The 144179-nt window shown below is 41.7% G+C and overlaps 3 protein-coding genes across 10 annotated transcripts; 2 read left to right on the top strand and 1 right to left on the bottom strand.

Moving 5' to 3' along the window:
- Positions 1 to 2435: 2435 nt before the first annotated feature.
- LOC110501791 (GDP-fucose protein O-fucosyltransferase 2) lies at positions 2436 to 13335 on the top strand. Its single transcript, XM_021579617.3, has 9 exons — positions 2436 to 2665; positions 3162 to 3412; positions 3783 to 3927; positions 4241 to 4351; positions 4628 to 4694; positions 5613 to 5738; positions 5975 to 6155; positions 7041 to 7164; positions 9093 to 13335. Exons 1-9 carry the CDS (start codon positions 2439 to 2441, stop codon positions 9244 to 9246), a joined length of 1386 nt encoding a protein of 461 aa, XP_021435292.3. The 5' UTR covers positions 2436 to 2438; the 3' UTR covers positions 9247 to 13335.
- A 38079-nt stretch (positions 13336 to 51414) lies between these two features.
- bard1 (BRCA1 associated RING domain 1) lies at positions 51415 to 119679 on the top strand. 5 transcript variants are annotated; one of them, XM_036959169.2, is made up of 11 exons: positions 51415 to 51705; positions 51855 to 51911; positions 52039 to 52193; positions 53551 to 54659; positions 55485 to 55565; positions 56484 to 56659; positions 73134 to 73260; positions 73488 to 73620; positions 74646 to 74738; positions 83433 to 83530; positions 118902 to 119679. In XM_036959169.2, exons 1-11 carry the CDS (start codon positions 51617 to 51619, stop codon positions 118989 to 118991), a joined length of 2208 nt encoding a protein of 735 aa, XP_036815064.2. In that variant the 5' UTR covers positions 51415 to 51616; the 3' UTR covers positions 118992 to 119679. The 5 variants fall into 5 exon arrangements, with proteins under 5 accessions (XP_036815064.2, XP_021435291.3, XP_036815062.2 ...); XM_021579616.3 differs by lacking the exon at positions 118902 to 119679 and adding an exon at positions 85761 to 86781; XM_090216043.1 differs by lacking the exon at positions 118902 to 119679 and adding an exon at positions 85761 to 86781 and having other exon boundaries at positions 51454 to 51705; positions 52058 to 52193.
- LOC110501788 (von Willebrand factor C domain-containing protein 2-like) lies at positions 94363 to 129961 on the bottom strand. Of its 4 annotated transcripts, XM_021579614.3 has the most exons (5): positions 128529 to 129681; positions 126500 to 126906; positions 112295 to 112420; positions 103692 to 103821; positions 94363 to 94861 (listed from the first exon to the last, which is right to left on the bottom strand). In XM_021579614.3, the coding sequence occupies exons 2-5, from the start codon at positions 126887 to 126889 to the stop codon at positions 94710 to 94712; spliced, it is 798 nt and encodes a 265-aa protein (XP_021435289.1). In that variant the 5' UTR covers positions 126890 to 126906; positions 128529 to 129681; the 3' UTR covers positions 94363 to 94709. The 4 variants fall into 4 exon arrangements, with proteins under 4 accessions (XP_021435289.1, XP_021435290.1, XP_036815065.1 ...); XM_021579615.3 differs by lacking the exon at positions 112295 to 112420 and having other exon boundaries at positions 128529 to 129961; XM_036959170.2 differs by lacking the exon at positions 128529 to 129681 and having other exon boundaries at positions 126500 to 126952.
- Positions 129962 to 144179: the final 14218 nt, after the last annotated feature.

Here is a 144179-nt window from a genome sequence, read left to right as displayed (position 1 = left end):
CTAAAGATTGGAAAGCTGCTGCGGTCATCCCCCTCTTCAAAAGGGGTGACACTCTAGACCCAAACTGTTACAGACCTATATCCATCCTGCCCTGCCTTTCTAAAGTCTTTGAAAGCCAAGTTAATAAACAGATCACTGACCATTTAGAATCCCACCGTACCTTCTCCGCTGTGCAATCCGGTTTCCGAGCTGGTCACGGGTGCACCTCAGCCACGCTCAAGGTACTAAACGATATCATAACCGCCATCGATAAAAGACAGTACTGTGCAGCCGTCTTTATCGACCTGGCCAAGGCTTTTGACTCTGTCAATCACCGTATTCTTATCGGCAGACTCAATAGCCATGGTTTCTCAAATGACTGCCTCGTCTGGTTCACCAACTACTTCGCAGACAGAGTTCAGTGTGTCAAATCGGAGGGCCTGTTGTCTGAACCTCTGGCAGTCTCTATGGGGGTGCCACAGGGTTCAATTCTCGGGCCGACTCTTTTCTCTGTATAAATCAATGATGTTGCTTTTGCTGCGGGTGATTCCCTGATCCACCTCTATGCAGACGACACCATTCTGTATACTTCTGGCCCTTCCTTGGACACTGTGCTAACTAACCTCCAAATGAGCTTCAATGCAATACAACTCTCCTTCCGTGGACTCCAACTGCTCTTAAATGCCACTAAAACCAAATGCATGCTTTTCCACCGTTCGCTGTCCGCACCCGCACGCCCGACTAGCATCACCACCCTGGGCGGTTCTGACCTAGAATATGTGGACAACTCTAAATACCTAGGTGTCTGGTTAGACTGTAAACTCTTCGTCCAGACTCATATCAAATATCTCCAATCCAAAATTACATCTAGAATCGGCTTTCTATTTTGCAACAAAGACTCCTTCACTCACGCCGCCAAACTTACACTAGTAAAATTGACTACCGATCCTCGACTTCGTTGATTCGTTGATGTCATCTACAAAATAGCTTCCAATACTCTACTCAGCAAACTGGATGCAGTCTATCACAGTGCCATCCGTTTTGTTACCAAATCACCTTATACCACCCACCACTGTGACCTGTATGCTCTAGTCAACTGGCCCTCGCTACATATTTGTTGCCAAACCCACTGGCTCCAGGTCATCTATAAGTCTATGCTAGGTAAAGCTCCGCCTTATCTCAGCTCACTGGTCACGATAACAACACCCACCCGTAGCACGCGCTCCAGCAGGTATATCTCACTGGTCATCCCCAAAGCCAACACCTCCTTTGGCTGCCTTTCCTTCCAGTTCTCTGCTACCAGTGACTGGAACAAATTGTAAAAATCACTGAAGCTGGAGACTTACATTTCCCTCACTAACTTTAAACATCAGCTATCTGAACAGCTAACCGATCGCTGCAGCTGTACATAGTCCATCTGTAAATAGCCCACCCAATCTACCTACCTCATCCCCATATTGTTTTTATTTACTTTTCTGCTCTTTTACACACCAGTATCACTACTTACACACCATCATCTGCTCATCATCATCTGGTAATTTATCACTCCAGTGTTAATCTGCTAAATTGTAGTTACTTGCTACTATGGCCTATTTATTGCCATACCTCCTCATGCCATTTGCACACACTGTATTTGGACTTTCTTTTTTTTTTCTATTGTGTTATTGACTGTATGCTTGTTTATTCCATGTGTAACTCTGTGTTGTTGTTTCTGTCACACTGCTTTGCTTTATCTTGGCCAGGTCGCAGTTGTAAATGAGAACTTGTTCTCAACTAGCTTACCTGGTTTAATAAAGGTGAAATACATTTTTTAAAATAAAACTTGGTAAATATTGTCTTAACTTTTCTTGCACTGCACTGTTGGTTAAGGGCTTGTAAAGTAAGCATTTCACGGTAAGGTCTACAGTTGTTGTTTTCCGCGCATGTGACAAATAAAGTTTGATTTGATTTTGACATGCAGGAACGCCTGAATTGTGGCCTGCAGTTGCAGGTTTTTTTTGTTGGCAAGTGGTGGAATTGCAATAAGCAAACTCAAATGATGGTATTCTATTATTTTCTATGTTCCAAAATATGTGATACAGGATATAGGCTACGCTAGCTGAAAGTTAAATGTGTAGAATATGTTCTATTCTATTATTTTCTATCCTATTCTATTATATTCGATCATGCCATATTCTACCAAAATGTCAATATAATGAAATGGAATGTTTCTGGAAGTAGGCTGTATTCTGAAATGGGAAGTCCTAACTAAATGGTATTCCATTCTGACTGTATGTGCACTAATGTCAACTTATTTAAAGAGAACGAGGTAGAATAACTGACCAGCGTAAAAACAAGAAACTATAAAATCGTTGCTAAAAATCTACCCCCTTGACACGTCGCTCCTCCAGCAGGTGATACTGTCACGTTACCTATACTGTATCAAATTGTTACAAAATGCAGTTGCTATGCAACCACAGATGCTTCACCCTCCCGGAAGTGCGTGGCTCAACGAGAAAATGGTGGACCACAACTGCAGTGGATTTCATTCGCCCGTGTTGTGGATTTTTTCTGTTACATTTGTAGTCAAAATGTGTTTGATGGTTCTCGGGTTGAGAGCTGTTGATGCTGAGGGTCAAGTTGAAGATGCATTCCGTGCAGGAAATACAGTATTTTCACCGACCACTGCAGCAGCACGGGATCTACGGTAAAGAGCGTCGGCAGCGTACTCATTAGCAATAGTTAACACATATTTAGCCTGCTCTGTTCTTTAGCCTCTATTGCATTAGGGAGGCATTTAACTCCAATCTATTCAGTTCGGTAACATTTGACTAGATTAGTTTAGTTTTCCACAGTGGTGCCAGTCATATCTGTTAAAAAATATGTTTTTTTTTTAACTCAAGACGTGGGATGCATATTCTATAACCATAATACATTTTAAACCGATTGAATAAAGTCTTTATCACCAAGTAACTTAGTGTGGTAGCTAAGTTAAACCTGCAGAGCAAGCGTGACACTAAAACGCTCAAAATGCAGGCTACCGTTGTCTGCCTCACCACCTCTGAGTGAAACGCCTCCCTGGGTTCCTGGGAGCTGTAACTCTAGGTCTGACACAACTCATGTTTATCAGGCTGCCGGGCACATCAATATAACACAACAGTATTATACTATAATGTTCTATCTCTATAACTTTATGCTGCCAGGTATCTTCTCTACGATGTCAACCCGCCAGAGGGCTTCAACCTGCGTCGGGATGTCTACATCCGCATGGCATCCCTGGTGAAGACCCTGAGGAGACACGGTGACTGGGTGCTGGTGCTGCCCCCCTGGGGGCGTCTCTACCACTGGCAGAGCCCAGACATCCACCAGACAAGAATCCTCTGGGGAGAGTTCTTCAGCCTCACCAGCCTTCAGGGCAATGTGCCAGTCATAGAATATGAGGAGTTTATAGCCGGTGAGTGCAGCTGAGCTGAAGTGAGCTGTACTGTGCTGGCCTGGTTATACATCCACCATAGTTACTGGGATCGAGCTGGAAAGGATATTGTGGAAGGCAAATTTCAGAGGCAGCACAGTAACACCCTAGTCAACACCACAGTGTGAACCACCCCTCAGACATTTGAGTACATTTACATGTTGCTGTGGTTGGTTGACTTCCCCTGATGCCTGGCTCCTTTCCATTTCCGTCTGTTAATGATTGTTGCATGGGTATAAGAATGCATTATGATTCCTGGATATAAAGGCTCATACAAACGTATAACAAGTTATAAAACATTGTACCTGCAGGCTTAAAGTAACATTTTATATTTCCATGTTTTTGGCTCCAGAGTCTGGAGGTCCATTTATTGAACAGGTGCTGGTGCTACAGAACTACGCTGAAGGGTGGACGGATGGAAAATGGGAGGAGAAAGTGGATGAGAGACCCTGCGTTGAGCGGTTAATGTACTCCAAAGACAAACAGGGCTATTACAGGTACAGTAACCAGGTTCAGAGATGGATAGCAACACAAGAAACAAAGCACAATGCATTCCAAAGACACAAAGGACTATGGCACTGAGGAAACTAACAGTCTGTCATCTGTGCTTACCTATCTCTATGTCTCGCAAAGTTGAACTAGAAAAGGTAAATACTTGCTACTAAAGGTTTTGTTATGGGAGTGGAAGCAAATGTGTTAGTAGTAGTATAGTGGGGTAGTGAGTATGGGGTAGTTGCAGTCAAAGAAATATCCCTGTGTTTTAATGGAGGCCTTACAACCTTTCCTCTCTTTCTCTCTCCCTCTCTATAGAGGTTGGTTCTGGGGCTATGAGGAAACCAGGTGTGTGAACGTCACTTGTCTTTCAGCTCAGGGCCACGCCTCCATGCTGGCACCCCTCCTGCAGAACAACATCACATCAACGTGAGTCAATAGAAGTCTGTGTTTGGCCATGGTAGATAAAATAATTTCATATGGAACCAGCCCTTATGAATGCTTGATTTAGGCCAAATCTTCTTGTCTTAGGCAAATCAAATACTAATAATATAACCATATGACATGTGCTGTGGATTTCCAATTTAAACCAAAACAACAACAAAAAACATTCTAGAGTTAGATGCATAGTCTTTATTGGATTTTCTGAATGTACTGTATGAGATGTGCACATGTTCACTTATATTTCCTTTCATATCCCTGCAGGTCAGTGATGTTGGATAGAGCAGAGACTGTCCTCCATGATCACTATGCTGGAAAGGACTACTGGAATGTTAGTCTGATGTTATGTTGTAAAGAATGTAGCTTAAGTTTGGTAATGGTTGATAGCCTACAATCATGCACCGAACATAAATATAAATGCAACAATTTTAAAGATTTTAGTGAGTTACAGTTCATATAAAGAAATCAGTGAATTGAAGTAAATTCATTAGGCCCTAATCTATGGATTTCTCATGACTGGGCACACAGATATGCATCTGTTGGTTCCAGATACTTTAAAGAAAGGTACGAGGGTGGATCAGAAAACCAGTCAGTATCTGGTGTGACCATTAGTTGCCTCATGCAGTGTGACAATGTTGTCCCACTCCTCTTCAATGGCTGTGCGAAGTTACTGGATATTAGTGGGAACTACAACACACTGTCGTCTACGTCGATCCAAAGAAAACATGCTCAATGGGTGACATGTCTGAGTATACAGGCCATGGAAGAACTGGAAAATTTTTAGCTTCCAGGAATTGTGTACAGACCCTTGCGATATGGGGCTGTGCATTATCATGCTGCACCTGTAATGATCATGATGTTTAATCAGCTTCTTGATATGCCACACCTGCTAGGTGAATGGATTATCTTGGCAAAGGAGAAACGCTCGCTAACAGAGATGTAAACACATTTGTTCATAACATTTAAGAGAAGTAAGCTTTTTGTGCATATGGAACATTTCTGGGATCTTTTATTTCAGCTCAAACATGGGACCAACATTTTACATGCTGCATTTATATTTTTGTTCAGTGTAGATAAGATACTGTAGTAACAAGATGATTAACTAAATTGGGCATTTCAATGCCTCAACCTTTTGCTATTTAATTGTTCTGTCATCACAATTGTACCTTATTACCACTAATTTAATGAATTGTCCTTACCTGTTTGGTTTAACAGTTTTGTTAATTGTCTTTTCGTGCCTTCTCTCTAGACTCGCCGCAGCATGGTCTTCGCCAAACACCTGCGTCTCCTAGGGGACGAGTTCCGAGCAAAGTACCTGAACTCCACAGACGAGCAGGACCAGACCGTATACAACGAGGACTGGACTCTCATTAAGGTTTTCAGACCTCTTCACATAGATCAAATATTTGCACATTTAGATTATATTTATATATCCATTCACATTGATTACTTCCTGCACTAGCAGCATGTAGGTCTACTGTATCTACTTAACCTTTACAATTAATGGAGGGGACATGTTAACGTATGGATAGCTATGATTTGCTGTTGGTGGTTAATTTGGATTGGGCATGAGTGGTTTGATGTGTTATTAATTTCTGTGTGTAAACTCAGAATAAGCTGGGTTCTGCCAGAGGGGGGCCATACCTGGGTGTCCACCTGAGAAGGAAGGACTTTATCTGGGGTCACAGAGAAGATGTGCCCAGCCTCAAAGGAGCTGTGAAGAAGATCATGAGCCTCATGAAGAAAACCAAACTAGACAGAGTCTTTGTGGCCACAGATGCAGATGATGAAGGTACTGTTTTACTTTGGTGCAATTGAGATAGATTGATGTTGAATTTAGATGACTGAGTTGATAATAAAGCAATTCATATTTGCAGCTCAAAGAAAATAACATACTAATAATGTTGTAAGGAGTTGGAATGCCCACAGTCGATGTCTGCACCCCTGTGGAAATCTAAATAGCAAAATAAAAAATCTGCATAGAAATCTGCCTGTCGCACTCCCGCATCTGCAGGGAAAGATGTCAGGGCTGGAGCGGTGTTTGTCTGACCATGAGACATCCCCGAAAGTCGCTCTTCTCACAAAATCGTCTGTAGCGTCCAAACGGTTTAGCCTAGAAACTATTATGACCCCTCTATAGAAAGGAGACACTCACGAACATGTTTTGCTCTAGGATGCCCACAGACCTCAAGACTCATTAGTGCCAAAAATAAGGGGTTAAATACAATAAAGGGTTAAATGCATAACAAATGTTTCCTGATCTTTCTTGTATCTCACAGATATAGGACAGACACTATCTGTTGTTCAATGTGGTGAATCTGTTATTCAATGTGTTTGAATGGGCTAATTGCAGTGAGGCCAAAAATATTTTTATCAAATAATTGTTTATATTTAAATATTTCAAGGGTTCATAAAATTCTAAATCGAATAGCAAAATGATCCTTGGTATGACCTTCTTAAAACAATTCCATTTAGCTTAGTAGGACCCCTCCCCTGACTTAGACAGGGCTTAGACTCTTAAATGGAATTGACCCCAACCCTATTACCCAGTTGAGAGAATACCTACATCGAGGCTTGGCAGGTTTATGCTGTCTGTACCCTACTTGACAGAGTCTGTCCTAGACCTAGATAATAGGACCAGTGTGTTCCTAATGAGGCATATGTCTGTCCTGTGCAGAGCTGGCAGAGCTGAAGATGATGTTACCAGAGATGACACGCTTTGAGCCCACCTGGGACGACCTGGAACTACTCAAAGACGGGGGCGTGGCTATCATCGACCAATGGATCTGCGCACATGCCAGGTACAGCTCCCAGCTTACACTGCGTGCTTACAGTATATATTCCACCATTCAGTTGAAAGTGTTGCACAATGTGTGCATACTGTAGGGAGGGAGCTGTAATGAGTACAAATTATGCAGACATTCTTGTGCTTCCCTTTTGTTGAAGTGCACATGTTAATCCCTAAGAGTATACTGCTACGGCATAATATAACATAAGTCGTAAAACCAAAAACACTTACAGAATAAAGGCCCAATTACTGGTAAACACATAACAGAAACGTGACCGTAATGAAACCAGGCTCTGTGCACAAGCCAACCGTGGGATAGTAACTACGCCACGTGGAAGTCACAGGCTAAATTAGGCTACATGCATAAATAAGGCTAAATACAGTGTACAGTAGCATGAAGCTACATAAATGTTCTAAATGTCCATAAACAAGGCTATGCATAAACAGTCAATATGAAACTGATAATATTACCCCTGAAATGATAGGTGAGCTACACCAGGCCTAAGGAGCTAGCATTACTACCTAACATCTTGGCTTAGCTGGATAGCAGTAGCATGACACACATGAAAGAAAAATACCACATAGATATGGTATATATGAACTAGCAACACTCAACTAAAGTAATGACATGTCAGATAGTACTTACTATTAGATGCACACACTAAAACACAGGTCAAATACAGATTGGTGAGGAACAGTCCAACTAGTCCATCCTCTTCTGACCACGATCTCACTCTGAAGACAGGAGCGGGGTTCAGAGACTACGTTTACATACTGTTATGTTCCCCAGCAAGAAAACCAAATATGTCGCTCAAACTGAAGGGGGAACTAACAAAGTGTCACTGACAACAACCAAAACGAAACAGGTGGGGTTTTAGCATGGGTTCTAAAAGACAATCATGGGGGTGTCCACTGAAAGTTGACTAGCAACAACAACTAGAATCTCAAAGAAACCCACTAAATTTGCCCAAGAAGAGGCAAACAAAAGAAAAACCCACACCAAACCAAAAGTTTAGCAAAATGAAAACAGGGAAGATCAGATAAAAGGATTGTTTGTCTAGAATTTAAAATGGCGATCGCCAACTAAAGGTGTTGACACGCCACATCGCTCAAGACAACTGAAGCACTTGGCCAGACAGTCTTAAATAGAACCTGGGCCAGCACAGGTGAAACACCTTCCCACCAATGAGATGGCAACCAGCACAGTTGTAACACACACTGACTATCGAAGTGACACCAATCGGTGCGCCCTACTTGCTAATGTGCTATACGTCCAACCTCAAAACATAACTGGAAAAACCAAACCCTGTAACACGTGTGCACAGTAATAATTTGGCAGATTATGCAATAGTCATGTAAACACGTTACTCTGCTTATCTTAATCGGTGTAAGGTCAAAATCAAAGTAAGCATACTCCGATTAAAAACACCTGGTTTTCTGAGAAATATTTAGGATTATTAGGACATGTAAACACGTTTATTTTGATTGCCAATCTTCTGCAGTTATACAGGATTATTAGGGAAATCGTTCTTCTTGCAAGGCATGTAAACATTTTAATCAAACTAATATATTAATCCGACTATCCACAATTAATTGTGTGCATGTAACTGCAATCAGTTGAGGTGCATGGGGAATGGCAGACGGTGATTGACTGATAGAAGTGGGGTGACTTGTAGGTTCCACTAATGAGAAAATAAGGGGTGTTGGGCAAATACAACCAATACTAGAATAGGGGTGAAGTAAATGCTAAATAAGATCTACGATGTATGGGATGATGTATTGTATTTGGGAAGGTGAAGTCTTGTTATATTGTATTTGTTGAATATTTCTTGTTGGTTTGATACTTGTAAAAGTGACTTGTCTTTCTTTCTTAGTTGCTCTTGGATGGATTAATAATGTTGTATTGAATTGAATTCCCTCCATCTCCCTTCCATTTCCCAGGTATTTTATCGGAACATCCGTGTCGACCTTCTCCTTCCGTATCCACGAGGAGAGAGAGATATTGGGATTTGAACCCAAAACCACCTACAACCGCTTCTGTGGGGACAGTGAGAAAGAGTGTGAACAGCCCACACACTGGAAAATAGTCTACTGACTCATCAATGCAAAACCCCACTCAAGACCTCTTTAAAACATGCCAAAAGCAGTGTTGAAGTTGATAGTTTTTTCATTCTTTTATATATACGCTACCGTTAAGTTTGGCGTCACTTAGAAATGTCCTTGTTTTTAAAAGAGAACCTTATTTTTTTTGTCCATTTAAAATGACATCAAATTGATCAGATTTACAGTGTAGATATTGTTAATGTTGTAAATGACTATTGTAGCTGGAAACGGCAGATTTTTTTATGGAATATCTACATAGGCGTACCGAGGCCCATTATCAGCAACCATCACTCCTGTGTTACAATGGCACGTTCTGTTAGCCTTTTAAAATGATAAACTTGGATTAGGTAATTGATCATTAGAAAACCCTTTTGCAAGTATGTTAGCACAGCTGAAAACTGTTGTCCTGATTAAAGAAGCAATAAAACTGGCCTTCTTTAGACTAGTTGAGTGTCTGGAGCATCAGCATTTGTGGGTTCGATTACAGGCTCAAAATGGCCAGAAACAAAGAACTTTCTTCTGAAACTCGTCAGTCTATTCTTGTTCTGAAGATCTCGTACAATGATATGTACTACTCCCTTCACAGAACAGCGCAAACTGGCCCTAACCAGAATAGAAAGAGGAGTGGGAGGCCCTGGTGCACAACTGAGCAAGAAGACAAGTTTGCCTGCAGTGACAACAAGCTCAGTCCGATGATGCTGTGACACACTGCCTCAGACCATGACGGACCCTCTACCTCCAAATCGATTCCGCTCCAGCCTCGATGTAACGCTCATTCCTTTGACGATAAATGTGAATCCAACCATCACCCCTGGTGAGACAAAACCGCGACTCGTCCGTGAAGAGCACTTTTTGCCAGTCCTGTCTAGTCCAGCAACGGTGGGTTTGTGCCCATAGGTGACATTGTTGCCGGTGATGTCTGGTGAGAACCTGCATTATAACAGGCCTACAAGCCCTCTGTCCAGCCTCTCTCAGCCTATTGTGGACAGTCTGAGCACTGATGGAGGGATTGTGCGTTTCTGGTGTAACTCAGGCAGTGGTTGTTGCCATCCTGTACTTGTCCCGCAGGTGTGATGTTCGGATGTACCGAACCTGTGCAGGTGTTGTTACACGTGGTCTGCCACTGTGAGGACGATCAGCTGTCCGTCCTGTCTTCCTGTAGCGCTGTCTTAGGCGTCTCACAGTATGGACATTGCAATTTATTGCCCTGGCCACCTCTGCAGTCCTCATGCCTCCTTGCAGCATGCCTAAGGCACTTTCACAGAGATGAGCAGGGACCCTGGGTGTCTTTCTTTTGGTGTTTTTCAGAGTCAGTAGAAAGGCCTTATTAGTGTCCTAAGTTTTCATAACTGTGACCTTAATTGCCTATCGTCTGTAAGCTGTTAGTGTCTTAACGGCTGTTCCGCAGGTGCAGGTTCATTAATTGTTTATGGTTCATTGAACAAGCGTGGGAGACAGTGTCAAAACCCTTTAAAATGAGGATCTGTGAAGTAATTCAGATTTTTACGAATTATCTTTGAAAGACAGGGTCCTGAAAAAGGGACGTTTCTTTTTTTTGCTGAGTTTAGATATTACATAAATCAACCGTTTCCAGCTACAATAGTCATTTACAACATTAACAATGTCTACGCTGTATTTCTGATCAATTTGATGTTATTTTAATGGACAAAAAAATAGCTTTACTTTCAATAACAAAGTCATATCTAAGGGACCCCAAACTTTTTAACGGTAGTGTGTGTGTATATATATAACGTGTCTTACTTTTTATTAAAGTTTTTTTTTTTGTGCTATGTTTGTATTGTTTTGAGAATTGTGCAAACTGGGGTCCATTGACCACTGACTGAATGTGATGCTAAAATGGTCTGGGCAGTCAGATTATTTAAAAATCACCACTTTAATTTGACCTGTTTACACTCATTGCACCTTTCTAATCACTTTCTAGGTATGATATTGGCCTTTTTTAGTGTTATGTGTGAGAATGATCAAATCTGGCTGCAATCAATGGTATTTCAATTGCTGTGCGATTTTTATAAGGGAATTATTTTTTGGTCATGTAACATGCATTGAAAGTGCAGTGTCTTCTATGACCAATTCATACTGTATTCGGTTGTGAGTCTACCTTGTGTTGCATTATGGTGTACGATATTTTGTGAGATTGAGGAACCTGTTTTTGTTTTGTTTTCCTTTGTGACTAGCCTATGATTGAAACTGTGTTGCTTGGTTGACATTTCCGTCTTCGAACAGAGAAAAACGGATATGTGGTTAAATATAGTATGTTGTTGATCCATTTTTTTTCCCCCGCATGACCTGGTTAAGGTAAGTTCAAAGCCATATAGTGAACATTGATTGACCAGGTAATTATGGTATAGAATATGATCTATATTTTATGATCAGATATAAACAACTTATTTTCAATGATTACAGTTACAGTAATATTTTTTTTACAGATAAAATTATGATAATTTTGGGACTTTTATTTTAATCATTCCACTTGTATGACTGTTATTTTGGAAATTATTTAATTATAAATTATTTTCAGGAGTATCAATCAGAGCACATACCATATTTTCGATGATTACATAAATCTTTTTCTTACAACAAAATGACAGACTGACACAAAGCGGTCACCTGCCGATATGTTCTAAGGTGAACTGCAAAATATATATATATATATGTGTGTGTACCAGTCAAAAGTTTGGACACACCTACTCATTTCTTTATTTTTATTATGTTCTCCATTGTAGAATAATAGTGAAGACATCGAAACCATGAAATACCACGTATGGAATCATGTAGTAACCAAAAAAGTGTTAAACAAATCTAAATATATTTTATATTCTTCAAAGAAGCCACGCTTTGCCTTGACGACAGCTTTGCACACACACTCTTGGCATTCTCTCAACCAGCTTCATGAAGTAGTCACCTGAAATATATTTCAATTAACAGGTGTGTCTTTTTAAAATGTGTGCAATTTCTTTCCTTAATGCGTTTGAGCCAATCAGTTGTGTTGTGACATGGTACAGTGGTTGCTCAACTAAAAGTTTTGAGATTATGCTGCGGGATTTAAGAGGTAATTTGTTGTTTGGTACGGTACCCTGCACCACTACTTCATTGCTCCAGACCAGCACAAGGGGAGTTAGAGGACTGATTATGCTTTTGGGTCCCAAGGCACAACTGTGTCTCTAACTGACAATGAATGGGCGACATAAACCAAATAGAAAGTTATAATTGTGCACGACTTCAAAATTTCAATGAACTGAATGATGAGGATGAAGGTGATTGAATTTAGAACAATAGTCTAAGAATTGCTATTCCTCTGTCCTGCAAACTTAGACTAGAATTAAGGTGTGGAAATGTTAGGATTATTTAGCTTTTACTGTAGTACTACAGCCTACTCCCGACAAGTGATGTTGTACATTGCCTGAGTGGCTCAGCGGTCTAAGACACTGCATCGCAGTGCAAACTGTGTTGCTACAGATGCTGGTTTGATACCCGTGCTGGCCGCGACCAGGAGACCCATGAGGTGACGGTAGGCTTTTGGTTTCTCTCCCTCTAAAAACAGAAATATATCATTCTAAATTAGTTACAAATTAGTAACAATGTCTCACCCCATGTTCAAAAATGGCCTTTTTCTCACTCACTTGAGGTTATTTGAAAACAATAATCTCCAAAATATTGTAATTTTTTCAAACCTAACAAAACAATCAACATTGAATAACTGGCATAATTGTGACATGCCACAAGCAAATATGTTCAATGACGAGGTGGCGAGATCTTAAATTTGTTGTGTGGATTTTCATTTGTATTTATTTCCTGATGGAGAGCATTGTCTGTTAGGATTTACCTGTACGATGTTCCCGCTATATGTTTATGCATTTGTGTGTATGTACAAGTGTTATTGGAATGGTTTGGATAGTTTCGTTGTGAATCTGTACACGTATGCACAATGCAGTCATCTTACCATTTTAAACGGGCCTGTGGTTCACCTTGTGAATATCTTTATTTTTTTTGATTGGTCTTCACAATAAAACACTACCTTAATCGGGGTCATGGAAACTGGCCCTAAATCTCCTTTGGGCAATGACTTGTTACTAATCTATGTTTATGAACAAGCCTGTGGTTTACATTGTGCATGTATTTTTGTTTCATTGGTCTGCACCTGAAGCACCAAGTCTGACAGCTGGGAAACCAAAGGAGACAGTTCAGTACCGTCTGAGTCTTGCAAATGCACCCAACATGAACAGGTGAGTTAATTAAAGGACATAACAGTTGCAAATTAGCAAATGTTGTGTGTGTGTGTGTGTCATCATAAGAATGTTTTACTGTCATTTACAGAAAATCCGCTCCTCCCGTGATGGGGATCGATGAACTTCACGTTTTTCAGCTTCGAGCCACCACCTACCAGCGCTGGGTTGTTATTAACCCAGCATTTTTTTTTGTGAATGTTCTCACAGGGCAACCATTTGCATCCTGTAGTCTGAAAGGCATGGGCTGCATCCCAATTCTCCACCCTTTTAGCTCTATTGTTTAAAGCCAGGGGGCAGTAGTGTCTCCTCATCAGTCTCCTATCACTATGCCGGCTGAATACCAATCAGTAGTGTTGAGAGGTGTACTCAGGGATTGAGGCAGGCAGACTGAAGTTTCATCCTTATATCAGCACCAGCAGTGTAGCCTGTGGCTGTGACCCAAATAGTACCCTATTCCCTTTATAGTGCACTACTTTTATAGGGCTCTGGTCAAAAGTAGTGCACTATATAGGGCAGGGTTTCCCAAACTCAGTCCTGGTGCCCCCCTGGGTGCACTTGTTGGTTTTTGCCCTAGCACTGCACAGCTGATTCAAATCATCAGAGCTTGATGATGAGTTGGTTATTTGGGGTGGGGGGGTAGCCTAATGTTACCCTGCTACCCTGGCTGACTGTTGTTTTATCGTTGGCTCAGTCTGTTCAGTGTCATGTTTTCATCTTTTGAATGTTGCTAAAGTGATTCTGTTTGATTTTGTCTCTATAGATGTGTTAGCTGACAACCTCACAAAATTGATGCGCACACTTCAATGAGTCAGAAGTCCGTGTGTTTCTGGATGGCCAGAAGCTAACCTCAATGACAAGAAGTTGACATGTGGGGAATCGTAGGTGGCTCGTTTAAGCTAGTTTTATGTGGTTCTTGATATTATGTCTTGTTCTGAGGTGTTTTTTTTTGACTGATGTCACGTCTATGCTAATATGGCAAAAAAAATGCTAGCTAACTAACCAACAATTGTAACAATGTATTTGAGAGACAACAAGTGCTCATTGTGCAAATGTATTTATATTTTCAATAAACATTGGAGACTAAATATAGTTTATTTTTCTCTTGGTTCTCTCTAAAAAGCATACAGTATATCTTGTTGCTAAAAGGAGTTACAATGCCTGTAAATAAAAAAGAGAGAATTCTAACTTTCATTGGCATTCGTGAGATTGCTTCTATCTTGGTTGGGCATCAAAACCAAAGCCTGATGTTCCTGTCTCTGCCTGGCATACTTAAAGATACCTCAATGTTTATTACTTTCATTAACCTGAGTTGATATCTCCAAAAGGAAACCAGTCTAGCTCTAGCCTGAGATAACAAGGATTATGTGGAGACTGACTATGTATTTACCCATTTTTTATTTGATAGATTGATTTTCCTAAGCTGGCATGATTTGACAGACAGCAGGCCCAATATAATGTGTCTAAAATGGCATGCTATTCCCTACTATGTGTTTAAAATCTCAATATTTAGGTAAATCAGTCTATACGTGCTGATTGGGGCTTACATTAGATTTGGGTTTGATTGTTCAGGTTCACAATCAGCAATAGTTTTGGTAGTTTTGCTTGAAACAATCAGTATACATATGGTTAGATGTAAAGACATTTTTAGATGTAAAGTTGATCATTTCATAACGAGGGCAGCAATTACTTTTGCTAGGACAAGGACAAGACTCATGACAATAAACCTCAACCTGCCATTACTGCATGGTCAAAGCTGGAGAAGAGAAGCTCACTCACTTCCAAAAGATCTAAACCATTCGATTATGAGAGGGGGGTGAAATCCAAAATTGTGCTATATATTGATTGGCTATGTCATAGCACATTTTTCAAAATAAATATTGATACATTACTAGCTCTAACACTTTTAATCTGCAAAAATGACAAATTAATTAGTGGGTGATGGTGATTTCAGATCAAAAGTGGGGTTGGGGCCAAAGGGCAAAGATTTTTTTTATTTCACCTTTATTTAACCAGGTAGGCCGTTTGAGAACAAGTTCTCATTTACAACTGCGACCAGGCCAAGATAAAGCAAAGCAGTTCATCAAAACAACAACCCAGAGTTACACATGCGATAAACAAACATACAGTCAATAACACAGTAGAAAAATATATATACAGTGTGTGCAAATGTAGTAAGATTAGGGTGGTAAGGCAATAAATAGGCCATAGTGGCAAAATAATTACAATTTAGCATTACCACTGGAGTGATAGATGTGCAGATGATGATGTGCAAGTAGGGATACTGGGCTGCAAAAGAGCAAAAGTAAATAACAATATGGGGATGAGGTAGTTAGGTGGCTATTTATAGATGGGCTGTGTACAGGTGCAGTGATCGGTAAGCTGCTCAGATAGCTGATGCTTAAAGTTAGTGAGGGAGATATAAGTCTCCAGCTTCAGTGATTTGCAATTTGTTTCAGTCATTTGCAGCAGAGAACTGGAAGGATAGGCGGCCAAAGGAAGTGTTGACTTTGGGAATGACCAGTGAAATATACCTGCTGGAGTGCGTGCTACGGGTGGGTGTTGCTTTACCTAGCAAATACTTATAGATGACCAGTGGTTGAAGCGAGGAACAGCCAACGAAAGCATACAGGTCACAGTGATGGGTAGTATATGGGGCTTTGGTGACAAAACGGATGGCACTGTGATAGACTGCATCCAATTTGCTGAGTAGAGTGTTGGAGGCTATTTTGTAAATGACATTGCCAAAGTCAAGGATCGGTAGGATAGTCAGTTTTACGAGGGTATGTTTAGCAGCATGAGTGAAGGAGGCTTTGTTGCAAAATAGGAAGCCAATACTAGATTTAATTTTGGATTGGAGATAGTTTATAGTCTAGCCAGACACCTAGGTATTTGTAGTTGTCCACATATTCCAAGTCAGAACCGTCCAGAGTAGTGATGCTAGTCGGGCGGGCAGGTGTGGGCAGCGATCGGTTGAAGAGTATGCATTTAGTTTTACTAGCATTTAAGAGCAGTTGGAGGCCAAGGAAGGAGTGTTGTATGGCATTGAAGCTTGTTTGGTGGTTTGTTAACACAGTGTCCAAAGAAGGGCCAGAAGAATAGAGAATGCAGTATACATTTGAGAAACCAAGGCTGTTGAGTCTGCCGATAAGAATGCAGTGATTGACAGAGTCGAAAGTCTTGGCCAGGTCGATGAAGACAGCTGCACAGTACTGTCTTTTATCGATGGAGGTTATAATATCGTTTAGGACCTTGAGCGTGGCTGAGGTGCACCCATGACCAGCTCGGAAACCAGATTGCATAGCGGAGAAGGTACTGTGGGATTCAAAATGGTCGGTGGTCTGTTTGTTAACTTGGCTTTTGAAGACTTTAGAAAGGCAGTGCGGGATAGATATATGTCTGTAACAGTTTGGGTCTAGAGTGTCTCCCCCTTTGAAGAGGGTAGCTGTTTTCCAATCTTTAGGGATCTCAGATGATACGAAAGAGAGTTTGAACAGGCTAGTATTAGGGGTTGCAACTAATTTTAGAAAGAGAGGATCCAGATTGTCTAGCCCACCTGATTTGTAGTGGTCCAGATTTTGCAGCTCTTTCAGAACATCAGCTATCTGGATTTGGGTGAAGAGGAAGTGGAGGGGGGTGCCTTGGGCAAGATGCTGCAGGGGATGCAGAGCTGTTGGCCGGAGTAGCCAGGTGGAAAACATGGCCAGCCGTAGAAAAATGCTTATTGAAACTCTCAATTATCGTAAATGTATCGGTGGTGACAGTGTTCCCTGTTTCCTAGCCTCAGTGCAGTGGGCATCTTGTAGGACAGCCAGTGTGTTAAGCATATCCCAGTTTAGGTCACCTAACAGTACGAACTCTGAAGATAAATGGGAGCAATCATTTATATGGTGTCCAGGGCACAGCTGGGGGCTGAGGGGTGTCTATAACAAGCGGCAACAGTGAGAGACTTATTTCTGGAAAGGTGGATTTTTAAAAGTAGAAGCTCAAACTGTTTGGGCACAGACCTGGATAGTATGGCAGAACTCTGCAGGCTATCTCTGCAGTAGATTTCAACTCTGCCCCCTTTGGCAGTTCTATCTTGATGGAAAATGTTGTAGTTGGGGATGGACATTTATGAATTTTTGGTGGCCTTCCTAAGCCAGGATTCAGATACAGCTAGGACATCAGGGTTGGCAGAGTGTGTTAAAGCAGTGAATAAAACAATCTTAGGGAGGAGGCTGCTGATGTTAACATGCATGAAACCAAGGCTTTTACGGTTACAGAAGTCAACAAATGAGAGCACCTGGGGAATAGGTGTGGTACTGGGGATTACAGGGCTTCGGTTAACCTCTACATCACCAGAATAAGGGTACGACTAAAGGCTATAAGAACTGGCCTTTTGGTGCGCTGGGAACAGAATAAAAGGAGCAGATTTCTGGGTGTGGTACAATAAATTCAAGGCATAGTGTACAGGCAAGGGTATGGTGGGATGTGTGTACAGTGGAGGTAAACCTAGGCATTGAGTGATGATGAGAGAGATTGCATCTCTGGAGGCACCAGTTAAGACAGGTGAGGTCTCCGCATGTGTGGGTGGTGGGACAAAAGAGCTATCAAAGACATGTTGAGCATGACTGGGGGCTCTACAGTGAAATAAAACAACATATACTAACCGTGATGGCATACTGACATTAGAGAGAGGCATAAGATGAGATGGTCAGTCAGGTATGCACAGGACCTGAGGTCGAGGCTGTGGGCGACAGATAAACAAAAAGAAGTACCACGTTAGTGAATAGTCCAGCAGGCATCATCTGTGTAGCCGAGTGATCATAGGGTCCAATGAGCAGCAATAGATGAGTCCGGGAGCAGTTCGGTAGTCGCTACTACGCAAGGCAAGCGGGAGACCCATCCGCTAGATCCACTCGCTGCTAGTGTGACCATGCAATCGGAAAAACACAAAGGCCTCAATAAATTCCCAATCTGGCCCTTGTACCATCATGGCCAGCTGATTGTACACAGCTTCCAATTGACTCATTCATCCCCCCTCCTCTCCCCTGTAACTATTCCCCAGGTTGTTGATGTAAATGAGAATGCGTTCTCAGTCAACTTACCTGGTAAACTAAGGGTAAAATAAAATGCTTTGTTCTGATTTGGCCTCCGAAGGCTCCTCAACTGTGTCAAACCCTCCATATGGAGCCTCCTGATTGCATTTCTGGAGCAATTATAAATTTGGTTTTAAAACAACCCCCCCACACGCACAGTGAACATTTATTTAAATATATATAATATATATATATATATATATATATATATATATAAAATTATGCAAATTTACACTGTTATACAAGCTGTACACTCACTACTTTACATTGTAGCAAAGTGTCATTTCTTCAGTGTTGTCACATGAAAAGATATACTCAAATATTTACAAAAATGTGAGAGGTGTACTCACTTTTGTGATATACTGTGTGTATATATATATATACAGTGCCTTGCGAAAGTATTCGGCCCCCTTGAACTTTGCGACCTTTTGCCACATTTCAGGCTTCAAACATAAAGATATAAAACTGTCTTTTTTTGTGAAGAATCAACAACAAGTGGGACACAATCATGAAGTGGAACGACATTTATTGGATATTTCAAACTTTTTTAACAAATCAAAAACTGAAAAATTGGGTGTGCAAAATTATTCAGCCCCTTTACTTTCAGTGCAGCAAACTCTCTCCAGAAGTTCAGTGAGGATCTCTGAATGATCCAATGTTGACCTAAATGACTAATGATGATAAATACAATCCACCTGTGTGTAATCAAGTCTCCGTATAAATGCACCTGCACTGTGATAGTCTCAGAGGTCCGTTAAAAGCGCAGAGAGCATCATGAAGAACAACGAACACACCAGGCAGGTCCAAGATACTGTTGTGAAGAAGTTTAAAGCCAGATTTGGATACAAAAAGATTTCCCAAGCTTTAAACATCCCAAGGAGCACTGTGGAAGCGATAATATTGAAATGGAAGGAGTATCAGACCACTGCAAATCTACCAAGACCTGGCCGTCCCTCTAAACTTTCAGCTCATACAAGGAGAAGACTGATCAGAGATGCAGCCAAGAGGCCCATGATCACTCTGGATGAACTGCAGAGATCTACAGCTGAGGTGGGAGACTCTGTCCATAGGACAACAATCAGTCGTATATTGCACAAATCTGGCCTTTATGGAAGAGTGGCAAGAAGAAAGCCATTTCTTAAAGATATCCATAAAAAGTGTCGTTTAAAGTTTGCCACAAGCCACCTGGGAGACACACCAAACATGTGGAAGAAGGCGCTCTGGTCAGATGAAACCAAAATTGAACTTTTTGGCAACAATGCAAAATGTTATGTTTGGCGTAAAAGCAACACAGCTGAACACACCATCCCCACTGTCAAACATGGTGGTGGCAGCATCATGGTTTGGGCCTGCTTTTCTTCAGCAGGGACAGGGAAGATGGTTAAAATTGATGGGAAGATGGATGGAGCCAAATACACGACAAAGCACCACCACAACATGATGCTGCCACCCCCTTGTTTCATGGTTGGGATGGTGTTCTTCGGCTTGCAAGCCTCCGAACATAACAATGGTCATTATGACCAAACAGTTATTTTTTTTATTTTTTTTTTCAAACCAGAGGACATTTCTTTGTCCCCATGTGCAGTTGCAAACCGTAGTCTGGCTTTTATATGGCGGTTTTGGAGCAGTGGCTTCTTCCTTGCTGAGCTGCCTTTCAGGTTATGTCGATGTATGACTCGTTTTACTGTGGATATAGATATTTTTGTACCTGTTTCCCCCAGCATCTTCACGAGATCCTTTGTTGTTGTTCTGAGATTGATTTGCACTTTTCACACCAAAGTGCGTTCATCTCTAGGAGACAGAACGCATCTCCTTCCTGAGTGGTATGACGGCTGCATGTTCCCATGGTGTTTATACTTGCGTACTATTGTTTGTACAGATGAACGTGGCACCATCAGGCGTTTGGAAATTACTCCCAAGGATGAACCAGACTTGTGGAGGTCCACATTTTTTTTTCTCCGAGGTCTTGGCTGATTTCCTTTGATTTTCCCATAATGTCAAACAAAAAGTCGCTGAGTTTGAAGGTAGGCCCTGAAATACATCCACAGGTACACCTCCAATTAACTCAAATTATGTCAGTTAGCCTATCAGAAGCTTCTAAAGCCATAAAGTCATTTTATGGAATTTTCCAAGCTGTTTAAAAGCACAGTCAACTTAGTGTGGGTAAACTTCTGACCCATTGGAACTGTGAAACAGTGAATTAGAAGTGAAATAATCTGTCTGTAAACAATGGTTGGAAAAATTACTTGTGTCATGCACAAAGTAGATGTCCTAACCGACTTGCCAAAACTATAGTTTTTTTAATTGACTCCAACCTAAGTGTATGTAAAGTTCTGACTTCAACACTAATTAAAAGTTTATACTATTCATTTATGGCAAAGATACTTATACAGAGCATTCTGAAAGTATTCAGACCCCTTCCCTTTTTCCACATTTTGTTATGTTACAGCCTTATTCTAAAATGGATTTTTTTTTTTTTTTGCCTCAATCTACTGTACACACAATACCCCATAATGACAAAGCGAAAACAGTTTTTTAGAAACTCCCCAAATACAGGTGTGCCAAGCTTTTTTGTTGTTGTTGTTATTATATATTTTTTTCAATTTAACTAGGCAAGTCAGTTAAGAGCAAATTCTTATTTACGATGACAGCAGTGCCTTAGACCGCTGCGCCACTCTGGAGCCCAAGCTTGTAATGTCATACCCAACAATCAATTTTTTTGCATTTTAAATTTGCAAAAAATTCTAAAAGCCTGTTTTTGCTTTGTCGTTATTTTTTCCATTATGACGGGAAAAAAAATATTATACATTTTCTAGTAAGGCTGTAACGTAGTCAAGTGGTGTGAATACTTTCAAATGCATTGAATGTCTCCACTTTCACATGTGTCTGGTGTTAAATAGTTACTGGCTAGTTAGGTCTTCAGCCAGCATGGAGCAAAAGTGGGGGAATGGTCGTTCAAACCAGTTGTCATGTCAACACATTCATCAGTGCTGCTACGAATTGCATCGCAAGAGACGTGCCAAACAGGAGCTGTATATAAAAATATATACATTTGTAACCATGTTTTCACCCACAGGTTCTATGTGTAAAGTCACACTGTATATAAAAAAAATATATGATGGAAACAGGACATTTTGGTACAATTTTATAAACGGTGACAGGTAATTCGTTTTTTCGACATATTTTGTGTTGATGAAATTCATTGGTGGAATTTTTTGTGTTCATTATGCGAGAAATGTTGGTGGAAACGCTTTTATGGACAAATATTGATATAATAATCATCACATCGAAGTAAACTTGGAGTTCCGTGATTACATTTTGTGTGGTCCTCCCACTACGACATATGAAGTGCAGCAGGATTCCCCCACCCACAACCTGAGCTAGCTTTGGTTATTTGGAACTAAGAGGAACTGACAGAGCAGAGAGGAGAACCCTGTTTAGAGCAAGATGTTCCCCAGTTCTTTCATCATCATCATAATTTTTAAAGATCTCTTGAGTTTTTATGAAATCTTAACTTGCTCTTACCTCAGATGAGAAATCTGAATCAGTAGTTGATATTTGCTGTGTCTACTGTTGCCAATTTGCCTTAATTGAGTAAGCTATGCAGTGTGGAAGTCTCCCGACCACTCACACACACACACACACACACACACACAGTTCTAGTTTTGTTCTGCCTATGATGTGAGTCTCAAATGCTGTGTTTTTTAAAAAGTTGACTTTTAACTTTTCCCTCAGACGAGAACTCAAAATCACTAATATTTGTTATGTCTACTATCATTACATTAATTGGTCTAAACAATGCTAAAAATTAATGAGGAGGCACCAAATACACAGTAGGCGATAATCTTAAAGGACTCCAGCTAGTAACTATGAATCTGTCTGACAACCCCATGATGCTTCTCAACAATCCCTCGAACAATATTTATTCATCACTGAGACGTTTCAATAACAGGAAGCAGCTGGTTTGATTCATAAATTGTAAGGAGAGCTCTGGCAGGGGGTGTTGGCAAACAGTAATTGCTTCTTCGTGGTGCTGGAAGTTGGAACATCTGGAGTTGGAACGTTTTTGTTTGCGAGAGATCATTTATTATGAATGAAATGCTGTTTGTTGTGGGTTTCTCCGCTGAACCATTCAGAGTAATTACTGGCTCTGCTGGCATGGAAAACCAACATTGTCTCCAGGCCTGTCAAATAAGGACACAGGACAGTTTGGAGCAGGACTAATAAACATGGGACATTTGACTTTGTGATCAGTTAATCAATCAATCAAATGTATTTATTAAGCCATTTTTACACCACCAGTTGTCACAAAGTGATTATTTTTTTTTTTTTTAGTAGACCCCAAAGAGCAAGCAGAAGGGGGAGGTCCCTCCCTCCATCCCTCCCTAGCGCTCTCTCTCCATTCTTCCCCCTAAATGGAACTCTCTGCCACCCCATGTAACTCAAGCTAGAAATATAACCAGATATAAACAAAACATATAAAAAAACACTTTACTGCACGACGGGGACTGTGAAGAGACACACAGACGTGTTGTATTGTATTTTGCATTGTATTATGTATTGTATTATGTATGAGATACGAGGTTGGGATACGACTGTGCTATGCGGTTGTCTCGCCTGACTATCTTAAGATGAATGCACTAGCTGTGGGTCACGCTGGATGCTGCTGAATGGCTAAATTGTAATGTAAATGTAGTGATAAAGTTTGGGGTCACTTACAAATGTCCTTGTTTTTTAAATAAAACTCCGGGATGCTGGCCTTCTAGGCAGAGTTGCAAAGAAAAAGCCATATCTCAGACTGGCCAATAAAAATAAAATATGAAGATGGGAAAAAGAGCAATGACACTGGACAGAGGAACTCTGCCTAGAAGGCCAGCATCCCGGAGTCGCCTCTTCACTGTTGACGTTGAGACTGGTGTTTTGCAGGTACTATTTAATGAAGCTGCCAGTTGAGGACTTGTGAGGCGTCTGTTTCTCAAACTAGACACTCTAATGTACTTGTATTCTTGCTCAGTTGTGCACCAGGGCCTCCCACTCCTCTTTCTATTCTGGTTAGGGCCAGTTTGCACTGTTCTCTGAAGGGAGCAGTACACAGCGTTGTACGAGGTCTTAAGTTTCTTGGTAATTTCTCGCATGGAATAGCCTTAATTTCTCAGAACAAGAATAGACTGATGAGTTTCAGAAGAAAGTTATTTGTTTCTGGCCATTTTGAGCCTGTAATCGAACCCACAAATGCTGATGCTCCAGACACTCACCTATTCTAAACAAGGCCAGTTTTATTGCTTCCTTAACACAGTGTCCAAAGAAGGGCCAGAAGTATACAGAATGGTGTCGTCTGCGTAGAGGTGGATCAGAGAATCCCAAGCAGTGAAAGCAACATCATTATTGATATACAGAGAAAAGAGTCGGCCCGAGAATTGAACCCTGTGGCACCCCCATAGAGACTGCCAGAGGTCCGGACAACACACCCTCCGGTTTGACACACTGAACTCTGTTTGAGAAGTAGTTGGTGAACCTGGTGAGGCAGTCATTTGAGAAACCAAGGCTGTTGAGGCTGCCAATAAGAATGTGGTGATTGACAGAGTCGAAAGCCTTGCCCAGGCCGATGAATACAGCTGCACAGTATTGTCTCTTATTGATGGCGGTTATGATATCGTTTAGGACCTTGAGCGTGGCTGAGGTGCACCCATGACCGGCTCGGAAACCAGATTGCATAGCGGAGAAGGTACGGTGGGATTCAAAATGGTCATTGATCTGTTTGTTAACTTGGCTTTCGAAGACCGTAGAAAGACAGGGTAGGATGGATATAGGTCTGTAGCAGTTTGGTTCTAGAGTGTCTCCACCTTTGAGGTATGGACCATATTCTGGTGGCTCTGTGTGTCCTGACTAGTTACTCTATTATGACGGCTAGCTTCGTGATCTACGAGGTCCATGAGCACCACAGCGGCATCAAGATACAACAGCACATATCTAGGATAGGAGAACCCTTCCACTGAGCTATCAACTTATTCAACGACATGGTAGGACTACGCCAACACATCATGTACAGTTAGCTGATACAATACATTTCCTCTAGCTTTGCTACATTGTCCAAAAATTGATAGCCAGGAGGATTTCTACGTTGCTCATCCTGCACCTCCTTTATACAGTCAATGACAGAACTATGAAAATTGAGCATGGCACATAACCCTAATTGCTCCTGTAAGTCACTCTGGATAAGAGTGTCTGTTAAATAAATAAAATGTAAATGTTAACTGAAACCATGTTCAAAAGATATTTCCCCTGAAAATATATGTTGTTCCGACTGTTGTTCTGATTGTCTTTGCATATTGAAGAGGTTTCTGATTCCATTACTCTTTAGGCTTGATAAACATTGCACTTCTTAGGTAAACAAAGAAGGGTTTTGAAAGGCAACTTCCTTTCAATATTGCTCAATAATGAAACTATTTCGTTGTTTACCTAGTTGACATCCCATGGATTGAGACATACTGTAGATATTTAAACTCCTGCATGAAGTGCTGACCCCTCTCTTTCTCTCTCTCAAAAAACACATACATTTTTTGGGGGGATGAAACATTGAATTTGGCCTTACTGATATTAAGCCATAGAAATGCTTTTAATAACATATTTATACATGTAAAAACAGACAGTCAAAAATGTAATCAAAAGGAAGTATGTCTGACAGATAGAAGAAAGCTTTGAAAAAATATAAGAATTCTCTATACACTTACACTACATTACCAAAAGTTTGTGGAAACCTGCTCATCAAACATTCCAAAATCATGCGCATTAATATGAAATTGGTCTCCCTTTGCTGCTATAACAGCCACCACTCTTCTGGGAAGGCTTTCCACTATATGTTGGAACATTGCTGCAGGCACTTCCTTCCATTCAGCCACAAGAGCATTAGTGAGATCGGGCTCTGATGTTGGGCGACTAGGCCTGGCTCACAGTTGGCTTTTCCCCTTCATCCCAAAGAAGTTTGATGGGGTTGAAGTCAGGGCTTAAGTTCTTCCACACCGATCTCGACAAACCATTCCTGTATGGACCTTGCTTGTAGCGCTGAAACAGGAAAGTACCTTCCCCAAACTGTTGCCACAAATTTGAAAGCACAGAATCATCTCCAATGTTATCGTATGCCGTAGCGTTAAGATTTCCCTTCACTGGAACTAAGGGGCCTAGACCTAACCATGAAAAACAGCTCCAGACTTATTTATCCTCTATCAAACTTTACAGTTGGTACTATGCATTGGGGCAGGTATTGTTCTCCTGGTATCCGCCAAACCCAGATTAGTTCTTCGGGCTGCCAGATGGTGAAGCTTGATTCATCACTCCAGAGAAAGCGTGTTATTGCGAATGGTGATATTAGGCTTGTGTGCGGCTGTTCGGCCATGGAAACCCATTTCATGAAGCTCCCGACAAACAGTTATTGTGCTAACATTGCTTCCAGAGGCAGTTTTGCAAGTGAGGACAGATGATTTTTACACGCTTCAGCACAGTGGCATCCTATGACGGTGCCACGTTGAAAGTCACTGGGCTCTTCGGCAAGGCCGAGTGTACACTCTGGTCATCACGGCGAAGGGCTAGTTCAGGTGTCTGGGCTCCCTGCAGCACATCAAGAACCTGTCAGTGACTTCTCCCACCTCCCCCCCTCTCCTCGCACTCCCATTCCCCTCACCATCTCCTTCCCCTCCCACTCTCATTCCCTTTCAGCTAGTCATTAGTCAGTCTGGGCTGCTTGAAGATTTGTTTGTGCTGCTTTGCCAAATCCTATGATGGTTGTTGTTTGGCATGACAATGGCCAAATGAGATCTGAAACCAGACTATTTATATTGTTCTCTGACTCACCTTCACATAAAATTCTCCAGTGTTAATAACATTTTAAAAATGAACAGAGTTTTATATCATATTATACACCGGAACAGTGTTAAATTAACACAATGCGTAGTGTAAAGCGTTTTTCAGATACAGTGGGGCAAAAAAGTATTTAGTCAGCCACCAATTGTGCAAGTTCTCCCACTTAAAAAGATGAGAGGCCTGTAATTTTCATCATAGGTACACTTCAACTATGACATACAAAATGAGAAAAAATATCCAGAAAATCACATTGTAGGATTTTTTATGAATTTATTTGCAAATTATGGTGGAAAATAAGTATTTGGTCAATAACAAAAGTTTATCTCAATACTTTGTTATATACCCTTTGTTGGCAATGACAGAGGTCAAACATTTTCTGTAAGTCTTCACAAGGTTTTCACACACTGTTGCTGGTATTTTGGCCCATTCCTCCATGCAGATCTCCTCTAGAGCAGTGATGTTTTGGGGCTGTTGCTGGGCAACACGGACTTTCAACTCCCTCCAAAGATTTTCTATGGGGTGGGCATTATCATACTGAAACATGAGGTGATGGCAGTGGATGTATTGCACGACAATGGCCTCAGTATCTCATCACGGTATCTCTGTGCATTCAAATTGCCATTGAGAAAATGCAATTGTGTTTGTTGTTCATAGCTTTTGCCTGCCCATACCATAATCACCTTCACCATGGGACACTCTGTTTACAATGTTTACATCAGCAAACCACTCACCCACATGACACCATACACATGGTCTGCAATTGTGTGGCTGGTTGGACATACTGGCAGATTCTGGAGACGGCTTTTGGTAGAGAAATTAAAATAAATTATCTGGCAACTGCTCTGGTGGACATTCCTGCAGTCATCATGCTAATTGCACGCTCCCTCAAAACTTGCGACATCTGTGGCATTGTGTTGTGTGACAAAACGGCACATTTGATTGTCCCCAGCACAAGGTGCACCTGTGTAATTACCATGCTGTTTAATCAGCTTCTTGCTATGCCACACCTGTCAGGTGGATGGATTGTCTTGGCAAAGGAGAAATGCTCACTAACAGAGATGTCAACAAATTTATGGCCAAAATTGGAGAGAAATTAGCTTTTTGTGTGAATAAGAAATTTCAGGGATCTTTTATTTCAGCTCATGAAACATGGGACCAACACGTTACATGTTGCCTATATTTTTGTTCAGTGTAAATTGAAGAGTGACCACCCATGACTGAATTTGTTAGTGATAGAGACATGGTTGTTGCTGTCATCCATTTTATTTGTATTTTGTTTTTTTAACAATATATAACATACAGAGAACAACAACATCATCACACAAACATCAACTACTTCATACCTGCCCAGACCTACGTGCTCACACCCCCATCTCCAGCGCCGCGTCACTCTTCACCACTTGGCCTAAAACTGCACCCTTTTGTTTCTCTCCGTCGCCCATGGAGAGATAATAAAGAATCTTACCTTTCCATTGTGCTGATGAGTGCAGACGTGTAAAATGATAAAGATGTGTAAAAAAGGTTGCATATAGAGATGGTCTCCTCGCTTCACGTTCTAAGGAAAATATGCAGTATTCGCATTAACATCTGCTAACCATGTGTATGTGACCAATAGCATTTGATTTGATGACGGATGATTGGTTGATTTCCAGTTTTTAATAAGTATACGTTTTTGTACGATGATTGACGAGACCCATAGGATATCTCACTGTACCCTCACTTGCCATGTCCTGAAATATGCAGGCAGATAAATGTACAGAAATGCACATTGTAATACTTCTGACCGGCAACTTTCTAACTCTGCTCCAAAACTTTAGGACTTTGCAACATTCCCAGAGAGCATGCATTATTGAGTCATTGTTAGTTTTAGACTTAAGACATGACTCTGCCGTTGTGCTGTAGAATTTGTGAATTTTGTCTCTTGTATATTAAATTATATACATTTGTTTATACTGGATTAAGTGTACATTTTCATTAACTGTAATTTTGTTGCTTTTGTTCCAACATTCCCTCCATCTTGTGCCAATATCAGTTATTTTTAGGTCTTGGATCCAATAGTTTATCTTTTTTTCTTAGATAGGCTCTCTGCAAGGTTTACTAGAAAGGAATATGAATATCCTTTCCTGACTCAAATAGGATTCCCTGAAGATTGCTCTGATGTCCAAAACATTTCAAAAAAACATTTCGTAATAAAAAACTTTTAAGTTGCATGTATTTGAAAATATGTACGTTGGTCAATTTCCCAGAATGCCTTGGCAGTAAATTTTAGAGTTACCACCGATGACTGAATTTGCTAGTGACTTTGACATGGTTGTTGCGTTCATTCATTGTAAGTCACTGAGATCTTAAGTGAATGTGTCATTGTGAAAGAGGAAAATATATTTAAAGTTTCTGAACAGTTAAAATCATGTTTTTCATGAAATGGGATGATGTTTGAAGGACACCAGATCAAGGTATGATGATTAAAGTATGACAAATGACTGTGGCGTCTACATTGATAAAGTTTGGTCATAATGTCAAGCACTTGGATTCCGTATTAAGGGGACAAGGTGACATCACTTTAACTCTCATTTTAATACACCAATGGTGACGTGATATTCTCTTGCCTGATTTAAATAAGTACCGCCTTGTAACCAACTTTGGAGAAATTGTGTGTTTGCAGAGGGGCGTGGTTAATATAGCTAGATAGCTACTCTACTTTATCTATTGCAAAGATACTTATATGTTTCCAGTATTGTTACCAGCAAAAATATTGGAATCAGAATAGATGATCACTTCGAGGATTACATTTAGATTCAGAAAGAATGTTTGCGAAAAGAAAAACTTTGACACTTCTCTGTTTTCTCAATGACATTCAAATCAGCATTTAAAAAAAGCTCAAGTTTAAGTTTGTCTGACCATAAGTCAGAGATCACTATGATCTCTAAAACAACAGGAATAGGCTTTCATAGACTCAAATCATCAAATCTAATTTTATTGGTTACATACAAGTGTTTAGCAGATGTTAATGTGGGTGTAGCGAAATGCTTGTAAAACTACAGTCCAAACTATGTCTTCCAATGGTTTGACTGCTGTCGACATCCAACGATTATCCAACTTGAATAAACGCTTGGAGGTAAGGATGATCGCAGTGGTGTAGTCTACGGCGATATGGATATCACTTATTGTTGATATCTACATAGCGCATTGTTGTGAATCACACTGTGGTTGTTGTGGATGGCTGTTCACAAGTGTAAATGTGTATTTGAACTCCTCTGTCAGGAGGAATGGGCCAAAATTCACCCAACTTCTTGTGGGAAGCTTGTGGAAGGCTACCCAAAACGTTTGACCCAAGTTAAACAATGTTAAAGGCAATACCACCAAATACTAATTGAGTGTATGTAAAATTATGACCCACTGGGAATGTGATGAAAGAAATAAAAGCTCAAATAAATCATTCTCTCTACTATTATTCTGACATTTCACATTCTTAAAATAAAGTGGTGATCCTAACTGACCTAAGACAGGACAGGGAATTTTTACTAGGATTAAATGTCAGGAATTGTGAAAAACTTCCGACTTCAACTGTGTCCAGTATGACTCAAACGTTTGGACACATCTACTCATTCAAGGGTTTTTCTTTATTTTACTATTTTCTACATTGTATAATAATAGTGAAGACATCAAAACTATGAAATTACACATATGGAATCATGTAGTATCCAAAAAAGTGTTAAGCAATTCAAAATATATGTTATATTTGAGATTCTTAAAAGTAGCCACCCTTTGCCTTGATGACAGCTTTGCACTCTCTTGGCATACTCGCACCCAGCTTCACCTGGAATGCTTTCCACATAGTCTTGAAGGAGTTCCCACATATGCTGAGCAATTGTAGCCTGCTTTTCCCAAACCATTTCAATTTGTTTGTGGCCGCGTGATTATAGAGGCCACATCATCTGATGCAGCACTCCATCACTCTCCTTCTTGGTCAAATAACCCTTACACAGCCTGGAGGTGTGTTGGGTCATTGTCCTGTTGAAAAACAAATGATAGTCCCACTAAGCGCAAACCAGATGGGATGGCGTATTGCTGAAGAATGTTGATGTAGCCATGCTGGTTAAGTGTGCCTTGAATTCTAAATAACACACAGAGTCACCTGCAAATCACCCCCACTCCATCACACCTCCTCCTCCGTGCTTCACTGTGGGAACCACACATGCAGAGATCAGTCACAGCGGTTGGAACCAAAAATCTCCAATTTGGACTCTTCAGACCAAAGGACAGATTTCCACCAGTCCAATGTCCTTAGCTCGTGTTCTTGGCCCAAGCAACTCTCTTCTTCTTGTTGGTGTCCTTTAGTTGTGGTTTCTTTGCAGCAATTTGACCATGACGGCTTGATTCACACAGTGTCCTCTGAACAGTTGATATTGAGATGTGTCTGTGAAGAATTTATTTGGGCTGCCATTTATGAGGCTGGTAACTCTAATGAATGTATCCTCTGCAGCAGAGGTAACACTGGGTCTTCCTTTCCTGTGGGGGTCCTTATGAGAGCCAGTTTCATCATAGCGCTTGATGGTTTTTGCGACTGCACTCAAAGAAACTTTAAAAGTTCTTGACATTTTCCATATTTGCATTCCAGGTGACTACCTCATGAAGCTGGTTGATAGAATGCAAAATGTGTGCAAATTTGTCATCAAGGCAAAGGGTGGCTACTTTGAAGAATCTCAAATGTAAAATATATTTTGATTTGTTTAACACTTTTTGGCTAACTACTTGATTCCATATGTGTTATTTATTAGTTGTGATGTCTCCACAATTATTCTACAATGTAGAAGGTGGTGTTTACATTTTTTACTGGCACATTGATTCTTGAAGAATATGAATAATACATGCCTTACTGTCACACTCCATGAGAACCCAAAATATAAGATTATTTTTATCCAATGTTTGTAAACATTGTAAATGCAAATGGTTAAAACAATCGTTTTGATATCATGGATGGTCAGTCCTTCATCCATAGCTCTTTCTATTAATCTGAGAGTGGCTACATTTCTCTAGACCCATTCCTCAGTTTTTGATTAAGGCAGCCCCCTGCAACTCTCTGATTCGGGGGTTGGGTTAAATGCGGAAGACACATTTCAGTTGAAGGCAGTCAGTTGTACAACTGCCTAGGTATCCCCCTTTCCCTTTACCAAAACAGAGGTGGGGCAACCATTTTGTTATTGTTTCATCTGTCTATTTGCCTGTTAAACTGCTGCATATTATCAAGATATCAAAGTGTCACCAACAAAAAAGTAAACAATAGGCCTATTGCAAATGCAGCATATGGCATTCATTTTTCACATGTAAATAGCACTTTTCAGTGGTGCTCAAAGCATGCCATTCCATGAGCGCAGCATTTATTTTTCAACTCGATTCAATGAGCCCAATCAGTCCTCCATGACAACAAAATCATAAACAACAGAGTAGTGCTGGCTAATAAGTCCTTCGTTTTGAGGTCATGCTCAGGTTAAACTATATTTCCAAGTCCTATTCTTGAAGATCAAGGGGTATAACGTTTATTGTAATGACTGGAATTCTGATAGACTGGATTTTAATGTAAAGATAACATTTTATTTTATTATTTATTATATGTAGTAGAAAGCTTAAAGTAAAATGTATCATCCATATTTGGCCAGCTATGTAAACTTTAACATTGATTTATCCTGCAATAGATGTGGTTCAATTGGTAACACACATTTTTGCCTCTTGAGGAGAAGTAATCTAAAAGTAACTGAATGTAATCAGATTACGTTACTGGGTTTAGGTCAAACAAAATGTACATTCCTGATTACAATTTTGGACAGGTAACTGTAACGGATTACATTTAGAAAGTAACCTACCCAACCCTGTATGTTTCCCCTTTCATCTGTGTCTGGTGTTAGTTACTGGCTAGCTAGGTCTTCAGCCAGCATGGAACAAAAGGGTGGGTGGGGAGGTCGTTCAAATCTCAGAAGCAGTTGTCAAGTTAACACATCTGTCAGTGCTGCTGTGACCCGCTGCACAAGACATGCCAAATGGGAGGTATAAAAATAAAATAAAGATCAAATCAAATTGTATTGGTCACATACACATGGCTAGCAGATGTTATTGCGAGTGTAGAGAAATGCTTGTCATCTGCAAACCATGTGTATGTGACCAATACAATTTGATTTGATTTGAAAGGGTTTATGTAAATTGATGAAAGTTGATGGAATTTCAATGTTTGAGTTGCTTTGAGTATCACAACATTTTATTGAGATTATTGTACTGTTCTGTATGCAGGTTGCAAGTGATACAAAGATTCTAACAGTTGGGTATCCTAACTCTGGCCGGATTCCAAAAGGAATTAATGTCACTTTATAAGCCAGTTTAATGTGATTTGCAGGTAGAGTTGCATAATTTTGGTAAAATTTCCAGTTTTTCCAGGAAGCTTGGTTGGAAGTTTCCTGGAAACAGAAAAAGGAAATTGATACATGTATCGGCACACTGCTTTGGAATAAACTGCTCAGCCATTTCAACGCATGCATCGGAGCTCTGGTATAAAACGTAACATCACGAGGTACCACTATAGTGTCAAATATTTGTACCACTTTATGAACAAATCTAAACCTTTTTTTCTGAGAGCATAATACACTGGCCTGGAACTCACAGTTTATAGGCAATATCAGGCCTGCAAGTCACATTATGCTGGCATGCAAGATGATGTGTAATTCGTATTGGAATCCAGCCAGTTTGGGGAAAGCCAACTTTAGGCTTTTTTTTTATCACCCGCAACCTGTATTCAGAATGAATGCCAGGGTTGGGAAGACTAAGCTATGAGACTACCTAAAAATCTTAATGAAATGGTTGTTCAGGTTTATTGGTAGAATAAGTCCAAGTAGCATAATGGATTAGTAAAAAAATTAATAATAATAATCTAATCAAATCAAAGTTTATTTGTCACATGCGCCGACCTTACAGTGAAATGATTACTTACAGGCTCTAACCAATAGTGCAAAAAAGGTATTAGGTGAAGAATAGGCAAGTAAAGAAATAAAAACAACTGTCACGACCTGGCCATAGAGAGGGTTTTATTCTCTATTTTGGTTAGGCCAGGGTGTGACTAGGGTGGGCATTCTAGTTTATTTATTTATATGTTTTCTATTTCTTTCTGTTTGGCCGGGTGTGGTTCTCAATCAGACGCAGCTGTCTATCATTGTCTCTGATTGAGAATCATACTTTTTCCCACCTGTGTTTTGTGGGTAGTTGTTTTCTGTTTTGCGTCTGCACCAGACAGAACGGTTTAGTTTTGTTCCATTTTGTTATTTTGTCTCAGTGTTCAGTTTAAATAAATTATCATGAACACGTACCACGCTGCGCTTTGGTCCACTCCTTTTTCATGCAACGACGAGCATTACAACAACAGTAAAAAGACAGTGAAAAATAACAGTAGCGAGGCTATAAAAGTAGCGATGCTACGTACAGACACCGGTTAGTCGGGCTGATTGAGATAGTATGCAGATAAGGTTAAAGTGACTATGCATATATGATGAACAGAGAGTAGCAGTGGTGTAAAAGAGAGGTTGGCGAGTGGCGGGTGGCGGGACTCAATTCAGATAGCCCGGTTAGCCAATGTGCGGGAGAACTGGTTGGTCGGGCCAAATGAGGTAGTATGTACATGAATGTATAGAATGTATAGCTTGGGGGTAAAAACTGTTCAGAAGCCTTTTTGTCCTATACTTTGCACTCTGGTACCGCTTGCCATGCGGTAGTAGAGAGAACAGTCTATGACTGGGGTGGCTGGGATCTTTGACACTTTTTATGGCCTTTCTCTGACACCGCCTGGTGTAGAGGTCCTGGATGGCAGGCAGCTTAGCCCCAGTGATGCACTGGGCCGTACTCTGTAGTGCCTTGTGGTCGGAGGCCGAGCAATTGCCGTAACAGGCAGTGATGCAACCAGTCAGGATGCTCTCAATGTTGCAGCCTTTTGAGAACCTTTTGAGGACCTTTTGAGGATCTCAGGACCCATGCCAAATCTTTTTATTTTCCTGAGGAGGAATAGGCTTTGTCGTGCCCTCTTCACGACTGTCTTGGTGTGTTTGGACCATTCTAGTTTGTTGGTGATGTGGACACTAAGGAATTTGAAACTCTCAACCTGCTCCAATACAGCCTCGTCGATGAGAATGGCGGCGTGCTCGGTCCTCTTTTTCCTGTAGTCCACAATCATCTCCTTTTGTCTTGGTTACATTGAGGGATATGTTGTTATTCTGGCACCACCCGGCCAGGTCTCTGACCTCCTCCCTATAGGCTGTCTTGTCATTGTCGGTGATCATGCACACCACTGTTGTGTCATCTGCAAACTTAATGATGGTGATGGAGTCGTGCCTGGCCATGCATTCATGGGTGAACAGGGAGTACAGGAGGGGACTGAGCACGCAACCCTGGGGGGCTCCAGTGTTGAGGATCAGCGTGGCAGATGTCTTGCTACCTACCCTCACCACCTGGAGGTGGCCCGTCAGGAAGTCCAGGATCCAGTTGCAGAGGGAGATGTTTAGTCCCAGGATCCTTAGCTTAGTGAGGAGCTTTGCGGGCACTATGGTGTTGAACACTGAGCTGTAGTCAAAGAATAGAATTCTCACATAGGTGTTCCTTTTGTCCAGGTGGGAAAGGGCAGTGTGAAGTGCAATATTGATTGCATCATCTGTGGATCTGTTTGGGCAGTATGCAAATTGGAGTGGGTCTAGGGTTTCTGGGATAATGGTGTTGATGTGACCCATTACCAGCCTTTCAAAGCACTTCACGGCTACAGACTTGAGTGCTACGGGTCTGTAGTCAGTTAGACAGGTTGCCTTCGTGTTCTTGGGCACAGGGACTATGCTGGTCTGCTTGAAACATGTTGGTTTTACAGACTCAATCAGGGACATGTTGAAAATGTCAGTGAAGACACCTGCCAGATGGTCATCACATGCCCAGAGCACACGTCCTGGTAATCCATCTGGCCCCGCAGCCTTTTGAAAGTTGACCTGTTTAAAGGTCTTACTCACGTCGGCTACGAAGAGCGCGATCACACAGTCTTCCGGTACAGCTGATGCTCTCATGCATGCCTCAGTGTTGCTTGCCTCGAAACGATCATAGAAGTGATTTAGCTCGTCTGGTAGGCTCGTGTCACTGGGCAGCTTGCTGCTGTGTTTCCCTTCATAGTCTGTAATAGTTTGCGAGCCCTGCCACATAAGACGAGCGTCGGAGCCGGTGTAGTATGATTCAATCTTATCCCTGTATTGATGCTTTGACTGTTTGCTTGTTCGTCGCAGGACATAGCAGGATTTCTTATAAGTGTCCGGGTTTTAGTTGCACAAAATTAATGAATGAATCAATCAATCAATGTACATGCACAAGCAGATATTGAAACAACCTGAAATATAGCCTGCTGGGAAATATGATAATGATGGGCATGGTTTTGGTTTGCGTTTCTGGGCTTTGTATTAGGGTAAAACTAGGCCCTCAAAATAAGGCTTTATGAAATACATGTTGTATTGTGTTAAATAATTGATACTTTTAATAATAAAATATATTCACTTAGGATCTCACTTGAAGTCCATAGGACCAAAAAATAGATGAACGCAACAATGCAACATGTCATGGAAAGGCAAGGAACTTTCTGGAAAGGCAAGGAACTCTGGAAAATATATGAATATGGCTTTACACTAAGCAGTGTGGTAATTTAACAATATTCCAGTGTCTTTATGGGTCCACAGACTCAATACTTTACGTGCTGAATTAACACTGTGTTAATTTAATGTTTTTTTTTACACTGAAGATTTTGCTGTGTAGCATTCTCCCATATATGTATTTTGTGCTGCCTTGCCAACTCATATGGTCATTGTTTCTCGTGACAACGGCCATAGGCAGCGCAAACAGATCTAGGACCAGGCAATTCCTACTGTGCCCAGACTGATTTGATGTTTGTTTCCTGTGCCCTAAGCTAGCTTGTTCCCAGATCTATTTGTGTTGTATAGCCAGCTATTGCACCATGACAACACAAAAATATCTGGGACCAGGCTAACTGTACGCTATGGCTATAACCTAATATTCCCCCTTCTGACAGATAATAACATTGACTCTGATTGGTAATAAAATATAGAAATTCCTTTGTGGTTGAGTGTGTGTCTCTCAGCTTTGGCAGTGGCTTCACAGTGAAGACGTATCTGGCAGTGTCTTCCTGTGAGGTGGAGTTTATTACCAACTTCATTCAACACCACTTCCCCACATTTCTCCCAGCACGTTCCCAAAGCACATTCACACAGTTTATGATGTATGGCACCTGATTGATTGATTGACATGTGCCCTCCTGTCTCCTCACAGGACCAACACTCTTTCATTGTGGAGTATCATGTTCCTGTGGCACCTGGAGGTATGGTCGACATCTTTGACCAGCTGGAGTCCAACAAAGCCACTTTGCAGATCAAGCACTTCTCTGTCAGCCAGACTACCCTGGATGAGGTGAGCGAGAGAGACAGGGAGAGGAAGGGAGATGGAGAAAGTGAGATATGGGGTGTGAGAAAAGAGAGACAGACAGAAATGGTGGGGGGAGTCTGGCAGAGACTTAAAAGGCAATTATGTCTTCACGCTTCAAAAATCAAGGTGCAAAATATGTTTTGAATCCTACCTATGCTGCATCCCAAAATGGCACCCTATTCCCTTTATAGGTCAAAAGTAGTGCACTATGGAATAGGGTGCCATTTGGGGCATAACCCTACAGTATGTAAAGCAGTCTGAATAACAAACCCAGTCACTCATCCTTCCAGGTCTTCATGAACTTTGCCATGGGAAAGGTTGGCATGGAGACAATCCCAAGCACACAGCATAAGCCAATACATTGAGGCTTCAGATACATAGCTTTTGCGGCTATCTTGTTCACAATACAATGTGTCTGACACCCACTGTGAAGGAAGAAGAGCAACATTCAATCTGGGTTGGAAATGAATAAATGGATCTGCATGTACGTTTAATAATAATACAAATATTAAATTAATTATTCTTGTAATTAATTCACTTTATTTTAATTGTATAATTTTGCTTTTGGTACTGTAATCTGTTTATCAAATCACTGTATCACATATACCTTATAAAGGATAACTTATGAAGTCACTTTGTGGCCACTTTGGACTGTTAAATTGAACCGGTTTGCTCTATTGATGGTTCATCATGTAATGAGAATCAAAGAGATGTTAACATGCTTCTATCATGTTTCTTCACAAATATGGGTTGAAGTCCTAAAAATGTAATGGCCATCCTTGCTCACCTGTAGGCTATAACCAATTAACAAAAGTACAATTACATATTTACAATTACAATCACATCTAAGAGCAAATAAATGGTATTGTCATGTTATTATCATTCCAAATCGAAGTACTGTGGTGGAAGCACTGCTCTTCAACAACAGTTATAACCTTAGAGAAATCAGTATTCCCCATGTTTAACCATTCTCTGCATTCCAATGGTGAAACTCTTATATTTTGTTGATTAAATGTTATTTATTTGGCCCAATGGTTAAGCAAAAAAAGATCTGAAAAATACTTGAAAATGTACGACCTACTATATGTGCAGAGACTGTACTTATGGTGATGATAATATCATCAAAGCTTCTGAGATAGATGTAAGTCAATAGAAAAAAACGTTTTGCCACCCAGAGATACAAATGTTCTCAATATCTCTTCGTTTCTCCTTACGACTTCCTCTGAGGGCATATCTAAATATTTTATTGGCACCTCCAAATGCTTTAAAGCGGCAATCAGCAGTTGACAAATCGTTCTCCCCGCCACCGTTTCTCTAGAAAGCTGAGGTATGGGGCAGGAGAAATTTAACCACTCTCAAATTCATAGACATAGCTATGGGTGCAAGGGCTGACCATCCTTAATATCAAAATTATAGTTTTAATCATGTTTTGAGGCTATAGTGTTTGTTTACATTTAATGTTTACAAACATTGTGGTAAAACAAGCTTATATTTTTAGTTCTGATGGGGTTTAACAGTTGAACTAAACTCATAAGTTATATTCTTCAAGAATCAATGGGAATATGTTATTCATTTATAAGTGCAATAATTTATGTAGCTACTGTATATTGCCCCTTTAAGCACAGTTCCACATAAACATGAATGCACTGAACTTATTTTTGTATATTTAATAACACTATTTTTCAAAGCATTTGTTGCTGTGTGGTGTGCTCATTATATGATAGCAAGTGTTGGTTCCTTATTACAACAATGTGTCATAAAACATTACTTTGTCCATTAGGCTTATCTATTGCATTTCACCATGTGCATGCAAATGACCTTCCTCCATTCCAGTATGATTAAAGATCGTTGCTAGCTACCGTCATTTTCATTATAATTCTAAATATATTCAATGCATAATGAATGAGTATAACGTTGAGATGGTAGATACAGTATCTACTTGTTAAGGCTTTTTTCGTTTATGGAAGAGGGGAAGAAATGTGCCATACACAGTCAGGAAGGCACAGGAAGCAATTGATGAGGTAGAGCAGTGGGCATTAATGTGGGGATTCAGGTTCTCTGTAGAGAAAACTCAGACAGTGTTCTTTACCAGGAAGGTGAGCGATGAGGTACACTTGAGGTTATATGGGAGAAACTTGGAGAGGGTGAGGCTTTCAGGTTCCTTGGGGTATATTTTGACACTAGACTGACCTGAGAGAGAGAGAGTCATGGGAAAGTGTAAGAAGGTGCTACATGTGATGCGCTGTCTGACGGGGAAGGAGTGGGGTGGCTGGGCGTTCCTCATTGAGGACCATGTATGTTACATTGATCCGATCTGTAATAAACTATGGCCAGTATAGGGTATGGTTTGGCAGCCCGAACCTCATTGGACAGGCTAGATGTCACACTGGGGAAAGGACTCAGAATATGTAGTGGGGCGTTTCAGACCTCACTAGTGGCTGCACTACAGGTGGAGATGGGGGATATGCCATTGCAGAATAGGAGACAGCAGCTGCCAATTAATTATTGGGTCAACCTACAGGGACATGCGGGGGTCTCATCCTGTGAAAGGGATTTTAAAGGCATGCTGGGAACATGAGTGAGGACAGAACACAAACTTTGGGTGGGTGGGTAATACCCAGGCGAAAGAGATGGGACTGTATGGAAGGGAGTTTAGTAAAACGGGAGCTATTCCTGTAAATCCACCATGGCTACTCCTGCCTCAAGAAGTTGATCTAGAAGTGTTGGAGAGACTACAGAAAGATGTCTGGATACTGTGTATCAGGATTTTGTGGCCATTTACACAGATGGTTCAAAAGATCCAAGGACAGGATGTATTGGGTCAGCATTTGTAGTGAAGGAATGTTGGGTGGCAGTCAGGAAATGTATTACAGATCATCTGGCTGTATATACGGCGGAGCTGATGGCCATACTGTTGGCCTTGCAATGGGTGGGGGAGACAAACCAGACAGAGTGGTTATTTGCTCTTATTCATATGCAGTGTTGTGAGTCTGCAGTCCTTTAGCTCATGTAGCAGACAAGACCTGCAAGACCCGCGCTACAAACCCATGGCAGGATTAGACAGATGGGTATGCAGATAAGATTTACTTGGGTCCCAGCACATGTGGGGGTGGAGGGGAACGAGGCAGTTGATGTACTGGCTAAACAACACATAGTAGTGGGGATGTTGATGTTGTGGTTTCAATGAGCAAGTCAGAGGCAAAAAGCCTGATATAAACACCAATGGTGCAGAGATGGCAGGAGCAGTGAAATAGATAAACTAAGAGTAGGCATTTATTTCAAGTAAAGAGGAAAGTCGGGGACGGGAGGGTGGCAGGAAGGGACAGAAGAGAGTAGGCTATTTTCGCAAGATTAAGGGTGGGACACAGCCGGTTGAAAAGCATCTAACAAGAAAGTGGGATTTTCATCAGGAAACAGAGACCACGGACCATGCATTGATACAGTGTGGGCAGTAGAGAGAAAGAGAGAGGCTGAGAGTATGAGGGAAAAGGGGGTACAGCAAATTTGTTTAAAGATTATATTGAGTAGCCTTCTTCTTTGGTGAGGTTTATCGGCGGTTGGCAACGGGGCTGGCCGGTTAGTTTCTCAATGTCTCTGGCCCATACTCCAATACAGTAGGTGGTGGTAATGCACCATAACTTTGGATGCCAAACGCCAATAAACCCCACCAAAGAAGAAGAAGGCTGCTTTCGATGGAGCTGAAAAGGGAGGGAGGAAGGGAAGGAGGGGATACGAGGCCCAGCTATGAGCGGCGACTAGCAGAGGTTCGAAAGGTGTCTGCTTCATCAGCAGAAAAAAAGATGGTGGAAGCAGATGATGAAGTGGATTCTGAATACAATTACGGGAGAATCAAGGAGAATTTGAGTATTGTCCAAAATAATGGAAAACGGAGCAAAGTAGCGTACAGTGATAAGAATGACCCTTTGTATCAAGTAGGAGTATGTTTTGTTAATGAGGAACAGCTGAGCAGAGTACCAATCTTGAAGAAACCATTTGAGTTATCCAAACTGATGGCAAGAGTGCTGGGCAAAGTGAAGGCTGTGAAGATTGTTAAGATTTTTTGTGCTTCTGCGGATCAGAAGGAACGTGCGTTGTGTCTTAACCGATTTTATAAGTTTGAAGTGTCATGTGTGTCTCTTTGGAACAGGGCACACCTCAAGGGGGTTATATCTGGCATCTTGTGGGAAGTAGATTTTGAAGAGTTGAAAAATATTTCTGGAGTGATTGAAGCACGTCGGATGAATCGTGTGGTGAAAAAGTGAAGTCTATCTGTTCTTTTGTTTTTTGATATAGAGTCTCTCCCTACTCAAGTGCAGTAGGGGTATATAAACTACAAAGTTAGAGCATTTATCCCAAGACCAATGTAGTGTGACCATTGTAAAGTTTTGGTCATGTTTCAAGTGTTTGCAGAAGGGAGAAGCCAAGATGTCCATGTTGTGGAAAATATCATATCATGTGTTATAAAGGTGATGAAAATGTGAAACGTTGCAATTGTGGTGGGAACCATGAAGCCCCAGCTTTCGAATGCCCCACAAGAGTGAAAGAGAATGAGGTGGCCAAAGTCAGGGCTGTCCAGAGCATTTCATATGCAGCAGCTGTTAAAAGGGTTGAGGGTTGGAATGGTGCACCTGAAGAATCCATGGTGGTGGAAAGGCCTTCACTGACAGACATTTCAAATCAAATCAAATTTTATTGGTCACATACACATGGTTAGCAGATGTTATTGACAGTGCAGCAATATCTAGCAAGTAATATCTAACAATTCCACAAAAATACCTAATAGACACAAATCTAAGTAAAGGAATGGAATAAAAATATATAAATATATGGATGAGCAATGATAGAGCGGCATAAGCGAAAATGCAATAGATGGTGTAGAATACAGTATATGCAGTACATATGAGATGAGTAATGCAAGATAACTGGCATTATTAAAGTTACTAATGTTCCATTTACTAAAGTGGCCAATGATTTCAAGTCTATATGTAGGCAGCAGCCTATCTGTGTTAGAGATGACTGTTTAACAGTCTGATGGCCTTGAGATAGAAGCTGTTTTTCAGTCTCTCGGTCCCAGCTTTGATGCACCTGCACTGATCCTTGCCTTCTGGATCGTAGTGTGGTGAACAGGCAATGGCTCGGGTGTTTAAATTTTATTTATTCATTATTATTTCACCTTTTTTTTAACCAGGTAGGCCAGTTGAGAACAAGTCCTCATTTACAACTGCGATCTGGCCAAGATAAAGCAAAGTAGTGCAACAAAAAACAACAACACAGAGTTACACATGGGATAAACAAACTTACAGTCAATAACACATTAGAAAAATCTGTATACAGTGTGTCCAAATTAAGTAAGGTGGTAAGGCAATAAATAGGCCAATAGTGGCGAAGTAATTACAATTTGTCAATTTACACTGGAGTGATATATGTGCAGATGAGGATGTGCAAGTAGGGATACTGGTGATCAAAAGAGCAGAAAATCAAAAACAAATATGGGGATGAGGTAGGTAGTTGGTTGGATGGGCTATTTACAGATGGGCTGTGTACAGCTGCAGCGATCAGTAAGCTGCTCTGACAGCTGCCGCTTAAAGTTAGTGAGGGAGATATGAGTCTCCAACTTCAGTGATTTTTGCAATTCGTTCCATTTATTGGCAGCAGAGAACTGGAAAAAAGGCGGCCAAAGGAGGGGTTGGCTATGGGGAAGACCAGTGAAATATACCTGCTGGAGCGTGTGCTACGGGTGGGTGTTGCTATGGTGACCAGTGAGCCGAGATAAGTTGGAGCTTTACCTGGCAAAGATAACCTGGAGCCAGTGGGTTTGGCGACGAATATGTAGCGAGGACCAGCCAACAAGAGCATACAGGTTGCAGTGCTGGGTAGTATATGGGGCTTTGGTGACAAAAGGTATGGCACTGTGATAGACTACATCCAATTTGCTGAGTAGAGTGTTGGATGCTATTTTGTAAATGACAGGCCTTGATGCGAAATAGGAAGCCGATTCTAGATGTAACTTTGGATTGGAGATGCTTAATGTGAGTCTGGAATGAGAGTTTACAGTTTAGACAAACACCTAGGTATTTGTAGTTGTCCACTGATAAGGGAATTATATGCTGAAAGGTAATGACTAAACAAATTCCACCCTGAAAGGTAATTATGACATGATGTAACAGATTTTATGAAGAGAGGGTCCAGATTGTCTAGCCCAGCTGATTTTTACGGGTCCAGATTTTGCAGCTGTCTGGATTTGGGTGAAGGGGAAATTGGGGGGGGGGGGGGGGGGGGGGGCTTAGACCAGTTGCTGGGGAGGGGGGTGCAGAGCTGTTGGCCGGGGTTGGGGTAGCCAGGTGGAAAGCATGGCCAGCCATTGTTGGCCAGCCAAATGCTTATTGAAATGTTTGATTATCGTGGATTTATCAGTGGTGACAGTGTTTCCTTGTCTCAGTGCAGTGGGCAGCTGGGAGGAGGTACTTTTATTCTCCATGTACTTAACAGTGGCCCAAAACATTGTGGAATTAGTGCTGCATGATGCAAATTTCTGTTTGAAAAAGCTAGCCTTTGTTTTCCTAACTGACTGTGTGTATTGGTTCCTGACTTCCCTGAAAAGTTGCATATCGCGGGGAATATTCAAAGCTCGTGTAGTATGCCACAGGGTGTTTTTGTGCTGGTCAAGGGCAGTCAAGTATGGCGTTAACCACGGGATATATCTGTTCTTAGTTCTACATTTTTTAAAAGGAGCATGCTTATTTAAGATGGTGAGGAAAGCACTTTTAAAGAACAGCCAGGCATCCTCTACTGACAGGATGAGGTCAAAATCCTTCCAGGATACCCGGGCCAGGTCGATTAGAAAGGCCTGCTTGCAGGAGTGTTTTAGGGATTGTTTGACAGTGATGAGGTGTGGTCGTTTGACCGCGGACCCATAACGGACGCAGGTAATGAGGCAGTGATCGCTGAGATCCTGGTTGAAAACAGCAGAGGTGTATTTAGAGGGCAAGTTGGTCAGGATGATATCTATGACGGTGCCCATGTTTACGGATTTGGGGTTGTACCTGGTAGGTTCCTTGATAATTGGTGTGAGATTGAGGGCTTCTAGCTTAGAATGTAGGATGGCCGGGGTGTTAAGCATATCCCAATTTAGGTCACCTAGCAGTACGAACCCTGACGATAGATGGGGGGCAATCAATTCACATATGGTGTCCAGGGCACAGCTAGGAGCTGAGGGGGGTCTATAACAAGCGGCAACAGTGAGGGACTTATTTCTGGAGAGATGGATCTTAATAGTAGACGTGGATAGTATGACAGAACTCTGCAGGCTATTTTTACAGTAGATTGCAATTTCACTCCCTTTAGCAGTTCTGTCTTGACAGAAAATGTTGTAATTGGGGATGGAAATTTCAGAATTTTTGGTGGCCTTCCTAAGCCAGGATTCAGACATAGCTAGGACATCAGAGTTGGCAGAGTGTGCTAAAGCAGTGAATAAAGCAAATTTAGGGAGGAGGCTTCTGAAGTTAACATGCATGAACGCAAGGCTTTTACGGTTGCTGAAGTCAACAAATGAGAACGCCTGGGGACACACAGGGCCTGGCTTAGCCTCTACATCACCAGAGGAACAGAGGAGGAGTAGGATGAGGGTATGGCTAAAGGCTGTAAGAACTGGTCGTCTAGTGCTTTGGGAACAGAGAATAAAAGGAGCAGATTTCTGGGCGTGGTAGGATAGATTCAGGGTATAATGTACAGACACGGGCACGGTAGGGTGCGAGTACAGTGGGGGGAAACCTAGGCATTGAGTGAAGATGAGAGAGGTTGCACCTCTGGAGGACCCAGTTAAGCTAGGTGCGGTCTCCGCATGTGTGTGGGGTGGGACAAAGGGGCTATCTGAGGCATGTTGAGCAGGACTAGGGGCTCCACAGTAAAATAAAACAATTAGAGCTGACCTAAACAACAGTATACAAGGTATATTGATACTAGAGAAAGGCATAAAGCAATCACAGGTGTTGATTGGGAGAGCTAAGACAACAACGGGTGAGACAACAACGGGTAAACAGCTAGGACAACAATGGGTAAATGGTGATGAATGGGCAGAGTTCGAGGCTGGGGCCGACAGATAAACAAAATGAAGTACAGTGTTAATGAACAGTCCAGCAGGCATCAGCTGTGTAACTGAGTGATCATAGGGTCCAATGAGCAGCAATAGATGAAACAGGGAGCTGTTCAGTAGTCAATTACTACACTAGTCGAGCGGGAGACACAGCGTTCACGAAGCTAGTGGGCCGGGGATAGCAGATGGATCATCACCAACATCCATGACGTTGAGAGCACATCGGCCAAATTATGTCAGCAAACCAGCAGTGATGGATCGGCGGGGCTCCGTGTCGACAAAGGGTCCAGGCCAATTGGCAAGAGACGTATTGTAGTTGGTGTACTTCGTTTGCTAGCTGAGAGATGGGCCTTGCTCGAGGCTAACTGGTGCATGTTTCTGGACAAGGGCGTTAGCCACAATAGCCACTCGGTAGCAACTAGCTAGCTGAAAAGATTTGGTGTAATGGTTCAGCGCTTGCAGCATGAATCCGGTGATGTAGTGGGAAAAAAATCTATCTGATATGCTCAGGGCTGATATCGCGCTGTGCAGACTGGCAAGTGTCTTGTTTTGCACACTTAGTACAAAATAATAAAATGCAGTACTACAGGTATTTCTTAACGTAGCTCATTATTAGCTAGCTATAACTGGCATGTTCACGTATCGCCATCAGGATCAAAATGACCATGACCTAACCAATCATAGCACAGTATCATATGGCGGTAAAATGCATCCAATTACAATTCAGTATGTTTACACATATGCATATTACATCCCCCCCTTCTTTTAAAACAAAATAAATGTTTTCATATTCTAAGGGTTTCTTTTGAATACATGCTCTGTAGTTTGAACTCAAGGTAAGTAACCATTTATAATGCATACTACACCAACTGAATCAACATAGACTCTGAAACAATAATCCAACATACTGTTACTTTTCAAACAAGGGATTCTCACCAACTCAGCTTTCACTGTAGAAATAACATCTTAACATTTCAAACAAATACAATACCAAAGCATTTCAAGTGAACTTTCAATAACACATTTACAGTCTGGAACTCTTTTAGGACAGCGATCCGCCTACACCCTTTGACATTTCACAAGTCTAGGACAGCTCTGGGCTTGACCTCTCTTCCTGACCTTGTGCGATATGATGCTGAGCATGCTTCTGTGTCAGACAACAGTTCTTGTGGTGTTGCAGGTGAGTATGGTGTATGTTGTGCTGTGTGTGTGTTTAGTCCATCACGTTCTCTTTCAGAGGAACAGTTCATCCCATCGGGGTGTTGTTCTTTTGTGTCCGTAGGTGACGACGATTGCGGCGGTACACCGCTCCTTCTGTGGCGCGGACGTGATATGAACGTTCAGTGTCAGCTGGCTGGATGACGACTGCTGGCTTCCAGAGGCCATGCTCCTGGATTTTAACTGACTCTGTCAATCAGTGGTGGCAGTGGTCTAGCTGACTTGTCGTAGTATTGCTTTTGTTGTTGTTGTCTCTATGCACATTTTCCATGCATTTCCTTGTAGCTGACGACCTCAGGTTGCAGCTGCTGGTTGGTGCTGGGAAGGATTGAGCGAAGTCTGCAGCTCATCAACAGCTGGGCTGGTGATTTGAACTGGAGTGTTGCGGTATTCAAGGAGACTGAGGTAGGGGTCTCTCTTGTCTGCTTTTGCTTTATCCATGAGTGATTTAGCAATCTGCACATATTTTTCAGCAAGGCCATTACTTTGAAGGTAATGTGGGCTTGTGGTGACATGTGTAAACTCCCATGAATTTGTGAAGGATTCAAACTCATTTGATTTGTAACAGGACCCATTGTCAGATATTAAAGTCTATACAATGCCATGCCTGGCAAAGGCTGCTTTCAGCTTGTGTATCACAGCTGCAGATGTGGTGCTGTGAAGCTTGTCAAGTTCAAAGTATCTGCTGTAGTAGTCCACTGTTACAATGTAGTCCTCGCTGTTCCAGGTGAACAGATCGGTTGCCACGACCTGCCAGGGTCGGTCTGGGATACAGTGAGGTAACATTGGCTCTTTGGTGTTTGAGGGGCGTCGTTCAAGACATATGGTGCATTTACCAACAATGTTTGAACATTCCAGGCCAAAACAAAATGTCCCATGCTCTCTGTTTGCACTTTTCCATGCCCATGTGTCCAGCATGGATCATTGTCAAAATCTCTTCTCTGAGACTGGTATGAATAATTATTTTCTCTCCTTTGAAAATGATTCCTTTGATCTGTGATAGTTCATCACGATGGTTCCAGAATTCTGAGACGCTCTGAGGACATTTTGTCCTCTCCTCAGATAATCCATCCGGTATGACTTTCCTCAGCTGTGTGAGTTGTGTCCTGTTCTGTTTCTGCGTGGATATCCTTCAGTTTTGTGTCACTAACTGGTAAGTTACTGTACACAGTGTGCACTTGCATGTCCATGCCTTCACTAAGGCTGCTGTCCTTATAGGTAAGAAACTTCCTGGAGAGTGTGTCTGCGACAGGGATGTCTTTGCCTGGACGGTGAGTGATTGTGAAGTCGTATTTTTGTAGTTGAAGGATCATTCTCTGTAGCCTTGGCGGGGCTGCGGCTAGTGGTTTCCTCATAATTGACTCAAGGGGCTTGTGGTCGGATTCTACAATGACTTGTCGTCCATATATGTACTGATGGAAACGTTTACATCCGAACAGAATGGAGTAGAGCTCTTTTTCGATTTGAGCGTAGTTGATTTCACAGTCTGTGAGAGTTTTGGAAGTGTAGCCGATGGGCTTTCCTTCTTGCAGTAGCACTGCACCTAGTCCATACTTCGACGCGTCCACTTGGAGTCAAATCAAATCAAATCAAATGTTATTTGTCACATACACATGGTTAGCAGATGTTAATGCGAGTGTAGCGAAATGCTTGTGCTTCTAGTTCCGACAATGCAGTAATAACCAACAAGTAATCTAACTAACAATTCCAAAACTACTGTCTTGTACACAGTGTAAGGGGATAAAGAATATGTACATAAGGATATATGAATGAGTGATGGTACAGAGCAGCATAGGCAAGATACAGTAGATGGTATCGAGTACAGTATGTACAAATGAGATGAGTATGTAAACAAAGTGGCATAGTTTAAAGTGGCTAGTGATACATGTATTACATAAGGATACAGTCGATGATATAGAGTACAGTATATACGTATGCATATGAGATGAATAATGTAGGGTAAGTAACATTATATAAGGTAGCATTGTTTAAAGTGGCTAGTGATATATTTACATCATTTCCCATCAATTCCCATTATTAAAGTGGCTGGAGTTGAGTCAGTGTCAGTGTGTTGGCAGCAGCCACTCAATGTTAGTGGTGGCTGTTTAACAGTCTGATGGCCTTGAGATAGAAGCTGTTTTTCAGTCTCTCGGTCTGAGAGAGAGCTCGGTCTGAGTCTGAGCTCTTTGTCGGGGTTGTAGTAGGCAAGGATTGATCCTTGTTCTCTCGTGATCAAGTCTTTCACATTCTGGAAAGCATTGTCATATTGCTTGTCCCAAAGAAACTCACTGGACTGCTTTAGCAGTTGACGCAGGGGTGCATTAGCATTGGAGAGGCTGGGTGCGAACTTGGCTAAGTAGTTGACCATGCCAAGCACTGTTTCCAGCTCTGCACGGTTCTTTGGTGGCTCCATTTCTTTTATGTCTAAGATCTTCTGTGGATCTGGCTTGATTCCAGTCGCTGTGAGAAGATGTCCGAAGTAGCTGACCTCTGTAGCGCCGACTGCGCTATTCTCAGGGTTGAGCCGGACTCCTCTCTCGTGGGACCTTTGCAGCATCGAGAGGAGGTTTCGGTCGTGCTCCTCTTCGGTTTGACCATTGACAAGGATGTCGTCCACAACTGCCACAACTCTGTCTAGGCCTTCATACACTTCGTCGATCTTTCGCTGAAACTCGTCTTGGGCTGAGATAATCCCAAAAGGCAGGCGACGGAACCTGTAGCGTCCAAATGTTGTGTTGAATGTTGTGAGCTTAGATGACTCTTCTGTGAGCTTTATAGCCCAGTAGCCTGATCTAGCGTCCATGACACTGAAGTAGTGTGCTCCCGCTAGCTTGTGTGTGATGCTATGCGTCGGTAAAGGATAATGGGGGCGTTTGATAGCCTTATTCAAGTCTCTTGGGTCGAGACATACTCGGAGCTTGCCTGTGCGTGGTTTCTCCACCACCACTAACGCATTTACCCAGTCAGTCGGTTCTGTAACCTTGGTGGCTATGTCACATTGCTCCATGCTTTCCAACTCTTTCTTCAGACGGGCACGGAGAGCAAGGGGAATCTTTCTCGTGGGTAGACCACAGGGATTGTGTCTGGGTCAAGGTGAATAGTACATTCTCCTGGGAATAATCCTATCCCTGTAAAAACATCAGCAAACTCCTCCAGTACATTGTCTGTCTCTACTGGTGCTGTCACTGATAAAACTAGCTTGATGAGGTCCATGTCTAAACATGCTTTAAGACCTAGCACTGTAGGTGCTCTAGTGTCAACAACATAAAAGTCAAACATCATGTCACTTTCTTTGTATTTGCATTTGAAAGTACATGTGCCTTTTACTGGGAGCTGTTCACCACCATAACTAGTCAGTCTGTGCATGGTGGGCTGTAGCTCGCACTCACTTATTCAGAGGAATAATGTTTTCTTGTGCACCAGTGTCTAGTTTGAACTTTAGCTCTGTGTATTGTGTTTGTATCTCAATGTCAGCAAAGGCTTGCTCTGTCTCTGATATTTTACTTTTCTGTGTCATTGAATCAATAAACAGTTCATCAGCGTTTGACTCTTTGATTGACATTTCATCTTCACTCACTGTGTGTACTGTTTTTCCATCGTAAGCTCTGCATACTTTTGCAAAGTGATTCCATTTACCACATTTAGTACACTGTTTGCCTTTTAGCTGGGCGTTTTCCTTGTTCGCCATGCACTTTGTATCCACAATATCCACACTCTGTGCACCGGAGGTGTGCTTTGATGTCTGCCTGACTGCATGCACTGCGCTCTTGCTGCCGTGCGAAATGGTTTTCATCTGAGCCTGTGCTCGCTCGTGAGATCTGGCTATGTCGATAGCTTTGTCCAGCATTAGCTCAGACCCAACATTTAAAAGTTTCTCTCTCACTCGCGGTGAGTGTATTCCAAATACAATACGGTCCCTGACCATCTCATCCTTGTTAGCATAATCACAGTCTTTCACAAGCAGACACAGCTTTGTCACAAACTGTTCAAAAGACTCGCTAGCTCCCTGTACTTTCTCATGGAATTTGTACCTAGCGAAAATCGTATTGGTCTTCGGCGCAACATATGCTTCAAAACGACCTTAGTATGTTTTCAGTACCTTTGATTCAGCCTCGGTAAGTGTCCATGTGTAGTAAATTATCTCTCCCTTTTTCACCGATCCAGAAGAGCAGGTAGCCGCATTTTTCCTCTTCTCCTCTGTCCTTCAGAGGACCCGTGAACATTGGCTCCACATGCTGTTTGTACTTACGCCATGCATCGGGTAAGTTTGTAGACTCCCAGTCCATTCGAGGTGAAGGAACTCCAGAAAAACCTTTTACTCTGACACCATGTCTTGTTTTGCACACTTTGTACAAAATAATAAAATGCAGTACTACAGGTATTTCTTAACGTAGCTCTTTATTAGCTAGCTATAACTGGCATGTTCACGTATCGCCAACCAGGTTCAAAACGACCATGACCTAACCATTTGGGTGGTCTTAACCAACCATAGCACAGTATGATATGGCGGTAAAATGCATCCAATTACAATTCAGTATGTTTACACATATGAATATTACTGCAGGTATTATCCGGCCTGTCCGGGCTAAAGCGGCTGGAATCCGAGCTAAAGGTAAAGACCGCTAGCAGTGGCTAACAATGACTAAATAGCTAGTAGATAATTAGCTGGCTAGCTTCTGATGGATGTTCCAGTTATAAGCTCTAAAAATAGCAGATCTGTACCACATTGGGTGAGGCAGGTTGCAGGTTACAGAATAAAAAAAAAAAAATACAATATTTACATGGGACAAAAACAAACATGTCTTACTGCTGCGCCATCTTGCAATTAAGAAGTTGGACTTCGTGGCCTTTATATCTATGGGGATAAATGGCACTGTCAAGGTGGAGAGAAGGACCAGGAAGATAGAAATCGTTGTGGATGCTGCAAAGAGGTTCCTGGGGCTGAAAGATTTCTTGGCGAAGGAGTTGTCACAAGTCGTACCACCATCTCAGGCCCTACAGCCTGGATTTGTACAGCCTGAGAACTGGGATTTTTGTTTTGTCAATGTACTATTTTTATTTGGGTGGATTAAGTTAGTTTCCCTATTACGTATGGATTTTCTTTTAACCTGGTTTTGGTTTCAACCGGTCCAGTTGGTGGCAGCAATACACCCTTCTCGGTTGTGAAATTCAAAGAAGAAGAAAAAGAGGGCGGGAGGGAGGTATACGCAGTTACATCACAGGCAGGCCCTTGTCCCTGACGCTTTGGCGGGAGAAGCGAAAAAAACGAAGAAGTGAAGCTACCGCATCAACACTCAGCTTTAGCGTCATTTCAAGATTTCAAACGTGTACGAATATAATTTCGAAATAGTGGAAAACGTAGCTACATTTCGTTAAATGGATCCTGATCTTTGCACCGACGAAGGCTGGACGAAAACGAAGGAGGCTGTCGCGCATTTTCGAAAACTTCTGCTGTGCTCAAAATGGTAAACACGCTACATTTAACTTGACTTATTTATTATGAAACTGGGCATGCTTGGCTGCTTGTTGCTAACTAGTTGAGGTCATTTATAATAATAGCGAGATCTAATTTACATGATTATGGTCATGTCTTTGATATACTTTGTCATTCCAGTTCAAAACTGATGAACGAACCTGTGTGCCTCGGGGTTTGTGAACATATGCTTTGCAGGTGAGTGGATGCTGTCCCTCTCGGGAGTGGCTAACTTGGTAGAAGCAGATTGTTGTACTTTACTTGGCTTGTTATTTTACTATCCTGAGGTTATCAATGACTTGTGATTCTTTGTACTAACTACTAGGTCGTGTGCTGGTCCTCAGGCTGGAGAGGGATGTGTGGTGTGTCACAGTCCTGCCTGGGTGAAAGACATTCGGATCAACAGACAACTCAGCAATATCACAGAACTCTATGGCAACCTAGACTCACTGCTCAATCCCACTGGCTCCGATTACTCCGGTATGTTATTATTAGAAAATAAAAACAACTGTATTGTCCATTGGTTAGAATGGAAATGTTTCTACTGCTTTTCCCAACACCCCCAGATTATTATATTATAACGACTGTGCCTGTCACTGACCATGATAATTAGGATACGGACACACCGCTAGTGTTTGCTGGCCGAGAGTACTTATAACCTCTGAACAGAGTGCAGGCTGTAATTTGTGAAAGAGTGCTGACCAATTTCATGCACAAGCCTTAAGATAAAGGAATTACAGACAGCACTGAACTCTTCCACAACCTAGATTCACTGTTTATTCCCCTGAACGTCTGTGACTGTTCACTCAACATGATAGTTATGACTATGCTTTCACTTTGTTTCCCCTGTAGGTAGGTACAACTTGTAGGATATTAATTATAGTATTCCTTGAAGAAGACGAGTAGGCGGCATGTAGCCTAGTGGTTAGAGCGTTGGACTTGTAACCAAAAGGTTGCAAGATCGAATCCCCAGGTAAATATCTGTTGTTCTGCCCCTGAACCAAGCAGTTAACCCACAGTTCCTAGGCTGCCATTGAAAATAATAATTTGTTCTTAACTGACTTGGCTAGTTAAATAAATAAATAGGCGGCCAGTGTGGTGCAATACACTTTAGTAAACTATTAACAAAATATACAGTGTTTACAAAATAATACATACAGGAGCAGTCAGAATTGTACGCCAGGATGCACAACTGCAACGGGTTGTGTACAATTCTGACTGCTCCCATATGTATTCCTTTGTAAATATATTCCTTTTTATAACCTGCCATTTAGGGGCCTACCTTTCCACTGCCCTCATCTCACCTGTGATATTATTCTTTAACAAAGGTAGGCCTGTATCCCTTAGCATTAAGCACAAATGGAAGTATTACCATGTATTCCCTCTTTTTTTTTTTTCTCCCTCCCATCATAATCCCTGTTAATGACAGTAATGATGCAATGCCATTATGTATGGTGGTGTTTAGCTTCTATACTTGAGCTCTAACAAACGGGTGATGTTCATGTTGCCGCAGTGGTAGAGGAACACTGACTGGCAGCTACATGCCCCTCTGGGTCACCAAATTAGATACTAGCTAGCTTGCTAGGCAGAACAGGCTGGATGTGTGACAAGCAAGGTCGCGTGAATGAATGCAGCGCAGACAACCAAACACAACCACGGGTGAATCTAGTGGAATACAAATTGTGCCGTGACAAGGAAAGAAACAATTATAGTGCTACCTTACCGCTTGCTTTCACATATGCCATTATAGACTCTGTCCTTAGCTTAGGTGAGACGTTTTGATGTGTGGTTTCAGTTTGTCCTACCAGTATTTTTCTCTTTCCTGTACTATTTTCAGATGCCCTTCCCATTACACCACCAGCACAGTCAGATAAATCTGTCTTAAAGCACAAGAAGAACTTCAAGATCTGGTTTAGTCCCCGCAGCCGCAAGGTGCGCTGCCGGGTAGAGAAGCCTGCGGCGGTGCCTCTACCGGAGGTTGGGAGTGGGACCGTGAAATCTGCTCCAAGACATCCTGAGACACTACCTGAGTCTAAAGGCAAAGACCTGTCTGTCTTCAACTTCAACTCCTCCTCCCAAGACTCTGGCTCCTCCTCTCCTCAAAGGGCGACTAACTATGAAAAGAAGAAAGCGACTAAGAAGACGAGAAATGGTGGTGGTGTCAGGAAGCCTGCAGCTGTGGGTGGGCAGAAACCAACCAAGCATGAAGAAACCAAGCAGAATGTCAAGACACAGAGGCTGGAGGCAATCAACCAGCAGTGGGGCTTTGGCGGAGCGAGAGAAGGAGATGTCGGAGAGGAAGAAGAGCAGGTCACTGCAGAGGAAGGAGAGCACAGGTCTAGTAAAAGAGTTTCCTTCCAAAGCCCAGCCACCTTGCCTGCCACTGCGGAGCCTCAGAAGGAGGATCTCCCTCAGGGGAACACCATAATCCTCAGCCCCAGCAGAAGCATCCTGAAGGTGGTTCAGCCAGGAGAGAACGTCCCACTCTCTGAGGACCAGGACAGTCCAAGCCCACACACCACCCCTTCTCAGCTGGATAAGATATCTGCAAAGCAGCACTCCAAACCAAATGAAGAAATGACTAAAAAGCCTGACCTGCCCTCCCCTCCTAAGCGCACTCCCAAAAGATTCTGTGTGGAAGATAAAAACATCTCACAGTGTACCCCAAAGAAACCCAAGGCATCTCCTGGCCAGGGTAGACGTCCGGCAGTGGACAGGGTTGCACTCCCAGCCATACATACCTCGCCCTCCCCCGCTGCCAGCCCCAGACAGGGTGGAACCTCCACCAGCACCAGGATATCCAGAGTAGAGCAGCAGTGGGGCAGTAGTCCGTGTTCCCCCGCCCCCCTGGGGAAGAGATCCCCGGGCAGACTGTCACAGAACAGCCCAGCGGTAGTGAAGAGAAACCACAAGGGAGAGACACCCCTACACCTGGCAGCAATAAAGGTGAGATAAACATGACTTGGGTCACAGGCTCAGGGTCAGTTGTTAGAGACATGTCAAATTGTAGCAGCTGATCCCAGACCTGCTGCTATTATCAATCATTCACAGCGTTGGGACATTGATTACCTCGGGAGGATCCAGGCAGGGATTACAGCAGTGTTTACAGGGCTTATGTTAAGCTCCTTGCTATTCTCCCAGGGCTGGGAAGGGAATGCTTGTCTGATCAGTAAAGAGTAGTGCTCTGGGCCATGAGAGAACCACACCGCACAACCAGGTAGATTTAGAAATTCAGATTTAAGCTAGATTCACAACAAGGCACCCAGAAAACCTTAAACTACAATAGGAACATAACCTTAAACTACAATAGTAACATAACCTTAAACTACAATAGTAACAACCTGGGGAGACTATCTATTTTATTGTATTACTGTCTGTTTCCCAAATTGCACCCTATACCTATGTAAAAGTACTGCACTATATAGGGCTTAGGTTGCCATTTGGGACACACGCTGGTTGTGTGAAGTGCATCTTCTCATGTCTCTAGTAACTGACTCTGTACCTGTGAACCTGATTGATGATCGCTGCAGGCCCCATGATGCCTGTGTAGGATCAGATGCTGTGTTTGGAGTACATGTTGACATGTCTCCAACACCTGACCCTAGACATGTGGCCAGATGCATCTTTGTGAACCTCACAGAGTAATTGATTGATAATAGCAGCTGGTCTAAGATGATTTTGGATCAGCCAATGTGTTTGAATGGCATGTTCATATCTTTTACAACTGACCCTAAACCTGTGGCCTGCCTCCTTTCTCTGTCACCCCTGCAGGGTGATGTGGAGACAGTGAAGGAGCTCCTAGACCAAGGGGCTGACCCCAACTTGAAAGACAATGCTGGATGGACACCGCTGGTGAGTGAAGCCTTGTCTCCTCAGTCTCTCCTTGTCTAGACAGCAAATACATCCAATCATATACATTAAGGGACAGATAGGAATACAGGGCAGGGGTGTCAAACTCATTTTGTCCCGGGGGCTGCATTCGGTCCGGAAGGCCTCATTGAAAACTGGTTGTATTTCCTTGCCGTCAAAATTTGATTTTGAAATTTCCGATGCTCCCTGACTATCTAACTTTCATTTCAGTGATTTTTAGCGGGCTTGACACAAACTTTATGAATGTAGGTCCATTGTCATCTCTACACAGTTTTAGTCATTTTAAAGTATATTGTGTTCGTTCCTCCCCAACACCTTTTGTACAAATCTTTACTCAAACTACCCTCGGCCGATTAGACCCCTTCATACGGGCTTCATGTTTGACACCCCTGATTTACATGTTGGTATAGCATGCCAGTCTTTAACTTTGCCCTGCCCGATAGAAGCGCTGTTATACGTATGCATACAGTATTACAAATCTATGACTTTTGGAATTTTTAAAGGGATACTTAGAAATTTTTGCAAATTGCCCAATTATCTACTTTTCCAGAGTCCAATCAACTTGTGGAAACTATTTTTGTTTTTCTGTGTTCAATTTGAAGGAAGTTAGAGGTAGTTTCGTGAGCCAATGCTAACTAGAGTTAGCGTAATGATGAAGTCTATGGGTATCTTATTGCGCTAGTGCTAGTTAGCAACTTCCTTCAAACTGCACGCAGAGACACAGAATTGGTATCCACGAGTTCCACTGACTCAAAATTCAGAAGTATCCCTTTAACAGCCTCATTGAATATTCAATGTCATCAGTGCTAGTATGTATTACATAGTAATAGAAGAGCGTATGCAAGAGGAAGGATGCCGTCACTGTATAATGTATGTAATAACGGTGCTCCTGTGTTACAGCACGAGGCATGTAACCTGGGCCACCTGGGTGTAGTGGAGGTGTTGGTGGAGAGGGGAGGCGTGCTGTTGAACACACCAGGCTACAAGAACGATTCTCCTCTACACGACGCTGTCAGGAACGGACATACTGGCATCGCCATGCTACTGCTGCAGCACGGGGCTTCACAGAGCGTCTTGTGAGTATGATTGAATTTATATATATTTATATATTTTTTTAGCCACTCTTGTGGCCCATCCCACATGGCATTATACACATTAATATGGTAGAGCATATTGTGAGTATGGAAGAATGCACACTGATATCCGCAGCGAAACCCTTAGTCACATACAGTGGGTCAAAAAAGTATTTAGTCAGCCACCAATTGTGCAAGTTCTCTCACTTAAAAAGATGAGAGAGGCCTGTAATTTTCATCATAGGTACATTTCAACTATGACGGACAAAATGAGAGAGAAAAAATTCAGAAAATCACATTGTAGGATTTTTAATGAATTTATTTGCAAATTATGGTGGAAAATAAGTATTTGGTCAATAACAAAAGTTTATCTCAATACTTTGTTATATACCCCTTGTTGGCAATGACAGAGGTCAAACGTTTTCTGTAAGTCTTCACAAGGTTTTCACACACTGCTGGTATTTTGGCCCATTCCTCCATGCAGATCTCCTCTAGAGCAGTGATGTTTTGGGGTGTTGCTGGGCAACACGGACTTTCAACTCCCTCCAAAGATTTTCTATGGGGTTGAGATCTGGAGACTGGCTACGCCACTCCAGGACCTTGAAATGCTTCTTACGAAGCCACTCCTTCGTTGCCCGGGCGGTGTGTTTGGGATCATTGTCATGCTCAAAGAACCAGCCACGTTTCATCTTCAATGCCCTTGCTGATGGAAGGAGATTTTCACTCAAAATCTCACGATACATGGCCCCATTCATTCTTTCCTTTACACGTATCAGTCCCTTTGTAGAAAAACAGCCCCAAAGCATGATGTTTCCACCCCAATGCTTCACAGTAGGTATGGTGTTCTTTGGATGCAACTCAGCATTCTTTGTCCTCCAAACGCGACGAGTTGAGTTTTTACCAAAAAAGTTGTTATATTTTGGTTTCATCTGACCATATGACAAATGCTCTCTAGCATACTTCAGACGGGCCTGGACATGTACTGGCACTGCAGGATTTGAGTCCCTGGTGGCGTAGTGCGTTACTGATGGTAGGCTTTGTTACTTTGGTCCCAGCTCTCTGCAGGTCATTCATTAGGTCCCCCGTGTGGTTCTGGGATTTTTGTTCACCGTTCTTGTGATCATTTTGACCCCACAGGGGTGAGATCTTGCGTGGAGCCCCAGATCGAGGGAGCTTATCAGTGGTCTTGTATGTCTTCCATTTCCTAATAATTGCTCCCACAGTTGATTTCTTCAAACCAAGCTGCTTACCTATTGCAGATTCAGTCTTCCCAGCCTGGTGCAGGTCTACAATTTAGTTTCTGGTGTCCTTTGACAGCTCTTTGGACTTTGCCATAGTGGAGTTTGGAGTGTGACTGTTTGAGGTTGTGGACAGGTGTCTTTTATACAGATAACAAGTTCAAACAAGTGCCTTTAATACAGGTTACAAGTGGAGGACAGAGGAGCCAATTAAAGAAGTTACAGGTCTGTGAGAGCCAGAAATCTTGCTTGTTTGTAGGTGACCAAATACTTATTTTCCACCATAATTTGCAAATAAATAAATAAAAAATCCTACAATGTGATTTTCTGGATTTTTTTTCTCATTTTGTCTGTCATAGTTGAAATGGTACCTATCTCATCTTTTTAAGTGGGAAATTGGTGGCTGACTAAATAGTTTTTTGCCCCACTGTATGTGACTGGTTACAGGATCTGAGGCATTTGTCGCGTCAGATGCCATTGCCCCAACTGTAGACCAGGTGTTTTTAGAGCTGCAATCTGTTTTTGTTGCCTTACAAAAATTGGTAGTTTCAAACTTATACTTAATGTCAGGAACACTAAATATATGTTCTCTAAAATAGAGATGGTCTACATATTTATGAATCGATTGATATTCCCAACGATGAGTTTCCCGCCTATAAATATCTGGGCTTTTGGATTGTCGATTAAAAAAACATGCTGGTGAGCTATAGTACTTTAGTTAAAAAACTAAGATTTAAAGTGGGCTTTTTTTTAGAAATAGATCTTGCCTCTCCCTGAACAGCAGGAAACAGATTATACAGTCAACTTTTCTGCTAGTTCTTGACTATGGTGACACAATTTATCAGAATGCAGCAGCTAATACTCTTAAACCTTTGGATGCCGTCTGTCAAAGCACCCTTCGCTTTACCACAGTTGGACATTTTTAATACTCATCACTGCATCCTGCATCAAAAGGTTGGCTGGTCCTCTTTAAAGTCCAGTAGATCACTTCACTATTCTCTTTTTGTTTACTAAGCTCTACTATAAAAGCTTCCGACTTCGTTGTTGAAGTATAAAAACATGATTTACCAAACCCATTCACAGGGTTGGTTAACTCTTGATGTTCCTCAGGTCTCCACTGAATTAGGTAATTCCGTTTTTAGTTTTAATGCACCTCACTGCTGGAACAATTTGCAGAACTCCTTACAATTGGATGTTCTGTTGCTGCTCGGGTAGTTTATGGTGTTGATTGAGGACCTAGTTGCTGAGGAATCGAACTGTTCTTCTTAAATTTGATGTTTTGTATTGATTGCTGTTTTGTTTTACATTCTATTGGTTGTTGTATTGCTGAGATCAGGGCACACTTGGGAATGAGACCCTGGTCTCAATGGGGTTTCCCTGAATAAATATATTGTTTGATGTTATTAATTTAAGAAAGTAATAATTTGTTTTTGTAGAAGTGCCTTCTTGAACATGGCAACTTTTATGTGCCTTAATTACAAACTGGTGTGGGATGTGTAAATATGAATAAACATTTTAAATTAGTTGAGCCAAGGAGAAAGCACTGAGCTATACAGGGAGAAAGACAGGATCCTTCTCTAGTTATGATTGGTTGAGATAATGGAGTGGTTGGACATGCCTAGAGATTAGTCCTGATTGGGCTGCATGTCTCAGGCTTCTGTCTATACCAGAATGGGCTCTTCCCTGGTCAGTATATAGATCATCTTTGCTACTGCAGATTTATGAAAAGATCTATCTATGGACAACTGCAAAAGGGTTGCTACAGCTCTCAAACTTTCCTGCCCTGAATTTGGCTGGGTTTAAGTAGCGTGATGACTTTCTGGAGGACATTTTCATACGGACTCATGCATTTACATGTGTGGGTGAGGCTTAAGATGGAATGATGTGTGAACAAAGAAGTGTTCTCTAGGAAGTGTGAATCTTTCAAACGGCATTTTTCTCCAACTTGTCTTTTAAGTGGGATAACAAGTATATAAACTTTTAAAGCAGCATAACTGTCTTGTGCGTCCTCCAACTACAGTGTACGAGATACCATTTTCAAGCTCTGAGTCTTTACTTTTTTTAAATGTAAAAAATAAGCATACATTTGACAAGCCTCATCAGAGATCTGGACACATGAGTATTTATGATAGTCTTTATTTGGATCCCCATTATCTGACACCATAGCGAGTGAACCAAACCTTAGTCACTTATCCATCGTACATAGTCTGGTCTTCCATAATTGTCTCTAGTTTTCACCATATTCTATGCCCTCTGCTTGGCAAAAAAGACACTTAATCTCATGGATAGCAGAAGTGGCCCATATTGTAAAAAGTTTATCATTAGTAGACATAATTGCAAATGATTAAATCCTTCTAATAGAAAAAAAACAAAAACAATTTAGTTATGAATTGAACTTTAATTAAATGAGTTGACTCTTCACATGGGATGATTTCACTGAACAACAAAAGAAAGGGAATATTGAATGATCCCCAATGATCCATTGCATCTCCTAAAAATGTTTTCAACATGCATCTGTAAAATGATAGTCTAGAAACTAAAGGTTTGGTTGTCTTCCTCTCAGGCTTCCATGTCTTCTCCCTGGACCTCCTCAATATCTACCTCTTGAACATCAGATTCTGAGGCCTCCTCTTCACTCACTTTCCAACCTTGTTGGGGATGGCTCGTTGCCAGGCTCAAATTTGCCTGGAGGGCCACCAATATTTCAACCCTTGTATTGGTCAGCCTGTTGCGTGCTTTGGTGTGTGTGTTCACAAACAAGGACGAGTTACGCTCTGAGGTTGCTGATGTTGGTGGGATTTGGAGGATGATTGAGGCAACAGGGGAAAGAGCCTCAGATCCACAAAGTCCCTTCCACCAGGTGGCTGATGAGATGTGCTGTCACGACTGCCATATTGTATCTCCATCCCAAAGCCCTTGCTTCCTTAGTTGGAAGTGTACTTTGTCTGACTGCTAAGAACCTTGCCCTCATCCAGGCCAAGGTGGGGAGATACCGTAGTGATGACACCATAGGCCTTGTTGTTCTCTGCACCAGACAGGATGCTCTTGCCAGCATATTTGGAGTCCAACATGTACGCTGTGGTATGTATGGGCTTCAGGCAGAAGTCTTCACACTTTTTGATGTATTTCAGAACTGCAGATTCCTCTGCATGGAGCAACAGTGAAGTGGGCAGGGAAGTACGGATTTCTTCTCTTACATCTGCAAGCAGAGTCTGAACTAGAGGTCGACCGATTAATCGGAATGGATGATTAATTAGGGCCGATTTCAAGTTTTCATTTTTGGGTGCCTATTTTATTTTTAAACATTTAATTTTATTATTTTTTTTATATACCTTTATTTAACTAGGCAAGTCAGTTAAGAACACATACTTATTTTCTATGACGGCCTAGGAACGGTGGGTTAACTGCCTTGTTCAGGGGCAGAACTACAGATTTTCACCTTCTCAGCTCGGGGGATCCAATCTTGCAACCTTACAGTTAACTAGTACAACGCTCTAACCACCTGCCTCTCATTTCACTCCACGAGGAGACTGCCTGTTACGCGAATGCAATAGAAGCCAAGGTAAGTTGCTAGCTAGCATTGAACTTATCTTATAAAAAACAATCAATCATAATCACTAGTTAACTACACGGGTGGCAGGGTAGCCTAGTGGTTAGAGCGTTGGACTAGTAACCGGAAGGTTGCAAGTTCAAATCCCCAAGTTGACAAGGTACAAATCTGTCGTTCTGCCCCTGAACAGGCAGTTAACCCACTGTTCCTAGGCCGTCATATTAAATAAGAATTTGTTCTTAACTGACTTGCCTAGTTAAATAAAGGTAAAAAAAAAACAACACATGGTTGATGATATTACTAGTTTATCTAGCGTGTCCTGCGTTGCATATAATCGATGCAACGCAGGGAGACGACTGTGACTGTACCTAACCATAAACACCAATGCCTTTCTTAAAATCAATACACAGAAGTATATATTTTTAAACCTGCATATTTAGCTAAAAGAAATCCAGGTTAGCAGGCAATATTAACCAGGTGAAATTGTGTCACTTCTCTTGCGTTCATTGCATGCAGAGTCAGGGTATATGCAACAGTTTGGGCAGGCTGGCTCATTGCGAACTAATTTGCCAAAATTGTATGTAATTATGACATAAAATTTAAGGTAACAAGAATATTTAGACTTAGGGATGCCACCCGTTAGATAAAATACGGAACAGTTCCGTATTTCGCTGAAATAATAAACGTTTTGTTTTCGAAATGATAGTTTCCGGATTCGACCATATTAATGACCAAAGGCTCGTATTTCTGTGTTATTATGTTAAGTCTATGATTTGTTAGAGCAGTCTGACTGAGCGATGGTAGGCAGCAGCAGGCTTGTAAGCATTCAGTCAAACAGCACATTTGTGCGTTTTGCCAGCAGCTCGCAAGCACAGCGCTGTTTATGACTTCAAGCCTATCAGCCTAATGGCTGGTGTAACCGATGTGAAATGGCTAGCTAGTTAGCGAGGTGCGCGCTAATAGCGTTTCAAACTTCACTCGCTCTGAGACTTGGAGTAGTTATTCCCCTTGCTCTGCAAAGGCCGCGGCTTTTGTGGAGCGATGGATAACGCAGCTTTTGTGGAGCGATGGATAACGCTGCTTCGAGTGTGGCTGTTGTCGATGTGTTCCTGGTTTGAGCCCAGGTAGGGACGAGGTGAGGGACGGAAGCTATACTGTTACACTGGCAATACTATAGTGCCTATAAGAACATCCAATAGTCAAAGGTATATGAAATACAAATGGCATAGAGAGAAATAGTCCTATAAATACTATATTAACAACAACCTAAAACCTCTTACCTTGGAATATTGAATTCTCATCAAATTTATTTATAGCCCTTCGTACATCAGCTGATATCTCAAAGTGCTTTACAGAAACCCAGCCTAAAACCCCAAACAGCAAGCAATGCAGGTGTTGAAGCACGGTGGCTAGGAAAAACTCCCTAGAAAGGCCAAAACCTAGGAAGAAACCTAGAGAGGAACCAGGCCAGTCCTCTTCTGGCTGTGCCGGGTGGAGATTATAACAGAACATGGCCAAGATGTTCAAATGTTCATAAATGACCAGCATGGTCAAATAATAATAATCACAGGCAGAACAGTTGAAACTGGAGCAGCAGCACGGCCAGGTGGACTGGGGACAGCAAGGAGTCATCATGTCAGGTAGTCCTGAGGCATGGTCCTAGGGATCAGGTCCTCCGAGAGAAAGAGAGAGAGAATTAGAGAGAGCATACTTAAATTCACACAGGACACCGGACAGGAGAAGTACTCCAGATATAACAAACTGACCCTAGCCCCCCGACACAAACTACTGCAGCATAAATACTGGAGGCTGAGACAGGAGGGGTCAGGAGACACTGTGGCCCCATCCAAGGACACCCCCGGACAGGGCCAAACAGGAAGGATATAACCCCACCCACTTTGCCAAAGCACAGCTCCCACACCACTAGAGGGATATATTCAACCACCAACTTACCATCCTGAGACAAGGCCGAGTATAGCCCACATAGATCTCCTCCACGGCACAACCCAAGGGGGGGCGCCAACCCAGACAGGAAGATCACATCAGTGACTCAACCCACTCAAGCGATGCACCCCTCCTAGGGACGGTATGAAAGAGCCCTAGTAAGCCAGTGACTCAGCCCCTGTAATAGGGTTAGAGGCAGAGAATCCCAGTGGAAAGAGGGGAACCGGCCAGGCAGAGACAGCAAGGGTGGTTCGTTGCTCCAGAGCCTTTCCGTTCACCTTCACACTCATGGGCCAGACTACACTCAATCATATGACCCACTGAAGAGAAGAGTCTTCAGTAAAGACTTAAAGGTTGAGACCGAGTTTGCGTCTCTCACATGGGTAGGCAGACCATTCCATAAAAATGGAGCTCTATAGGAGATAGCCCTGCCTACAGCTGTTTGCTTAGAAATTCTAGAGACAATTAGGAGGCCTGCGTCTTGTGACTGTAGCGTACGTGTAGGTATGTACGGCAGGACCAAATCAGAGCGATGGGTAGGAGCAAGCCCATGTAATGCTTTGTAGGTTAGCAGTAAAACCTTGAAATCAGCCCTTTCCTTGACAGGAAGCCAGTGTAGGGAGGCTAGCACTGGAGTAATATAATCAATTTTTTTGGTTCTAGTCAGGATTCGAGCAGCCATATTTAACACTAACTGAAGTTTATTTAGTACTTTATCCAGGTAGCCAGAAAGTAGAGCATTGCAGTAGTCTAATCTAGAAGTGACAAAAGCATGGATTCATTTTTCTGCATCATTTTTGGACAGAACGTTTCAGATTTTTGCAATGTTACGTAGATGGAAAAAAACTGTCCTTGAAACAGTCTTGATATGTTCTTCAAAAGAGAGAGCAGGGTCCAGAGTAACGCCGAGGTCCTTCACAGTTTTATTTGAGACGACTGTACAACCATTAAGATTAATTGTCAGATTCAACAGAAGATCTCTTTGTTTCTTGGGTCCTAGAACAAGCATCTCATGTTAAAAGGAACCACCAACTTTCATATGTTCTCATGTTCTGAGCAAGGAACTTAAACGTTAGCTTTTTTACATGGCGCATATTGTACCTTTACTTCTCTAACACTTTGTTTTTGCATTATTTAAACTAAATTGAACATGTTTCATTATTTATTTGAGGCTAAATTGATTTTTATTGATGTATTATATTAAGTTAAAATGTGTTCATTCAGTATTGTTGTAATTGTCATTATTACAAATAAATAAATAAAAATAGTCCGATTTAATCGGTATCGGCTTTTTTTGGTCCTCCAATAATCGGTATCGGCGTTGATAAATCATAATCGGTCGACCTCTAGTCTTAACATCAGACAGGATGGCATTGTCTCCTTCAATCCGTGCAATGGGTACTGCTATAGGTTTCAGGAGTTTCAGGCTGCTTACCACTCTCCCAAAATACATCATCCAGGATCATCTTGATGGGTCAGACTGTGATATGGCCATTTCTTAGAGAGACTCCCTCCCCTCCAGGAGACTGTCAAACATGTTGACAACACCACCCCAATGGGTGTTGCTGGGCAGCTTCAATGTGGTGCTCTTATTTTTCTCACTTTGCTTGGTGAGGTAGTGCTATAAATTGATGACCCTTCACATACTTAATAATTTCCTTGGCTCTCTTGTAGAGTGTATCCATTGTTTTCATTGGCATGATGTACTTAAGGAGCAGATTCAATGCATGAGCAGCACAGCCAATGGGTGTGATGTAAGGATAGGACTCCTCCACTTTAGACCAAGCAGCCTTCATGTTCACAGCATTGTCTGTCACCAGTGCAAATACCTTCTGTGGTCCAAGGTCATTGATGACTGCCTTCAGCTCATCTGCAATGTAGAGACCGGTGTGTCTGTTGTCCCTTGTGTCTGTGCTCTTGTAGAATACTGGTTGAGAGGTGGAGATGATGTAGTTAATTATTCCTTGCCCACGAACATTAGACCACCCATCAGAGATGATTGCAATACAGTCTGCTTTCTCTATGATTTGCTACACCTTCACTTGAACTCTGTTGAACTCTACATCCAGCAAATTAGTAGATAAAGCATGTCTGGTTGGAGGGGTGTATGCTGGGCAAAGAACATTCAGAAATCTCTTCCAATACACATTGCCTGTGAGCATCAGAGGTGAACCATTTGCATACATTCATCAGCATTTCTCTGACTACGTTCCTCCATTGAGTCAAAAAAACTTCTGATTCCAGAAGGACCATGAGCTGTTGCTATCGATAAGGTGTTCGATTCATCATTTTCACTTCGAATAGAAGTAGAGGGACTTTTGTCCAGAGGTTGCTTGTTGTGAGCCATGAGGGAACTTTATGCACTTGGCCAGATGATTCTGCATCTTTGTTGCATTCTTCACATGTTATTTTGAACATTATTTGCAAATGTACACAGCTTTTCCTTCTACATAAGCTGCAGTGAAATCTTTCCATACATCAGTGCCCTTGGCATTTTCCTGTTAAGATTTTTAAAAATGAGTAAAACAAATACAATTCCATGAACATATAAATAGTTAAGCAGTTAGATTAAACAACTCCTTTGTAAGATACATGTTTTAAAATGAACCATGTATGGAAACAGGAGAATTAACACTCCTCAGTTAGCAGGCTCAAGCAAGCTAAAATCCACATGGTAGCAAGAAAATTGATCAGAAATTGATAAAAGTTTGAAATTATTTAACTTTGCTGTAGGCTACTATTTACTAGTTAACAAAAAAAAATGATGCATGTCATGTAAAATATATTCACCCCACCCGGTATTGTAATAAAAACTTACCAGAAAGCATGTACTCCTTTGCGCAGTCCATGTAGTAGTGTGGGCTCTAGTATCTCATTAGTGTGCAAGTCCTGGAGAATCAGCTGTACATATGATGGAAGAATGCACTGTGCATGCAGAGGGTTGCAATTCCATTGAATTGGGGATAGTGTAGCCTAAATATGCCGCAATACTTAGAATTGCCTTATGTATATCCCACAAAAAAAGGTTCTCTGTTATAAGCTAAACTTTTTGATGAATTTAAGCAAAATTCCCAAATTCCAGCTTAACTTCCTGACCCTTTCCTGACCCTTTGCAACCCTATTTACCAGTCACAAATACCATGAGTTAATTTTGCATGATGTGTGGTAGCGGACAGCCGGAGTCACAATTCTAGTTGGACACCCGGACACTGATTGGTTGTTTGATGGTCAAGTGGTTTGACCTCATTGGGCAGGTTGGCTTAGAATACATCAGCCAGTGGGGTGGGAAGGGGCTTGTGTGTGTGAGGACACTCGCATATTATTTGATGCTGATAAGGTGGCGGTCGTTAACTGAGCGCTGAAGGAACAATTACCTATATATTCTCCCCTTCTATCTTCTCTCTCCTTTCATTTATTTTCCCCTTCTGTCTTTTCTCTCTCACCTTCCCTTCTCGCTTCCCCACTGCTCAGCATGTTGATGTGCTGTAGTGGGTGGCGCCCGGGGCCTTGGAGACAGAGGTTAGCAACAGCAGATTTACGCAAGTTTCCCCTGCCTGCCTGCTAGTCGTCTGCAAGGCAAAAGAGACAATCTGTCATGATGCCACAAGACAAGTGCAACCCTTCCCCGCCACACACTATCAATGAATTTAGTCTACACAAACACACACAGGGATGATCACACGCTGCCTCAGTCTTGTATAACTAATCTTTTGGGGACTGACACACAATTCAGTCCCACTCAAAATCCTATTTTCCCTAACCATTGCCCTAACTCTATCATTAACCCCAAAACCAAATTCTACCCTAAATCCATAGAAAAGGAATTTGACCTTGTGGGGACTAACAAAATATCCCCAGTTAGTCCAATTTTTGTTAATTTACTTCTGGTCCCCACAAGTATAGTTAAACACGTCCACAAACAAACACACACACAAACACAAAGACACCCTGGTCCTCCAAGTCCAAAATAATTTCCCTGAAGGCTGTGCCGGAGTCAGAGAGCCAGTGCCATCCCTAATGGATTGATTGGCACACAGAGCTGCACGGTGAGAGAAAGAAAGAGGATTTCTCTGTGGCCATGTCCACTGAAATCATCCATCTCGATAGCCTCAACCCAGCTCTGCTTCTGCAACATTGGACAGATTGTCTTTTTTGTTTGTGTATTTAGACTAAAGAAGTGTTTGTGTTTCAAGTGAAAGTTTTATTTGTCACATGCAGTAGCACAGTGAAATGCTTAAAGGTCTCATGCAGCCTTTTTTTTTTATCTCAATATCAAATATTTTCTGTGTGACAATTAAGTACCTTACTGTCATAGTTTTCAATTAAAATGGTCAAAAATTAACAAAAATAGCTTCTTAGCGAAGAGCAATTTCTCAAGCTAGAATTTTGTTAGGACTGTCTGAGTGGGGAGGGGAAAACAGAAAACTAGCCATTATGGGCAGAGGTTTGGGAACTCTTTCTTATTGGTCTAACTAATTTACCACCTGGTGATGTCACCACTCAACTCAAACAGGCAGTAATGTTAGGCAGTTATTTCAAACTGCCATTACACTAAAATGGTATTATCCTAATATTTCACCATTTCACAGTATTATTCCAACCTCATAGTGTAGACAGGCAGAGATGCATACAGTTGAAGTCGGAAGTTTACATACACTTAGATTGGAGTCATTAAAGCTCGTTTTTCAACACTCCACAAATGTATTGTTAACAAACTCGTTTTGGCAAGTCGGTTTGGACATCTACTTTGTGCATGACACAGGTCATTTTCCCAACAATTGTTTACAGACAGATGATTTCACTTATAATTCACTGTATCCCAATTCCAATGAGTCAGAAGTTTACATACACTAAGTTGACTGTGCCTTTAAACAGCTTGGAAAATTCCAGAAAATGATGTCATGGCGTTAGAAGCTTCTGATAGGCTAAATGAGATAATTTGAGTCAATTGGAGGTGTACTTGTGGATGTATTTCAAGGCCTTCCTTCAAACTCAGTGTCTCTGCTTGACATCATTGGGAAATCAGCCAAGACCTCAGGAAAAACAATTGTAGACCTCCACAAGTCTGGTTCATCCTTGGGAGCAATTTCCAAACGCCTGAAGGTACCACATTCATCTGTACAAACAACAGTACGCAAGTATAAACACCATGGGACCACGCAGCCGTCATACGGCTCAGGAAGGAGACGCATTCTGTCTCCTAGAGATGAACGTACTTTGGTGTGAAAAGTGCAAATCAATCCCAGAACAACAGCAAAGGACCTTGTGAAGATGACCAAGGAAATAAGTCTTATATCGACATAACCTGAAAGGCCTCTCAGCAAGGAAGAAGCCACTGCTCCAAAACCGCCATAAAAAAAGCCAGACTACAGTTTGCAACTGCACATGGGGACAAAGATCGTACTTTTTGGAGAAATGTCCTCTGGTCTGATGAAACAAACAGAACTGTTTGGCCATAATGATCATCGTTTATGTTTGGAGGAAAAATGGGGAGGCTTGGAAGCCGAAGAACAGCATCCCAGCCGTGAAGCACAGGGGTGGCAGCATCATGCTGTGGGGGTGCTTTGCTGCAGGAGGGACTGGTGCTCTTCACAAAATATATGGCTGCATGAGGAAGTAAAATTATGTGGATATATTGAAGCAACATCTCAATACATCAGTTCAAGCTTGATTGCAAATGGGTCTTCCAAATGGACAATGACCCCAAGCATCCTTACAAAGTGGTGGCGAAATGGCTTAAGGACAACAAAGTCCAAGTATTGGAGAGGCCATCACAAAGCCCTGACCTCAATCCTATAGAAAATGTGTGGGCAGAACTGATAAAGTATGTGCGAGCAAGGAGGCCAACAAACCTGACTCAGTTACACCAGCTATGTCAGGAGGAATGGGCCAAAATTCAGCCAACTCATTGTGGGAAGCTTGTGGAAGGCTACCTGAAACGTTTGACCCAGGTTAAACAATTTAAAGCCAATGCTACCAAATACTAATTGAGTGTATGTAAACTTCTGACCCACTGGGAATTGGATGAAATAGTTATTTAACTAGTTAATAGTTAAGTATTTGAACCCTTTGGAATATTTCTGCATAAATTGGTCATCAAATTTGATCAGATATTCATCTAGGTCACAACAACAGACAAACACATTCTGCTTAATCTAATAAAACACAAACAATTACGTTTTCATGTCTTTATTGGACACACCCTGTAAACATTCACAGTGCAGGGTGGAAAAAGTATGTGAGTCCTTGGATTTATAACTGGTTCACCCTCCTTTTGGCAACAATAACCTCAACCAAATGTTTTCTAGCCCTCATCCCTGCCAATCCAACAGGTCCCAGACGTGCTCAGTGGGTTTGAGATCCAGGCTCTTTGCTGGCCATGGCAGAACAGACATTCCTGTCTTGCAGGAAATCACGCACAGAACGAGCAGTATGGATGGTGGCATTGTCATGTAAGGATGAGCCTGCAGGAAGGGTACCACATGAGGGATTAGGATGTCTTCCCTGTAACGCACAGCGTTGAGATTGCCTGCAATGACAGCAAACTCAGTCCGATGATGCTGTGACGGCCCCTCCACCTCCAAATCGATCCCTCTCCAGACTACAGGCCTCGGTGTAACGCTCATTCCTTCAACAAAAACCGCGACTCGTCAGTGAAGAGCACTTTTTGACAGTCCTGTCTGGTCCAGTGACGGTGGGTTTGTGCCCATAGACAATGTTGTTGCTGGTGTAATAGCCTTTCTCAGCCTATTGAGGACAGTCTGAGCACTGGCGGGGGGATTTTGCGTTCCTGGTGTAACTCTGGCAATTGTTGTTGCCGTCTTGTACCTGTCCCGCAGGTGTGATGTTCGGATGTACCTGATCCTGTGCAGGTGTTGTTACACGTGGTCTGCCACTGCGAGGACAATCAGCTGTCTGTCCTGTCTCACAGTACGGACATTGCAATTTATTGCCCTGGCCACATCTGCAGTCCTCATGCCTCCTTGCAGCATGCCTAAGGCACATTCACACAGATGAGCAGGGACCCTGGGCATCTTTCTTTTGGTGTTTTTCAGAATCAGTGGAAAGGCCTCTTTATTGTCCTAAGTTTTCATAACTGTGACCTTAATTGCCTCTGTAAGCTGTTAGTGTCTTAACGACCGTTCCACAGGTACATGTTCATTAATTGTTTATGGTTCATTGAAAAGGGGATTTAATAATTTGTTTTATGAGTTTACATGCATACATTACCAGTGAAACATTTGGGGACACCTTCTCATTCAAGAGTTTTTCTTTATTTTTACTATTTTGGAATAATAGTGAAGACATCAAAACCATGAAATAACACATACGGAATCATATAGTAACCAATTAAGTGTTAAACAAATATATTTGAGATTCTTTAAAGTAGCCACTCTTTGCCTTGATGACAGCTTTGCACACTCTTGGCATTCTCTCAACCAGCTTCATGAGGAATGTTTTAACAATAGTCTTGAATGAGTTCTCCCATATGCTGAGCACTGCTTTTCCTTCACTCTGCGCTCCAACTCCTCCCAAACCATCTCAATTGGGTTGAGGTCAGGTCTTTTGATGCAGCACTCCCTCACTCTCCTTGGTCAAATAGCCCTTACACAGCCTGGAGGTGTGTTCTGGGTCATTGTCCCGTTGACAAACAAATGATACTCCCACTAAGCACAAACCAGATGGGATGGCATATCGCTGCATAATGTTGTGGTTGCCATGCTGGTTAAGTGTGCCTTGATTTCTAAATAGATCACTGACAATTTCACCCGCAAAGCACCATCACACTACCTCCATGCTTCATGGTGGGAACCACACATGCAGAGATCATCCGTTCACCAACTCTGTCTCACAAAGACGTGGCGGTTGGAACCAAAAATCTCAAATTTGGACTCATCAGACCAAAGGAAAGGTTAAACAGACCGCTCGAAACATTCAGCTTGTCAATTCTTCTTACAAAAACAAGTCGTGATTAAGTCAATCTCTCTCTTACTTTGAGCTATGAGAGATTGACATGCTTATCATTGTTAGCTTCCGGTATACTTTTAATGGCCAGCCGTGCTGCCCTGCTCTGAGCCAATTATAATTTTCCTAAATCCCTCTTTGTGGCACCGTACATCATGACTGAACAGTAGTCCAGGTGCGTCAAAACTAGAGCCTGTATGACCTGCCTTGTTAGTGTTGTTAAGAAGGTAGAAACTAGGGCCTGTATGACCTGCCTTGTTGATAGTGTTGTTAAGAAGGTAGAAACTAGGGCCTGTATGACCTGCCTTGTTGATAGTGTTGTTAAGAAGGTAGAAACTAGGGCCTGTATGACCTGCCTTGTTGATAGTGTTGTTAAGAAGGTAGAAACTAGGGCCTGTATGACCTGCCTTGTTGATAGCGTTAAGAAGGCAGAGAAGCGGTTTCTTATGGACAAACTTCTCCCAATCTTAGCTAATGTTGTATCAATTTGTTTTGACCATGACAGTTTACAATCCAGGGATTCTCCAAGAAGTTTAGTCACCTCAACTTGCTCAATTTCCATATTATTCATTACGAGATTTAGTTGAGGTTTAGGGTTTAGTGAATGGTTTGTCCCAAATACATTGCTTTTAGTTTTTGATTGCATTCTGGGTTTAACTTGCAGCAGGGCAGTATTCAATATAAAAATATATAACTAAAACAAAACAAAAACACGAGAGATGTATATTTTTTTGGTGTAGAAAAATGTAAGAAACAAGAGAAACAAGGCACTCCCAGACACAAGGTGTTTTTGGGCTTTCACAGCTGATCGCTTCGCTTCCCCAGCTGCACTGAGAACTGCACAGAGCCATGCATCGGGTGTTTCTGGTTCCTCTTCTGTATGTCATCGTCTTGGCTTGGATCCTCACACATCATATATGTATCATGATCAATAAAATATGATCTCAATGGGGTATTTACTTACAGATATAACAACTGACAAAACACCTGGCCTATTCATTTATAGCAAGGTTTGTCGTATGTAGATGGAGGAAGTTTGAGAATTCATTTTTATGTAAAAAAAAAAACATTGGACAAAACACTGTGCAACTACTGTACTCTGCATTCAGATCTGAATGGATACATTAATGCATTTTCCCTTATCAGTATGAAAGGCTTGGTTTCAGTGGTTACCCACACCCCTTAGATACACACACTACACCACCTACCCAAAGCAATTTTCCATGCTTTTCATATCCTTTCACTGGGAATGTGTGTGTGTGTGTGTGTGTTTTTGTACATGTTCGCGTCTGCAGTATTTGTGTGTCTATCTGTGTGGGGGGGTGGGGGGGGGGGGTGTTATGAATCCAATTGAAATATTTTATGGACCAGTGGACCTATTAATTGTCCCCCAGGTGTTATCTTTGCTGACGCCTAATCTTTATGCACCAACCTGTTCTGCTTCTCCTCCCTCTTCCCCTCCTTTTTCTCATCCCTTCCTTCCCCTCTTCCAGGAATTTGCTGTTTCACTTTGTCTTCTGTGTCTCAGTGTCTCGCGCTGTATTGCTGTTCACTGGATCCTCATAGCCCTATGTCAATCCATGCACTAATATATTGTATCATATTGTCACCGATGAGTGACTTTGTTACCATCCATGTCTGTATAACCCTAATCTTAGCACCCAGAATGATGCATTGCTGTCCGGCTGCTAGATGGTACTAGTTTGTGTATCCGGATACCCAGACAGTTTTGACATGGTTCAGGTTTGTGACGGAGACAGTCTGTATCTCTATCTAACAGGAATATGTTTGGCCTTCGCCCTGTGGACTATGCCGTGAGCCCAGAGATGCAGGCAATCCTTCTGGCAGCCTCTGAAGGACCCCACCCAGTCAACTCACCTCTCAGTCCTTCACCCAGCCTCAATAAGGTATGCCCATCAGTCCATCATTGTTCTCACACAAAAGCAATGTTACATCAACCATTACCTTCTAGCTCTACGTTAACTTATTCCAAATTATACGACTATGGAAAGAGCAGGAGGTTGTTTTATTTTATACCTTTTTTTATTTATTATATACAGTAAGTTGCAAGAGGGCAACAACATATAAAATCTGTCATTTAAAACCCATGGTGTGTGTCTATGTTCTGTTACAGGCCAGTGAAGGTGTGAGACTGGAGGAACAGGTAGTTGTACTGGGCAGTAAACTGTCCCAGTCCCAACAGACCCGGCTGGCCAAACTGGGACATCTCCTGGGAGGAAAGAGGGCAGACGCCTTCTCCTGCTCTGGTAACTTACCTGTCCACTATACCTGTACCCATCTACCCGTACACTGCCACCTGCTACAACATATTTGATACTAGCCTGCTCCCAGATCTGTTAGTTCTGTCGTGCCAAATCCTATGGCAAACATTTGTTTGGCATGTCAACGACCAAATAGGAGTTGGCAATGCAGCACAAAGAGATTTGGGTCCAGGCACATTTTGGGACTTAATTCCTGGTTACTCCCAACCACTCTAGGTTTGATTAAGAAACAGAAGACTCACATTTGTTGTATTGTGAAAGGGTTGCAACATCACTTATTACATACAAGTAGCTACCTTTTTGGAGCTTTGCAAATCTTAGTGATACAGAGTAACAGGGAAGGCAGTTTGTTAGTTCTTTGGTAATGGTAGTTGGAACCGAGGACAGGGCTAGAAAGTAAGTGAAGAAATTTCTCATAAGCTGTTTGTGACTTCTGTTGTGATGAGCGTTAGACTTACAGGGCTTTGGGTAGTAAAGACTTCAGTGTCTCATATTATTTAAAGTGAAGGCAGAGCAAAGCTCCACAGCATGTAAACCACAGAGTTTAGCCCCGAGATACAATTAAGGTCATTTTGCAGCCTGTCAGCCACAGAGCCTTGTTGACTGCAGAGACAACACGAATATATGTAAAAAGTCTCATTGTCTAAGCCTGGTGTGAATGAGGCAGATTCTACCCATGCCGGTGTTGCAATCACTCACAACAAAGACATTGCCATTATTTTATTCAAATAATATTTTGGAGAAGGCTATTCTATTAAAATTGTATTCAACTGTCTATTTATTTAGTAGGCCTACATTGATATTACATTTTCATAACTAGGCCTAATTATCAGATTGTAACTGTTTTAAACAGATACGAAACCAATTGAATGCACTGGCATGCATTTGATGTGTACTAACCCAACCCATGAAGTGGCAGACATTAGTTGATATGTGCTGTATCCATCACTACCCATGCACTAAAATACATCTTTGGATGACCTCCCGTTTTTCTTCTCCCATTCCTCTAGTCACTCATGTGGTGGTACCAGACGGGCCGATGCCCACCACCCTGTCCACTCTCCTTGGCCTCCTGAACGGCTGCTGGGTCCTCAACTTTAGCTGTAAGAAACGTTCACCTCTGCCTCCTAGGCCTACAGTAGCCTGGCCTACAACTCTGCCTCTTACCATACCTTCAGCCTCTATGAACTTATGTCTAAGTATCTTATTATTCTTATACAGGCTGCATCCCAAATGGCACTCTTTTCCCTCATACATTAACTTTGACCGTGGTTCTGTACTGCTTCTTTCAAATGTGTGTCTTATGTATGGTTAATGTATTCGAATGAGAAATATAGTTATACTGTAAAACTGTCCATATATTGTGTAATAACCTGTACATGGATACATTGGGCATTAATAATATATAATTTCAAACCCTTACATTTTTACATGATCGATGTCAGGCATTCAGAGTTATCCTCTACCCTCTGTTTCAAGTATGCTTTAAAGCAGTATGGATTTATACTCCATAACAATCTAGATGGAGAAATATGCCTACTTTTTATTCATCTTCCCTTGCATTATCTGCTGTTTCCTTGCTTTTGGAAGAAATGCATTTGCTTTTGTACTTTGTCTTTTATCTTCTTTATTCTATGTCATGCAGTGTCCTGAGAGGCATGAAGCGTTTGTTCAACAGGATATTGTAGATATTACGTGTCGGGCATACAGGCAAATACAGTGGATTGAAATAGGGGGGTTTGAGAATTGTCAGTGGACCTAGATGTCAAAATTGGTAGAAATCAAAGAAAGAAACTCTCTTCTCTTGTGTTTGTTTCCTACAGAGGTGAATTTATAAGTGGAAACTTTACAATTTCCATGCAGTTTTTTTTTTTTTTTTGCCATCTATTCCTAGCGGCAACCATAAAATATACTAGATATTCACAGGCAGTCTACCTCAAAAAGGAAAAAGGTGACTGTCATCAAGGTGTCTGATGCCTTGGGGTATGTGTGTGTGTCTTGTCTTTTTAGGATTGAGAATTTTTTTATTATTCCCAACACCTCTCTCTCCTCCACGGAGGATGAACACTTGACACAGCCTGTCTACCCTCAACAACAAGTGTGCCACGCTCCATCCCTCTGTCTGTCCCTCTTTCCATGAACCCCAGTCTCTGGTGGTGAGGCTAACTAGCTGGCCCTATCTTCTGAAGCAGAGTGGAGTGGGAGCCTGGATTAACCCCGGTATCTCTTTCCCCCCCGCCAAGGCCTCGCAGGGTCTCTCGAAATGAAAGCTGCAATTAAGGGGGATTAGTAAATGTAATTATGCTTGATGACTGCTTTGGACACTGTTTGTGTGTGTCAGACAGTGTTGTGTGACTGTGTAGTGTGGTCACATGGGAAGTGCCCTCATGAGAAAATACATTGTAGCTGCCACTGCCGCGGTTAGGCAGTGATCAACATGACACTGTTGTATTGATAGCATATATCATCATGCCAAGCACAATGGCATCATGATACATTCAACTGGAAAACACTTGGTTACCTTGCAGATTGTCATTAAGCTTTAGGCCATGTTATTTGCATGTAGTAACTAATGTCCATAAATTACCCCAACTAACAGAAAAGTGTAATGCAACCCTCCATCACCTTGAAAGCCTTATTTTACTGGAGTAAGGGTTGTCTGAAATTGTATTTTATATAGTGCGATATGTAGGGGATAGAGTGCCATTTCGGATGCAGCCAATGGAAAAGTTTAAAGCAACCCTCACTCCCATCCCCTTGAAATGCTTCTTATTTTAGCCATGACTGCTGTTCATCTGTCATCCGAACCTCTCTCGGCACGAAGAGGTCTCCCAGTGCTGAGCAACACAACAACCCAAATATTGTTTTTGTTTTTACAATCGATAATGTAATAATGGAGCATTTACCTAGTCCCAGACAGTATTATTAAAGTTCTGTTGTCTGGTACCGTTGGAGAAAACCTTCCTCTTGTCTGTGGCACCACAGGGAGAGCACCACATGGAGGGGGAAAACGTCTGCTTCCCAAATGGCACCCTATAACCTACTGCATATAGTGCAGTATTTTTTCCCAGGATCCTACAGTCAAAATAAGTGCACTATGTAGGGAATAGGGTGCCATTTGGGATCAATCCTAGGGCCTTTTCATCTCTATGCAACTTCTCCCGTTTTTTAAAAACAATTGTGATATTATATTAAGAAATGAAAGGGGGCGCTAGATTAGAGTGAAGTGAAGAGAGGATTATGGTGGATGTGTGTATTGAACTCCTGCCACTGGGGGCCATATGTCGTCAGTGGTTAGAAGCACGACTAGACCAGATCCTGGTACTCAATTTATTCAAGTGCTATGTGGGGAAAAATCACTGCTTTTTGTAAACAGTTAATTTCTTACACGTGGAGAGAAGGAGATACTACGCTAAAGCTTGCCGTATTTCATTCTGTGTTGCATCATTCGCCTATAGGGCAAGTGTGTTGAGGGCATTCTACTCTTCATCACACTTTAATTTTTCAAATGGTTTCTTCAAATCAAATTTTGTTGGTCACATGTGTTTAGCAGATGTTATTGCGGGTGTAACGAAATGTGTGTGCTTCTAGTTCCGACAGTGCAGCAATATCTAACACTAAAATCTAACAATTTCAAAACATACCCAATAGACACAAATCTATGTAAAGGATTGGAATGAAGAATAAAAAATATATGTATGAGCAATATTAGAGCGGCATAGACTAAGATGCAGTAGAATAGTATAGAATACAGTATAGACATATGAGATAAGTAATGCAAGATATGTAAACATTATTAAAGTGACACTATTATAGTGGGCAATTATTTCAAGTCTATAAAGGCAGCAGCCTCTCTGTGCTAGTGATGGCTATTTAACAGTCTGATGGCCTTGCGATTGAAGCTGTTTTTCAGTCTCTCGTTCCCAGCTTTGATGCAGCTGTACTGACCAAGCCTTCTGGATGGTAGTGGGGTGAATAGGCAGTGGTTGTTGTCCTTGATTATCTTTTTGGCATTCCTATTACATCGGGTGCTGTAGGTATCCTGGAGGGTAGGTATTTTGCCCCCGTTGATGCATTGTGCAGACCGCCCCACCCTCTGGAGAGCCCTGCGGTTGTGGGCGATGCAGTTGGCGTACCAGGCAGCGATACAGCCCGACAGGATGCTCTTGATTGTGCATCTGTAAAAGTTTTTGGATTTTCGGTGACAAGCCAAATTTCTTCAGCCTGCTGAGGTTGAAGAGGCGCTGTTGTCTGTGTGGGTGGACCATTTCACATCGACGGGACAGCACTGTCTGTGTGGGTGGACCATTTCAGTTTGTCTGTGATGCGTATGCCGAGGAACTTAATTTTACACCTTCACTGCTGTCCCGTCGATGTGGATAGGGGGGGTGCTCCCTCTGCTGTTTCCACGATCATCTCCTTTGTTTTGTTGACGTTAATTGAGAGGTTGTTTTCCTAACACCACACTCCCAGAGCCCTCACCTCCTCCCTGTAGATTGTCTCGTCATTGTTGGTAATCAAGCATACCACTGTTGTGTCGTCTGCAAACTTGATGATTGAGTTGGAGGCGTGCTTGGCCACGCAGTCATAGGTGAACAGGGAGTACAGGAGGGGGCTGAGCACACTCCCTTGTGGGGCACCAGTGTCAAGGATCACCTAACTGGTGTTGTTTCCCACATTCACCACCTGGGGGCGGCCTGCACAGCGCGGGCTTCAGACCCAGGGCCTCAAGCTTAATGATAGCTTGGAGGGTACTGTGGTGTTGAATGCTGAGCTATAGTCAATGAACAGCATTCTTACATATGTGTCCAGATGGGATATGGCCGTGTGCAGTGTGATGGCGATTGCATCGTCTGTGGCTCTATTGGGACGGTAAGCAAACTGAAGTGGGTCTAGGGTGGCAGGTAAGGTGGAGGTGATATGATCCTTGACTAGTCTCTCAAAGCACTACATGATGACAGAAGTGAGTGCAATGGGGCGATAATAATTTAGTTCAGTTACCTTTGCTTTCTTGGGTACAGGAACAATGGTGGCCATCTTGAAATATGTGGGGACAGAAGATTGGTATAGGGATTCATTGAATATGTCCTTAAACACACCAGCCAGCTGGTCTGCACATGCTCTGAGGACGTGGCTAGGGATTCCGTCTGGGCCGGCAGCAGGGGCACTGTGTTATCCTCAAAGTGGGCAAAGAACATGTTCCTTTCCGGAAGCAAGACGTCGGTGTCCACGACGTGGATGGTTTTCCTTTTGTAGTCCGTGATTGTCTGAGCCGTTGAATTGCAACTCCACTTTGTCTCTATACTGACGTTTTGCCTGTTTGATTGCCTTGCGGAGGGAATGACTACTCTGTGTTCTGCCATGTTCCCAGTCACCTTTCCATGGTTAAATGCGGGTACATAGGACATTTTCATGGTTATATACTGTAGCTATGATCTGTAAGTGTATGGTAGGGATTTGACAAATGGAAATCAGTTTTCCATTAAAACGATAAGGATTTCATAAAATTCCATATGAATTCACAATGCAGCTGTGCTGCTGCCGGCAACAGTTTGGGTCTCAGTGCGTCCCTTTCAGATGGTTAAGCATTGCACCTATACTACCATTACTTTACCTCAATTCTACCCCGCAAAGTTTGCATTTCCTTCTGAAAGTATTGCCACACAGGACTTTGCTGCATTCACTTGCCTTTCTCTGCCATTTTTCCAACTCTTAATGACGATGATGTAGTGGTGTAGCGTCTACTCCAAAATAATTGATTCCTTGACTCCTTGCACGTCTACTCCCATTTCTGAGTGTCAAGATTTGATTCAGTATTGTTGGACCGGAGGAGACTGATTAGTTGCCGTACTTTCGAGAACACAAAAACTCAAATTTTTCATAGCGAGCTAGCAAGGGACAGAGCGAGAGAGGAGGGGCACAGCATAGGCAGGTCGGCCACCTGGCAGATAGCCTGAATGGTCCACTAGGATTATCTATCTGCAATGATTGGCTTGCAATGTCTCGCAACTTCAGTAAAGCAGGGGCCATGCCATCATCAATGAATAGGCTAGATTATTGAGATGAGCTAAATTCAACACTTGGCTCACAGATTATTGGCACATGTGCACAGGTTCGCTTCACTCTATCTACAGCGTGGTAGCTAGGGCACCAGAGCTTTGCGCTTCAGAGCTCTTTATTTTTTGTGGAAATTGACCCACTGCCGTTTACTTTCTGTGTATCTGCTTCATATAACCAAGTCTACATTCAAATTACACATTTATTTTTCTAATTAGGCTATAACACAAATATTTTGTGATAACTACACTGATTAAAATGTTTTTTAGTTAGGTATTTTTCTTAACTTGAAGGATCCCAATTTTGTTTGTATATGTTCACAACCCTAGTGTGTGGTACTAACAGCCAATTTCGTGGGTTCATTTTAGAGCTCGACCGATTATGATTTTTCAACGGCGATACCGATTTTTTGGGAGGACCAAAAAAAGCCGATACCGATCAATCGGACGATTTTTATTTATCTATTAATTTGTAATAATGACTATTACAACAATACTGAATGAACACTTATTTGAACTTAATATAATACATCAATAAAAATTCATTTAGCCTCAAATAAATAATGAAACATGTTCAATTTGGTTTAAATAATGCAAAAACAAAGTGTTGGAGAAGAAAGTAAAAGTGCAATATGCGCCATGTAAAAAAGCTAACGTTTAAGTTCCTTGCTCAGAACATGAGAACATATGAAAGTTGGTGGTTCATTTTAACAAGAGTCTTCAATATTCCAAGCTAAGAGGTTTTTAGGTTGTAGTTAATATAGTATTTATAGGACTATTTCTCTCTATACCATTTGTATTTCATTAACCTTTGACTATTGGATGTTCTTATAGGCACTATTGCCAGTGTAACAGTATAGCTTCCGTCCCTCTCCTCGCCTCTACATGGGCGACCAGGAACACGTCGACAACAGCCACCCTCGAGGGCATCGTTACCCATCGCTCCACAAAATCCGCTGCCCTTGCAGAGCAAGGGGAACAACTACTCCAAGTCTCAGAGCGAGTGATGTTTGAAACGCTATTAGCACGCACCCTGCTAACTAGCTAGCCATTTCACATCGGTTACACCAGCCTAATCTCGGGAGTTGATAGGCTTGAAGTCATAAACAACTCAATGCTTGAAGCATTGCGAAGAGCTGCTGGCAAAATGCACGAAAGTGCTGTTTGAATAAATGCTTACGAACCTGCTGCTGCCTACCATCGATCAGTCAGACTGCTCTATCAAATATAAAATCATAGACTTAATTATAACATAATAACACACAGAAATACAAGCCTTTTGTTCATTAATATGGTCAAATCCGGAAACCATCATTTCGAAAACAAAACGTTTATTTCAATGAAATACGGAACCGTTCCGTATTTTATCTAACGGGTGGCATCCCTAAGTCTAAATATTGCTGTTACATTGTACAACCTTCAATGTTATGACATAATTACGTAAAATTCTGGCAAATTGGTTCACGGCGAGCCAGGCGGCCCAAACTGTGTTGCATATACCCTGACTCAGCGTGCAATGAACGCAAGAGAAGTGACACAATTTCACCTGTTTAATATTGCCTGCTAACCTGGATTTCTTTTCGCTAAATATGCAGGTTTAAAAATATATACTTCTGTGTATTGATTTTAAGAAAGGCATTGATGTTTATGGTTAGGTACAGTTGTGCAACGATTGTGCTTTTTTCGCAAATGCGCTTTTGTTAAATCATCGCCCGTTTGGCGAAGTTGGCTGTCTTTGTTAGGAAGAAATAGTCTTCACACAGTTTGCAACGAGCCAGGCGGCCCAAACTGCTGCATATACCCTGACTCTGTTGCAAGAGAAGTGACATAATTTACCTAGTTAACCTCTCTAGGGTACGTGAGACTGTTGCGTCCCACCTCTTCAACAGCCAGTGAAACTGCAGGGCGCCAAATTCAAAACAACAGATATCCCATAATTAAAATTCCTCAAACATACATGTATTTTACACCATTTTAAAGATACACTTGTTGTAAATCCAGCCACAGTGTTCGATTTCAAAAAGGCTTTATTCTGTGCCTATTCACAGAATAACACAGCCATTTTTCCAGCCAAAGTATAGATGTATAGATAAAATGAATCACTTACCTTTGATTATCTTGAGATGACACTCATAGGACTTCATGGTACACAATACATGTATGTTTTGTTCGGTAAAGTTCATATTTATATCCAAACATCTGAGTTTACATTGGCGCGTTATGTTAAGTAGTTCCAAAAAATCTGGTGATTTTGCAGAGAGCCACATCAATTTACAGGAATACTCATTGCTAAACATTGCTAAAAGATACAAGATACTTCTCCTTAATGCAACCGCTGTGTCAGATTTCAAAAAAGCTTTACGGAAAAAGCAAACCATGCAATAATCTGAGTCGGCGCTCAGAGCCCAATCAAGGCACTATATCCGCCATATTATGCAGTCAACAAAAGTCATAAATAGCATTTTTAATCTTCACTTTGCTGATCTTCGTTGGAATGCACTCCCAGGACTCCCACTTCCACAAGAAATGTTTGTTTTGTTCGGTAATGTCCATCATTTATGTTCAAATAGTTACTTTTGTTAGCGCGTTTGGTTAACAAATCCAAAGTCACGAAGCGCGTTCACTAAAAGCAGACGAAATGTCAAAAGGTTCCGTAACAGTCAGTAGAAACATGTCAAACAATATTTTGAATCAATCTTTAGGATGTTTTTAACATAAATCTTCAATAATGTTCCAACCGGAGAATTCCATTGTCTTCAAAAGTGCGATGTAACAGAGCTCCCTCTCATGTGAACGCGCATGGTCAGCTCATGGCAGACCTTACTCATTCCCTTCTCCTTCGGCCCCACTTCACAGTAGAAGCATCAGACAAGGTTCTAAAGACTGTTGACATCTAGTGGAAGCCTTAGCAACATTACCAATATCCCGCTGTATCTTCAATATGAGCGGAGTTGAAAATCGACCAACCTCAGATTTCCCACTTCCTGGTTGGATTTTTTTTCTCAGCTTTTTGCCTGCCATATGAGTTCTGTTATACTCAGACATCATTCAAACAGTTTTAGAAACTTCAGAGTGTTTTCTATCCAAATCTACTAATAATAATATGCATATTCTAGCTTTTATGGCTTTGTAGCAGGCCGTTTACTCTGGGCATGCTTTTCATCCGTACGTGAAAATACTGCACCCTACCCCAAAGAAATTCATGTTAGCAGGCAATATTAACTAAATACGCAGATTTTAAAAATATATACTTGTGTATTGATTTTAAGAAAGGCATTGATGTTTATGGTTAGGTACACGTTGGAGCAACGACAGTCCTTTTTCCGCGAATGCGCACCGCATCGATTATATGCAACGTGTACCTAACCATAAACTGTAAGGTTGCAAGATTGAATCCCCGAGCTGACAAGGTAAAAATCGGTTGTTCTGCCCCTGAACAAGGCAGTTAATCCACTGTTCCTAGGCTGTCATTGAAAATAAGAATGTGTTCTTAACTGACTTGCCTTGTTAAATAAAGGTGTACAAAAAAAAATATATATAAAAAAATACAGATTTCCGAATGTTATGAAAATTAGGGCCGATTTCAAGTTAATCGGCCATTCCGATTAATCGGTCGACCTCTACTTCATTTGACCGCAGGGATCTTCTCATCTAGCTATAAAATAGGTTTTCAAGTTCTCTCCTCTCATCTAAGCTTCTGCTGTCCCCTTCTTGTCCCTGTCTCTTTCTCTCCTCATACAGGGGTAGAGGCGTGCCTGCAGGCAGATAGCTGGATCTCCGAGAGTGACCATGAAGCAGGAGCAGGACCGCAACGCAGCCGCATTAACAGACACAGCCTGGTAGGTAACACACACCCCTGCAAACAAGAAACAAAACAAAATGGAGGCAATGAACCGGCTTTCTCTAAAACTCTGGAGAGTACCAGTTTACAGCAGGAAACAATTGAGTGCATTGATGCATTCAGTGGAGGGGCCTTCTGGCACCCGAATACACAGCCACTAAACTGATAAGAGTTTTGTTTAAAAAAAAAAAAAAGCTACAATGGAGTCTGGCTCTTGGGTTGGAAAGCAACGTCATTACAATGCAATCCCAATGGAATAGAATGCAATGGAATGGAATAGAATGCAATAGAGGAATACAATACAGGAGTACAATGCAATAGGGCTGATCTATGGAATTAATTTGATTAATTCAAATGCATGTTTTTGCGTGATATTCCAGATACCAGAATTGCAGAATAGTTTTTGAGTGTTTATGTCCGCTTGTACTCATGTCTTTTTGGTCTTGTCTCATTTGCTCCTTCTGAGATGCTCCTGTCTCCGCCCTAACAATGGGAGTCGTTGTCCCAAAGGCAGGTAGGCAGGCGACCAGCTAAGGTTCAAAATAAGCTCGTAGAAAGGCATTGGGCTGATTTCGGACAGATTTTGGCGGGAGTAAAACCTCTCGCTTCGCCACTTTCTCCTACACCCCTCCCCCTACCACTCACAACAACAAAGATGAGAGATCCCTTATTCTTCTCTTATAAATGGTTTCAACGGCTATTTGCATTTTGATGTTTGGTCCAACAGAATTGGTCATGTGGACACCGAAACACATGGAGACGTTATTTTACTGTGACACTGAAGTTAACCTTTGAACCATACCCTGTTTATGTTTGATCTTTTTGAGTAGACACTACTAAAACGGATGTACCAATGAACATTCATTCTGGAAAATGTAGGCTCAGTTTTTTTCGTGCACATTACGGTACCATGTATCGCTAGCAGCATTTGTCAAATAAGGATTGTTATACTAGCTGTTTAGTCTCTGTTTTTATAAATGTGCAATAAGCGTAAAACAAATAAGGATTTGACATCTCCTCATTCTGAGAAATAAGGTAGGCCACTTGATTTCAACATCTGGCAAGCATGCTGTTCAAACAGTTGGAGATGGACAGAAAGCTGTGTTCATAACAATTCAACTGTTCTGCCTTGTTAGCTGAATTCAGAGCTTATGAAATTATTAATGCCAAGTTGGCTAAACTTGAAATATAAGTATTAGCTGGCTACTCACTAGCACGTGGGCTTGTGCTTGAGCAATTGTTTGAGACCAGTTTTAATTTTCTATAATGCCTGCTACATTATTAGTGAATGTGCATTAAGAATGGTTCTGGTGATTCAATTTGTAACAATATGACATTTTTATAGACAGACCTGAAATCCAGATCAGTGATTATTGCAAAAAAAAAAAGCAGGTACAACTATTTTGATGAAATGATTAGTGGGTCTTATGGTTGTGGAATGTATGTATTCAGCCTCGGTATCATTACACAAGCTTTGAAATCAATAGATTATTGCTGACTGTTTTTAAAAAATGTGGTGTGTTTGAACTTTTTAATTGTGCAACAAAGCTTATTTAGAGAAAATAAAATAAATTGAGATGTATATCATAAATCGCCCATAAGTTTGAAATAATCAAGGTATGAGTTTTAGTCCATATCACCCAACCCTGGAGTGGAGTATTTGGTATTTTATTAGGAGCGGAGTATTTGGTATTTTATTAGGAGTGGAGTATTTGGTATTTTATTAGGAGTGGAGTAGAGGCTGCGGTTATGTAAGAACTGAAATGTTGTGGCTGTGATGTAGCAGTGATTCAGCAGCATTTCAACTCATTAACTACAGAACAATCTCTGTTGTCTGGACACTTTGTCCAGACACTCGGCTATTCTTAGTGGGACTTGATTTTATCCCGAGGCACTAGAGTGGTTAGCATCGTTTAGGATCAAGGAAGAAGATACATTCTCTGTTCTCTTTTTTTCTCCCTCTGTATGTGCACGGCTTTGATGAATTTGTAAGGGCTTGTCTACCGTAATTTACAAAATTCATGAAACATCCTCACTTTTCCTTGTTAGAGGACAACAAATGATTTGTTTAGTTCTCCTTGCAGTCCACACGTGTTTTTGTCTTAACAAGCCTTATCTCATTTCTGTCCCCTCTTCCTATTTGACTCTACTCTGTTTAACTATACTCTTTTTGACTACTGTATTTGACTTTATTCTTCAATACTCCACTCATCTCTACTCTACCCCAGCTGCCCCCGCTGTTGGACGGTTGTTTCTTCTACCTCATGGGCTCCTTCAGGAAGCCCCCCAGGGACGAGCTCCTCCAGCTGGTGAGAGAGGCAGGGGGCCAGATTCTTACCCGACAGCCCAAACCAGACAGTGATGTGACCCAGACCCTGTCTGCTGCAGCCTACCACGCCTCTCTGGGCTCAGACCAGGCCCTGTGTACCCAGTACATCATCTATGATCCCCAGGGCTCTTACAGGCCACCCAGGGTGAGGTTAGGAAAGGTGTGGTCAGCTCCATCTACATGGGTTGTAAACTGTATATCGGCCTTCCAGCTACTGCCAGTGCCTGAGCTTGAATCACAGACACAGCTGGTGTGTAATCAGTGAGGTGAAACATTCGCAACATTTCCGATAGAAATGTAATAAATAGTGTTGTCATGATTGCCTATTCTACACGACAGACAATCATATCTGTTCTACACTATGTTTCTATGTAAATGTTCCGTAACCTTGCACCCTCTTTAACAGGCCCATGGTCTTTCCGTCTCCCACCTGAATATCAAGGTCTAATCAGAACACAGACAGCTGTGGTTGTAAAACTATAACCTTGACATAATAGAGATTGTACAGCCACAGTCAGTCCCCAATCTCTGATGTCTCTGGATTTGGCCTTAAATATATCCACGCCTTGTACCTGTAGCTCAAAGATAAGCTAGGGAAGTGTTTAATTTTATCCCCGCTCAATGACGATAGAAGATTATAAAAATGTTAGCTTTTCACTATTTTGAATGAAGGAGTGAAAAATCAAACTGTTTTCTCCTACTGAGACTCTTTATAACGTCTGTGCTTTTGAGAATGCCCTTTTCTTTGCAACTGAATTGTGACTGCCTCTTCTCCATTTGTATGACTTAAAAAAGAAAAATTATGAAACACTGCCTTTTATTAATACCAACGTCACCTCCTGCTGCTGCACACAGTTTTCTGTTTGGGCTTTTGAGAACGAATGGTATTCTACAAAATAAACGTTGTTGCAGCAACACAATTACTGACTCATATGCATCTTAATTATATACACTGAGTGTCCAAAACATTAAGAACATCTGCTCTTTCCATGAGACTGACCAGGTGAATCCAGTTGAACGCTATGATCCCTTATTGATGTCACTTGTTAAATCCACTTCAATCAGTGTAGATGAAGGGGAGGAGACAGGCTAAAGTTTTTTTTTTTATGCTTTGAGATGAATGGGCAAGACAAAATATTTGAATGGGGTATGGTAGTAGGTGCCATTCTTGATAAACACGGGAAACTGTTGAATGTGAAACCCAGTAGCGTTGCAGTTCTTGACACACTCCAACCAGTGCGTTTGTGTCAAGAACAGCAACGCTGCTGGGTTTTTCCACATTCAACAGTTTCCCGAGTGGTCCACCACCCAAAGGACATCCAGCCAACTTGACACAACTGTGGAAAGCATTGGAGTCAACATGGGCCAGCATCCCTGTGGAACGCTTTCGACCCAATGTAGTCTATGCCCTGACGAATTGAGGCTGTTCTGAGGGCAAAGGGGGGTGCAACTCAATATTAGGAATTGTATGGCTAGAAGGTGGACATAGTGGCTAATGCATAGGAATGCTAGTCCTGGATGTTGGGTATCGTATTCAACCAATCAGGTTGCAGCAGTCCCTGGCTGAACGTTGGGGTGTAACATCAGAAAGTAGCATTAGCCATAATGGTGGAAAATTGTGTTTCATAAAGTATATATTTATATTCCCATTTTTTTCCCGCCTTCTCTCCATTAAACCGAGTTAAGGAGGAAAGAAACGCCTTTGCAACCTGAATTGAGAATGTTTTTATTTATTTTTGTTGTTTTAATTTATTATTATTTTTATATACGAACCGGTCCACGGGGATACAAGTGTATAGCTGGCTGCATACAATGCCTTTGGACAGTAAGATGAAATGACTCAATATTTCCATCTGCCAGCCTTTGAAGTAGGACACAGCCATTCTCTCTTCCATATCCCAGGATGCCCCTCTCCTTCTCAATAGCATTAGTCAGGGATAGGTCTAATTGCTATTGATTGCAGCGTGCCACATTAAATTACCCCTTCCTGTTCTTGCGGGAGGTGTAGGGGGGCAATTAATGGTGCAGACAAACAGAACCTCAGCTCAGCCTCATAATTAATAGGAATGTGGAATAGAACCAGAGTGTTTAAGCAGATGGTGTGTTTAAGCAGATGCTGCGTATCCCAAATTGCATCCTATTTCCTGCATAGTGCGCTACTGTTGACTAGAGCCATATAGGACCCGGTCAAATGTAGTGCACTATATAGGGAATAGGGTGCCATTTGTGAGAAAGACAGAGGAAAGCCCTGGGTTGCTTCCTCTAGTAGACCTCGGGGATATGATTATTCCTGATCAATCAGGAATTCCCACTTCTTTGACATTTATATCCTCTATCTGTGCATCATTAAAGTTGACCTACCCCTGAAACAAGTATCCTCCCTTTCCTGGTTTTCTATAGTGGTAGGCTATGGCCCAGGCACTATTCCCAAAATAGTTATTTTTCTGATCTCTGCATGGTTTGTTTGACTGGTGTTCTCACTCCCAGCTACACCGGGATGGGAAGAAGCATGATGCTTCAGGTGTAAGTCATATGAAATACTGTCGGTGTCAATGGTGAAGAATTGGAAGTAAAATGTTAACTCACCACCATATTTATCTCATTTCTGGTGCAGTGAATTACTGCCCCTAAGTTTCATGCAGAGGTTATATTGTGAATAAGGAGTGACCTTTCCTACAATAAAGTGGTGAAGAGTTGCACGCATGTAGGATTGTGTTTCTGCCTGGACAATAGAAGTGGAAATGAAATAAATAAATAAATTGACACACACACCCTTGCTGTATAATAACACTTATTTTTCACTCTATTTAACAAAATAGTTTGTCTCCATAAATATGACACATTTTTTTTCTTCAACTCTGATTTTCAGAATACACATACGATTTGAAGGTATTTACAACTTACTATACACCATAATTGGCACCGAGGGTTTTATTTCAATTGGAACAAAAATCGGGAGTGTTTGGTTAGATGTATGTACCCACTATGTGTTATAAGCTATGTATGGTCTCTAGACTCTAGAGGTTAGTGTGTCTTGGTATTTCCAACCAAACCATCTCTTTTGTTTTTATTATGAACATTTCTGGCTCTAATTCAATATAACATTAATTGATAACAGGAGTTAATATTAATAGAATCTTTAGGAGTAACCCCCCTGAGCCTGTATAATAATGCAATTTGATTGTTTAAGTGTTTTTCTCTCAATACTAGATAGTACTCTTGTTTTTTTCAGGCACACTTTATGTAACATATTTTTTTATATATATATAAAAAAAAGAAGTAATAGAACAATCTTTCATAGCTTCCAGCTACAGTAAGTCGGTGCAAAGAGAAATTGTATGGTATACCTTTACAGCAAATGAGCAGTGTCAAGTTGAATGGGTTGGAGAGTGCTTTGTGAGTAGTAGGCTAGACTTTCATGGCCAGACACACAAAAGACCAGACTATTTCATGAGCAGAAAATGAACAGGGATATCGACTGCTCCCTCCGACTATCTTTTGATACATTTTCAAACTCTATTACTCAGTCAATAATTCTTCACTGCAGCTGGGGTCTCACAGTTGGATTCCAAATCTACTGCAAGTTCACTGAACAGTTTCAGTACATTGAAAGGTAGCTGGTGGTGAACACAATTATGACTGCCGCCTTAACCTTTTGTACTTGAATAATTTCCCTCTGTATTATTCAAATAAGACTTTCCGTCCTTTCGTTGTACAACTGTTCATGAAACAAATACCTGGAATATGATTGTCAATAAAGAGATAGGGGTTAGCAATATTAATGGGAGAGGGGTTATTTCAATATTATGCTCCCTACATAGAATTAGGAATTACAATACTAGAATGGAGTAGAAGCTTCTTATTATGGGATAAAGGTCAGCCATTTTGGTCAGGGAGTTGGTCCACCATTGTTTGCCATTGCTGTGATAAGATATTGTGTAAAATAATGAATTTTAATAATTGATCTGCACTGTACGCTTGTTAGCTAGCTGTCCAGACAGTTTTAGAGGAATGATTCCATAAATATTTCTAACTGCCAATAGGCCAACATTCCATTCAAACAATGCAGTCAATACACTGGCTGAAATCAGTTGATGATAGGACTTACACAAGTTGTAAATGCAACAAGTACTGATATTGTCTCATGTAATAGCACTCACAGCTTTCCAAGAAGACAAAAGTGTTGATATTTATGGTCTTTGCATATATTCTAGAGGCTATTTTACAGAAATACGGTATAAAACCTTTTTAAGTTGTGTTGAAAATAATTATATTACCACTTTTTTTTTTATATATCACATCTTACTTTCCCCCCCCTGCATAATTAAATGCCTCTACTGCCATTAATTCCAATTAGACTGGTTTGGGTTTCTCCCTGACCAATATGACTGCTATTTTCACCCTATTCTGGAACATTGAGGGTTTATGACATAGCCCCTCTATTAATTTAATATAATCTCTATGGCTCTCTACTTGTCAGTGTTCTAAATGGGACATTATTTAGCCTTTTTACCTGAACATGCAAACACCACCAGAAAAATTCACAGCAAGCAGTGCACTGGAATGAAATTCAATTCCATGGGATGGGTGGCCAAAAACAACTAACTGAAAGCCACATCCCAACAAAGCCATGAATATGACTGCATTGATGGATATGTCACTGTGCTTCTATGGCTATATGCACCATGCCACTGCCTACATCATTTGTTCGTTCAACAAGCAAGACAGCTCATAATCCAGTGCCTTTATCACAGTCAACACACCTATATTTGAGCTTGAATTACTTTTAAAACAGCAACATTTTCTCTCTGCCCCATGGCAAAACGTGTAGAATTGCAGGAAGTTAGCAATTCCTGAGGGAGAGGTTAACCACCTATCCAGAACAGGTTAGTCTGAGTTCAGCTGTACTGCTACCCACACAATCCCTGGAGGACCCCTTCCCTATCCCCAGCGCTATATACTATATATGCAATGTTATACATTATATATGGCTCTGCCTTATCCCACTGTACACTGAACCCAGCTGGCCACTGGTCACGGAGGAGCTATGCAGGTTCGAGGTGACTCCACTAGCTCTTGGCTATGCTGAATGTATGGGGAGCTACATATCCACTACCTCTTGGCTATGCATGTAGAGTATGTTTAACTAAATTGAGGCAGATAATGGATATACATAGCACTTGAGGAGGTCTCAGCTGGTTGGTTTGCAGCTGCGGACCATGGACGGTTCCTGTAAGGGTTCCAGAGCAACTTCTGTCTTGTTCATCTGGAATACTGTCTTTCTCAATTTTTCTGTCTCCCTCTCTCTCCACCTCTCTTTCTGTCTCTCAATTATTACCATGGTAGCAAGAGATAATCTATATCCAGTACTAAAAATCTATAACACACTAAAGAGAAAATCTCAGATATCAGGACTATGATAGACCTAATTAAAAGAGATGAGTGATAAAGGTGTCATGGAGTCTCATACAATGTATGGACCTGTAGAGTGATGTATATCTTAAGGTGCATGTGCCTTCATGCATCTTAATATGTGTCGTTTTTTAATTCTATGTCTGTCGTTGTTATGTGTCCTTGTGAGTTATTGATGATGTATGCTGTGATAAAACAACTTCCCAAGTTGGGATTAATAAAGCAACACTCTACTCTCTTCTCTAGGTACTGTATGAGTAAGTATTCTGGCTTGACAAATTGCGTCTCTCTTCTCATTACAAAGGACTAATTCATCACGAGACAAGGTAATGATAAAAATGACCTGAGCAACTTTGACCATAATGATGCACCCAGGATTGAAGTCCCCTACCCTCATTTGTTCATCTTCTGAATTCCTGAATCAATAATGATACAACTACAGGCAGCTGAGTATAACAGAATGAGCTAGTCTACAGTACAGTGGCTGCAGACAGACATAGATGGGTTTGGGAGGAGATGCTTATTAGGTCATGTATATTTTTGGGAATGTCCCAAATGGGACCCTGCTCCATATATAGTGCAATACTTTTATCCAGAGCCCTTTGGGCCCTGGTCAAATGTAGTGCACTCACTACATTGTGAATAGGGGTGCCATTTGGGACACAGTCTATGTCATTTTCTATTCTTCCACCTCTTTAGTCAGGGGTCTCACTCCTGTGTTCATTTCCGTCTCATTACCAGACGCTGGAAGCCGTTATTAAGTAGTTAATCTATCACACAGGACGAATAGCTTCTAAAAGGTGAACAGGAATGGATTCTCAGTGGAACACACAAATCTAAAGTATCAGTGATGAATTGCATGGGCTTAGCAGGAAATCTGCCTTTGAATTAATGAATAGTTTTTATCATTTCAAAAAGAAAAGGAGGTTGGGTGGGGTTGGTTGCTTGGAGTGTGACCCTGAAACATATAGGAAGGAATCTATAGGCAAAGCAATGCATTAAATCAAGCTAAGTTATAACCCTGGCCATACTGTGGGGTGCTGTAGCGGAGCTATGCAGATATATGGAGGAGGCTAGAAAACAGAAAATCTATTGTGTAATCTATAGAGGGGAGGGGAGGAGAGAAGCTGTGTATCTCAGTGAGAGCTTTATTGGCTTAAGTGCTTCTTCTTGGGGTGCAGTGGATCAACGTTTTTTAAGCTGAAAATGAATTCATGTGCAAGCTGTAGGTATGGGCCTTAGAGGATGAAAGGGTGTGTGTGCCCGCACATGCTTGTGTGTAGGCACATGCATACGTGTTCACCTGTGCGTTTGTTTGCTTATGCAGATATCCCCTTTGTCTCTCTCTGAGTTCTTGCCGAGTGTACTTGGTGCTTGGCTGATGCTTGCAGACGGCAGCCAGGTGGCGTAGTGTTGAGCGCAGAGAGGCCCGGCCAGATGATTTATCACAGAATACCCTTTGCTTAATGGAAATTAAAGCAGGCCACTGCTTGCCCCGCTAATTTCTTAGATAACAAGTTCAAGCTGTTCACACTGAGGACAATTTTTGTTGGTTTGGGCTATGGGGAAAAACAACAAAGGCAATTAAGCCAAGAGGAATGGCCCCGGTAGTGTATGAATGCTGGAGCATATTCATTTTTTGCCCCCTCTGTTATGGGTTACATGGCTTCTAACTTAAGTAGTTGTTTCAACAACTAAAATAAGTAAAGTTGGTTCCTTTTTCTACTGTTTCCAGTAACTTATCACTTACTAATGTATCGGTTGGCTATACAGTACCAGTCAAAGGTTTTCTACATTGTAGAATAATAGTGAAGACATCCAAACTATGAAATAACACGTGGAATCATGCTGTAACCAAAAAAGTGTTAATCAAAATATATTTTATACTTGAGATTATTCAAAGTAGCCTCCCTTTGCCTCGATGACAACTTTGCACACTCTTGGTATTCTCTCAACCAGCTTCATGAGGTAGTCACCTGGAATGCATTTCAATTAACAGGTGTGCCTTGTTAAAAGTCCATTTGTGGAATTAATTTCCTAGACCAAGTCCTTATTATGGCCAGAATACTCTAGCTCAAATAAGCAAAGAGAAACGACAGTCCGTCATTACTTTAATACATGAAGGCCAGTCAATCTGGAAAATTTCAAGAACTTTAAAAGTTTCTTCAAGTGCCGTCGCAAAAACCATCAAGCGCTATGATGAAACTGCCTGTCATGAGGACTGCGAATGGAAAGTAAGACCCAGTTACCTCTGCAGGCTTTGTAAGGGCTATTTGACCAAGAAGGAGAGTGAGGGAGTGCTGCATCAGATGACCTGGCCTCCACCCAATTGAGATGGTTGGGGATGAGTTGGACTGCAGAGTGAAGGAAAAGCAATAAACAAGTGCTCAGCATATATGGGAACTTCTTCAAGAAAATCATTCCAGGTGAAGCTGGTTGAGAGAATGCCAAAAGTGTGTAAAGATGTCATAAAGGCAAAGGGTGTCTACTTTGAAGAATCTAAAATACATTTAGATTAGTTTAACACTTTTTTAATTACTACATGAGTCCATGTGTTATTTCATAGTTTTGATGTCTTTACTATTATTTTACAATGTAGAAAATAATCAAAATAAAGAAAAACCCTTGAATGAGTAGATGTGTCCAAACTTTTGACAGGTACTGTATATTAGATAAAACTGGCCTCCAATCTCTCCATGCAGAGAAGAGCACCTCGAAGACAGTCTCATCAAGCATATTGTGTGTAGTAAAAACAGTAACTGAGGGGATCTGTTTGTGGCCATGCATCTTTTGTCAACCCAGATTAGTGTAACTAACAGCACATCAGAATGCTGACATTTTATGTCAATAATAAATTTAATTGACCCCAACACCAGAAGTGAACTCTTGCTATTGACTCATAGAAGGATTGTGCATTTAGTGGGAAGCCAACAGCTGTGAGTGATATGTTTTTGTGACCATTGTAATTCCCATAGCGAAGCGGTGTGGTGAAGACATCTCAGAGAGAGAGAGAGCTACAGTAAGCAGATGACAGAACACATCTGACCATGTTTAACAGTGCTAATGATTGGGTGGAAATGACTTCATGAAATATATAAACATTATGTTTATAAGCAGCATAAGCAGTAAGTAGTTATCAGAAAATATAAATAGTCACACAGTCAAAACAGAAGACAAAAAAACAGTCTCAAGAAAAGTTCCTCCTGCTCTCTCCGCTCCTCTGTGGTTAAAGTTGTGGTGTGTAGGTACTGTGTACGAGAGCTTTTAATTTCAGCTTGTTATGCAGTCTCCTAGTCAATGTTGCCAAGGAATTGTGCTCCTCTCCTGTCCATCCTATCAATCATACAAGATGAGCGTTTTGTTTGTTTGTTTGCCTTTGCAGCAGGCAGGACCGCTCCCTGGCTGCACGTCACCGACACCGTCCCCGCCGGGGTTTCTATGACAACGTCTGGCCATTGAGGCACTCCCGGCGCAGGCACTGTGCTGGCTTCCACCAGTCCCCATTGTGACAGCGGCAAATGGTGCAGTCATCCACCTTCACTTCAATACCGGCTGGGATGATCGTCGTTCCGGCAAAGCAATTTGGACCTGCCTCATGGGAGCAGAGGAAGAGAGTGAAGAGAGAAAGACAGAAGGAAGAGAGACAGAGAGGGAAGGAGGGGAGAGAAAAGGAGAAATGAGTGTGGTGGTTGTTTTCTCGGGAGGTTCTGTAAGAAGAGGATGGCAGAGTGATGCCTGCTTGGGGAGTTTTGAAGTCAGGACAGACACACAGATCCTTTCACGGGCATGCACAGATGGGCTTGTTTTTGCAACATTAAAGCGCTTTTCTTAGCCTGGCTCTCCCTCGACATAGAATGCTTTGCATTTCAATGTGCAGCAAGCAGAGAGGAGGAGAGAAGAGGAAGGAGAGGGCTTGACAGCACAGAGAGGGCTGGAATACAAACACACACGCAAATGCACACATGTACACATGTACTCCCGCACACACAAAAACAAATGCACACCAACACACAGAGAGAGAGAAAGTCACTCCTTGATTCCTAGTCTGCATGGAAAGGCCTCCTCAGCCTCTGTAGAAAGTTTATTTGGTCGATCATTGCGCTAGCAGCGCGCAAGATAGTGGGTTTGATTCCCATGACCACCCATATGTGAAATGCACACAGGACAGTAAGTCGCTTTGAAAAATGTATTACATTATCTTCCTACAAGACTTAACAATGAATGTTTCCCAGCATGCATGTGAGATTTGGTTCTGGGTGCTGAGATTAGGAAAGCCTAGTAGCCTATTTAATTTCTTTGGAAAAGATAATCATGTCCAGATTGTGTCCCTGCTCCCTGGCTGCATATGATCTTGATTCAAAAGTAATGTAAAGTAAGTAGCTAGCCTTGTCTGAACTGGAATGGCCCATAGGGCAGGAGCCTATCTCCTGTTTCTGAAGCGCGAGGTAGCTTGCTGTACAAGTACACGTCCTGGACAGGACACAAGTCTATTGCATGGCCTAAATTATACTTCAGTAAAAAGTCAAAGTAAATGCCCTACATCAAACAGGCAAAGCATCAATATAGGATCAATATTGAATCCTACTACACCGGCTCTGACGCTTAGGATGTGGCAGGGTTTGCAAACTATCACAAATTACAAAAGGAAAACCAGCCACGAGCTTTCCAGTGATGTAAGCCTACCAAACAAGATAAATACCTTCTATGCGCCCTTCGAGTCTAGCAACATTGAACTATGCATGAGAGCATCAGCTGTTCTGGGCGACTGTGTGATCACGCTCTCCATAGCCGATGTGAGTAAGACCTTTTAAATAGGTTAACATTCACAAGGCGGATTACCATAAAGCGTACTGAGAGCATACTGTTGACCAGCTGGTAAGTGTCTTCACTGACATTTTCAACCTCTCCCTGACCCAGTCTGTAATACCTAAATGTTTCAAGCAGACCACCATAGTCCCTGTGCCTACAAATGCCAAGGTAACCTGTCTAACTGACTACCGCCTCGTAGCACTAATATCTGTAGCCATGAAATGCTTTGAAAGGTTGATCATGGCTCACGTCAACACCATCATCAGACACCCTGGACCCACTCCAATTTGCATACCGCCCCAAAATATTCACAGATGACGCAATCTATATTGCAATCTACTCTGCCCTTTCCCACCTGGGCAAAAGGAACACCTATGTGAGAATGCTGTTCATTGACTACAGCTCAGCGTTCAACACCATTGTGCACTCCAAGTTCATCACTAAGGACCCTGGGATTAAACACCTCCTTCTCACTGGATCCTGGACTTGGTGACGGTCCGTCCCCAGGTGATGAGAGTAGGCAACAACACATCTTCCATGCTGACCCTCAACATACAGTAGGGGCCCCTTAGTGGTGCGTGCTTAGTCCCCTCCTGTACTCCCTGTTCACCCACGACTGTGCGGCCATGCACAACTCCAACAAGATAATTAAGTTTGCTAATGACACAACGGTGGTAGGACTGATCACCGACGATGATTAGACAGCCTACAGCAGGGGTGTCAAACTCATTCCACGGAGGGTCTAGTGTCTGCATGTTTTTGCTTTTCTCTTTCAATTAAGCCCTCGACAACCAGCTGAGGGGAATTCCTTACTAATTAGTGACCTTAATTAATCAATTATGTACAAAAACCCGCAGACACTTGGCACTCCGTGGAACGAGTTTGACACCTGTAGCCCTCCGTGGAATGAGTTTGACACCTGCCAGGATAGAGACCAGTGTGGTACCAAGAACACAACCCCTCCCTCAATGTCAGCAAGACAAAGGAGCTGATTGTGGATTACAGGAAACGCGGGCCGAGCACGCCCCAATCCACATCGACAGGGAACAGGTGGAGAGCTTGTCCACATCACTAAGGGACTATCATGGTTCACACACATCAGCACGTCGGGAAAAGGGCATGACAATGCCTCTTCCACCTCAGGAGGCTGAAAAGATTTGGCATGGGCCCTCAGATCCTCAAAAGGTTCTTCAGCTGCACCATTGAGAGCATCTTGACTGACTGCATCACTGCTTGGTTATTTTTACACTTTCTAAAAATGTTCCTCTCTGGATTGTTGGGAAGGGCCCGTAAGTAAGCTTTTCACTGTTAGTCTACACCTGTTGTTTATGAAGCATGTGACAAATAACATTTGATTAATATTAAGAAAACCAGACGGCATGATTTTCTTGTTTATTTTATTTACTGACTGATAGGGTCCGACTCCAACACTCAGACATAATTTACAAACACAGCACTTGCGTTTAGTAAGTGCTTCAGATCAGAGGCATTAGGGATGACAACATGGTTGTAAGGTTCTGTATTTATTTTCTTAGTCAACCTTGTGTTCTGTTTCGTTGTGTTCTTGTACGTAGCCCTGTTTCTCTGTGTTCTTGAACGTAGCCCTGTCTTTCATTTATGTTAATTGATTTCTCCTGTGTTAGTTACTCACCTGGTCTCATCTGCTCCTTATTTAGTTCAGTTTTAGGTATTGTTCGTTTTGACTCTACTAAGCCTTTTCCTAGCTCATTTGTGAGAACCAGTTACAGCCTTCAGTCCTAGTTTTGATTCACCTGCCTGTTTGCCTACCTGTGTATGACCACTGCCTGCCTGTGACCACGATTCCTGCCTTCTAAGAAGGTGAAATTAACACCTGCCGCGCTCTGCGCATGAATCTACACCTTTTTCTCCCTGAGTATTCATTACAGCGGTATATTAATAGATGCTTGAATTGGACCATAATTATGTCCTGCCTGAGCATTCGAAGTGTAACTTTTTGGTGTCAGGGAAAATGTATGGGAGTAAAAGTACATATTTTCTTTAGGATTGTAGTCAGAATTATATAGGGAATAGGGTGCCATTTCAGACACATATTTAACTCACCCTTGTCTGTTTAACCCACATAGGGGAATATCATGTCAGGAATAATCATATGTAAAAACATCTCTAACTATAGTAATAATAGACCACTAGCTACACCTCATAATAATAAGACACTGCCCACATCCCCACAGCAGAATCTAAAATATGCAATCAATATCAGTTTTCTTTCTGATTTTATTGCATTAAAATAGCTTGTCTCAAGGCCTACAGTAAAGCAGTCCTCAATGATCTGCAGTACTGTCTCTTACTCCTCTTCCTCAAGGTATACTACTGACTCCATCCAGGAGTTTAGTGTTTTAACAGACACCCAGGCATTTGGAAACACCCCTCAGCTGCTCTGGAACAAACTTCGGTTTCCGGATTTCTTGCTAATAGCTGAGTGAACACACTAGCAGTGTAGCAGTGCAAGACTGCTCTGAACCAAATAGATCTAATGGCATCAAGTATACCTTATAATACATCAAACACTATCTAGCCTAGCACTACCTCCTTCCGGCACCTTGGGCTACCCATACCCCTCTCTTCCGTGCCCGGGTCGATTCTCCTCTCGCAGTCTACTAAGATATGATAAAAGCCCATCAATCAACCTGTACCTCAATGGAGAAATCGTGAGAGGCCTGATGCCAAGTCCTAATTCTCATTGATCCACCACCCACCTTCAGTACAGCTTCAGTACAGCTGGCACAAGTCATAGACAAACTGGGCAGAGGTTGATAAGAAAAGTGGGCATCAAGCAGCCCTGCCAAGTGTGGGTGTTTACGATGGGAAATGACACTTCTGAGTCACATCAGGAGAAAGGCACAATATGGGTCCCAAATGGCACCCTATTCCCTTTGCAGTGCAGTACCTTTTCTCCCCAATTTCGATCTTGTCTCATCACTGCAACTCCCCAACAGGCTCGGGAGGCGAAGGTGGAGTCATGCGTCCTCCGAAACATGACCCGCCAAACCGCACTTCTTAACACCCGCCCACTTAACCGAGACGCCAGCCACTCCAATGTGTCGGAGAAAACACCATTCAACTGCCACAAGGATTCGCTAGAGCAAAGCCCTCCCTGGCCAAACCACCACCTAACCCGCACTACGCTGGGCCAATTGTGCGACGCCCTATGGGGCTCCCGATAACGGCACTGTAAAGAGAATACGGTTCCATTTGTGATGCAGTCACATGCAAGGACACAGTATCCACTGCCTGTCACCACTGCCTGTCACTACTGCCTGTCACTGCAGAAGATAGAAAAGACAAGGCTCTGAGACCTTGGGACATTTCTCCATTCAAAGCCAGTGCTTGTCTGTTAGTACTGTCAACAGAGATACATGTTACCTGTTTCTCTGTGTTGTCACATGACTGTCTATCAGGAATACAGTGACTGACAGGTCAGATGAAAAGGAATAGATAGACACTGAAAAGACTAGTTCCCATGTGTATTTTCCCTGCAAAACTGTAAAATAACTTTATGTAAGCTACATTTACTTGTGAATAATTTAAATGTATCTTACATAAAGTAAATTCTTATTTAAATCAAATTCATAAGTTAATTTATATCCCTTTAGGATAGAGCTAGGTTGTTACATTTGCATAGTCCTTAGGGATCCTCAGCTTAATTTGCCTAAGGAAACCTTGAAGAAAGCCTGATGAAGCCCTCTGCAAGTCAGAGTACTTTAGTCAAAGTATGTGTATCTGCTGATGCTATGTGAGTGTCCCATATGTCACCCGATGGGCCCTGCAATGTTAGCCGTTTTTGTAATTTTATCAGTAATTTACTGTATTAATCAACAGTAGGATACTGTGTAAACTGAATATAGTAAATTACCGTAGGATGCACAGTAAAATACTGAACATTTATTTTACAGTACACCGTAATTTCAACAGTAAAACACTGTGAAATGCAGAGTAAAATAACGTAAATGTGTTTTACTGTATTAATTATGGTGCATTGGAGAGAAATGTTATGGGCGGGGAAAGAGTCTCTGACTCATTAACATATTTGAAGGTATAAAATATGTAAGAGACTACATTTGTTGCACCCGTGAGTGAGTGAGAATGCTGTACCTCCACAGAATACGGTAATATAAGCTACTCCAATGGTGCAACAGTCTACGGCTAAATCACCCCGGGTACATTCCTGGGCTGTGACATGGTCGGCCTTGGCCGTGAGAGATATTGAATGGTTCACAATTGGCGCAGCAACGTCTGGGTTAGGGGAGGGTTTAGCTGGTGGCGCTTTACTTTGCTCATTGTGCTTGAACGACCCTTTGTGGGCCGGGTGCCTGATGGACTGATGATTGTTACATGTTATTATAACAGATGCAATTGGGGGGGGGGGGGGGGGGGGGTGTAATTGTTTGATTTGATTATTGTAAGCTGAATTGATTATTTATTGTTTGAATTGTTTATTCTTTTTGGAATTGAACAAAATTTGTTTTGAAATTTTAGCATGTATTGAATTTTGGCATAATCATTTAAATGGACCTTTAATGGTTGCGTGACTAGCCATGTGCTTTTGATCCGTTTCTGTCAGTTTAGAAGCCTTTGTTAAGGCCTAAAGTGCAACTGATATAAAACACCTAGTATTTACATTTATGCTGTAATATGTAAATACATAGAGCCAACCTGCTTGGTCTAATCCCTTGTAATTACAGTAAAATACTGTAGAAATAATTTTCTTACAGTTTAATAGTCACGTTTACTGTGTTTAATTTCTCTGGCATCAAGTTACCTTGAATATCTCAGTATTGGCACTATCCAGATATGGTCAGAGCTACACTACCATTCAAAAGTTTGGGGTCACTTAGAAATATCATTGTTTTTGAAAGAAAAGCATTTTTTTTTGCTCATTAAAATAACATCAAATTGATCAGAAATACAGTGTAGATATTGTTAATGTTGGAAATGACTATTGTAACTGGAAACGGCAGATTTTTTATGGAATATCTACATAGGCGTACAGAGGCCCGTTAATAGCATCCATCACTCCTGTGTTCCAATGGCACGTTTTAAGTTTATCATTTTCAAAGGCTAATTGATCATTAGAAAACCCTTTTGAAATTACGTTAGCACAGCTGAAAACTGTGGTCCTGATTAATTAAGCAATAAAACTGGCCTTCTTTAGACTAGTTGAGTATCTGGAGCATCAGCATTTGTGGGTTTGATTACAGGCTCAAAATGGCTAGAAACAAAGAATTTCCTTCTGAAACTCGTCCATCTATTCTTGTTCTGAGAAATGAAAGCTATTCCATGCGAGAAATTGCCAAGAAACTGAAGATCTCATGCAACGCTGTGAACTACTCCCTTCACAGAACAGCGCAAACTGGCACTAACCAGAATAGAAAGAGCAGTGGCTCTAACCAGAATAGAAAGAGGGGTGGGAGGTCCCGGTGCACAACTGAGCAAGAGGACAAGTACATTAGTGTCTAGTTTGAGAAGCAGACGCCTCACAAGTCCTCAACTGGCAGCTTCATTAAATAGTACCCGCAAAAACCATTCTCAACATCAACAGTGAAGAGGCAACTCCGGGATGCTGGCCTTCTAGTCAGTTGCAAAGAAAAAGCACACACAAAATCAAACACACACACACACACACACACACACACACACACACACACACACACACACACACACACACACACACACTCTCTCTCTCTCTTGCTCTACAACAGAGATGAATCTTGCCAGAGCTGGCTTTGGTTCCCTATGGGGCTGGAGATGGCAGACAGGCTCCCTGAAATGCCACCACCACGAGGGTGTCACTGTATCCTGTCTGTGTGGATTAGTGCTTCCTCCAGCTGCAGGCCCAACGTGTGTGTGCGCGCACGCCTGCGGAAGTGTGTGTCTGTGTGTACAAGCATCTTCCTTGTACACCTTACAGCTCCAGTACCCTCTTTCAGAGAGGTTAGCCTAAATAGGACAAACTGCGCTACAAACGAAGATACAGTCATTTTAATGAACATAGGAGTTTGATTGAAGTCTAAATTGGGACATTTATTTATTCTTTATTCCTTATATATACACTGCTATGAGCCATATCCCAAGTGGATGCTCTTGTCCTTTTCCTTAAGGATGCACTGAAATGTCCTTTCCTGTCTCTTGCATGTGAGAAACCCTTCATTAGTTTGTTCTTCATTGTTTACGTGGAGCTAGTTTAATCAACAGTCAGTTTAGTCCCTTTTGCATTTTCCATTGAGAGAGTTAGCCTATACAACGGCAAAATCATCATCATGACGTCTGACCTGCAAGACTATACCCGCATAGTGGCTATTTGGCTCAGGTATGGATGCCCTGAGCTACAAGGCAAATTCTTCAGTGTAAATGTTTTAATCTATTAAACACTGAAAATGTTGAGTCTGTGGACCAATATATACACATGATCCATATTAAATTAACACAGGACTTAGTAGAGTTACCACCCATGACTGTATTTGTTAGTGACAGAGACAATGTTCTTTGAATTCATCCATTTTCCGTCATATGTTATAATTAAAATGTTTTATTATTTAACACAATACCATTAGTGATGGGGAAACTGAGCTTCCTGAAGCATTGATGTTTCCTAGCCAATTGCATCGAAAATAGGTTCATTACTTGAAGCTTTGATCAACACAGTGTACATTGGTGGCCCCTGCTGGTCAAAATAATCTAGAGCTGCCAAATTATTATAGACGACGTCCCACACCCCATATCGCGTTTGCAGTATAGCCTTTTTGTTTCCTACCAAACCAATACCAAACCAATCAGATGGTTGTTTGACAAAACAAAGCTTCAGACGTCATTGATCATGTGCTTCTGATAAAGTGATACAGACATAGGCACACTGCTTCGAAGTACACTGCTTAGCGATTTCTGCACATGCCTTGGAGTTCCTGTATCAAACGTAACATCACTAAATATCATACATATTTCATTAAGCCTTGTTTTGAGGGCCTAGTTTTACACAAATACATGGGCCTGAGACTCATACACATTTGCAGTGTTAATGCTGCTTAGTGTGTTGTATTTAATTAAAGCAGTTTGTTGTGTCCTCATTAGTGCTCGGGCAACCCCCCCAAAGTAACAGTTTAATATACAGTAAAACATAAAAGATGCACGTCCTCAATTGAAGAGACTGAAGACTCGAATCATGAAAATATAGACGTAGAGAAAGAGAATCTTTTGGTTGGTTTCGATGTGATAAAAGTGTCATTATTTTGTAGTGGGTTTGTGTGTGTGTGTGGGTTGAGGTTCAAACAGTTACATTTCAAGTTTATTTGTGTAACAAATTTGTAATGACTACTTTAGAAATGTAACTCTCCAGTGTGCTCACAATAAGATCAGCAATAAATATACAAACATACTAGCCTGGTTAACCAGACAAATAGCTATGTTCATCATTCTGTTTTGTGAAACAATGGTGAGCACAGCATCAGTCTGGCTTACCAGGGTACATGTACACAACAACCAGCAATGCAATCGTAAGGTTGATATACATAAAGTATTTCAGTAAAACCTATGTGCGTGCGTGTCAGAAACACACGACAGTAAGTGCCCTTACCGTTTTTACAGACGGGACAGCACTGTTCTGGCTCGTAGACTGGGTTGACACACTCTGGGACGGCACAGTCAGAGACCACACAGTGCACCTCGTTATTTGGTTCACAGCGACACCACTCACAAGGCGAAGGCTGAAGGGAGAGAGGGGGAGGGAGAAAATGGAGAGAGAGAGAGAGTGAGGGAGAAAGCGAGACCGAGGGGAGGGAGGGAGAAGGAGAGGCAGAGAGAGGGGGGAAGATTTTAATTGCATTTGAATACCAATCATATAACTATTGTAACAACATGGTGGCAAGATTACTGTTAATATCAAGTTATAAGCCTTGAAAAAATGGGGTTAATTTGACTGAACATTTAAAAGATCAACTCATGGTCACAGTAGGATGTCTGCACACTCTTAGAAAAAATGGTCCCAAAAGTGTTCTTTGGTTCCACTTAGAAACCTTTGGGGTTTGAGGTAGAACCCCATGTAAGAAAGGGTTCTACATTGAATCCAAAAAGGTTATATCTGAAACCAAAGGGTTCTGCTATGGAGACAGCTGAAGAACCCTTTTAGGTTCTAGATAACACATTTTTTCTAAGTGTGTAGGGTTACTCTTTACAACACATTAGGAAATACACTGAAACTTCACTTGTAAACTGACAACTATGATATTATTTAGCAGTGTTCCTAAGCAACAGTGATTAGCCTACTCATCCTTGGGGGCCATGCTGGAAACAGAGTGATTGAATTGGAACATCTCAATCACGCCACATCAACCTGGGTATGTTTCCGTCTGTCCCTCTACCTACTGAGATCCAACTGGTACCTAATGTCATGGACAGGTCTCCTATTGGAAAAAAGTTACTGTATGTCCATGGGACTTAGAGTAAGTCCAAGGTAAAATAAAAGAGAAAAACGTCTGTCTGTAGCAAAAGGTAAATATAAGCTCACGTAGAGAATATACTGCGTGGGAGAACTCAACCCAATTGAAACAGAATGAACTCCAACAGTTGTTGGCATGCCATGTCTGCATAAGCAGAAACCTTTAGTTTACCCACTGACCACATTTCGATTATAGTTTGTACACTCTTTAAAAAAAAGGGTTATTTGGCTGTCCCCATAGGAAAACCCTTTTTGGAGAACCCTTTTTGGTTCCAGGTAGAACCCTCTGTGGAAAGGATTCTAAATGGAATCCAAAAGGATTCTACCTGGAACCAAAAGGGTTCAACCGGCAACCAAAAAGGATTATTCAAAGTGTAATCCTATGGGGACCGCCAAAGAACCCTTTAAGGTTCTAGATAGCACTTATTTTTCCTAAGAGTGTACTACATGCCTTTTGTAGTATAGAATGTATGCCATCATGTTGTAAGCTACAGTGAAAGCAAGTCACTGCCTCTAGAGAATGACAAAACCACTATCTTTCATTTTCACATTCACCCACTGCAAAGGGTATCCTTTTAGCAATGTTAAAAGTCCCTGCAGCCCCAATGGCCTTTTCTCTGCCCCAACTTAACAATGTCACCCTATTTCCTATATAGTCTTCTACTTTTGACCAGAGGCATATGGGCCCCGGTCAAAAATAATGCACTATAAAGGGAGTGGGGAGCCATTTGAGACAAAGCCAGAAGGATGTTGACTCATACATTTGGAGCGGTGCCTCCGTGTGTGTGTGTGTGTGTGTGTGTGTGTGTGTGTGTGTGTGTGTGTGTCAATAGGGTGATGAGAGACAGAGGAGAAGCCTGAGCCCTCTCAGTAGCCAAGGTGTTTAAACTTTGTACATAGGTAATTGCCAAACTGAGACTGAGACAGATCCCCTGTCTATGCCTTCAATAACACTGTTTGGCCTCAGAGCCAAGGGCTCTTATCCATGGAAACGCTCCCTAATTGTACTGAGCTCAATGGTAAACAAGAACAAACAAACAAGTTTGTGCCTGAGGGTGAAATGGCAGTCTTTTCGACTGAAACTGCATGACTTTTACTGTGAAACCTCACAGTTAGTGATGCAGTTGAAGTCGGAAGTTTACATACACTTAGGTCGGAGTCATTAAAACTAGTTTTTCAAACACTCCACAAATGTCTTGTTAACAAACTATAGTTTTGGCAAGTTGGTTAGGACATCTACTTTGTGCATGACACAAGTCATTTTACCAACAATTGTTTACAGACAGATTATTTCACTAATAATTCACTGTATCACAATTCCAGTGGGTCAGAAATATACATATACTAAGTTGACTGTGCCTTTAAACAGCTTGGAAAATTCCAGACAATTATGTCATGGCTTTAGAAGCTTCTGATAGGCTAATTGACATAATTTGAGTCAATTTGAGGTGCACCTGTGGATGTATTTCAAGGCCTACCTTCAAACTCAGTGCTCTTCAAACTCTGGTTCATCATTGGGAGCAATTTCCAAACGCCTGAAGGTACCACGTTCATCTGTACAAATAATTGTACGCAAGTATAAACACCATGGGACCACGCAGCCGCTATACCACTCAGGAAAGAGACGCATTCTGTCTCCTAGAGATGGACATACTTTGGTGCGAAAAGTGCAAATCAATCCCAGAACAACAGCAAAGGACCTTGTGAAGATGCTGGAGGAAACGGGTACAAAATTATCTATATCCATGGTAAAATGCGTCCTATATCAACATAACCTGAAAGGCTGCTCAGCAAGGAAGAAGCCACTGCTCCAAAACCGCCATAAAAAAGCCAGACTACGGTTTGCAACTGCACATGGGGACAAAGATCATACTTTTTGGAGAAATGTCCTCTGGTCTGATGAAACAAAAATAGAACTGTTTGGCCATAATGACCATCGTTATGTTTGGAGGAAAAAGAGGGATGCTTGCAAGCCGTAGAACACCATCCCAACGGTGAAGCACAGGGGTGGCAGCATCATGTTGTGGGTGTGCTTTTCTGCAGGAGTGACTGGTGCTCTTCACAAAATAGATGGCATTATGAGGAGGGACAGTTACGTGGATTTATTGAGGCAATATCTCAAGACATCAGTCAGGAAGTTACAGCTTGGTCGCAAATTGGTCTTCCAAATGGACAGTGACCCCAAGCATAATTTCAAAGTTGTGGCAAAATGGCTTAATTAAGGACCACAAGGTCAAGGTATTGGAGTGGCCATCACAAAACCCTGCCCTCAATCCTATAATTACACCAGCTCTGTCAGGAGGAATGGGCCAGAATTTACCCAACTTCTTGTGGGAAGCTTGTGGAAGGCTACCCGAAAAGTTTGACCCAAGTTAACAATTTAAAGGCAATGCTCCCAAATACTAATTGAGTGTATGTAAACTTCTGACCCACTGGGAATGTGATAAAGGAAATAAAAGCTGAAATAAATAATTATCTTTACTATTATTCTGACATTTCATATTCTTAAAATAAAGTGGTGATCCTAACTGATGTAAGACAGGGATTTTTTACTCTGATTAAATGTTGTGAATTGTGAAAAATGGAGTTTAAATGTATTTGACTAAGGTGTACGTAAACTTCCATCTTCAACTGTACAGGGTTAAAAGTGGGTTCTTTGTAAGGCAAAGGGTTCTACCTAGAACGTTAACATCTTAAGAACTATTTTTGGAAGAAAGGGTTATTTGATTATTCTTTGGAAGGCAAGAAGGGTTCTACATAGAACCATATATAATATTTCCTAGCATGTCTGTTATTTTGCATGTGCATTATTTGGTTGATTCATTTTATGCAACACAAAAATAAAGAACATACAGTTTTCTAAACTAATCCAATCTATTGGATGTATTGCACCCGTTACTGAGATGGTTGTTCCAGTTTGGATGACTGACAGTCTCAGTATTCAAGTTGCCTTACTCTGGCAGTCAGTCTGAATGCAGGTGATTAACAATGCCACTTGTTGGATATCCTAATAGGAGTTACACGTCACTTTGTAAGCCAGCATGTGACTTGCAGGCTTGATGTGACCTGTAAACCAGGAGATTCTTAACACTGTGTTAAATTAGTGATAGTGAAACAAAGCTTGATTAAGCATTGTGGTTTTCCAATAGTCTTGAAACAATTACTTGAGGCATTGATTAACACAGTGTACATTAGTGGCACCTGCTGGTAAAAATAATTTACAGTTGCCAAATTATTATAGATGACGTCCCACACCCCGTATCGCGTGCGCAACAGCCTTTTTGTCTTCTACCAAACCAATTCCAAACCAATCAGGTGGTTGTTCGATGAAACTAAACTTCAGACATCATTGATCACATGCTTCTGATAAAGTGATACAGGCATCAGCACACTGCTTTGAAGTATACTGCGTAGAGATTTCGATGCATGCCTCAGAGCTCCAGTATCAAACATCACTAGACATAACTAGGCCCTCAAAGAAATGCCTTATCATATATGTAATTTATTGTCATAAATCATTTAAAAAACACTTTATTATACACAGACTGGCAGTAACATTTTTATGAAGGCATTTAAAGGTCTATGGTATCGTTATAAAACTGCAGCTCTGGGATAATGGTCTTATTGAACCTTTAGTAAAAGTGAACTGTCAGACAACTCAAGCATCCTCAGGTTGTAACTAGTAACATGCAATTTCATGATACAGACTTTCATGAAACCTGTCATTTTCAGAGCTTCCTCTGTTTTTCAGACAACACAAAACTCCTCAAACTGTGATATCTACTTGATATCAATCTATCTAATTTACATATTTTCCTGCAACTGATCTTCCAACATACCTGTAACTTTCTTTATCCCCTTTCCTTTGGAATATTTTTTTACCAGCACTCAATAGTCATTAAAATACTTGAATTAGTAAGAGACCTTGAACAAATATTTTCAGCACTAGATGTACAGTAAACTGCCTCCAGTTTTCTTGTAGATGTAAATGGACGGATATATCTCGCTGAATTTGCTTGATCTGGTGCCACTGCCAAATCTATGGGGAAGGTGATGAAGTTAAAACACTGACAAGCCTTTACTGCACTCTATATTTACATATAACAAACATTTGCTTCTTCATGGCATAGATAGAAGATGAAACAAAATAAGAAATTGCACACTACTCATCGAGGGATACATTAGATATGGATTGTTGAATTCAACTGAAGCTATTATTTATTTCATTTGTATAAGTTGTGTTACGTCTCTACGGTACATGTTCATGTGCTGTCACAGTGTCTCTTACAAAGACTGTAAGATTAATTTATTTGACATGATCACAGGAATAATTACATATTTCTCTGTAATCATGACAAGAAAAACACATTGAATGCAATTTCTTGACTGGATGCATTGTTATACATTTGATACATCTGAAATGAAAGTATATTTAAAATGAACGGGAAGTATCCACTGTATACTGTACTTCCTGCATCTCAATAATACATTGCAGTCTAGTGCATGCGTCCATCAATGTATTTACTGTAACAGTGCTAGAGTGCTTTATGCAACCTTTTGTGTGAGATTTACCGTTCGTTGAAGTGGATTAATCATGCCACGGTCTGTAAGTACGACAGTAACTCACAAAAAAAAAGAAAAACACCAAGACCATGTTTTGCCATGCCGAAGGGTGTGTTAGTGAGTTTGTGGATCAAACTATATGGTGATTTGTGAGCCCATTCAGGTTCACATAAGAGTGAACTGACTGTCAAAGCTGCATTAGAGACTGTAGTGGTTGTACTCTGAGACTATTCTATGTAATTCTAAGTTACATCAAAACAACATCTTACATTACCAGAACGAAGGTGGAGTGTAGATGGGAGATGAAGGGATGGAAGAGGAGAGGTGGAGTTGAAATGGGAGATGAAGGATTGGGAGAGGAGAGGTGGATTGGAGATGGGAGATGAAGGATTGGGAGAGGAGAGGTGGAGTGGAGATGGGAGATGAAGGGATGGGAGAGGAGAGGTGGAGTTGAAATGGGAGATGAAGGATTGGGAGAGGTGGATTGGAGATGAAGGGATGGGAGAGGTGGAGTGTAGATGGGAGATGAAGGGATGGAAGAGGGGAGGTGGCGATGGGATATGAAGGAATGGGAGAGGAGAGGTGTTGGAGATTGGAGATTAAGGGATGAGAGAGGAGGTGGAGATGAAAGAATGAGAGATGAGATGGGAGATGAAGGAATGGGAGAGGAGAGGTGGAGATGGGAGTTGGATGGGAGAGGTGAGGTAGAGATGAAATATGGGAGATGAGGGATGGGAGATAAAGGAATCGGAGAGGAGAGGTGGAGATGGGAGATGAAGGTATGGGAGAGGGGAGTTGGATGGGAGAGATAAAAGATGGGAGATGAAGGAATGAGAGAGGAGATGGGAGATGAACAGATGGGAATGGAGAGTTGGAGATGGGAGATGAAGGTATGGGAGAGGGGAGGGGAGGTAGAGATGGGAGATGAAGGGATGGGAGAGGATAGGATAGGTAGAGATGGGAGATGAAGGGATGGGGGGTGGATGGGAGAGATGAAAGATGGGAGAGGAGAGTTGGAGATGGGAGATGAAGGGATGGGAGAGGTAGAGATGGGAGATGAAGGGATGGGAGAGGTAGAGATGGGAGATGAAGGGATGGGAGAGGAGAGGTAGAGATGGGAGATGAAGGGATGGGAGAGGAGAGGAGAGGTAGAGATGGGAGATGAAGGGATGGGAGAGGAGAGGTAGAGATGGGAGATGAAGGGATGGGAGAGGAGAGGAGAGGTAGAGATGGGAGATGAAGGGATGGGAGAGGAGAGGTAGAGATGGGAGATGAAGGGATGGGAGAGGAGAGGAGAGGTAGAGATGGGAGATGAAGGGATGGGAGAGGAGAGGTAGAGATGGGAGATGAAGGGATGGGAGAGGAGAGGAGAGGTAGAGATGGGAGAGGAAGGGATGGGGGGGTATAAGGGGTATCCAAAGTCAGATAAAGACACAAGGCAATCTTTTTTAGCTTTCATTTACCTCACTCAGTTAACTCATTTAAAGTAAGTTATGCGGGGAACTTGCTCAAACTAGTTCAACGCTCCAGTTATCTCTGGCCTACTTGTTTGCTTCTCTTAATCAGCTTCTCAAATTAAAACAATGCTTTTTTCTTCAGGCAAATTGGATAGGAAAATGAATTTGAGCAACTCATTTTAGATGTTTTTCATAGGTTTCCTTTCATAGGTGTCAGTGCTGAAGAGCACAGTAACTAATTAGTGTAGGATGTGCAGTGTGTATGCACACGTGTGTGTAAAAGTGTGTGTGTAAAAGTGTGTGTTCTGTCCTCCATTCTATAATTTTCTGCTGTGCAAAGGGTGATATATTGGTTCATTACTTTGTAAATAGTTTTTTGTTGCAGAACTTTTACTGCAGTCAGACACTACTCTTATGAGCCTGATCAGTGTTTAAAAAGCTGCTGCAATGTCAGACTGGGCAGTTGAGAGAGCTGAGAGTTATAAAACCCTCAGAATTTAACCTAAACCTTGACATTTTGTCCAAAAGTGTTATTTACTAATAACTGCATTTTATTTAGAAACTTCCACTACAGTCACTTCTGTTATGATTCTGATGAGTGCTTTAATATTCAGTAGATTCAGAGCTGGATCTCTTGGGTTCCCATGTTATTCAACTGTGTCCAATCTGTCTCTTGTAACAATGTGGGTAATAGAGCTCGCCAGCTTGTATTCCTAAAAAACGGAAATGAGTTCCCTCTGGTTTGTTCAGCCATTCCTATGGGAAAAATAGTGGGGAAAGAACAGGGTTTTGGGATAAATGGCAAAAATATGGTCTGAGGTTAACACAGGTTTAGGAGATCTAATACGTTTTGTTCTATGAGATGATATCAGTCATTTAACATTAAGAATAAAGCCTTGATGTGCTTTATGTGCTTTTTTTATGACATAAATGCTTAAAAATTCACGAGAAGTGATGTTAGCTGATGAGTTGTACCCACCCCCACCCTTTTGCCCTTAGAACAGCCTTAATTCATCGGGGCATGGACTCTACAAGGTGACGAAAGCATTCCACAGGGATGCTGGCCCATGTTGACTCCAATGCTTCCCATAGCTGTGTCAAGTTGGCTGGATGTCCTTTTGGTGATGGTCCATTCTTGATACAGACGGAAAATTGTTGAGCGTCAAAAACCCAACAGCGTTGCAGTCCTTGACACAAACCGTCCCGCCTGTCCCCTACTAACATACCCCATTCAAAGGCACATAAATCTTGTGTCTTGCCCATTCACCCTATTTAACCTGTCTCGTTTAACCTGCCTCCCTTTTATCTACATGGATTGAAGTGGATTTAACTATTTACATCAATAAGGGATCATAGCTTTCACCTGGATTTAGCTGGTCAGTCTATGTCATGGAAAGAGCAGGTGTTCATAATGTTTTTTACACTCAGAATATATTTAAGAGGATTAACGTTATGTAAAAACAAAATAAATCAGTGTAGCTTGTAAGACTACAGTTGCTTTTTGTGTCATTTTTGAATGGATGGGGACCCAACAACATATGTCTTTACGGTCCTTCTCAGCCCATCTCTCACCCCTCTCCCCTAGAGATCTCAGTCAGGAGCACGGATGGGATGGGGATTGATCGGATTTCAGCCCTACAGCCTGTCGAGTCCTGTTCTTCTCACCTGGGACATAGATATAGAACAGTTGTTTTATATCTGTGGCCTGGGATCTGAACTCACCCTATATTTCCTGGTTCTTGATTGGAGCTGCGCTGCAGAGGCTGGGGGTAGGACCGGGGGTAGGACCGGGGGTAGTACGGGCGCGACGGCGGGCGGACTGGTCCCTTCCTCGTCGGACGGGGAACCCTGTAGGTGAAACACCTACCGAGGTTGAGTGGCACAACTCTCTCATACTGTCTTATATACATACTGTATACTATCTCTCTATCTTAGAAATATACTGTATATATATATATTTATATATATCTGTGTTATATTCTACATTACATGCATCTGAAATGAAACTGTACTTAATGTGCTATAGTACTGAATACAACACAGCAGCAAAGACCCACCCATAGTTATGTGATTCTATTTCTACAGACTAACTCACAAATATGACTATTTTTCTATGGAACTACTATTGTTTTCACTCTACCGTCCCCATCACCAAACCACATAACTGTCCATCAGGCTAAGAAAGTAGCTCCACATCAACTACATTACATCCACTGCCCAATAGAGACTGACTCAGCATTCTGTGGAAAGATTCACTTTCTGATGAATGAGGTCTTTAAGGCTGGATCATATTTCTTAACAGATTACAGGGCATCGTCCGTGATCAATCAATGGTTAGAGAGTCCTTACTTATCAAAGGGTTTTATTACTGACAAGGTATCTACAGATGTAGTATCTTAATTTGAGCCAGTTTTCTCCAGCAGGAAAATAATACAGCAACCGTAAATGTGAATTATTATGTGGATTATAATTAATGGACATTTTTTGTAGGAGATGATACATTTTACGTTAGGGCAAATTAAGTATGACATTTTAAAGTGGAAATTACAAACTTTAAAAGCCTTTTTAAACCTTGAATACACTAAAAGTTTACATTTCCTGCTGCTTTACATTTCCTGCTGTGCACATTAACAAAATAGTGATCAAATGAAGATCCTACATCTATACAGAATGTAACCCTGAGACACTTGCACAAAAGATTGATCACATTCCCTATTCCATGGTCAGTGAATTAGTTACTATGAGACACAAAATGTTGGACAAGGTGATGATACAGTCTGATCTGTGAGATTAAAACTTTAGTGTTTCTCTCTTGGCCTGTGTTTAGGATAAATATAATACCATTTTCACATCCTGGCTCCTATACATCCTTCCTACATTGTCCTTTCCAGCACGGTTCCAGCAGCTATGTTGAATGCCTAACCAAGCCAGTGCATCATGGCTCAGCTCGGCCTGGCACTTGGCACAGTAGTGTGAATCAACCCTCAGAGATATCTCCAACCTTACAGAGATGAAACCTGCCTTGTTGGTCTTAGATACACTGCTTGTGTTCCAAAACCCCAGTGTTTCTCTCATGGTCCCTATGTCTGCATGCCTCTTTGTTTAGAAGAGATATCAGAGAGATCTCCAACCTTAAAGAGATCGAACCTGCCTTGTGGGTCTTAAAGATATAGATCTCTGTTGGACTCCTTCCCCGCCTGCTGTGTTCAGTAAATGCGGAGCTATGCATAAAGAGCCAGGACGACGGCCAAGGAAATGCCACCGCAGCCCACGCCAAAGGTTAACCAGCCAGCCCTGTCAGCATCCTCTTAATTGGGGCTTTGATCAGAAGCTACCAACACCCTTCAATTTTTTGTTTACTCCGCTGGACACCATGCAGTCATCGTTTTATACAGTAATTCAAAGAGAAATTATACTTTCATGTCTTTAATACTTTCATAAATAGGCACTTTCATTCTGGCACAAGCATGGTGATTATGACTTTAGCTTCCTCAAGTCATCAGATGCCTGTCACGGATCAACAACCCCACAACAGTGATCTGACCAAAGCTTCAAAGCTGTGGTCAATGGGAATTCTTTGCTATATCAATTATTTATCTAAACTATCTGAAAATGGCGATTTTCATTGACCACCCACAGTTTCCCCTCTGTGTTCTGCCTCCCCCTGTAATTTCTCTGTTCAGGTGAGAAAATCTATAGGAACAAATGAATGGTTTTTCAAGAGGTGTGAAATGTCCTTCCCTCTCGCCGGGCCCTGCCACTCAAGGTTAGTGGGGATGTGAGGGTGAGCTGCACTATTGATGGACTTGATCTCACATCAAACCAGCAGGCTTTACTTACAGGCCTCACTCTCTCCCTGAGGGGAGCATGGATCTGCATCCCAATACAGGCCTAAGAGGCTTTGTCCGCTCAACACCGATCCAGCCAGGCTGAGTTCCAAATGTCACGCCATTCCCTTTATAGTGCACTACCCTAAGGGCCCTGGTCAAAAGTAATGCACTATAAAGGGAATAAGGTGCCATGGGACGCGCCCCCAGTCACTGATCACAATGGATTAAGTACACGGGTTTAAAGGGCTGATCTCTCACAACCTTATTAGCAACACACTGCTTTACGTAAGTCCCCCATACTAATTAGCTAATGCCATGGAGTCTAAAATTAGTGGCAGGTGTTTCACTGGGGTGAGCAGTCACATTGTGATTGAATTGAATTGAGTTGAAGAATGTGATCAAGGACAAAGGTGGAACATGGACAATAGGAAAATCAAATCAATTAACTGAGCTATTCGAGAGATGAGATTTCTTACAAACAAAAATTACAAAGTTAGGTGCCCACTAACGACGTTTCCATTCACAGTTTTTATGCAAGTAAAGTCGTATCGTATATATAAACAAAACCTGTCAGTTAAGAACAAATTCTTATTTTCAATGACGGCCTAGGAACAGTGGGTTAACTGCCTGTTCAGGGGCAGAACGACAGATTGTCAGCTCAGGGATTTGAACTTGCAACCTTCCGGTTACTAGTCCAACACTCTAACCACTAGGCTACCCTGCCGCCCCAGGGTAGCCTAGTGTAGTGATGGGTTAGAAGAAGCCTACATAACCAAACCATAAAGAAAAATGTAACGTCCATATATGTTGGGCTCCCTCAGTGGTTTAAGGCATTGCATCTCACTGCTAGAGGCATCACTACAGACCATGGTTTGATTCCAGGCTGTATCACAACCAGCCGTGATTGGGAGTCCCATAGGGCGGTGCACAATTGGTCTAGCGTCGTCCAGGCCAGGGTTTGGCCGTGGTAGGCCGTCATTGTAAATAAGAATATGTTCTTAAAGGATCGGTGTGTCCCCCACGGGAGAGTTGAGCAAACGTAGGCTAATTTGATTAGCATGAGGTTGTAAGAAACAAACAAAAAAATCCCCGGGACATAGACATGTTTGATATGGGCAAAAGCTTAAATTCTTGTTCATCTAACTACACTGACCAATTTACAGTAAGACTTGCCTAGTTAAATAAAGGTTAAATAAAAAATATATATGGCCAGCAATATAAACTTTAACATAGATTTACAGTGTATCTTGCAAAAGATGTTCTTCAATTGGTAACATACATTGCTGTCTTCTTCTAATGCCTCAAGGGGAAAGTAATCTAAAAGTAACTGAATGTAATCAGATTACGTTACTGAGTTTGGGTAATCTGAAAGTTACGTTACTGATTACAATTTTGGACAGGTAACTGTAATGGATTACATTTAGAAAGTAACCTACCCAACCCTGGACAGCCTATAGGGAGGAGGTCAGAGACCTGGCAGTGTGGTGCCACAACAACAACCTCTTCCTCAACGTGAGTAAGACAAAGTAGATTATCGTGGACTACAGGAAAAGGAAGGCTGAACATTCTCCCATTCACATCGATGGAGCTGAGGTGGAGCAGGGCGGGAGTTTCAAGTTCCTTGGTTTCCACATCACCACCAAACTATCATGGTCCAAACACACCAAGAAAGTCGTGAAGAGGCCGCAACAACACATTTCCCCCCTCAGGAGACTGTAAAGATTTGGCATGGGTACTCAGATCCTCAAAAAGTTCTACAGCTACACCCTTGACAGCATCCTGACCGGTTGCATCACCACCTGGTATGGCAACTGCTTGGCGCTGCAGAGGGTAGTGCGTACGGCCTAGTTCATCATCCAGGACCTATATACTACGTGTTGTCAGAGGGAGGCCAGTCACCCAAGTCATAGACCGTTCTCTCTGCTGCCGCACGGCAAGTGGTACCTGAGTGCCAAGTCTAGGTCCAAAAGGCTCCTTAACAGCATCTAACCCCAAACAATAAGACCGCTGAACAATTAATCAAATGGCCACTTGCACTATTTGCATTGACACCCCCTCTCTTTGTTTATACATCTCTACTGGCTGTTTATTATCTATGCATAGTAATTTTACCTCGTCTAACCTGTAAGCTCACACATTGACTCAGTACCAGTACCCCCTGTATATAGCCTCATTATTTTCTTAAAACTGCATTGTTGGTTACAGGCTTGTAAGTGAGCATTTCACGGAAAGGTCTACACCTGTTGTATTCGGCGCATGTGAAAAATAAAATTGGATTTGATCTATACACATCTTCACTGGAGGAATTTACACAAGATATACTAGGAATGATATGATACTGCATAAGCGTTGGTATGTTTCTTGACACTATAATTAAGAAATAAGTCTTGAGGGGGTGTGGTATAAGACCAATATACCAGGGCTAAGGGCTGTTCTTATGTACAACGCAACCCTTAGCTGTGGTATATAGGACCATATACCACAACCTCCTGAGGTGCCTTATTGCTATTATAGACTGGTTACCAATGTAATTAGAGCAGTAAAAACACATGTTTTGTCATACCAATGTTATAGGGTCTGATATACCACGGCTGTCAGCCAATCAGCATTCAAGCCTCAAACCACCCAGTTTATAATAACAAATATGAACCCTGTAAATAGTGTATATGGTTTTGGATTGACAGGGAGAGAAAAACAATGCTCTAACAGCAGATTAGGGAGGCACCATGGAATTAAGCTGCTCATCTAGCTAGCCTACTTTTTCTAATATAACATTTCCTATTTCACATCAGTAAAAAAGGCATTACAGTCTCAATATGCATTACTATTTAGGGCATATCTCTGAATGATTTAGTTCATGTTTGTCATGTCAGAGCTACTGTACTGTATTCAGCTCATTGTGTATCCCCCCCAGGTGCTCCTCCTGTCACAGGTCTAAGATATGTTCTGAGATAAAAGTTGGTACAATTCCTTCTCATGCTTAGAATGATTGCTGCATTATCCGGCAGAGTTCTATTAAACACTGTTGGGGGATATAGGCAACAGTGTGTGAGTGAAAAATGGGTCTATCTATGCAAGTGAAAATCGACTTTAATAATTTATCACATTTCTACAGCACTTTTCATAACAATCTTAATGCGATTCAAAAGCAAAAAATAAACAAGCAATACATCATCATGAGTAGTTTAGCTATAGTTAGGTAACCAATAGGCCATGTCTTTGAGTCCATGCATCATCCAAAGATAGAGATGGGAAGTTCATGGCTTGATCAGAGGTAGTATAGTCAGGGAAATGGTTGATGAAGAGTCTGGTGACAATCATGTAGAAGGCTACTCTGGGAACTAGCATGAGTCGTGTAGCTACTGGACTTATCCTCCTTCACAATGTATGGCATCCAGTTGGGTGACGCATTAGCAGCTCTTGGTGCCAGAAAGCTCACCACACACAGTTTAGAGTACTAGCCAGTCGTCCCCAACCACAAGCCCTCTGCCTCAGCACTGCATTAATTTACTGCATCTCCCATTCTTCTCAGGCTTCAGGTGACTCTTAAATTGATGTTTTCAAAAGATCAGGAACCAGCAGCCAGGTGAAACAAAAAAGCTGGTACAGTGTCCAGATGCCTCATTCAAACAAAAACAATTGGCTAGCTAACAAGCCAAAAATAGTTGACCTGCCAGTATATCTGCAAATCTGTGGGTAAAAAAACACCAGAAATATGCACTAAAACTCAATGTTATCAAAAACAAAACAGCTGATAAAAAACAAATAACAAATAATTAAATATGTACACATTTACAGGAGTTCTCTGTTTAAGCTCTCTGTTTAGGCTGGTGCCATGGCAACTACAGAACAATAAATATATGACTCTGCCATCTTCTCTTGCTCTCACCCGACTGACACATAGCCCTCCAACACTGATAATGTGCTTCAGCCTCTTCCATCATGTAATGTCCAACCAACATGACTAATTGCCATGATTAATCATCATATAAATATATCAGGCCAGTTCAGGCCTTAGGGTAGGCCTGGGTATGCGTATATTTTATCCAGTATAATAGGACAGTATAGTAGGCCAGCCTACCTCAAGCGTGGTACAGCTCCAACCATGGCTCAAAGCATTCAGTTTGCCATTGATGAATGTGCTTGGGGAATCTCCAAGCCCATTGATAAAGTGTGAGGTGCCTGTAGTTGTGCAGCACAGTGTCATTACTAATCAGCCATATTCGTTACGCCCCCCACTGTCACAGCAAAGATGCTTGAGACGCTTGAGAATCTTAGCCTGGAGGATGGATAAATACATAGGCTAGACGCCGACCAGATTATCTAATATAATCTAATTTTGTCCATTTCTAATCCACAGAGTAGGCGTAGGCCTGAATACAAGATACCATGATTTGCTGTGTCATAAGACGTGCACATTTACAACTTTCTCTCTGCCACCAGGTTCAGGCCCAGCCTCTCCTCTAACCTTAACCCCAACCTTAACCTCCCCTCTGCAGATTCAACACCAGTTCCAGCACCAGACCCAGTTCCAGCACCAGAACGAGTTACAGCACCAGAATACTGGAAGAGGTGCAGAGAGGAGGTGAAGAGGAGGGACCCAACATCCAACCTTCACCCGGAACGAGCAGACCAGGGGAGTGCCACCATTGATATCCGGGTCTAGGGCTCCCGTGTGTGTCTGCTTCCTCCTCAGGTTGTCCTTTCTCCCCTCTGCAGGTCCAGTTACAGCCTCATCCCAGTACCCGGCTTCCAGCACCAGTCCCAGCGCCAGACCACCAGACGAAGTGCAGAGGAGGGACCAAAGATCAAACCTTCACCTGGGGATCAGGCCACAGGAAAGTAACACCATGGGCCTGTGGGTCTAAGGCACCTTTGTGTGTTTGATTGCTCGTCAGGCTGTCCTTCCTCCCCTCTACAGACCCAGATTTCAATCCAGCACCTGAACCAGCCCCAGTTTCTTGTTCCCGGTTCCTGTTTTTTCCTGGTCTCCAGTTTTCCACCCTGGTCCCAGCACCAACATGACTTCAGTCTTGGCCCCAACACCAGCAACAACCCTGGACACAGCACTGACAAACCACAACTGCCAGCCCAGACCCCACCCACAACACAAAGACACAGACACATTGTGGACTGACTGATGGACAGATTGCTTTTGTTTTTGCTTTTCCTTGATTAGATGACCATTTGGTTTGCCTAATTTGACTTGATAGCTTATTGTTATAATTATTTATCATTTTGAATTTTGAAAAACCAAATTAAAGGACCTTAACCTTTTCAGGGTTCTTACCTAACCTTAACATTTCAAGGTTATTGCTATGTTTATTTATTTATTTTTTATTTTACCTTTATTTAACCAGGCAAGTCAGTTAAGAACAAATTCTTATTTTCAATGACGGCCTGGGAACAGTGGGTTAACTGCCTGTTCAGGGGCAGAACGACAGACCTTGTCAGCTCGGGGGTTTGAACTCACAACCTTCCGGTTACTAGTCCAAGGCTCTAACCACTAGGCTACCCTGCCGCCCCTGAGTTTGGGGATTTTATGGCATCATTTTGAGTGGAAAATAAAGTTTCTGGTGAAGTCAAAATCTGGTGTGTTAGGTAAATAGGACAGATGTCAAATAATGCAATAAGTTAATGAGTTCATGTTGCACTGTGACTATCAAATCAAATCAAAATGTATTTGTCACATGCACCGAATACAACAGGTGTAGGTAGACCTTACAGTGAAATGCTTACTTACTACAAGCCCTTAACCAACAATGCAGAGTTTAAAAAAAATATTTACTAAATAAACTAAAGTAGAATAAAAATAAAAAGTAAGACAAGAAAATTACAAAACAATAACGAGGTTATATACAGGGGGTATCGGTACCGAGTCAGGGGTACAAGTAATTGTAAAGTGACTATGCATAAATAATAGACAGCAAGTAGCAGCAGTGTAAAAACAAACAGGGTGGTCAATGGAAATTGTCCGGGTGGCTATTTCTAATTGTTCAGCAGTCTTATGGCTTGGGGGTAGAAGCTGGTAAGGAGCCTTTTGGTCCTAGACTTGGCACTCCGGTATCGCTTGCCATGCGGTAGAGGAGAGAACAATCTATGACTTGGGTGACTGGAGTCTTTGACCATTTTGGGGGTCTTCCTCTGACAACACCTAGTATATACAAAAAGTATTTAGTCAGCCACCAATTGTGCAAGTTCTCCCACTTAAAAAGATGAGAGAGGCCAGTAATTTTCATCGTAGGTACACTTCAACTATGACAGAAGAAAATGAGGAAAAAAAATCCAGAAAATCACATTGTAGGATTTTTTATGAATTTATTTACAAATGATGGTGGAAAATAACTATTTGGTCAATAACAAAAGTTTATCTCAATACTTTGTTATATACCCTTTGTTGCCAATGACAGAGGTCAAACGTTTTCTGTAAGTCTTCACAAGGTTTTCACACACTGTTGCTGGTATTTTGGCCCATTCTTCCATGCAGATCTCCTCTAGAGCAGTGATGTTTTGGGGTGTTGCTGGGCAACATGGACTTTCAACTCCCTCCAAAGATTTTCTATGGGGTTGAGATCTGGAGACTGGCTATGCCACTCCAGGACCTTGAAATGCTTCTTACGAAGCCACTCCTTCGTTGCCTGGGCGGTGTGTTTGGGATCATTGTCATGCTGAAAGACCCAGCCATGTTTCATCTTCAATGCCCTTGCTGATGGAAGGAGATTTTCACTCAAAATCTCACGATACATGGCCCCATTCATTCTTTCCTTTACACGGATCAGTCGTCCTGGTCCCTTTGCAGAAAAACAGCCCCAAAGCATGATGTTTCCACCCCCATGCTTCACAGTAGGTATGGTGTTCTTTGGATGCAACTCAGCATTCTTTGTCCTCCAAACACGACGAGTTGAGTTTTTACCAAAAAAGTTATATTTTGGTTTCATCTGACCATATGACATTCTCCCAATCTTCTTCTGGATCATCCAAATGCTCTCTAGCAAACTTCAGACGGTCCTGGACATGTACTGGCTTAAGCAGGGGGACATGTCTGGCACTGCAGGATTTGAGTCCCTGGCGGCGTAGTGTGTTACTGATGGTAGGCTTTGTTACTTTGGTCCCAGCTCTCTGCAGGTCATTCACTAGGTCCCCCCGTGTGCTTCTGGGATTTTTGTTCACCGTTCTTGTGATCATTTTGACCCCACGGGGTGAGATCTTGCGTGGAGCCCCAGATCGAGGGAGATTATCAGTGGTCTTGTATGTCTTCCATTTTCTAATAATTGCTCCCACAGTTGATTTCTTCAAACCAAGCTGCTTACCTATTGCAGATTCAGTCTTCCCAGCCTGGTGCAGGTCTACAATTTTGTTTCTGGTGTCCTTTGACAGCTCTTTGGTCTTGGCCATAGTGGAGTTTGGAGTGTGACTGTTTGACTGTTTGAGGTTGTGGACAGGTAATACAGGTAATACATTAATACAGGTAACGAGTGGAGGACAGATGAGCCTCTTAAAGAAGAAGTTACATGTCTGTGAGAGCCAGAAATCTTGCTTGTTTGTAGGTGACCAAATACTTATTTTCCACCATAATTTGCAAATGCGTTAAAAATCCTACAATGTGATTTTCTGGATTTTTTTTTCTCATTTTGTCTGTCATAGTTGAAGTGTACCTATGATGAAAATTACAGGCCTCTCTCATCTTTTAAGTTGGAGAACTTGCACAAATGGTGTCTGACTAAATACTTTTTTGCCCCACTGTAGGTCCTGGATGTCAGGAAGCTTGGCCCCAGTGATGTCCTAGGCCGTACGCACTACCCTCTGTAGCGCCTTACGGCCAGATGCCGAGCAGTTGCTATACCAGGCGGTGATGCAACCGGTCAGGATGCTCTTGATGGTGCAGCTGCAGAACATTTTGAGGATCTGGGGACCCATGCTAAATCTTTTCAGACTTCTGAGGGGGAATAGGATCTGTCGTGCCCTCTTCACGACTCTCTTGGTGTGTTTGGACCATGAAAGTTTGTTGGTGATGTGGACACAGTCAATTAACAGCAACACTATGGTGTTGAATGCTGTAGTCAATGAGTAGCATTCTCACGTAGGTGTTCCTTTTGTCCAGATGGGAAAGTGCATTGTGGAGTGCGATTGTGTCATCTGTGGATCTGTTGGGGCGGTATGCGAATTGGAGTAGGTCTAGGGTTTCCGGCAGGAGGGTGTTGATGTGAGCCATGACAAGCCTTTTAAAGCATTTCATGGCTACCGACGTGAGTGTTATGGGGCGGTAATCATTTAGGCAGGTTACTTTCGCTTTCTTGGGCACATGTTTGAAACATGTAGGTATTACAGACTCGGTCAGGGACAGGTTGAAAATGTCAATGAAGACACTTGCCAGTTGGTCTCTGTTTGTTGCCAGTTCGTCTTGTTCGTTCAAGCTTACCAGCGTTTTTCCTGTCAGCTCCTATCGTTTCCCAGCCTCTCTTTGCTAGTCCTCCCGGTTTTTACCTTTGCCTGTCCTGACCATGTACCCGGCTGTCGTCCTTTACCTTTGCCTTACCCTGGATTTTCGACCCCTGCCTGCCTTGACCTGTCTTTGCCTGCCCCTGTTGCTACAATGAACAGTGTTACTTCGACAGTCTGCATCTGGGTCTTACCTTGATCCCTGACAGTACGAACTGGCCATGACTGACCCAGCAGTCTTGGACCAGCTCCGCTACTCCATCTCCTCTCAAGAAGCCACCATTGGTATGCATGAGGAGTTGCTTTGCGGCATGATGGAGGGGTTCCAGGCCACGGCCGATCGTCACGACCAAGCATTGGACATTTTGCGGGAGCAAGTCCGTGGGTTGCCTACTAGGCAGCCGACCACGACGGTACCCTCCCAGCCTCTCTGTAACCCGGCTGGTAGCAGCGCCATCACCCCGGTATCCCGAGAACCCCGCTTACCTCCACCGGAGTGAAATGATGGAGATTCCAGAACCTGCCGGGCCTTTCTCTTCCAGTGCTCCCTCGTTTTTGAGCTGCAGCCTTCTTCATTCTCCTCTGACCGCTCGAATATAGCGTATATTATCACGCTGATGTCCGGGAAGGCACTCGCCTGGGCCACGGCGGTATGGGAGCAACAATCCGCCGTCTGCCTCAGGTATTCGTGGCAGAGGTGAGAAAGGTGTTGAAGGCTCCAGTGTCCGGGAGAGAGACTGCCTGGAAGTTACTCCAGCTTCGGCAGGACACCTTCAGTGCGACAGACTATGTGGTGGAGTTCCGCACGCTAGCAGCAGAGGGTACCTGGAACCCAGAAGCGCTGTTCGACACGTTCCTGCATGGATTATCGGAGGAGGTAAAGGATGAGCTGGCAGCCCGATAACTACCGACGGATCTCGACTCACTCATCGCTTTAACCATCCAGATCGATGGTCGGCTACGGGAACGTAGGAGGGAGAAGAGGTTCGAATGCAGTCCCAATCGCTCACTCAGGGATCCCACCTTGTAGCTGATAAACTCACCTCTTCCCAAGCCGATGCAGGGCTGGGCTGTCTCCAGCCAAACGTGTACGCAGACTTGACACCCAGAGTTGTCTGTATTATGGTACTGCCGGTCATTTTGTGTCTACTTGTCCCTTCAAGAGAGCTAGCTTATTCGTTGGAGTACACTGGTGGGTCTGAAAGATAATTCTTATTCTCCCCTTACTCGCCCCCCTCTCTATGCCACCCTGCTATGGGGCGACCAGTCCAAGTCTCTCCAGGTACTCATCGACTCGGGGGTCGAAATGTCATACCCTGATCTGTTTCACCTGTCCTTGTGCTTGTCTCCACCCCATCCAGGTGTCACCCATCTTCCCAATTATCCCCTGTGCTCTTTGTCTTGTTCGTTCAAGCTTACCAGCGTTTTTCCTGTCAGCGCCTATCGTTTACCAGCCTTTCTTTGCTAGTCCTCCCGGTTTTGACCTTTGCCTGTTATGACCCTGTACTCGCCCGCCTGACCTCTCTGCCTGTCCCTGATTCTGAGTCTGCCGGCAGTCCTGTACCTTTGCCTTACCCTGGATTTTCGACCCCTGCCTGCCTTGACTTGTCTTTGCCTGCCCCTGTTGCTACAAAAAACAGTGTTACTTTGACAGTCTGCATCTGGGTCTTATCTTGATCTCTGATGGTCCTGGTAATCCATCTGGCCCTGCGGCTTTGTGAATGTTGAACTGTTTAAAGGTCTTACTCACATCCACTCCGGGGAGCGTGATCACACGGTCAGCCAGAACAGCCGGTGCTCTCATGCATGCTTCAGTGTTGATTGCCTCGAAGCGAGCATAAAAAGCATTTAGCAAGTCTGGTAGGCTTGTTTCACTGGGCAGCTCGTGTCTGGGTTTCCCTTTGTAGTGCGTAATATTTTTCAAGTCCTGCCACATCTGACAAGCATCAGAGCCGGTGTAGTAGGATTCAATCTTAGTCCTGTATTGATGCTTTGCCTGTTTGATGGTTCGCTCCTTTAGCTCAGTGAGGATGTTGCCTGTAATCCATGGCTTCTGGTTGGGAAATGTACATACGGTCACTGTGGGGACGATGTCGTCAATGCACTTATTGATGAAGCATCCGCATCATCTGACCACTTCCATATTGCGTGAGTCACTTGTACTTCCTGCTTTAGTATTTGCTTGTAAACAGTAATCAGGATGATATAATTATTATAATTATTAATTATCAGATTTGCAAAAATGAAGGGTGAGGGAGAGCTTTGTATGCTTTGTATGTGTGTGGAGTAAAGGTGGGATTTGGGCCTTGTCTTGACAAAGCAGTATATATTTTGCATTGGACTCATTAAAGAAGAACTCTTTGTCCAGTTCTAGGTTAGTAATTGCTTTTTTAGGTCATAAGAGATGGTAGCAGCAACATTATGTACAAAATGAGTTACAAACAATGCAAAATAAAATAGCACAGTTATTTAGGAGGCCGTAAAACGGCAGCCATCCCCTCCGGCGCCATTATTATCAGTATTATACACTGTAAAAATGTTTTACTTGTTTTTAAGGTAACTTATGTTACTGTAAATTCCAATAAACTTTGGTTTAACTCTACATTACTGTAAAGAAGGCACTTTTACAATAATGTACAGTAACATGCTGTACTTCTTTTTACAGTAACTTACAGGTAACTGTTTGTCAGTAATTTACCATTAAAACAAGTTGTGTTTTTTTTACAGTGTAATATAATGAATTAAGACTAAGAGTGTTGAATCAACAATTAAAATGTTGAGTCTCTGTGGACCCATGTTTACACCGAAACAGTGTTAAATGTTAACTCTGCTTAGTGTACAGTCTTATTTAAATATTTCCCAGAGTGCCTTGCCTTTCGAGTAAATTGTAGAGTTACCACCCATGACTGAATTTATTAGTTACAGAGACATGGTTTCAAGGCTAATGAAATGATTTTGTTTTTTATAAACGTTTGCAATATTGAATGCTGGGTAATATGATAATGAGCTGTGTATGACTTTCAGGCCATTGTACTAGGGTGAAGCTAGGCCCTCAAAATAAGGTCTTAAGAAAAAAACGTATGGTGTTGTGTTAAATATATATGTTGAAAGAGAACATATCCACTTAGGATGTCACTTGGTGAAGTCCATAGGACTGGAAATGGATGAATGCAACAAATATGTATCTGTCACTAATAAATACAGTAACTCTACAATTTACTCGAAAGGCATGGTACTCTGGGAAATATTTGAATAAGGCTTTACACTACGGAGTGTGTAAATTTAACACTGTCGCGGTGTCTATATAGGTCCACAGACTCAATCCTTTCATGGTTGATTGAACACTGTTAATTTAGACTTTCTTTAACAATGGAGAATTTGCTGTGTCGATTCTCTACGAGCAGAGAACATTGGGGGAAAACAAAATCATTATGTTTTGAGTGGAATGGCTATCCAGTCAACACTGCTGCATTGTTTTGATCACATACAATTGTCACACTTAGCTCATTCGGCCTACCTAAATAAGCAACACTGCTTATAGTGTGTATTGTGGTACAAATGCAATTGCATCCAAATGAGAATTGAACATTTAAAATGATTACAAATGACTGATCAATAGACCATGCAAATTAAAACAATAAACACCAAACATCCCTACCTTAAATTCCTCCAGGATCTTGTAAGTTTTCCCCCTGTATTCACAAAAGTTTTTAACCTCCTTGCATTCAGGACAGCATCCATTGTGCTCCACTTTTGTGCACTTAGGGTGTATCTTGGGGCACTCCGGCTGGTCGCACACTGGCCCATCCTCAGTGCACACGCATGGGCAGTTAGAGTGTCCTGGGAAGAAACGCTCCCCCAGTTTGTAAACAAAGCCACTGTCGTCCACGCAAACTTTCCCACGGTAATCGTCGAAAATTATGTTGTCGCTGTTGGCAGTTCGCTCTGCCTCGTCCGCGGCGTAATCCTCGGGACTGAGGGAGGCTGGTGACAAGGTGGCGTGGAGGACGAGGAGGACAATGCAGGGTGTTGGAAAGAGAGGGCCCATCCTTCGCCGCGGTATTCCTATTGCAGTCAAGGAAAGGGTCGAAGTTGCATTTACTTTGCCCATTCCATTCCCAGTCTGTGCAGCACGAAGGCCAAATTAACATGCTGATGATATCATGCAAATATAATGGTATATATTCAATTAGAAGTATCCACAGCAACGGACACAATCCCAGAAAAGATTTACAATCTAACACAGCAAATTCTCAAGTGTTAATTCAACACTTAGTGTTAAATTTAACACAGGTCCAGTGTGTTGATCCAGGTGTTAATTTAACACTAACATAATTCATTTAACACTCACTGATGTAAAATAACCCCAGTGTTGGTGTTAATATCTTTATCATATTTCCCAGTATGCTCTATTGCAGGTGGCTTTTTAGAATTGTTTGTTTCAATATCTATGTTTGTGCATGTACATTGATTGGTTAATTAATATTATGCTACTCAAAAATAAATAACAAACATTTTTCTAATCTAATCCAATCCATGAGCTGGACTTATTGCACTATAGGGCCGGATTACCACATTTGGGGCCCCAGCGCACCGGCCTCCAGGGGCCCACCCACCGTTTTTTTGGGGAAATAAGCTAACTTACTGCATTTCAATACATTTTGCCAGGGTGCAGAGAGAAAAATTTGCATTTCTACACTTTTTGTCATGAGGCTAAGAGAAAATGTTGAAGTTTTTTAAAGCTAATTTCCTGCAATTCCACAGTTTTTGCCATGGGGCAGAGAAAAAATATGTTACCCGTTACTGAAATGGTTGTTCCAGTTTAAATGGTTTAGCTCAGGGGTATCAAATACATTTTTCCCTGGGTGCTGCATTTGATCTTCAATGAGGTCCATAGGGCCCCACTGAAACTGTATGAATGTAGGTCCATTATACTTTATACACAGTTTTGATTTGAGTCATTTTAAAAATGGGCCGGATTGGACCGTATGTTTGAAACCCATTGTGTGGTCTCCTATCTTAGTCTTCCCAACCCTGGCAGTCTTTCTAAATGCAGGTTGTGGGTGAATAAAGATTCAAAATGTTGAATATCCCCACTCTGGCTGTATTCCAATAGGAATTACACATCACTTTCCAAGCCAGCATAATGTGATTTGCAGGCCTGATGTAGCATGAAAGCCATGAATTTCAGGCCACTGTATTAGGTAAAAATGCAGCCCTCAAAATAAGATCTTATTATAGAAGTGTTTCAGTGTGTTAATTACATCTTATGATAACATATTTGCATGGGATCTCATTCGATGGCCAGTAAGTTTTATTTGATGAATGCAACAATCATGTCTCTGTCATTAACAAATACAGTTAAGGTTTGTAGCTTTACAATTCACTGAAAGGCAAGGCACTCTGGGAAATATGCAAATAATGTTTAACACACTGTTAATTTAACACTGAAAAGTATGGACCCATATAGACAATGGACTAGTGTTGATTTAACACTGAATAATGTTCTGTCTATTATTACATTTCTTACATACATTGCAGAATGTCAGTATTTTAAGTAAGATAACACCCCCCCCCCCCCCCCCCAATAAAAACAAGATGTGTTTACAATGAAAAAAATACATGAGGTTTTAGGATGAGTTTTACAGTGAATGGGAAGGTGGATACATTGGGCATTATAGACTCACCGCGTTGAAATGTTCGGTTCCACTAGTTGGAGTCAGGATCAACAGAGATCCAAACCCAGTAGAATGGATTAAACACAGGATCCAATAACTTCCAGATTGACCATTGGATTAAACCAACAGGCTCCAGATAAAAAATATAATCCCCCTTCAATTGCTGTTGTTGCGCGTAAAAGCAGTTAGAAACGAGACCATTTTCGGTACGGATGACTTCGGAGCAGCGCGAGCGATGTGATATGCACACACAAATCAATCTGATACATGACTCAGAGGATCCCGTATTTCCCGTAGATAAAGATAACAATAGGTAGCTGATGTGTGAAAAAGAAGCCTTGAAAAAAATTGTACGAAATTATATTGCCTTCTATTTTTGCCAATAGGCTACTCATAGTCGTCCACGGCAGTGAGAGTCATTTCAATCAACTTCCAAATGCTGCAGGTAGATCAAAAACATAATTATGCATTGTAACATACATCCAGCAGCGAGTGCAATTTGAATAATAGACCCAAACTCTGGAAGATACACCTTTAAGAAGAGAAAAATTAACTAAAAGAAAATAAGTTTAAACCCAGCATCTCCAGTAAAAGTTAAATGTTTAGCCTACTAAAGATATTTTATTTGTCCACACTTTTCCGTGCGCACTCTCCGGGAAGAAGCAGAGAATATGGTAGCCTACCAATCATAGCTTGATTCTCGTTAGTTGAATAAGCTGAAGCGAAAAAGCCCCGATTCAAGTCCTCTGCCTATACCGCCAATTTTGTGAAGAGGAGCGTGCAGAACAGCGGCGCTTTACATCGCCCTTGTGAGTGAGAGGGGACGCATTTGACTTCAGGACCACGGACAGTGGCAGAGGGCACAGCGGCAGACAGCGCTATCTTCAGCACTGTCGCTGTTCAGTCGAGCGTCCCGCTGAGCACGCGGAGATTGGAGAGCTTTCCCATCTTGTGTTGCTCCCCAGACCAGCAAGGAAAAAGCGAATGGTTTGGCGCAGCTAGATCACCCTTCAAAGAACTTGAAGTGGCATTTTATTATATCGATATCCGCTCAAAAATGCACTGAATCAATCGAAATAGATGGATGGGGTTTGCTCTCTTAAAAATCACGTGGAGCACTTTTTATTGAAAGCTTCATAAACAGATAGCACAGTTTCTCTGTGCGCAGACGTTATTTATGCTACTGTAGCCAATGAGCTAGATCACACACACTTTACCATTCTTGCAGCAAATAACTGAAATAGACTTAGAGAAGAGATGATGTACAATGTGGCGTTATGTTCATTTCAGAATAGACTACACAGTAATTTCCCAGGATTGAAGATGAACACAATTCCACATTATACCGTATCTGCTCTACAGAGAACCTACAGAGGTGCCACATTTTCGAGTGGAGGGAAGAAATAAGAAACTACAGAGCTCAGCTCCCAAGGCATTTGCTTGTACAGTACGGTATGGTTCATGTCTATAATGGATATAACTAAAGCTCTCTTCTCAGGCTGTCCCTGGGGATCTCTGGCTAACATGGTGTAAAATGTCAAGGGTGGATTAATCTCTGAGTGAAAACATACTCATAATACTTCACTTGACAAGTAGCCATGCAGAGACATGTAGCATGTACACTACTGTAAAATGTTGTGCGTGTGTGTGTGTGTGTGTGTGTGTGTGTGTGTGTGTGTGTGTGTGTGTGTGTGTGTGTGTGTGTGTGTGTGTGTGTGAGAGTACCATGCATCGGTGTTTGTGTGTGTGTGTGTGTGAGAAAGTATGTGAGTAAGTCCATGTGTGTCTATGTGTGTGAGAGTACCATGCATCGGTGTGTGTGTGAGAGAGAGAGTCCATCTGTGTGTGTGCGTATGCTTGCCTGCGTGTGGTATAATGTCTCTGTGTGTGCTTAGCCTTGTCTCCATCCTCTCTGTCAGAGTCAGTGTTATGCTTCTTTAAATGGAGCATAAACAACACCTATCAGAGATAATCAGGATGAATTGTGTCAGAGCCCTGGATGACGTCTTCCAGTGATGATTCATTCGCGAACAAACAGCTCTTTTTGACCAGATATCTTTTGGAGAACATAGGGAACCGAATCGAGAGAGAGAGCCGTTCAATTGAGTACCCGATTTGTATACTACTGCTACTGATTTTTGAGCACCAGAAAATGATGATCTATAGAAACATTATAAAAACATTATCTGGAGATGGTAATTCCTCACTGCAGGAACAATAGGTAGTGGGGAGAGAGCCACATTCTGGTCCACACAAAATGTTGTCAGGTGAAATGTAGCATTTGGACTCAAATTTCATGATCTGACATAATGGTAGGCAACCCTTTAGGCTTTACATTAGAAATGTGCTATTTTTCATTGCTTTTCATCGCATTTTAAGCACCACTTGACCAAGAGCCGTTTGGGAGACAAATTAACGCCTCATTTAGGTGAGCTGAGCCAAAAGATCTGGCTCACCGAAAAGACTCGGAATAACCATCACTAATGTCATATCCCTGCTCCTTAGTAATTGAAGCATGATTTCTCACATTTTTAATAGCAACGTGTTAGCTGTCTCCCTGTTAGATCACCGACGCAATGTACTCTCTAATTGGCTCCTCACGCACCCACAACACCCATCACACAAACATGCACACACACATATATAGGCAGGCACACAGGCACAAAAACATTCACGTACGCTCACACACATGCACACAGCATACACAGGCACAAACTTACAAATGCATGTATGCACACACAGACATGAACACACACAGGTATACAGACCAACACAGACTTTGAAAGGTTTCACTATAGCAACATATAGATAGGTCACCCTTCACAGTACTGGAGTATCATAGGCACAGCATGTTCCATAAGACAATCAGCAGCCTCAGAGAAACACACACACACACACACACACACACACACACGCACACGCACACGCACACACACACACACACTCTGAGCTAAGGCGCTACTGCTGAAATTCTACATGGGTAATTTCTCGTATTGAATGATTAGTGAGATCCAGATGCAGTCCAATGGGAAGCTGTGGCCGCTTGGCGAAGTGGGTGTTTGACGCCATCGTGTGTGATGTGACATGCATCTATATTATATTACAGTTTCATCTGCAACGTTAACAAGCAAGGACAAGGTTGCACTTGCACTGATGATAAGAACAATTATCTATCCTGAATGTACAGTATGAAATGTGCTGACCCTGTCTCTCACTAAAATACATCGTTGGCAATATTATCATATTCTTCTTCATGCATATTGATGCTATCCCTCATGTCTTCATATTTGTCTACACCCGCAAAGCTTATGGATCTGTGTACCGGACACAGTTTATTAAGCCTAATTCTGATCATAAAAAGTTGAATGGATAATCTCTACTGAAAATCCCTCTTTAGTCTACTGGGAAACCTGCCCTAAGTTACCTTACCTTACTTACCTTCCTCGTGCCTTTTTGAGTCTGTGTAAGCGTCTGAAGATGTTAACGAGACTGGCTCGTGTGACTTCGGAATGAGAGCTTGCTCCTCATGACCATGGGCAGGGGCTAGATGTGCAGCCACAGTCACAGGCTGTGCCATGCTTAGTTCTTAGCTATGAATCACATCATCTCCCATCTAACACTACAGTATATGCTTGTCTGTGATCTGGTTGTATGATTGTATGAAGCCTAGAAACACTGATGGTTTCAATCTGGAGAAAAACAATTCAGCTCCATAGTAGCCAAGTCACTTTCCTTTTTATTTTTGTTATGTATTTTTTCACACCAAATACAAACATACACATACGAACAACAACTTACAGACACACACAAACTTACACATCTCCTCTGACCAGATCCACATGCTGACACCTCCATCCCTAGAGCCTGCATTATTGTTTACCACATGGCCTTAAATTGTACCAATTTTTTTTCTCAGTCGCCATGCTAATTCAGTATTTCAATAACAATTCATTATATTTTTCCATTGCGTTATTGATGGCAGATTAATTGATTTGAAAGTTTTAGTATACATTTTTTTCAAGATGAGTGATGAGAAGAGAATCATCCAGTCAGTTGGGTATCTCACTACACCCCCATATGCCATGTCTTGAAATATGCAGACAGACAAATTTAAAGTAAGTTCTAGTAATACTTCTGACAGCCAATGTTCTAGCTCTGCCCATAACTTTTGGACTTTATAGCATTCCCAGAAAGCATGGCTTATTGAATCATTGTTTGTTTTACACTTAAAACATGACTCTGCTGTTGTACTGTAGAATTTGTGAATTGTATAATAAATTATATATATTTGTTTATACAAAAGTTTACATTTCTATTCATTCATTAGTCATGCTCCAACTTTCCTTCCATCTTGTGCCAACATCAGTTATTTTTAAGTCTTGGTTCCAATAGTTTATATTTTCTTCTAAGAGATTGTCAGTTGGATATGCTCTTTGCTTGCAAGGTTTTGTATATCTTTCCTATCACTTTCATTTTTAATTGACCATTGAACAGATTCCCAGATTTCACATTTATTAAGGAAGGACTCCAATTGGGAAGGCATCATGGCATCAAGCCAGAGCTGGATCAATTATTTAGTGACACTGCTGCACACTGGTCCTTATAGGGTTATAAGGTCGGCTAGGTACAGACAACTAACCACTACTACAGCAAGCCTTGGTCCATTAGCCCTTCACTTTGGCTTGTGGAAACCATGCAACGGATCATACTGTTGTTTACAGCCGAGCAGAAACAAGTGAAATAGTACCTAAAATAGCTCCATCTCACAGTTTAGCATTTATTTTCTCACTGCTGACTTTTCCTTTCTCTAGCTACTTCCAAAAGTGTAATTATTTACTGCTCCTAAAGCTGCACTTGCTTGACATACTGTGAAAAACAAAAGATGAGAAAAACACAGACGTCAGTATACTGATGTAGGGGTTGATAATTCTTTGTTATGGCATATCAAGCCTGCAATTTTGAAGTGGAAATTACAAACTTTAGAAGCCTTTTTAAACCTTGAATACAGTAACGTTTGCATTTGCTACTGTGCATAAAAATTCTCAGCAACAAAAGAGTGATCAAATTAAGAGATCTGTAGGAGCGATTCAAATTCAATTAGCTAATGGAAGAAGCAGCATGCATCCTCCTCCTCCTTTTCCATTCCCAGGGCTTCATTCACAAACTGCAACCAGGCAGGGACTGTAACAATGTTATAATGGTTTAGCCATTAGGGTTACATTTATAGACTGCTATCAGATTTTCTCAGTATTATATTCGGTCACGGCTGTTCACGCTGGCCTAATAAACTCAATGCCAGAGTGGCAGTAAAGGCCCGAGGTAAGTTCTGCCTCTACAGCCTTGAGGTATCCATTATGTCAGTCACTGTACAAAGATGTTCTCTTGCATGACATGACAGCCAAAGAGCTGTATGTACAGTTGAAGTCGGAAGTTTACATACACTTAGGTTGGAGTCATTACAACTCATTTTTCAACCACTTCACAAATTTCTTGTAAACAAACTATAGTTTTGGCAAGTCGGTTAAGACATCTACTTTGTGCATGACACAAGTCATTTTTCCAACAATTGTTTACAGCCAGATTATTTCACTAATAATTCGCTGTATCACAATTCCAGTGGGTCAGAAGTTTACATACACCAAGTTGACTGTGCCTTTAAACAGCTTGGAAAATTCCAGAATAGGCTAATCGACATAATTTGAGTCAATTTGAGCTGTACCTGTGGATGTATTTCAAGGCCTACCTTCAAACTCAGTGCCTCTTTGCTTGACATCATGAGAAAATCAAAAGAAATCAACTGAGACCTCGTAAAAAATTGTAGACCTCCACAAGTCTGGTTCATCCTTGGGTGCAATTTCCAAATGTCTGAAGGTACCACATTCATCTGTACAGACAGTAGTACACAAGTATAAACACCATGGGACCACACAGCCGTCATACCGCTCAGGAGGGAGGCGCGTTCTGTCTCCTAGAGATGAACGTGTAAAAAATGCAAATCAATCCCAGAACAACAGCGAAGGACCTTGTGAAGATGACGGAGGAAACAGGTACAAAAGTATCAATATCCACAGTAAAACGAGTCCTATATCGACATAACCTGAAAGGCCGCTCAGCAAGGAAGAAGCCACTGCTCCAAAATCGCCATAAAAAAGCCAGACTCCGCTTTGCAACTGCAATTACTTTTTGCAGAAATGTCCTCTTGTCTGATGAAACAAAAATAGAACTGTTTGGCCACCATGACCATCGTTATGTTTGGAGGAAAAAGGGGGAGGCTTGCAAGTCGAAGCACACCATCCCAACCGTAAGGCACAGGGGTGGCAGCATCATGTTGTGGAGGTGCTTTGCTGCAGGAGGGACTGGTGCACTTTACAAAATAGATGGCTTCATGAGGCAGGGAAAGTTATGTGGATATATTGAAGCAACATCTCAAGACACCAGTCAGGAAGTTAAAGCTTGGTCACAAATGGGTCTTCCAAATGGACAATTTGGAAGCATACTTCCAAAGTTGTGGCAAAATCCAAGTATTGGAGAGGCCATCACAAAGCCCTGACCTCAATCCTATAGAACATTTGTGGGCAGAACTGAAGAAGCGTGTGCGAGCAAGGAGGCCTATAAACATGACTCAGTTACACCAGCTCTGTCAGGAGGAACGGGCCAAAATTCACCCAACTTATTGTGGGAAGCTTGAGGAAGGCCACCAAAAATGTTTGCCCCAAGTTAAACATTTTAAAGGCAATGCTACCAAATACTAATTGAGTGTAATGTAAACTTCTGACCCACTGGGAATGTGATGAAATACATAAAAAGCTTAAATAAATCATTATCTCTACTATTATTCTGACATTTTACATTCTTAAAATAAAGTGGTGATCCTAACTGACCTAAGACAGGGAATTTTTACTCTGATTAAATGTCAGGAATTGTGAAAAACTGAGTTTAAATGTATTTGGCTAAGGTGTATGTTAACTTCCGACTTCAACTGTAAGTCTTTCTTGCGGACAGGTGTACTTTACACAGCAAAATCAATGGACTACTTTTAACTCTAAAAGTGTTAAATGTACATTATTTTCAGTGAACATATGATTCCCACAGAATTGGTGTTAAAATAACTTAAATAAAGTGTTAAAGATTTAACTCTGTTGCAGTGTTCCCCATTCAACTCTTAAAGTGTTCAAAATAACTTGATTGTTGTGTTTGCATAGCTCTGCTCTGGTGTAATATGCAACACCTACAGTGTAAAACATAACACTTGATTTAGAGTGAACTGGATTTACTTTGCTTAGTCATGAAACTCTTACACTTTCTCAGTGTAAGAAATGAACACCTGTATTATTACAGTAGATCCTTTGTGCGCGTTGCGCAAAGCCAAATGTGCATATTTCCCATGGGGCCTTCTCTTTTTGAGTGAATTGTAGAGTTACCACGCATGACTGTATTTGTTAGTGACAGACACATAGTTATTGAAATCTATAATATATGGGCTTGTGGCCAAGTGAATACTTAGTTCAATACCATCATAAAAATGTAATGCTAAGATAATACAATACAGATCTCAAAAGGTCTTACTTTGTTGATCTAGTTTTACCCAATCACAGTGGTTTTAGGAACCTCTTGGTTTTCAGGACTGCAAGTCACATTATGCTGGCTTGCAAAGTGATGTCTAATTCCTATTGGGTTCCCAGCCAGGTCATCCGTGATACAAGTCAGTACGTGATTGGCTGTTATAGACCCCCCTTTGCTCTCGGTGATGCATTTTCTTCTCTTATGCACCTTATGTTTACAGCGAAATGATCTTGATTGGTGATCTCAACTGGTGTTGGTTAAAGCCGGTGTGTGAAAGATTTTAAAATGTATTGTAATTCTATGAATCTTACCCAGTTGATTAACTCACCCACCCGCCCAACTCTCAAATGTCCAGAGAAATCTACCCTGATTGATTTGATATTGACAAATGTTCTACACAAATATTCTGCGGTTGGTGTTTTCTGTAATGATTTAAGTGACCATTGTGCTGTTGTTGCTGGTAGAAATACTAAGGTTCCTAAGACAAACCCACGCTTTATTCGTAAGAGAAATGTTAAGTGTTTTAATAAGCAGGCTTTCTTTCATGATTTGTTTTATTTTGACTGGAGCAAGATTGAGCTCATTCCTGATGTGGAAACTGCCTGGAAATGATTTCATTATGTTTTTTTCCCAAAAAGTCAACACTGATAACCTGAATGACCCTAGACAGTTTTGGAAGAAGATTAAGTCTATGTCTGGTAAAAGTAATGTTAACGAATTACCGTTATGTCCATTGAAGGACTGTTGCTGTATATGACAAAACTGAAATGCTGAATTGTTTCAATGAGCACTTTGCATCATCTGGTAGGCTGTTTGATTCAGTATCCTCTGTCTCTGTACAACCCTGTGTGGATGAACTGTTGAGAGCTGGTCAAACTTTTAGCTTTTTGACAAACTCAGTGCAGGAGGTATATAAAGCCCTGACCTCCTTAGATCAGAGAAAGCCTGCAGGTTCTGATCTTCTTGATCCCTGCTTTTTAAACTAGCAGCTGATTTCATAGCTGAACCACTTACAGTGCCTTGCGAAAGTATTCGGCCCCCTTGAACTTTGCGACCTTTTGCCACATTTCAGGCTTCAAACATAAAGATATAAAACTGTATTTTTTTGTGAAGAATCAACAACAAGTGGGACACAATCATGAAGTGGAACGACATTTATTGGATATTTCAAACTTTTTTAACAAATCAAAAACTGAAAAATTGGGCGTGCAAAATTATTCAGCCCCTTTACTTTCAGTGCAGCAAACTCTCTCCAGAAGTTCAGTGAGGATCTCTGAATGATCCAATGTTGACCTAAATTACTAATGATGATAAATACAATCCACCTGTGTGTAATCAAGTCTCCGTATAAATGCACCTGCACTGTGATAGTCTCAGAGGTCCGTTAAAAGCGCAGAGAGCATCATGATGAACAAGGAACACACCAGGCAGGTCGGAGATACTGTTGTGAAGAAGTTTAAAGCCGGATTTGGATACAAAAAGATTTCCCAAGCTTTAAACATCCCAAGGAGCACTGTGCAAGCGATAATATTGAAATGGAAGGAGTATCAGACCACTGCAAATCTACCAAGACCTGGCCGTCCCTCTAAACTTTCAGCTCATACAAGGAGAAGACTGATCAGAGATGCAGCCAAGAGGCCTATGATCACTCTGGATGAACTGCAGAAATCTACAGCTGAGGTGGGAGACTCTGTCCATAGGACAACAATCAGTCGTATATTGCACAAATCTGGCCTTTATGGAAGAGTGGCAAGAAGAAAGCCATTTCTTAAAGATATCCATAAAAAGTGTCGTTTAAAGTTTGCCACAAGCCACCTGGGAGACACACCAAACATGTGGAAGAAGGTGCTCTGGTCAGATGAAACCAAAATTGAACTTTTTGGCAACAATGCAAAACGTTATGTTTGGCGTAAAAGCAACACAGCTGAACACACCATCCCCACTGTCAAACATGGTGGTGGCAGCATCATGGTTTGGGCCTGCTTTTCTTCAGCAGGGACAGGGAAGATGGTTAAAATTGATGGGAAGATGGATGGAGCCAAATACAGGACCATTCTGGAAGAAAACCTGATGGAGTCTGCAAAAGACCTGAGACTGGGACGGAGATTTGTCTTCCAACAAGACAATGATCCAAAACATAAAGCAAAATCTACAATGGAATGGTTCAAAAATAAACATATCCAGGTGTTAGAATGGCCAAGTCAAAGTCCAGACCTGAATCCAATCGAGAATCTGTGGAAATAACTGAAAACTGCTGTTCACAAATGCTCTCCATCCAACCTCACTGAGCTCGAGCTGTTTTGCAAGGAGGAATGGGAAAAAATGTTAGTCTCTCGATGTGCAAAACTGATAGAGACATACCCCAAGCGACTTACAGCTGTAATCGCAGCAAAAGGTGGCGCTACAAAGTATTAACTTAAGGGGGCTGAATAATTTTGCACGCCCAATTTTTCAGTTTTTGATTAGTTAAAAAAGTTTGAAATATCCAATAAATGTCTTTCCACTTCATGATTGTGTCCCACTTGTTGTTGATTCTTCACAAAAAAAGACAGTTTTATATCTTTATGTTTGAAGCCTGAAATGTGGCAAAAGGTCGCAAAGTTCAAGTGGGCCGAATACTTTCGCAAGGCACTGTACATATCTGTTCAATCAATCCCTGGAATGTAACGAAATTCCAAAGATCTAGAAATCAGCATTTGTCCTACCCCTATTAAAAGGGGAGATCCAACTCTTTTAAATAATTATAGGCCAATCTCAAAGCTGTCACCCCTTGCAAAAATACTTGAAACCTTTGCTAGTAAAAAGCTACAATAGTTTTTATATACTAACTATTTTATCTATATACCAATCAGGCTTTCAGGAAGAAGCATAGCACAATTACAGCAGCCATGAATGTTTTAAATGATATCACTGATGTGCTTGACAAAAACAGCAGTGTCTCACTTTTTTTGGTCTCTCTAAGGCTTTTGATACAGTTGATCATGCTATACTGAGGCAGAGATTGTTGAGCGTAGGTCTTTTGGAGCTTGCAGTTGCATGGTTTGCTAACTATCTATCTGATACCACTCAATTTGATGGGCTCATGTCTGCTAAATTGTCTACATGTAATGGTGTGCCCCAGGACTCTTTTCTTGGTCCCCTTATTTAGTGTTTATAAAAATAATTTTGACAAAAATTTGCAAAATGCGCAACTTCACTTTTATGCTGATGATACTGTTATTTACTGTTGTGCCTCGTCTCTTACAAAAGCTTTCCAGAACTTGCAAACTGCTTTTTATACTGTTCAACATACCTTGTGTCAATTGAAGCTTATCCTTAATGCTGACAAAACTACACTAATGGTGTTTTCTAAAGCAAGAAATAGACCTCTGAACCTTTCACCTATTATGACCTGTCAGGGTAATGAGATTGAGGTTGTAACCGCACATAAACATTTCAATTGATGACAGCCTCTCTTTAAAATTGCATATACAAAAAAATGGAAGCTGAAGATTTTATTTTAGGAATTTTAGGAATTTTTATTTTGAAGCCAGAAGGAGGCTAGTATCAGCTAAATTGATACCTATACTAGACTATGGTGACATTTCATATATATACTGTATGAATGCTTCTGCTCAGTGTTTAAGGTCAATTGACACCCTTTACCATGGAGCATTGAGATTTATTTTAAACTGCAAAACCCTTACGCACCACTGCACTTTATATACCAGGGTTGGCTGACCTTCTCTAGTCACTCGCAAGCTCAGTCACTGGTATACTTTTATTTACAAAGCCATTTTTGTCACGTTCTGACCTTAGTTCCTTTGTTTTGTCTTTTGTTTTAGTATGGTCAGGGCGTGAGTTGGGTGGGTTGTCTATATTAGTTTGTCTATGATTTTCTATTTCTGTGTTTGGCCTGGTATGGTTCTCAATCAGAGGCAGCTGTCAATCGTTGTCCCTGATTGAGAACCATATTTAGGTAGCCTGTTTTCCATTGTGTTTTGTGGGTGGTTGTTTCCTGTTTAGTGTTTTTGTTTCACCTTTCAGAACTGTTTGTTTGTCGTGTTTGTTGTTTTGTCTAGTGTTGCATATTTCATTAAATAATATGAACACTTACGACGCTGCATCTTGGTCCTCCTCTCCTTCCCCAGACGACAAGCATTACAATTTATTTAGGCATTTTTATTCTTCAGAAATGTGGTGGGTACTCTCTTCGTCTGCAAGACTTGATCCTGCTAACTTTTCCAAATGGCCAAACTGAAATTGGAAAAATGGCTTTTATGTACTCTGCACCATCGGCTTGGAACACTTTACAAAATACTTAAACTGGAAGAACTTGTCCTTTTAAATAATTGATGAAGGATTTAGAGACTGATTCCTTGACCTGAAATGTTTTAATTTACTGTTTTATGATTTCGTACTCCTGTGATTTATGGTTTTTACTAGATGACTTGTAGTTTTTCATGTTGAGGGTCTGTACTTGTGTAATGAATTGGTGCTGCCTATCTTGGCCAGGACGCTATTGAAGAAGAGATTTCAAATCTCAATGAGTCCTTCCTGGTTAAATAAAGGTTAAATACAAATAAAATAACAATTTGATGTCAATCCATTTCTAAGGATGTTGGGAGATGACATAGAAACCGGCATCTAGGGGCAAGAGTGAGCGCTGTTACCTTCAAGTAGGTTTCGTTTTGCTAGGCTGTTGTAGATGGGTGTAAGCATCTGCCTCTAATTCCAAAGGTTCCATGTACAAATCCAGCGATGAAAAAGTCATTTTCCCATGCCTCAACCCTTACCTTAACATTTCAAAGTTAATGCCTAACCTTAATTAATCATTTTTATTTCATGCCTGAATCTAACCCTAACCTTAATTAAAAATGAAGAATTAATGCCTAAACTTAATTAATTTGGAACATCAAAAAATTTGACATTCCAATATAGTAGACTGTCATATCCTTCCAGTACAGTAGACTGTGTCATTATCCTTCCCTTACAGTACAGTAGACTGTGTCATATTACCTTCCCTTCCAGTATAGTAGACTGTGTCATATCCTTCCCTTCCAGTATAGTAGACTGTGTCATATCCTTACCTTCTAGTATAGTAGACTGTGGCATATCCTTCCCTTCCTGTATAGTAGACTGGTCATATTACCTTCCCTTCCAGTATAGTAGACTGTTTATATTACCTTCCCTTCCAGTATAGTAGACTGTCATTATCCTTCCCTTCCAGTATTGTAGACTGTGTCATTATCCTTCCCATCTAGTACAGTAGACTGTGCCATTATCCTTCCTTTCTAGTACAGTAGACTGGTCATATTACCTTCCCTTCCAGTATAGTAGACTGTGTCATTATCCTTCCCTTCCAGTATAGTAGACTGTGTCATATCCTTCCCATCTAGTACAGTAGACTGTGTCATTATCCTTCCCTTCTAGTATAGTAGACTGTGTCATTATCCTTCCCTTCTAGTATAGTAGACTGTGTCATTATCCTTCCCTTCTAGTATGGTAGACTGTGTCATTATCCTTCCCTTCTAGTATAGTAGACTGTGCCATTATCCTTCCTTTCTAGTACAGTAGACTGGTCATATTACCTTCCCTTCCAGTATAGTAGACTGTGTCATTATCCTTCCCTTCCAGTATAGTAGACTGTGTCATATCCTTCCCATCTAGTACAGTAGACTGTGTCATTATCCTTCCCTTCTAGTATAGTAGACTGTGTCATTATCCTTCCCTTCTAGTATAGTAGACTGTGTCATTATCCTTCCCTTCTAGTATGGTAGACTGTGTCATTATCCTTCCCTTCTAGTATAGTAGACTGTGTCATATCCTTCCCTTCTAGTATAGTAGACTGTGTCATATCCTTCCCCTCCAGTATAGTAGACTGGTCATATTACCTTCCCTTCCAGTATAGTAGACTGTGTCATTATCCTTCCCTTCCAGTATAGTAGACTGTCATTATCCTTCCCATCTAGTACAGTAGACTATGTCATATTACCTTCCCTTCCAGTATTGTAGACTGTGTCAGTATCCTCCCCTTCCAGTATAGTAGACTGTGTCATATCCTTCCCTTCCAGTATAGTAGACTGTGTCATATCCTTCCCCTCCAGTATAGTAGACTGGTCATATTACCTTCCCTTCCAGTATAGTAGACTGTGTCATTATCCTTCCCTTCCAGTATAGTAGACTGTCATTATCCTTCCCATCTAGTACAGTAGACTATGTCATATTACCTTCCCTTCCAGTATTGTAGACTGTGTCAGTATCCTCCCCTTCCAGTATAGTAGACTGTGTCATATCCTTCCCTTCCAGTATAGTAGACTGTATTATATCCTTCCCTTCCAGTACAGTAGACTGTGTCATTATCCTTCCCTTCCAGTACAGTAGACTGTGTCATATCCTTCCCTTCCAGTATAGTAGACTGTATTATATCCTTCCCTTTCAGTATAGTAGACTGTATTATATCCTTCCCTTCCAGTACAGTAGACTGTGTCATTATCCTTCCCTTCCAGTACAGTAGACTGTGTCATATCCTTCCCTTCCAGTATAGTAGACTGTATTATATCCTTCCCTTCCAGTACAGTAGACTGTGTCATTATCCTTCCCTTCTAGTATAGTAGACTGGTCATATTACCTTCCCTTCCAGTATAGTAGACTGTGTCATATTACCTTTCTTTCCATTACAGTAGACTGTGTCATTATCCTTCCCTTCCAGTATAGTAGACTGTGTCATATTCTTCCCTTCTAGTATAGTAGACTGGTCATATTACCTTCCCTTCCAGTATAGTAGACAGTGTCATATTACCTTTCTTTCCATTACAGTAGACTGTGTCATTATCCTTCCCTTCCAGTACAGTAGACTGTGTCATATTTTTGCCTTTATACTCTTGCCAATAGGCTGTCATTCTTGACGTCGTTGTAATCTTCCCTTGGACTTCAATTGATCCTAGCATAATTTCACCGTGACAAATCTACTCCTTGGCAGAGCTGCTGGAACCCCCTTGCTGTTAAGAAAAGCTGAGCAAAAATAAATGAATCTCTCTATAGATTATCCAAATATTTCAGATTTTAAAAAAAATGCTGTCAATTAAGCAACCTCATTATGGTAAATATATCAATGTCAAATCAAATCAAAGTGTATTTGTCACGTAAGCTGAATACCTTACAGTGAAATGCTTACTTACAGGCCATAACCAACAGTGCAATCTTTAAGTAAAGAATAGGTATTAGGTGAACAATATATAAGGAAATAAAAAGCAACAGTAAAAAGACAGTGAATAATAACAATAGCGAGGCTGTATACAGTAGTGAGGCTATATACAGTAGAGGCTATATACAGTAGCAAGGCTATAACAGTAGCAAGGTACATACAGACACCGGTTAGTCTTGCTAATGGAGGTAGTATGTACATGTAGATATGATTAAAGTGACTATGCATATATGATAAACAGAGAATAGCAGCAGCGTAAAAGTCGTGTTGGGTCGGAGGCCGAGCCGTTGCCGTACCAGGCAGTGATGCAACCAGTGATGAAACCAGGCTCTCGATGGTGCAGCTGTTAAACCTTTTGAGGATTTGAGGAACCATGCCAAATATTTTTTGTTTCCTGAGGGGGAATAGACTTGTCGTGCCGTCTTCATGACTGTCTTGGTGTGTTTGGACCATTCTAGTTTGTTGGTGATGTGGACACCAAGGAACTTGAAGCTCTCAACCTGCTCCACTACAGCCCCATCGATGAGAATGGGGGTGTGCTCGGTCCTCCTTTTCCCGTAGTCCACAATCATCTCCTTAGTCTTGCTTACGTTGAGGGATAGGTTGTTTTTCTGGCACCATCCGGCCAGGTCTCTGACCTCCTCCTGATAGGTTGTCTCGTCGTTGTCGGTGATCAGGATACCACTGTTGTGTTGTCTGCAAACTTAATGATGGTGTTGGAGTCGTGCCTGGCCACGCAGTCGTGGGTAAACAGGGAGTACAGGAGGGGACTGAGCACGCTCCAGTGTTGAGGATCAACGTGGCAGATGTGTTTCTAATTACCCTCACCACCTGGTGGTGGCTCGTCAGGAAGTCCAGGATACAGTTGCAGAGGGAGGTGTTTAGTCCCAGGATCCTTAGCTTAGTGATGA

This window comes from Oncorhynchus mykiss, chromosome 22, assembly GCF_057628025.1.
Source record: "Oncorhynchus mykiss isolate SJ-2025 chromosome 22, ASM5762802v1, whole genome shotgun sequence".
Lineage (NCBI taxonomy): Eukaryota > Metazoa > Chordata > Actinopteri > Salmoniformes > Salmonidae > Oncorhynchus > Oncorhynchus mykiss.
This window is presented reverse-complemented; position numbering and strand designations above follow the sequence as displayed.

What these genes read in the sequence shown, in the direction of transcription:
- bard1 (XM_021579616.3), top strand. Translation starts at nt 51,617, where the DNA reads ATGGATCCTGATCTTTGCACCGACGAAGGCTGGACGAAAACGAAGGAG. An exon ending in CACTGGCTCCGATTACTCCG is followed by an intron (nt 52,194 to 53,550) that starts GTATGTTATTAT and finishes TACTATTTTCAG; the next exon opens with ATGCCCTTCCCATTACACCA. An exon ending in CTGGGTCCTCAACTTTAGCT is followed by an intron (nt 74,739 to 83,432) that starts GTAAGAAACGTT and finishes CTCCTCATACAG; the next exon opens with GGGTAGAGGCGTGCCTGCAG.
- LOC110501788 (XM_036959170.2), bottom strand. Translation starts at nt 126,952, where the DNA reads ATGGGCAAAGTAAATGCAACTTCGACCCTTTCCTTGACTGCAATAGGA. An exon ending in AGATCCTGGAGGAATTTAAG is followed by an intron (nt 112,421 to 126,499) that starts GTAGGGATGTTT and finishes TTTCACCTACAG; the next exon opens with GGTTCCCCGTCCGACGAGGA. An exon ending in CAAGAACCAGGAAATATAGG is followed by an intron (nt 103,822 to 112,294) that starts GTGAGTTCAGAT and finishes CTCTCCCTTCAG; the next exon opens with CCTTCGCCTTGTGAGTGGTG.
- LOC110501791 (XM_021579617.3), top strand. Translation starts at nt 2,439, where the DNA reads ATGCTTCACCCTCCCGGAAGTGCGTGGCTCAACGAGAAAATGGTGGAC. An exon ending in GCAGCAGCACGGGATCTACG is followed by an intron (nt 2,666 to 3,161) that starts GTAAAGAGCGTC and finishes TTATGCTGCCAG; the next exon opens with GTATCTTCTCTACGATGTCA. An exon ending in CTGGAAAGGACTACTGGAAT is followed by an intron (nt 4,695 to 5,612) that starts GTTAGTCTGATG and finishes CCTTCTCTCTAG; the next exon opens with ACTCGCCGCAGCATGGTCTT.